Genomic DNA, 144,179 nt, shown 5'->3' with positions numbered 1-144,179 from the left:
CGAAGAATTTGGCTGCTTGACATCAAAATGAATATTTCAAAAAATACAAGAATTATAGCAATATTTTTAATAGTATCCGGCATCCTTGCATAAAATTTTATACCTTGCCATAAGGACTATATAAGCGGAGGCCATCATACGAGCGTGAATTCTCTCTTTGGAGTATTAATCACGAAGTTACTCTTTTGCTACACTTTTGTTATGTTTACTTGCTTATGTTGTGAGTTTCTACAAGTGCTGTTCTTCGTATTGTCTTCGACTGTGTTTCTACTACCTGTGCTTCGTATTTTCAAGTAGGATAAAGCGACATCTTCCACTACCAAGCCTTGTTGGACTTTTTTCATCGTACACCGACCGGATGGATTTCTCTAACAATAGTCAATTCATGAACACGAATTTTAAGAGTAAATACATCTAAATCAACCAAACAAATACAATCCGTTCGATTTCTAAGTTTCAGTTCCCTGAAACTTAGAATTTTTTTGTTCCCATAGAATTATTTTAAATTCTCTATAGGAAAAGAAAAACATTGCCAAAGTAAAACATCAAATTTTAGTTACAATAACAAAATAAAGTGTCAAATATATGAAAAATTATTTTATGTCTTTATTTCTAGAATGCAATCTAGATTTGTGTATCACTTCAATTAGTAATACAGGAAAGTGTTAGTTATTATCTCATCAAATAAGCATCTAAGTCATTCGATAGATGTCACCACGATTATAATTTTTTTATCATATCATTGAAGAAAATTGGAATAAAAAGAAAGGAAGACTAAATATAGATATAGAGAATGTGAAAACAATTTAAAAATGAGTTTTTCGAAACTTCTATGAAGGATATCTTTTTGAATATTTATTGATATAAAGTGCTTTATATTTTTATCCTTTCCCTTTACAATGATAAGCTAGATTCGTATTGAGCTTTCAATAACCATTGGATCTATGAAGAGCTATACTCGTCACTGAATTAAAAGTATGCGTGGCAGGTTTAAATATGCTCAAAATTTGTACAATATCAAAAAGTTTTAAAAATTTTGTTATTTTCTTTTTAACATTCTTTATTATATAGTGCCTAGCTCAAATTAAATGGCGCTTTATTGCAAAATTTTTTAGAATTTTTCAGAAGCGCAAGAGTTTAAAGACCTGATTTAAATTTTTAAAATGAAGTAAAAGTATTTATTGAGAATACAGAAATGAAAATTGAGTTGAATAAGAAATCTAAAATAATTAAATTCCATTTCAAAACTATTTATGAGCAGAATAAGGATAAATTTAAAAAATGCAAACAAACAGAACCTCAAAGAGAACTGTCACAAATTTTTTAAAAACTATTTAGTCGCAAATCCAGACAATTTTATCAATAGATTTATCTAACGAAATTACTGATTCCGGATCAAGTGATCCAACACTCTTCCTACAAAAAGGACATTTCTTAAACAATCCGAGTCTTTAACAATTTAAATCCAAATTAGCAGCAAAAAGGTGACAACCCCATGCCGCAGATGCAATTAACAGCAGCAATTAAATTAGTATAAGTCGAGCCACTTAGCCCTAAAAGCCCAACTCCCCACGAAACAAGCAAAGCAAAGAAAAGGATAAACACCAGCTAGGACGTTCCTTAACTGAGCTTGATTAGATAAAACCGATAAAACAGAAAAACAGCTAGCAATTCTCTTTCGATGTTTTAAAGGGTTCTTTCAAGGGCCGTATCATTACGATAAGAGCCTGCGCTCCGTAAAAATTTACGCCTTCGGAACGTAATAGGTTTCAATTGAAGAGCAAGCACAAAGTAGCCACTAGGGTTTCCCAATCCGATCGTTTCGGCCTGCTTTTTTTTCGTTGCCCCTTCAATTTGCGCGACCCCCCGTAAAAGACAAGCACATTGCGAGTATTACGTTCTTATTTACGGCAATTAGGTTAAGGCCTGCAAACAAGGGAGACCAATGTATCAAGGGTATATAGCCTCTCTCTTTATATAAGCCCCCTAGGAAGAGATTTCCCCCGCCCTACTTGGGAAAGGCTTATCGACCTATGGGGGGAAGGGAGGGCGGTTAAAGAGGAAAATTGAAGCAAGTGTTTGTGGCAAGGGAGTGGGTGAGGGCCGAGAAGCGCAGGTGGTCAGCCTAGTTGAATGGGCTGGCTCTTATAGGCCATAGCAGCGAGAGGATGGGGCGGTGTTCGAAAGCGTTCGGACATCGGAAAGTGAGGCGAGATTTTTTTCCCTCTCCTTTGGAGGGAACTCCGGGGACTTCCAGACGCAGAGGAGACGAGGAATTATTCATTATCAGGAAACAGTTGTTCGGAGACTTCGATAGAGAACGTTGAAAAAAAAAAAAAAATGGAAAAATTATCGATGTACTTGAAAGCAATATTTTGAAACTTATCTATTAGTGTTAAGTTACAAGAACAAAAGTAAGCTTTTAAGTTCTGGCTAAAAGGATGTCTTAAAAAAGATGTAATTTTTTATCGTCAGTTTGTACGGCCTATTTTTTATATATTTATAACTCTCCATAAATTTATTTATAGCTATATTTTCCCATTAATCAAGATTAAATTTTATATAAAATCAACCTCTGTTCTTTTCAAGAAAAAGAATTAAAGAAACGAAATGAAGTTTTCCTTCAGAAAATCACAGCTACATGATTAATGGCTTAATATGCTATCTTAATGAATATTAATTTTTTTATCATTTATTCAGATTTTACTTTGTTTATTTCAATTTCTCATTTATGCGTTTCCAATCACAGTTATTTTTTCATGAAACTTCTCCTATTATTCCATCAAATGTAGAGAAAATGCTATTACAAACATTCAAAGTTCTTGTGCTTTCAAAAGCTTTTCACCAGCGACTAGTTGCAAAAACGTTGCTTCTCTGCAATAAAACTCAGCATGTTATAGAAACAGTTTTACATTCACGCTGTCAAACTGCAAGATCAAAGATTTTGGTTAGTAAAAAATAAAATAATGTCTAAACAAGGAAATAATTATTATCAAAATATTATCTGATGAAAAAAAAATTTATTGATCTACTAACCATTTTTTTGAGTAAATAAATGTTGGAATTAGACTTTAGATAAATCTGATGCAGAAAAAAAATACCAGAAATTTTTTATTATATTATACGGTACGAAAAACAGAAAAAAGTTGGAGGTAAACAGAAATTAAAGTTTTTTAAAAAAAGCGTGGAAATGTATTTTAAAAGACGTTAATCGTAACGGAAATCCTAAATTAAATAACATTGCGATTCTTCTTGAAAACTTGCAAAACAAGTGAAATAAAAGGAAATTATTTAAGCACATACCATTATAAAATGAAAACTGTTTAGTAATGTATTCAAATAAAAAAAAAGTTTGAGGAGTGGTAAACAGAAATAAAAATCCTTCATGACTTCTTTTGTCATGTTTCCAAATTGCCTGCAGAAATATTCGCCTCCTGAGGGCTTCAAAAATATAAAAAGTTTCAATCTTGGTCGTATGACTAAAATTTCTCGATCCCGTTTCAGGTTCTTTTACTGTAATAATCAGGCTTATGTAAAGTTGTATTCCAACATAAATAATAAAAACTTGAAATTAAAATACGACTAAGCAATTCAAAACTTTACTTTTCCATTTAATAAAAACAATTAGTGAGCTATTTTGTCTAAATATGCTGGACAAAATAACATAATATGCTAATCTAAATCCTTTGTTCTAAATACTCATTTGAATCATTACAAACAAATATAGTGTCATAAATATAAAGAAACAAATTCATGAAATATTATCTATTTTCGCAAAATATCTGCATCTCCAAGTGTATTCGCATTTGTAGCATAACTGCAATGTTGTAACAAGCAAAAGTTTACAACTTTTCATTGTGAATTTGAAAAATATAATGGAACGTGTGATAAACACGTTTAACTTCACTGTTTCAAATTCAGTTTCCTTTAAAGAAGTTTTCAAAAAAATGCAATTCTTATTATCTTGTGGTATATAAAATTTTGCTTAAGTTGCATTCACGCATAAAGTAACGTCCAAAACTATGGACATTAAACATAACTTATAATTTAATTACAGAGCTCTGGAAAAATAATCTTTCATTAAAAATAACCTAGATGAGTTTAAACCCAATTATATATATAATCTAATATATTTTATTATTTTTCAGTGAATATACCAATGCTATTTTTGTATCAAAATATCTCATTTTTTATATGTGTTCCAATGCCTTCTTTATACATTTATTTGCCCTTTCTTACATATCTTTTATTTTTGAAGACATTTGTGAACATATATTTTTTAAAAATCTCTTTTTGCAGTTCATAGGATGAGATAAAGAAGCAGATTCTTAATTATTTATTTATTTACTGTTTGCTCTGCAGCCCAAATCAGAAGCCAAATTCCATATCTCTTCAATATTGTATTGTAATTTCTATCGTATGTGCTATTTTAATTGCATTTATAACCCTCTGTTCTCGCTAATTGCGTGTTTAATGCATATTTTATTCATTTCAGTCATCAGATACATGTCTCAGTTGCTTTTACTAAAGCTATTCTTTGTTAATTCTAATTTGGTGATTTGGTAAACATACTGATATAATTGTTTCATACTGTTTTCATCATAATTAGAAACCTGACCATATCCTTATAGAATTAGAAATTGTTTAATTATTAATAACATAAAGGGTAGATTCCCTTCTTAGTATTCTTAGTATTAATGATGTTTCATTATACTTTCAACTTCTAAAACGAAAATTTCCTAGAACAGTTTTGTGGTAAATAATGATTACAAAATTCATATTCTTCTCACCTTTTTTCTTTTCTTTTATATTTGTTCCAGCGTAGTTTCCAGATTAAAAAAATAGCTAGATATATCATCATCTAAATGCTCATAGATTTTGTGAGCAAGTGGTATATGTTTGAAAGATGCTATTAGATATCCAGACATATCGAGTTTCATGTTCTACAATTCAATTCTTGAAAATAAGTTTCAAATCATAAAAAAAGCCTTTCTTTTTTAATAAAAGTTGTTTTGCAAGATTTATCACCCGCTTATGAAAAGAATTCGATATGAGTTGAACATGAAAAGAACACATATAGGAGGAAAAGGAGATGCCGCTATATAAATTTGTTGTTATATAAGGAACCAAACAGAACATTGCATATGACATTTTTACATAAGACCTGAATCCACAGCGACATATGGTATTTGTGACAATATACAACGATTAGAAAGCAGATGCAACTAACCTATAGGAGTGTTTTGCATCTACAAAATATTTTGACAAATTTGACATAGGGCATTTTTATCTAACAATGTTGATGTTGTATAGCTTTCAGTAAAATATGTGCGCATTCCGAACATTAGTAAGACTTTACAGTTTAGCAATTTCAACCCAATATCATATTATCGGTAAATAAAATTCTTCATTCATTATACATTATTCAATAATCTTTCCGTCTATATTGGATTTGAAGAAAATGGATTTTGTGGAAGAAAAGAAAAAAAAAAAAAAACTTTCATTTTTTTTTTTTTTTTTTTTTAAAGAAAAAGGTACCAGAGGGAAATCTGCGAGAAGGGGCAGCAAAGAAGCTATCTCCCGGGAGGGTCATAACCTCGAGTTGGTTTTAAGGTCATAAGCATAGGATGTCCGATTAGGAGGGACACAGCTGTCGCTTGGCCGATTAGTACTGCTTGGTTGACCGTTCACGTCGAATTTTATCTCGAGGGAACCGGCAGTCTAATAGGTGGCACGCGCCCCTCTTTCCATTGATCTCGGCCTTTTCCCACTTCACAAGCAGTCAGTCCCCTTCTCTAGTAATAGATACCTCGCCTCCGATTATTTCGTGGAGTTAAAGGATGCTTCACGGTGGGATTTAATAAATAGCTGGTCTTGCTCAATTGAAACGTCAAGGAGAATCGCAGAGTGAGGGTGGCTTTTTTAAGTGCCATTTTGGCGTGTAGAAAGATTTAATACATGGTTACAAAACGAGATAGAGAGGGGAGGTGTGTGCTTTATAACTTAAATAAGGATTTTGTAATGAATCGGTTGAAATCATGTTGTGGAATGAGTTGATCTTTTTATATGGCAATTATATTAGATCGCATTCATTTAACTTCGAAGGATATTTATAATCTTTATTACCTATTCTTCTTGAAATTATATTTAAACGATCTTTTACTTCAATTTTGTAACACAATTTGAGATAATTAAAACATGTATAATGCCTCAGTCTTCGGCGCATAAATAAAAGGTTGAATTTGTTTCATTTCTACGTGTTTAGATAACATTCCCATTCTATGAAATTAAATAGCTACACGTATCTTTTCTTATTTATATATTAAGACTGATAAGTTTCCTAATGATGAGAAGTCATATTATTAGTTTAAAAATGTGATCATTATTGCATCCTTATTTATGCAACTTATATAATATATGTATATATATATATATAAAGGATGCAGAATACTAATTTCGCTTCAGATTCATTAAAATTTCAGATTCATTCTCAGAATTATATTTTGTAAATGTCATGCTTAAGTTCACATTATTGGAGATATTTATAACACGACTGTTCTTATGAAATGTGTCTTTCATGCATAATTTTTTTTTCAAATAATAGTATTCTACAAAAGATCCAATAACGATTTTTTTAAATCTATTTACACCATATATGTTTCTAATTCATCCAATTTTATGAAATAAAAAAAATATTTAAAAAAATGCTCAGGAAAACCATCGGCGCAGTGATATTATACAAATTATTTGACTCTTTCCTAACCAGTGGTGTCAGTGATCAACCATGGATGATATCAGGTGATCATCCATGATCAAGTGATATCATCACCTGCATTAATTTTGGAATTGCATGTTTATGGATGGTAACATAATCTGGACACAAATAAATAATTATTGAATACTTTTAATTAATTAATTAATCTGGATGAAACAAATAATTTCAAACCTGAACTATTTCTAAATTATCTTCAAGGTTTAATTGTTTCCCTCGACCAAGTAATAATTTGCGCTTGAAAGATCATAAAATGTATAATTTAAACACTTGTTTTCGACATTAAATATTGAAAGTGATCAAATATGAAAACTATTGAAATTTTCATTTCGATTTGTGCGATTTTATCTGCCAAGGGATTCATCTGTACAAAAAAAAGTTACACATTCAGCCCTTAAGAAACCATAAGCATCAACTACATTTTGAATCATTTGTCACACATTTTACATGGATGGAAAGAGGGAATAGATTTTCACTGTGTGCAAACCATTTTGGCTTCTGAAATTCATCACTGTCTGCGCGTGCAAATGGTGATAGCGCTTTTGCTCGAGGTATTGTTTATGAATGGCTCACCCCTCGTTGATCTTGCGAGAGCCAATTAGAGGACAAATGAAGTCCAACAGACCGTCCGTTTAAACAATAGACTGCAATTAGTTACTAGTGTCGCACTGTAAAGGGTATCCAAAAGATGTTCGCAATTTATTGTATTACACCCACCTACATGATATTTAAAATTAACAGCATCATATTTTATTACGAAAAATCTCAAATAATTATAATTATGAAGTAAAAGAATATATAAAATTTTTGATGAATTTAAATTTTTATTTAAAATGATAGCTAGACAATATCAAAATGAGTGGCAAAAAGCTCCAGATTGTCAAACAAAAAATTTGTTAATGTTTGATACCTATAAATGAGAATAGAAAGCGATACAGACTGTCTTCCCTAGCTTCAAGCGCTTCTATAGCTTGCTTGTTGAAATTCGTTAAGTTTCAACTAACGCTAATGCAGGTCTTATGTGGGTACCACTAATTTAGCTTCAAAATGCTTTAAAATCTTTTAAAATAATTGATGAACCATGAAGTAGACCGGCGTGTAATTTTCAGTAGTCAAAACTGAAAATAAATCTCTCGCTGTTTTTTTATGGTTCTTAAAATTTTCAGGCTATGTAACATAATCAGGGATTAAAACTCATCTTTCAAAGTCCCTTCGAAAGTGTGAAAATGATCGTTTCTAATTTAAATATGAATAATTTTGTTGAATTTTTAAATGTGACTTACACCAAGAAATGACAAATAAATAAAAAATATAGCAATTATTTATAAAAAGTGTACTTGGTGAAATAACTGGGTAACCCATATCAAGTACTAGCAGATTACTTATCTCTGTGAAGGTTTTTTCCCAGCAAATGCTTGCTTGTAGCTGAAAAACAATTTAACTATCAACAGAATTTTAATAAATGGAAATCAATTTATTAGCAAAAAAGGAAAAAAAGCAAATTGTTTATATTTTGTTGTTAAAGTGATTTATAATTTAAACTGTTTATTACAACCTTTAGAATTATGATTAAAATTGAATACAAATTGAAACAAGTATAAATATTTAAAAATAAAATTTCTGATGAAAAACGCCATCATAATGAAGTTTAATTTGAAGTCATTAAGACATGTAAAAAGAAATCTATCAATATTTTTAAAACTAAATTCATGCTTCAAGATAATGATTTTCGCTCGTTAAAAGTCAAACCAAAAAATAAATTGCTGTGAGATTTGCACCCAATTTTTTTTCAATTCTATGTGACTTAAGAATATCTTTTCATCGTTTTAAAGTAATGGCGTCCTTTAAAAATACATCGTCTAACAAAAGTGTATATTAATTCATTAAAACAATCAATATTAAAGCTAAATAAATAAAAAGAAGTGACTGCATATTAATTTTAGGCCATAACGAATCAAATTTTTCATATTACAAGTTATTTTTCAAAGCGATAATTCAATCATCCTTTTCAAATGGAATAAAGAACAAAATCTTAATAGTATTCTCGGCCGGGAGAAGAAAGAATGCTCAATCATTTTTAGAAATCGCTATTAGAGGGAAAAAATGAACATTGTCTTTACAAAATATCTTAAAAAATAAGCTTATCTAATTTGTATTCATGAAATTTCTAACAGATATAAAAAATTAATAAAATCATGAATTAATAATAAACCATAAATTAATTATTCATAAATATTCGCTAACTAATCTAATTATAATTAATATCTATTTCTGCTTTATTAAAATATTTATTTGAAGAGACTTATTTGAAATGGCTAATTTATATTATTTAATAAGACCTTAGAGAACTTATTATTCGGAGTATTTTCCGTATAGCCGAATATATATATACAGAAAAAAAGCTTCACAATGCAGCTTGATTAAAATGTTTATGGCTTGATAGAAGGTTTTATCATGCAGAAAAATGACCATTCATATTAATGGTAAAAACTTTTCAGATATTCCTTTTGTCTTGTTAGAATGTTAGAAATTAATTCTTCGTTTGATTCATGAATCAATCAAACAACGAAATTTATAATAATGTATTCAAATCTTTGCATGATGCGTATTTTAATTATATTTACATCCTGTTCTGTAGCTACACGTGAACTACCTTAGAAAAAGTCTCGTATTTTCGATCTGTTGTCAGATGACGAGAATGACTCCTGAATAGATTACCCTTCTCCAAAGTTACGATTCACATCAATTTAGCCCTGACGAATTTGATGTGCACTTGGTCTGCATATAGTTTTTCTGTAGAGGAATCGGGCTTCGTACCTGGAAACCTCCACCTTTGATGTTGAGATCTTATCACAAGGCCCCAGAGAGCTTGTTGGGAACGAGACTACATCTAATATTTTAGTTGCCCAGTTTGCAGTACCTGTTTAAAAATTAGTTTCTTTGAGAAAAATAAAGAGATGTCGGTTGATACCTTTCAGACTAATTTAATACTTACAAATTAAGTAGAGCTAAAATTTTCATGAAGCATTCTGCTTTAGAAAATTTAATATGAAGAACGGATTTTTTTATGTAATCTCTTTTCTTCAAAAATATATAAACAATTCATAACGGAAGAATTATAGATGTTAGTAATCATTATATTTAACTAAAAAGTTATTTTTGAAGAAAAATATGCTGGGACCCTTAAATGACTTCCTATTTTTTCTAATGATGTTAAAACTATTGAGATTGGCATTGGTATGGCATTTTATTTGAGTGCTTTCTTAGTTTATTTTTAAAGTTGGTTCGAAAAATTAGACTTTACAAATGATTTTTCTTGCACTGTTATCCGTAATGCTGGTCACTTATTGCTTTATGTTAACCATAATCACAATACTATTTTCAATATACAAAACAAATTGCCACGAAAAAAAAGGAAAAATCTATTTAATCCTTTTCTGATATATCCATAAAATATAAAAACAAATCTTGAAAATAAGATGCATTCAGTCTCTGAAAAAAATTTAGAAGTAATTAAAAACTGCAATTATGCTCCATCTACGAAACAAGTTCATACTAAAAGTAAAGTCAGAAATTTTCCCTTTTTTTACAACCATTGATTAGAAAGATAGAATTTAACCGAGCGAATATATATTTTAAAGTTTCCCTTTCACTGTTCAGTGTTCCGTAAAAAATTATAATCCATAATAATATTTTAATGAAGATGAGGCCTGATTAAAAAAAATATATTTAAGACCTTTAAATTTCAGATATTTAAAAGCCTGATAAGATGTTATGCAATACAGGTCAATATTCTTCAAACAAAATTGCGTCTTTTATATACTGATTTGAACATAAAGTAAATTTAGGCATTTTTTTTTATTCTGTATAAAATAGTTTGTACTTATCAAAAATAACTAAATGAATCATTAAATATTTAAATCTATATCTTATTTCTTAAAATAAATTACAAACCACATTTTATTTCCATTTAAATCATGAAAAACAAATTTCACAATTCCAACTCAAATTTCTTTAGAAATAAATATTAAATAGGCACTGATTTGGAATGTTACTTTTCCAATTTAGCTTAAAGAGCATCTTTAAAGGCGCAAAATAAAAATCATTTTATTTCATGAAGCAGTAACCCTTAAAAACCGAACCGGTAAAGAAAAACAATTTTTGTGCGGAAAGAACCTTCCTCATTGTTTAGCTTCTCATAAATGCATGAGGGGGTGAAATCTCTCGAGTTTCGAATCCATTACTGAAATAAGAAATCAACAAAAATCATCGAGCGGGGGAGAAGAAACGGAATGGAGAAAATGCCCGAATGGGCATGGGAAAACACCGCTTTTATTCGATTTATTAGAGCGTAATTGCCTATATTATGCGAGCCTGAAAGGAAATCTCAAAATAGATGGAAAACGGAACGCATTCCGTTGCAAAAGGCATCAGTAAGCCGCTAAGTGTGCCAAAGACTTTAAGTAATTGGCGACGCTTCGAACTGCTATCGGAAAGAAACAGCAGGCCTGCGAGATGAGGAAAGGGAGGTCCCATTGTACTAACTTCCAGCGAATGGCGCACTGGAATCGACGGTCGATCGAAGATTGGAGTTTCTAGGGATCCCCCTCTTAAGAGTTCCCCCATCGAAAGTCTTACTTAGTGATAGCACTACCAAAATGAATCAATTCCCTCCATACGGCAAAGTCGCCTCTTCAACAAAGAGAGGACAATTAAGTCAGCCATCTGCGAGCATAAATGGACCACTGTTTGGTTAGAGGAGATAAGTCCCTTCATCCTTTTCCTTGGATATATACCCTGCTCCCTTAGATCTTCCGTTATAAGTCCGAAAACTGTTCCGGCTAAGGGCTCTGAGACAGCAAGGTTAGTCGACATTCGCCATCTTGGGACACGATTCCATTTAAGAAAAATCTTTAATATTTAAAAAATGAAAAACCATAAAGGGTTGTGAACAGTAGGTATTATGTGAATTTCTTGAACACTAAGCGAAAGTACTCGGTAAATTATTTTCACCTAAAATAAGTCTGTTAATTTTACCAAATTATTAAGTTAAATTTATTTTTAAAGATTTTCGGTTTCCATGTATAAAGAAATCTACAGAGTGTTACAGAAGAACGACCAAAAACAACTTAACTGTTGATTTGTTAGATTAATATCCTACATCAAAAACTGCGATCTTTTTGGTTCTTGAGAGCGTAAGAGTATGAGAGTTACCCAAATTCCGATGATTATGCAAATACTATGATTTTGATAAGATTCAAGTAACTATCGCGAATGGAGGACAATTTTCCTCTTGAATCTTGATAATAAAGACATCTGGAACTCTTCAAATCAACATGGAGGCATTCAGTTATGCAGACAGGAAGAAAGTTATTTCAAAGACAAAAATCAGAAATCGAAAGAAATAGATTAAGCTAATCTTAGTTTGATTCTAATTAATAAATACCATAAAAATATATTTATGAAATATAAAACAACTATTTGTGAGATATATAAGAATATTTATAATTAAGAAATTGATAAATTAGAAGAAACATTATCAAGCCAAGAAATGACCATTTTTCATTTTTAGAAAATTATTATTAGAAAAATTAGGAAAGCTTTACAGCTAGGAAGATTATTGGCTGTAGATATTTTTCTAAAAAGATTGGAGCTACTTTTGAAAATTTTCCATTTTTCCTTTAAAAATTTCTTTTATGAGAGAGTCCTTTATAGATATAAGTATTACTATCTAAGATAAATATTCTATATTAAATAAATAATCGATTATTTGAGACGAATTACATCGAAACAAATTTAGCCTTAAGTAAAAGATAATAAAAGGAAATATAAGTTTCAATAAATATGAAAAATATTCCAAAATGAAAATTATGCATGAACTATAAAGCAGCTAGTATTATTGAATTGAATTATTTTTTTATTGAAGTATTTAAAAAAATTGATTCAAAATTGAAGTATTTTGAAAAAAATGAAGAATTTTTTATCATTTATTTTATATATTTCCTCATTTTAAAAAGTAATGCTTTCAAAATCGGAGTAAAAACTCAGTGCCTGATAAAATGCGAGATAAATTTTGCAATGGTATATGTTGCAATACAAATCTTTAAAAAAATATATATATGCATAGCACTACATACTTCTATGCACGTAGTACTTTTCAAAATCATTTAATTTAATAAACATCATCATGATATTTAAAAACTTAAATTCTAATTTTATAATTCATTTCCGAAGTTCATTAATGCTGTAAGACGGCATTTTAATTTCAAAAAAGAAAATCACTATAACATAGGGATAGCATTATTTCCAGATACAGTATTTACAGTTAAAAGTTTTTTTTCTTTGAGTATTCAATGCCGACAGGTAAAACGCTATTTTTAGGTACAAAGACAACGCGTGAATGCAAGGAAAATGCGCTTAAGTCTAGTCTCCTATGACCACCGCAATTAAGCAATAAAGAGCAAAATCAGAATTTGGGAGAACAACCTGGAAATATTGCTTGTTGTTTGGATATTTTTTAATCGTGGATTTACTTAATTACATTATAAAAAATGTGATTAATCACAACAAGAACAATACCGACGAAGAAAATGCCATTTTCAGTTTAAGAATAATTTATGAAGCTTTCTTGAACTTTTTTCTGATTTATTAATTAAAAAGGATTTAAAAAGATTCTCAACAATGATCTTCATTTGTGAGTTTAGATTCAAATCATTTTTCCATTTTCTAAAAATACAATTTTTTTTAAAAATCATTTTTCAATTTTCTAAAAATCAAATGATAAAAGCAATGATATGTGAATTTGCAGCTTTGTACTTTTCATAAAATATAATTTATAGGTACTTTACATTCAGTACAGTTTAATTTTCTACTATACTCAATTATAGATTTTCTGAAAAGACCTCGAAATAAATATTTAGAAATTTATTTTTAAATTTAGAGCACTTGCAAATAATATGGATGAGGAAGAAAGTAAGAAAAGTGTTAGTTTAAATATGTCTGCAAATGAACCAAATTATGAATAAAAAAAGCATTGAATTTTCACACAACATTTTAAAAATCGAAATGCCGAAATTCAATCAAATTAGTTTGGCATCTGCGAGGAGGAAAAGGGTACCCACCTTCATTACAAGACTTGAGTTTATAACTTTCAAATTCTCGTCATTAGATGCTGCAAAACATCTCGTTATTAGATGCTGCAAAATGGAACTGTTCAATTTCCTTTTCTTGGCTATCCAGGTTTTTTATTTATTTATTTATTGAGTTTTCAACGGCAGTTAAATCAGTATTTTTCTCCCTGAATATTTGCACTTTGACCTTATAGGTTGATAAGATTCTGATAAAACAGACCGTATAAACAGTAAGGTCTGCTATGTTTTTTTTTTGATAATTGAATATATTTTGGCTTTATAAACAGATTTAAGCTATTGACACTAGACTTCCGACATTTGAAAACATTTCCGACATTTTTAAATTTTGTTAGACTCTTTTGAACTTATGGAGCTCATTAAGAATGGAAATTTGTCTTCTGTCTATAGCTTGCCAAGAGGTTCTGTTTTAGCACAGAAAAATTCAGTAAAAGCATTATTGTCAGGAAATTAAGTAGAATGAACTGGAAACAAATACGACAAACAAAATCGATTGGAAGTCAAGAGCATAAGAAACATATCTCTGATGAAACACTGAAAATTTTCGCAAATTAACACCTTTATTCATTTTAATAATCCCATAAATAATCTTAAATACCAAAAGAGCATTTCAAAGTTCCTGCAATTGCATATTGAATTCATCAAAGCCTGCAAATGATATTTTCCTTTGTGCATTTAGTGTAGCGGTTTATCCTTTGGTACAGAACCTACAAGCAGTGTTTTATTTGTTGGTACAAATGCAAATTCCCAAATAACATTTGATTCATAGGTACAATACCCACAATTAATTATTTCAATGACATAAATTTAATTAACTTAAAAAAGTTTTAAGAGCACTGATATCATTTTAGTAAACTGCTGATTTTTATAAGACATTTTGAATAATAAAGCAAAATGATAAAAAAAATCAATTATTTAAGCGGTACGTCAAACTATAAGTAACTATGACAAATGCAATTAATAATAAAAACTAAATTGCAAACCTAGTAATATAACTTTAAAAAAACCTGACAAGAACGTTGTTCTACATCCTGTCAACCGTTGTATAAAAGAACGAACTAGGCAGATTAACTAAAGTAGTCTAATAAGTTTATACTTATTACTTTAAGACAACAAAAAACATGAGAAATTCCTGAAGATCTATTAGTAATTACAGTTACTCTTTCTATTATTTCATAATATAATCAGAAGAGCGAATCTTTTCTAATAACGAATCATTTTAAGGATACCTAAGGTGACCTAATTTGGTGTCCAGTAAATTCGCCAGGAATATTGGCTATATTTAATTTCGTTTAAATCGCGTAGATATATCTTCCTGTCCATGATTGCTCCAAATTATCAGACACTGAAGCCGTGTTATTTCAATTGTCTTATACATGTTTTGTTCATTGCGCACATCAACCATTCTTATGGAAATCAATTCCATGACAACATAGCGTTATGTCCGACTCATTTATCTTCTAAATTTCGTGGTATTGTAATTTCACTTTTGTCTTCATTTTGCAAACTAAGCAGATATTAAACAGGATCCTTCTTCTTTAGCTTTCAACAATGGAAGAAATTCAAGCGGTTAAATATTTCATGAAACAACGAAAACTGTTTGAATTTCAGGTCAATAATGCAATGTATTGTTGGAAATTAGGAGAAAAAAATATTTTTAAAAAATGCCAAAATTCAGAAAATTTGCCCGGCTATAGAATTAGTATCATTAGAAAGATAATTTTTTAAATTTTGAAAAGGTATAAAATTTACTTTTGTGCAGTAAAATTTTCAGAACTTATAGCTTGTCGGTGTGTGGGTGTGGGTGTACAAAAAAACTCTCTAAAATTCTCTTAAAAGGGAAATTAGATAAAGGTTTAACTTATACGATTATAGAATAACTGTTATATCGTAATTGTTTCTTGCAAATTGTTTTTTTTATACGTAAACGCATATTGTTTTCATAATATTATCTAATTATTCTAATAAACAAAATAGTTCAGTTAGTATGTCTTTTTTACCTAAAAAATTTCTCTGACACAAGACTGACAAATTTCCCAAAAATGAAAGATACAATATTATTGATCAAAAATCTGCATGTCGTTAACAAGATATTTCATTAAAATAGCGAGATATTAAAAATACTCTGTATCATAATTATTTTACTATAAATCGTCATAAATTTGCGCTAAATGATATTTTGAAGCTTTGTTGATGTTTAAACAGATACCATGTATTTTTAAAACTAATTTTTGAAATCACAGAAATGATATTCTGGATCCGTCTGCATTCCATATTAAACAGGCCTTTGGAAAATCATTCGATTTATGACATTCTTTGCCAATTATCATCAAAGAAGATTAAAATTGTAATAATAAATTCCAAATGTAAAAATGACTATACATATTAATAAAGTCAAGATTTTACTAAAATTAGTTTAAACAGGGTTTTTTACCGTTGCCCATTTCCTTTTTAGATTCTTTTAAAACTTGTTTCGTTTATTAAATGATCGCCTTCTTTTCTTTCTTTTTTTGTACACTATACAGACGAATTTTTATCTGTTATTGAATTTTTTAACTGAAGAATTTTTAAAACTTATCATTGAAAGTGATTAAAAACATTTCTTGAAAGTCATTAAGAAATTTTTGAATTATTTGTTTAGCGTGCCTTTTCTGTTTTAAATATATCAAATCTTATATCTCTAGTCAGAAAACAGAATTTAAAATTATTCGATGAAGAGGGTAATTTAAAGTTAGATTGTAAAAATCAGCGTAGCGATGAATATTTTAATTTGTATTTATATAAATGACACAAATTATAACTGAAATAAAATTTGCAAAAATTTCTTTAATAAAATTTTCTTGTGAAGAAGTAATCATAGACTTGATAATTTGTAAATTTCTTACTATAGCATTCATTTTTTTTAAAATAAAAAGTTAAGCTGCGATATTCTAAGTAAAATATGCAATTATTTAATATATATTACTCTTTATAAGTATATGTAAAATATTACGATTCGTATATTTCATCAGCCATTTCATCTTCTAAATAGTTACTTGTCATCCTATCGTTTAAAAAATTTTGCACTTCACAGCTTTTATTATTCAACAAAAATTATGTAAATCTACATAAACGAATATAAGAAATGTCGAAAAAATAATTGAAATGAAAAATATTGTTAACGTTATTTTTATTAAAATTAACAAATACTATTTGTTTGGTTAAAATTCTTTTGTTAAACTTTTCATCCCCAAACCAAAATACAAATAATTTATGATTTATTATTCAAGAATTAAAATTATGCAAAATGAAAAAAAAATCAGTGATGTAAATATGAATAGCTGTGCAATAATGTAAATATTAATAGATTTAATGAAATATGTTAATTAAAAGTACAGAATTTTCTGCTTAAAGTGAAGCACACGTGACCATTAATGGCTTCCCTTGAAAAGTCAGGAGAACTTTTAAGGTCTTTAGTTCCGGCACTCCAGATGGAAGAAGGCGGTGGTCCGGGGGAGGATTTTCCCAATCCCGGATTAGTCAGAATTATTCTGGCGGAGAGGCGTCTATTGTGGGAAGGCCTTTTACTGCATAATAGGAGCGTAGCGCCGGTGTGGCCGAAACAGATTAGTGGCTATGGCCTGCGCCGATTATACCCGCAAAAGAATGCGCCTATTTTCCCTTCGAGGCGGCCATCACGATTTGCGAGAAGTGTCCCGCACTGATTGCGAGGAAATTAAAGTTACCGCCTGTTAACCCCTCTTTTATCAACTCAATCCTAATGGAATTATCTCCCGAACGTTGCGATTCAGCCTCGTTGGCTGCATTTGGCGTCGAGAGTTTCCGAAGATGAGCTACGCACCATTTCATTTCGAAAATATTCGGCGACTCTCTTGTTAATGACTCACTTTCCTTCCCTCTGGCGTTTTCATTAGAGACACTAATCATTGTGTAGAATTAAAACCCGTTTTAATCTACTAGCAAATGCAAATGAATAAAATTTGCTTTCGTTATAGCTTTGGTGTGTTTGCTACCATGTGAGCACGAGGGACTAATATTTAATTTGCTAAATAGTTAATGTTAATTTTAGGTTTGTCTTGTCTTTAAAAAATTGTTCATAAATCTTTAAAATATCAATTGAAAATTTGATAGCAGTAAATTTCATTTTACGAAGAAATCAAATTCGTTTTACTAATTTTGAAATTTGTCTTGGAAAATATATTAGTAAAAAAATTAAATTCATTCATACTTTTCTCCGAGCCATGGTAATTATTTCTGTACATTTCTATCATCAGAGAAACTATTCAATTGGCTTTTATAGATAACCTTTTAAATTATATGAATTTATAATCTCAATAATACTAAACTTCTGATTTTTTTTTAACTGAGCATCACCAAATAACTTTAATCTAATGAACGCTACTATCTCATATTCCCCAATTTTATTATATTAGACGAAGGTATAATTGAGTTCCTCAGTATTTTTATCCATGATTTCCCTACCCTACCTAATCAAAATTCCTACATTATCAAAACTTTTAAAATTTTATTTAGCTTTCAAAACAGGTTAATTTTCTATACGATAACGTGAGTCCTCTTAAAATCAATGAAGAAATACAGATGATTCAAATAAAGGTATATTTTTTACATATAAAATCACTTTTTAAATATTATTCGAATATACTCCGTATTCATCGGTTCAGAATTGTATGATAAATTAACAGCATTGCTAATAAAATAAATTAACCGCTGTCCTTACGTTTGTTTCTTATAAATCTGGGAACCAGAATAAATGAGATATACTTTTATTATTTATTACACAACGACGGCTAGTAGTATTAAATATATATGCCTAAAGTTAACTATAGTTAATACTTTCGATGTGATTCAGTTTCATTAAACCGATATGATATTCGGCATGAACTTATTGGAAGACAAGTTATGGGTAACTTTTGAAAGATCTGATACACACATTTCTAAAACTGCCCGAAAAGACTTTGTTTAGTTTATTAACATCAAGTTCCCGTTTGGGAGCCTTTCAAAAGCAATTTTGAAAAAGACCTTGCAATTTTAAACCGTAGTTAGATAAAGAAAACGACAATGAAACCAGTTCCTTCTCTTCAAATTTTCACCCCAAAGTAAAATGAGAAGTTTTTCCCTAGTTCAGATTGTAAGATTCAATGTGTCTAAGGCCCACTTACACAGAGAATATTTGTAGAATCAGGTTAAGAATCTGACCTCAAAGTCTAGAGTCTACTATTTGGCCAATGCTACTCTCAAAATGCTCACCTTGACTTTAGAATACATATAAATGGATAGGTAAATTGCTTTTTTACACTATGTCTGTAAATTTTTTCTTGTATTGATTTTAGTCCCTAATTCATAATTAATAATTATGTATAAAAAACTGTAATATAATACTAAATCCATAAAGAAAAACCAACCTAATAGGAAAGAGAGTAACAATGAACATTTTTTCTTTTTCTTTTCTTTTTTTTTTTTTTTTTTACTTAGGTGCATATTTTAAGATAGCTGGCATTTTACATCAAAAATTAAAAGAATAAGAAACTGACAATTTTCTTCTCGAATGTAATATACCAAGTAAAATTCAATAATCTACTCGATGTTGTGAATAAAATGATTACCAATTTTCAGATTCCTTTCTTTCCTCCAATCCCACTGTTATAGATATAATGTATAAGATTTGTACACGATTTATGGAGCCCGAACTTTATCTTAGTCACCACACCTAATGCCAAATTACTTAAAAAAGATCTTACAAGATCAGAAATAGATTTCTTTATCTTTTAAGTTATATTCATCACTTACGCAGCAAGATACTTCAAGACGGTTAACATAGCTTTTTCGGTTGGATGCAATTCTTTTGCAGCATCCTGTTCTAATCCGATTTTCTTCGACCTTTTCCTTCCGTCATATATAAATATCCATCCTGTAACTGCAATCACTTTCGTATATGCACATCAATCATTTGAATATACTGTTCTTTCTCATATACTGAAGCCCTCCGCGTTTTTGCGCATGCGTCAGGAGGCGTTTATTTAGTTGAAAACGGAGTGAGAGGAAGGATGAAAGGACAAGATGTTTACACTTAGCTATAAGGTGAATTCTGATTGTTCACGGAATTAGGATTATAATAATAGCTTATCTTTCTATGTACCATATCTTAGCGAAATGCAAGAGTCGAAAAGTGCTAGTTTCGGAATCCTGAAGCGAACAGTATCTGAAATTGTTTGTTTAGTCTTTGCAGTAACCTTTATAGAAATAAAATTGTTCTTATGTTCGAGATATGACTACTATAATTCTTCAAAAAGTATCAACACCATTGTCACCAAGTGCTGCAGAATTCTTAGTCGGGTAAATATACTTTCTTTTTACTAATCTGTAAAACAAAGAACTTTGTAGGTTATGTTAGATATAAATACTACGTTATGTCATTTGAGAAGAAAGGAAAAACAAACTAACACCAATCCATATAGTTACCCTGAATATTGAATAGTAGAGCTGATAAAAAAAAATACTGTTTTCATGTTTGAAGCCAAATCACTAAATATAATCAAAATTTGTCGAAAAACTGTAGGTGCCAACAAAAAAGAATTTTTTTTGTAGAGTTGTGTTATCAGCAAAATCAGACCTTTGTCTCAGTATTAAGGAGAGAAAAAACATCGCTCGCATTTTTAATTATAATGGCTACGAAAGAAGATAAGAATATAATATTAAATCTGATTTATCTGATAATAGGGTAAATAAATCAACATTTTCATATTAGATTTGTTCACAGCTACCAAAATTTCACAATGCAGTCAGTTTATCATGGCTATAAATTGACTACAGCCAGTAGCAGTCATCTTGTTAGCTGTTTCTCTACAAAGCAAGTATAATAGAAAACATGCTTCATTTGAACAACAGGCCAAAAATCGCATAAATTCCCATCCTCGTCCTCCACATATAGAAAATATATATTAAATTGACATGTATCGCTTTTCCCTTTTATTGGAAAGTCTTGAGCAAAACATTTTCCTTTCTTATCAACAGACTGCTGGATTTTCCCCAGAATAATTATATTATTTGAATACTGATTACTAGTACTAACCATGAGTAAATAAGAATAAGAATTTGATTTTCTATGGTAGTCTAGCAATAATAAGCAAAGCATTTCTCTGAGTACAACGTCATAAAACATGCATTGCAGCCGATATTAATTATTTAATCTTATTCGATAAGTGCTTCATCTGTTACTGGTGAGTAATTATAATTGAATTATATATATTATTTTTAGATAAAACGAAAGAAAGTTAATTATTAGAATTCATTTTAACCATGTATAAACATACAATATATAATAAAATTTCCAGAAAAAATAATTTTCATTTTAGCATCATAATTCGTAAGAAATTTTTAAACTCTCTGTTAATTCTTTATATAATTTGCTAAACAAACAAAAAAAATTAGAATGCTTCCCATTTATTGATCTTAGTTTATAGTTTACTACATTTAGAATTGGTAAAAACAAGAATGATAAAAAACATCGAAGTAATAAAAAAAATCCTTTCCTTCTAACACCGAGCTCATTCGGTTCTAAAACTGATGATAATTACATCCAAAACAAGCTTTGTGTAATCAAGTGAGTCATTATGTCATGGTTATCGCTGTGAAAAAGAAGCAGAAAACAAGTTGGAAATTCGAGCTCAAAAAATAAATCATCATTCTGCGCATATGACCCGAAGGACGAAAAAAAATATCTAAAAATAAAAGGCGCGTTCCGCCCAAAGGAACGGGATAATTAGGAAGATGGTAATCGAAAATAGCTCCTCACTCCTGGCAAAAACCGGAGTAACGATATAAACTTCATCAAATTCATTTCTTTCCTCAGCTATGAAAGTTTTAATTACAGACCCGGATGCCTGAAACCTCCTCAGTCGTACACCAAGCGTATCTTTTCGTAATTGATTTGTTTATACTCCACGAAAAACAAATGTCTCATTCCCGAAATAGGGACAAATACGCTTTTAATTTATCGTCCTCGTAGCGTTTGATCAATCACTGGTATTAAACCACTGAGTGGAAAAATTGTCAGATGATATATTTCTCTTTCTCATCGCAAAAAGAGAGTCGGAAAAAAAAAATGGAGAGTTTTTAAGTCGCTCTCTTAATTGTGTCGGGTGTTGAAAAACTTGAGACTGTCATAGCTTCTCATCGATTGCTGGATTATTGCTGAAACCACTGGCATATTGGGCATTTTCAATAGTTGTTGCGACTAGTCAGCCACTGGAAGTGCAGAGAGGGTGGGATGCTCCATGAAAACGACACTTCAGGTTTTCATGCGTCGTTTGCGATGACAAATTTGAATGATTATTACTTGACGCCGTCCCCGTAATCACGGAGAACAATAGATCGCCGCTTCACTATTATTTTTTCACTCTCTTTTCTCAAGTTCTTGATTATTAATCGAAAGGGGAAGTATAAATATATAGTTTACGCTTTCCTCGCTTTATAAATGGAAACCTCAATTGGAATATCTGTTTCTTTTTCACCTTCCCTTTTTTTTAGTGAAGATAACGCCCGCCTGGGTTGAGTGGATGAAATGATCGATAATGAAAAAGAAATCAACACTGGCGTTTTGGGTGAGCTGAGAAATAATTAATCACATAATTCGAGAACGTTGAAATAAAACGAACTGCGTTTCTTTAATTTGGATTCGGAGTAATTATCTTTTTGGATATTTCTATACTTATGCTTTTTTGCATATTATAGCTATTGAAAATGGGATACAGTTTTCATTCATTTCAGTTCTTTGACATAAATATAGTGCATAAAATTCTTTGTCAAAAAGCTTATACTTCATAACATTAAAGGACCAGTTGTCAACTGGAGATGATAAGTATATTAGTTTTATTAATTAATATCAGTTCTAAAATATGAATTATAGAATATATAGGTTTTATAGCGATTTAAAACAATGTTCTAACAGTACCCTAGATGACAATTTCAAAGATTAATCTTCCATCGAGGTTTCCGTATCTGATATAAACACAATTTCCATGTTTTATTACAGAGGCATCTAATATTGTATCCGACTTATGTAATCTTTACCTGCCTATAAAAATTATTTTTTAAGCTCATAAGCTGCAGTTTCCAAATGACGTTAAATTATTCGCTGTGCGCATTTTGAATTATTGTATCTAGCCAGAGCGAATTCTTTGTACAAAATACATAATGTGATTGCTCTAAAAATATAGATTCTAAAAATCAATCATTTGAAAAAAAAAAAAAAACTCTACTTAGTTAATTCGCTGATATGGCAACCTTTCTTGCAAGTTCTTTAAAATGAATCAAAAATCTATAAATAATTGATCGTAACAATTAATAATCTATTTTACCAAAATTTTCTTATTTTTATATATTTTTGTTCTAAATACATATTTATAGATTAAATACAACTTTTAGGAAATAAAAAAAAATTGCATTCAAAATAAATAAAAACTTGGGAAAAAAAAGAATGCAACTATTCGAAATAGTTAAAATGACTGAAATGTGTATGTAAATCCACTACAAATTTTATATATTACTTTTATATTATTCATTAAAATTTTTAGCTTGGCGACAGATTGGGGACAATTTGGCGACTCTATTTAAAATATTAAAAATTAATTAAATTTAATTAATGAATTAATATTTGAAATTACATAATGAATAAAGAACTACGTCATGTAATTTATATAAATTTTTTTAATCGAATTCTTACTTATTTTCTTATATTATCTATGATCGGTGTCGCGTCAGTAATCTCAGAACTTGGCGACAAACTTGGCTACCATTTGGCGACGGATTTGGCAACTTTGGCGACCAAATATAAATTACTGGATTAATTAAATTAATTAATTAATATTTGAAAAAAACTGTATTAACATCAAGTGTCATCCACTACAAGTTTAAAAAATGTATTTGAACTTGAGAGAATGATTAAAAAGTATTTTATTAACGATATATATAGGGAGAGTGTGAACTATTAGTAGGAATTGAAAAAATATAATTGGGAATGAAATTTCAATGATTTTTAGAAAAATTAGTATCTTACCTAGTATTTCAGTGAAATTTAATTCAAATGTGTAATACATTTTATCATGTTAAGGCGAATATCATTATTTAAATCTCACTTTATATCCATATTTGAATGTTTCCAGCTGAAAAGGTTAAGTTGTAATAAAAATGGAGTGCATCTGAGATTTTTTTGATAATAATCTTCTTAAATAAATAAAAAAAAAAGATAATAATAATAAATTCTCAAAATTTTATTCAGAATGTGTATCCCATTTAAAATCCTTCAATCCAACATTTCTTCCCAGTTACTCCTCATCATAAAACAGTCCATTTTGCCCCAAATTACCTTTAAAAAATGTTAAGTCTCCTTTCCCACTTAAGCATTCTATTCCTTTCATGCATTTTTCAACGGGAACCCAGACACGATTACCAATGTCGAGAGTAAAAATGGCTGCGACGAGTTTTCATTATTTCCGTTTCGTTTGTTGTTCAAGCGTGAGGCCACACAGCAAACCATTCCCTGAATCCCATTGGTGGAAGAGCAGCAACTTAATTTTCTTAATCGTCAGCGACCGTTACAGCGTACGAAATTAAAAACCCTGTGTTTGAGAATGTGCCAGAGGATGCGATTTCCCCGAAAATTAAGTCCAGGATCCGCTCCCTTCCCTTTTATCGCCGGGAAAAGAAAATGGAAGGCAGCGATCAAAGTTTCATGATTGTTGATGGAACGGACTCGTAATAAGGACGTTCCAAAACTCTGATCCATGATTATTGTTTCATCGCCCGCTCCGTCCTCAAATCCAGGAAACAAAATGGGGGCTTCCTTGCATAATTGATGCGGCTTGATTCCGGAACAAGCTTCCGAGATTGGAACGGCCACCATGATAAACGCTGCCGCGTTGACGTGTTATTACTTCGACCCCGAGATGCCTATATAGCGGTTTGAATATTTCATGACGGTTCTGCGGCTAGATTCGCAATAAAATTGCCAGCCTTTGGCAAGCAGGGTGAAATTGCCTGCTCCGCGGGTAATTGAGAAATACGGCCCTAGACACCAAAGGTGAAGGCTCCCGGCCGGTTGAGCAACACTTCATCACGACCGGTAATTCTCCGCTGCGCTCGCACTTAAGTCCTTTATGATGTCTCGCTGGCTTCTAAACTAGGATGGATGACACAGCTCCCGAACGCCGAGACTTAAAAGGATGCCCGCCCATAATAAAAGAAGAACGAATGGCAACTAGGTTTATTTTGCCAGTTAAGATTACCTTCCCGTTTACTTTGCTGTAATTTCTTCGACAGGTGAAATCCTTAGTGCGCAAATTATTGCCTGCTGCTCAAACTTATTATAGATCTATAAAGAAATCGGCGGCCATTACTTTAAGATTTCTCCGAGCGCCATTTGCCTGTTGAGATAATTGGTAGCGCCCTTTAAATCAAAATGTTAGAAATCGAAGACGATTCATTTCAGGTGTTTCGCTTCAGTAAATCAAATTTAATGTGATTGTTTAACCTTTTGACCACTGGCATATGGATTAGCTAAGTGAATATCTTCTATTCATTCAAGAGTTTGATTTGGCTGGTTATGATATTTTCTTCGATGGACATTTAATGTTATAAAAGTTTTATTTAGGTTTGTTTTGACAGTTAAGATACGGCGCAATCTTCAATTTTACTTTCGTATAATTTCTTTGACAAGTCAAATCTTTATTCAGGGCATTATTATCTTCATTTAAGAGATGATTCGACGTATTATAAATCTATATATAAAGAAATCGATGACTATTTATTTAAGATTTCTAGAAACGTTGTCAGTTTGTTGAGATAATTGGTAGCGTTAGCTTCTTTTGTATCAGAACGTTAATAATCGAAGCCCTTTCATTTGTGGTATTTCTTTTCCGTAAATCATTTAACTCTACTAATAGTCAAAAGGTTAACTAATCAATCTCAATTACATTAAGTTTATGTAATTGAGATTGATTAGTTAACCTTTTGACTATTAGTAGAGTTAAATGAATGAATTTCATATCAAAATCTTTGATTTCAGTTTATATTGAGGTGTTATATCATATATTATATTATTGTCATAAATTAGTGATTGTCACACTAATTTATGATAGCGATGGAAATCCTAAAAAGAAAAAGACAACTTTCTTTCACCAGCAGGTGCTTCATTATTTAAAATTATATCTAGCCATAAGAAAGTTCAAATAAAGAACAAATATTTCATTTATTAAAGGTAACCAGTTAATGGCATTTTGTAGATTTTAAATCATTTTTGAAAACCTCACTGTCTTGTATTCAATTGCTTCTATTGAATTATTTAATATGCTTTTAAAAGATTTAGGAGAAATGAAATTCTTTTATTAATAAATCAATAAGGAAAACATCTATTGAGAAATCATTAGTATTTTCATTGATACGATATAAAGTTTATTGGATCAGACGAAAATTATGTTTGTCAATGAATTATTTTCAACCTTAAAAATACATAAAACCCTCGTCATTTTTTATTTAGCATAAAGCAAATAGATGTAATTTTCCATATAATTATAATATTTATTATTATAAAGTTAATATGTAACCAAAATGAAATTTTTAGTTTAATTTATGTCTTCATTTGGCTTGGCCAACTGCGTGCACAGCGTCATACTGCAAATTGGAAAGCGTCATACTGCGTTTTATGAAAAATTAAACATTTTTCATAAAACGACATTCCATAGCTGGTATATTAATAGACTAAATTTAGTTACAGTTGGCTCAACATATTTTTTTCTTTTACAATTGAACGTCAAATTCTTCATGTTGTTTTATGACCAACCTGCATATATCGGTAAAACATGCAGTATAAAATAATTAATAAAATAAGTGAAGTGCTCCCTGCCCTTGGGTGTAAAAAATTAAATCAACGATGAAATGGTACATTTTTTTAATAAAAATCATAATACAAATATAGCTGAAAGTGAATGGGATTTATCTTAATAAAAAGAGTGCATTAATGTATGTATTGAAATTCTAATATTTAGAAAGCGTGTTTTTATTTCTTATCTTTTTGTCACTTCGTACAAAGTAAAAAGATTAATCAGAAAATTCCAAGTCGTTTTCTCTTGTCTAATTTTTCCAAAATGATTCAATTTAATTTTTAAAAAAAATTTTAACATGCATTTTTATTAGTGTACTAAAAAGCAGAATTCTTTAAATTATATTTTTTACTTTTCATTTTTGAGTTATAATTTAATTTTTCATATATTCATTATCAGGCGGGGTCACTTGGAGGGGATCAAAATGTATTCAAATTAATTGATTAAATAATAATTAAACTCTGAAAGCATTAATGTAGTGTATTACCATTATGAGCACAAAAGCAGTAGAAATTTCAAAACTTTAAAGCATCAGAGAGGTATTGAAGATTTGATTAGTAAATTCCATCTTTGAGAACAAGAAAAAATCAAGTTGCGTAAAAATGTACAAAAAAAAAAAAAAAAAAAAAAAGAGTATAATACTATATGAAAAGATGAATGTAGTGAAGGAATATGGTTTGAGTGTAAGTGTAGTTAGCCGATTTCTCTGTGCAAGTGTGCACTGAATATTCCATAACAAAAATTAAGGATTTTAACTAGATACTTTGCTTTGGAATGTCTGATTGCAGTGAAATCATTCTATCACCCATAAAATTTTCTTAACAAATTTTAAAAGAACAGGGAATCTTATAAGAATAAATAAACTATAGGAGTTTCAATTTATTTCGGATAATATCTAACTTTAACTCCTTATTCCAAACCTTAAGGTGTATCATTATAATATTATTCCTGAACACATAAGTAGAATGCAAATGAGGATAAAAGTAGTCACAAATTGAAGTAATAAAATCCATAATGTTTATTTTTCAAGAAAAAAGAGATTCATTATGGTTGGAACCTTACATCGTTTGATATTCGTTAATTTAAAGTCATAGCCAAATGTGTGTGTGTGTGTGTGTGTGTGTGTGTGTGTGTGTGTGTGTGTGTGTGTGTGTGTGTGTGTGTGTGTGTGTGTGTGTCAATATTCTTTGTCTTTTTACCTCATAATAAAGTCAAGAAATGAATTACAAAGCTTTTAAAGAGTTTTTGTTAACGTTTATTATCATAATAAAATATCAAATATTACTCAGAAGAAGAAAGATTTTGAATAAATTCTTATGTACATGTATTTGAATAAATTCAAGAACTTGATTTCTTGAAGTTATACCATTAAAGCAACACCTATTACAAAATTAATTTTAAGATTCAGATCATTGCATAAATTTGTAATGTTATAGTCTAAAGAAAAGTCTTTATTTTTAACTTTATTTCATCGTGGAAAGCTCCTAATATTTATTAATGAATCGATATGCTGCTGTTTGTATACAAAATATAAATAAAAGCAACAAAAAATATTTTGACAATTACAGCAAATCATCAGATTTCAAAATCGTTCTGAAACGAATTAAAACTTAGAACTGATTATTATAAATTAAAAAAGAAAATACTTATGTTGATTTGGCAAATATAATTTATTAAGTAAAATGTCAAAAACAAACTGTAGTGCACATGTATAATTAATAGAGAAAACTAAAACAAAAGTTTAATTAAAAGCCTGTTTGCTTCAAGCATTTTTTAATTCATTAACACAATGAAAATAGTGTCATTCTTTAAAAAACCAACTGTTTTCCTGAAAATATTTGTACATATAAAGCTAAAAGCTTCGACTTCCTCAAAATTATCAATTGCGAAACATGAAATACAGCAACAAAGAAAATGATGGTTATGAAATGAGAATATGAATAAAAATACAAAAAAAAAAAAAAAATAGTGAAGAAAAATGAATTATGCTTACTGAATAATACCAAAAGAATTCTTTAATCGCAGATATTCATTACAAAAACTCAAATATAAAAAGCTATTGACCCATTATCGAAATTTTTAACCAAACGAATAGCTTTTTAGTTAAAATATACTTGAAATAACACAAAGAATATGCATGAATCATTTTGAGTTGTTTTAAATAAATGAAACTTTCAGATGCAAATTGCTAACAGAATAAAAACAGCAATATTTTCTGCCATGCAAAAGTCTTTATACTGAATGGCAAAGAGGAAGTAAACCAGTCACTTAGCATGATTTTTTTTTTAAGTAACTAAAGAAATAATTTTTAGACCATTCAATGCAGATGTTTTGAAGAAAGCCTTAGTTGTTATAAACTTGAGACTTACAGCAAAACTAATTTGCTCATTTGCTGGAAATAATTTATGAAAAAATTTATAATTTTAATTGAAAACTGTGATACTTTTCGAAATTTAATTTATCTTCTTACAAAGCTAAAATTCGAATAGCAGCTTTATTACGTCAGGAAGTAAACAATTTACTATTCAGGAAACCCCACCCAAAAAAATCTCGTTAATTTTTCAAAAAGTACAGAGATTTTAACTAACAAGATTTAAGAATTAATAAAGCTCAAACTCAGGCAAATATCCAATAGCAAAATTAGAAGATGGAAAGATAGATATATTTTGAAAACAGGAAATGGAATCAAAATGGGAGCATTCAAAATCGTATGTAAATTGAATAAATACTACATATATGATCATAACAGACTCAAATGGATTTTTTATTTAATAAATTATTTATTCTATACTGTGATACTTGTCATTTCAAAATAATAATCAAATAAAAATTACTCCATTATTTTGAAAATGAAGGTATTTTTTAAATATATTTGTATGAATGAAGATTTCAGAAAAAAATAAAAGATATATTGTAATTTCATTTTATCTTTCACAAAGTTACCAGTACCTATATTTGAAATAAAATTATTAAGTTACAACTTGCGGTTTGAGAAATATCGAACAATTTGAGCTATTTGCTTAAAATTGAACAATAATTTTATATGACTGCAAAACAACTTACCATGACTTGGGAAATTTTAAACAAATGAGATTTGGACTATTTCTGAATAATATTTTTGTCTATTATACAGATTTTTACTGATATAATGAGACTCCGGCTTTACTGTTTTTTACTAGTAGCCGACAACGTTTTATGAAATCTGGATTTTAAAACTGATCCATGGCTTAAGAAAATGCCTCAACCTAAAAGGTAGTTATGTCTAAAAACAGTAAATTAGCTATGCTTCCATATCCGTTTCATTTGTTATTTATTGCATTTTTTATTAATGTCTTTAAAATTATCTGCGTTACTCATTGCTTAGTCCTTCGTATAACATTTCCATTAAGATATAATTTTTTACTTCATCATTGTCTAATAATAGCTTGCTTTTGTAATTTATTTCATTTTAACTTAAGATGTTTATTTCTTTTCAATCTAATTTTATTATTATTCTTTTTGTCTTCGAATGTTTCGTATTTTGCCATGTAGATTCGTATTTGATATATTCTTTAGTGCATTTTCAGGCCTACTTCTGAAAAAGCAAAAAGTTCATTTATAATTAAACTTAAAATGTATGAATTTTTTTGCTTCTTTAAACGTGCTTTCTGCGGCCTTAAAACATATTTATCTTAATCAGTATTTGCATGATTCATAAGAAGACTATGCGCTGTTATTTGATATATCACTCAATATTTTTTTTTTCGTATTCTTCAACAAAGAAAAATATATTTTATACATAGGAAGTATTGTAATACTTTGAATGAAGAATCGAAGAAATTTTTAATTAGAAGTGTACTTTTAAAGAAAATTATTAAGATCTTAGTTTCAAAACTCATTTACTGTGTTGTCATGAGAGCGAAATGTAATAATTTCGTGTGAATAATACAAGTTATATAATTTTTGGTTTTTTTCGAGAATTAGTTGAATTTACAAGCAGAAAACTTAATTTTAGACCATATTATGACTATTGATTTTGACATCTAATTTGCATGATTTATTCAAAAGCAAAATTAATTTTATAACGTGCAGATTCTTTTTTCGGTGTCACACTAAAATGGAAAATGAAAAAGAGTATTTCCGTCACATTTTGCTTTTTTGTAATCGAACAGATAAATTTGCAGTTCAAACTAAAAAGAATTTATGTGAATCGTACAGAGAAGGTATCATATCGGTCATTTTTAAACTGATTTCAAATAATTCATAATTCAAATTTCAGTATCAAAAAAGCACAGATTCTGGAACGACAGATGAAGTTGATAGGATCAAAATAAAGTCATAGATTGAATCAAATTGCCAATTAAAAACTCAAGAAATCGCTGCCATATTTAATTTGTAGCATTCGACTTTTCATGATCTTTGAAGCTTGAAATGTAAATTGCGCATGTTCTCAAGGTAAGAGATTTGTACTGTCGCACTGATGTGATTTGCTACTCAAACGTGAAGCTACAGATTCATTCCTGCAGAAAATCATAATAGAGTTGAAATGTGCATGTTAATGCAAGCGCATGATCCGAACAAAGATTTCTAAAGCCACAATTCCTTCAAGAAGAGATGCTTTGTATTTGGTCGGATTTCAGAGTAATGATTTATTTGCTTTGAGTTTCACCCAAATAATTCCAAAATTAATTCAAAAATATACTTCCGCCAACTAGGCAAATAAATTTAATTCATCAATTAAAGATACCAGCATGGATTAGGAAAACTGGCATTGTAAGACAAAGACAATTCTCATAAAAGTTTGATGACGTGCCAAGCACCGTTACTGCTTGGATGAGATGTGCTGCTGTGTCCGCCATATTCATTAGATCTAACACCCTCCCTTATTCCTGTCTTTGCAGAATTTTTTAGATGATAAAGCCTTTAGTTCAAATGACAATGTCAAAAAATAATTTGTCCAGTTTTTTATAAGCAGATATCAGAAAATCTATTAAGTAGAATAATGTAATTACCTATTAAAAGAAAACTTTTATTGAACCAAAATATTCTCTACATAACAAAATAGTTTTGTATTATTAAAAACTATCTTTCATGAACTTACAAAAAGAAATTATTTACCGAATAACCCGATATTTGTTGTTCTGAAAAATTGCAACAAAATAATAGAAATATTATTAAAGGGTTATAAAGGAGTTTTCTAATTTAAATGCATTGCCATCTAAATTTTGCAATCGACCAAATCCATTGATTTAATTATTTACCGTATTGAATTCATAACTTTTATTTCGACGGAAGATGACCTATTTCTGTAATCTTCAACCTCTTCGAGATTTCACTAAAACTCTCTTTCTCCTGTCTTTATCACTTAATTAGAAAACCTCGTACTCTTTTCTTAATTAAAATGCATGCATAAATGATAAACTTTTAACTAATTCCGAAAACATCCGAACGCGAAGGTAATTTAAGATATCAAAGACAATCCAGAAAGTATGTGAATAAATAAACATTTCCTGGTAGAATTTCACAATTAATCGGGGATTCAAATTTAAACCTATCGAGAAATGTAATCAGATGTGATTTCGCTTATAGCCTAAAGCTTTTAAACCTCATCTTTACTGTGAAATGTTGATATCTAATGTTCATTAAAGCAACTTAATGTATCGCGTTCTGAACTTTACAGACGTATCAAATTAGAAATCCAAAATGTAATGAAACTTTACCTCTCTGTAAAATTAAGTAAATCGTTCGCTGAGGATGTTATTTAATGAAAGAGGTACTTACTTAAAGAAAGTTCTGCAACAGTTCCAGGAATTAAGGAAGGAAGTTGCAATTTTTAACGAAGGAATTTGAACTGCAATACAGAGTAATTAATCAGTCAAAACAATTGCACCGATTGCAAATGCTTACAACTTCTTTATAGGAAACGATTGAAAGACAAATTTTGAACTAATTGAGAAAGAAGCGTAAAATTTTCTGTGTGTACTTTATAATTACTCTTTGTATCTTTTCTTGGTAACATGGGTAATATTTGTAGGATAATCCATTTCACTCTAGGTGCAGAGTGTGTATTCGCAGTGATTGATGCATTTGACATTTGCATTCAAAGTTGTTTTCAATAACTTTGTACATCTCTTTAATAAATTCATTATGGAATATTACCAGTATGCCGTATATTCCCTATAATTCCTCTGTATTCTAAAATAGATTAAATGTGCTCTGACATTGTTAAGGAATCACATGCGTTACATTAAGAAATCACATGCATGTTTTGAATGTAGCTAGTTAAATTGTCTGAAATTATTTCATGTGTCATCAGTTTATTGGGATATGTCGTAGACTTTGCCTTAAAGCCTTCTTTACGCGTGGCAGTGAACGAAATGTACATATAGAGAAGGCTTCACATGGCAATGAAGTGGACTACCACACGGATTTGTCCGTGTTCCCGAGGGAAGTTACAAAGGGGAAATTATTACGCACACAAAATACATCTTCCTTCTGCCCTGCATTCAAATTTTTACAAGAAAGTTATGGCCATTTGTAAGCTGTGAAATTGTTTTCAATAACTTTGTACATTTCTTTAATCAAATTCGTTATGGAATATTACCAGTATGCCGTATATCCCTATAATTCCTCTGTATTCTAAAGTAGATTAAATGTGCTCTGACATTGTTAAGGAAGCTTTTACAATGAAACTATATATTGTTTAAGCTTCTAATCTGCAGAACCGTCTTTCTACATTCTTCATGTTCAGTTTCAAAATATAGCAGAGCTTAGTTCATTGGATTTCGTCAGTATTTAGAGCTTTTTTCTATGGAATGTTGAATTTTCTTTGAACGTATGCTGAAATGCCATCTATATCTCGAATTTATTTTGGTTAAATCTAAATCCAAACTAAACATTTTTAAAAATGCTGCATTTCTTATTTATTTTCATTTGCTAAATACGTCCATACCTTTCTTCCTCAATGATCTTAAGTGAGTAAATGTCCAACGTTTTCAATTCGAATTTTAAAATTGTTACATTTTTTAACTAAACATGATTTTTTTATTTATTAAGACTATGTTTATTAATTATGCACCATTTCTTAAAATTGTTAAGTATTAGAAATGAATCTTTACTATCATTTTAGTTCTAAAATTGTCATTTCCTCTTTCTGTATTCGTCTTAACTCGATTTTTTTTACCCAAATAAATCTTAAATGAATAAATCTCGAATCTTTTTGGATAAATTGAATTTTTATTGCAATCCCGTGAGGTTCGAAATAACAAACTTCTTCTGTTATTTATATTTATTTACATATCTTATTGAAACTCTCTTTGTGAAATATTCTTAAAATTTCAAAAATTAGTTAAATATCAAAAATTATTTATTGTACATTTTTTGTCTGAACTGAAAATTATTGATATAAAGTTAATGATAGTTGGTGGGTCAAAGATAGCGGTTAAAAATGAACATGACAAAGTGGCGGCACATAATTGTCATTGATTCCCAGTCAGCATAATATTACACAAAAAATAGAAATCCTATAGCTTAAGTTTAGACTTTTAAATTTATGCACAAACGTAATTATTAACAAATTATAGTATTTCATATTGACTATGTGCCATTCTCAAATTCTGTAGGTAGTGTTTTGTCTATGCAGCATGTTTTTCACTGATGAAGGTTGATAATTTTTAAGTCTTTGGAAGACAAGATTTCTTTCTTTCTCTATTTTCGAAGTTCCCGATAAATATAAAACATCACTTAAGTAGTTACATCGATATTCAATGTGATGGAATGTAAAATTTATTGAAATTGCAGTTTTTGAATTTCACACTTATTTCCCGTTCCCGTCTGAAAACTCTTATAAATTCCCACACTTTATCTGTCTATGCTTGCGAATATTTGCTTTTAAGAAAAAAATCAATTTCTAGGTGATCCAGAATAGCTAGCATTCGAATTCAGTCAATTATGAAAGTAGTCACTGTGAATATGTTTTCCCATTAAATCGTAAAAACTATAACAGAGAAAGGATGGCAAGTACTAGAAAAAACAGAAACATTGATTTTACATTTGCACTCATCGTTTTTCTAATGATAGTTTTCGAAATAAACTAACATTTCAACTATTTTCTTTTCCTTTGCTTTTTGAGACCCACAAAAGCCTAAATAAAAACACCGACCACTGTTTTCGAATTTGATATGCCTAGCCTTAAATAATTCAAAGAAAAGTTAGAATTTATTTTACTTTTATGAATTCTAATGATAAGCCTCATAAAATTCATTTTTATATTATTTAATAGACGGACTAATCACGTAATAAATTATAATTAAGATTAATTTAATTTGCAATGGTAACGCACAGCAGAATCTTTTTCTGTCTAAGCCGAAGACATGCGGATATCAGTGGAGACTGACTTGAAGCAACCCCACCCAGTATCAGGGTACAACAGTGCCGCACAGGTAATCAAAAAGACCGACGGAGACAATCAATCAACTCCATCACTTTAAGGTTTAGCAGATCATCACACAATAAAGAAATCCCCCCCAGGAAAATCTTCTTTGATATCCTTTCACCAACATTAATAGTGATAGTATGTATTCACATAACTCAGTCCTATTTAGTTAGCTTCAAGGCTGGGCAGACAAAATAAAAAACTGATTAGGGCCCGAAATTTCGGTAGTCCCAACGCTTCATTCTTTTAAAATCCTTTACATGGTAAATTAAATTTGTTTTTTCACTTGATTTACATGAGTAGAGTGGTCGAACTTTGTCAAATTAATATCAAGTATCATTTTCTAAATTATTGTCATGAATTTTTTTTTCTGTTTTTAAATTCACTTACAGATAGATGTATAATTTATTTTCCAGTGTGCTGATTCACTAAAAAATCAAAAGCACTGGCAAACTTTGCATTAAAATATTTAGGCTGTGAGAAAAAATTTAGCAATTTTTTTAATCCTTTTTTGAATATACTTAAATTTCACTTTAAATTTCGATTTGTTTTCATATGCCAGATATTGAAATTAAATTCTTCTGTGGATGATCCGCTATTAAATGTTTTGTTAATTCAATTTGTCATAATATTTTATACTTAAAAACTACTTATATAATGAATAAATTGAAATTTATAAAAAAAATATTTGATTTGGGAAACTGAAACCCGTATAGCTTACAACCCACTACAAGGCTTAATCTGACCTTCAGTGCAAGCAGTTAAATACTGGCTTTGTGAACCGTTTTTAATGCCCATGTTCATCAAATAGAGCAATACCAGAATGATTCATTCATATCAGTAATAATTAATATTGTTTGAAAAAGTTATTTAAACCTTCCTCTGAAATCTATAAGAAGTTATAGAGACAACAATGATCTTTTCGTTTAATTTTATGAGCTTTCTTATAGAACAGCATTTTATTTATAGCCTAAGAATGGGCTTATAATTAAAATAAAAAGACGAGTTTCTGTTATATAATCCCTTATAAGCTCATAATAAATATATTTATCCTCAAATTCATCAACTTTTGTATGCCTATGATAAGCTATTTTACTACGTCCAATCTGACTTCTATTTTTGATAATTTCAGAAAACACACAAAAATATTAATAAACTGATCATAAAATGTGGTTTTAATAATCAAATTAATTATTCATTAGTAAATTTATTATTATTTAAGATAATAATGAGCCAATAGCAAACTCTAAATAGAAGGTTAAGTTTTGAGCTTAATTTTTCAATGAAATAAAAACCTACATTTTTCGCTTTCTTTTCCTCGTCCACAGCAATGTGTCTTGATTTGTTAATTAATTATTATTTAATCTAATTTATTAACAAATTCAAATTAATTTTATTAAAGGTAAATGAATCACTTTTCTTAAATCAATCTGAATTTCACAAGTATTTTAATATACTATCACTAGAAAAAAAATGAGCCTTTTAAAAGATTAATTTTGTTTCATCATTCCAATTAAGAATGCATTCTTAAGTAAACCAAAGGATTTGCATGGCTTAATTGGGTGTATAGGATAATTCTTGGGTGTAAAGAGGCCATAAACTGTATAGAATTTATTTCTGTAATAATGAAGAACAATCATTTTTATTTCATATTGATGTTCTGAAAGTAATAATACTCACCAGAGAGTATTTCGAAAGGCTTAATTTTGAGTCTCGATTACATCAGTTTTTAACTAATCTCGAAACCCAATGCATGCTAAAATAAAAAGAAACTTAAAGTAATAGTATAATATTTGGTAAAGATTGGTATTGTTCAAAGAAAGGTAGCCTTGTTATTCGGTAAAGCTCAAAATTACAAGATTCTTGAAAGAACTTTGAAAAATAAAACAGAACATTTAATATTATATGAGGCCCAGAATATCAGAAAATGCTCCCAAAAGAGACACTATTGGCACAGTACTTGGTTTCATTGACGTGAACATGCTCATAAGCATATGGAAAACAATTATTCGTCCATAAGACATTTTAGGATTTACTTCAGTTTTATTAACGTCCAGTTTTAAAGCAACACTAGGGCTAGGTTGGGACGGACCACGTAATTTTAAACCACGGTCATATGACGAGGACGACGTTGAGCTTCCAATCCACTTCAGCGGGTGGACGTTTGACCACGAAGAATAGAACATTTTAGGAGTAACGAAGGGAAGCTATTTTGAATATTTGTGCTTAGGAAACACTTTTTGTTTTTCACTATCTTACATTCATGTGCACTCTGGTGTTTGATTATGTACCATTCTTCATCTTCATCTATTTTAGACCTACTTTGTATAATACTCAAAGTGGCATGATTCTTACTACACAAAATGGCGTTTTAAAATGGCATGTTTAGAATCAGATGTGTTTTAATGGTATGTGTTTATTGGATCCTATTTTTAGATAATCAAACTTTCCTACCAAAATAATTTAATGGTCTCCATCAGAATTCGCAGATTAGCATGTTCTACTTTATCTCATATCAATGCTTTATAATTTTAAATTCTTCAACATTTACGAAATAAATGAATAAACAAATAAGAATGATCTTGACTCATTATTCTGCACTACAGTTCATTAAATAACCATTTAAAATTGAATTCCTTTCTATTTGTCATGAATTAATATTCTTGTTTCTTATTTATCTACAGATTTTGAAATTTTAACAAAAATTTCCGAGTAAATTTGAGAGAGAGAAAGTTTTTCCCGGTGAAAATTGAGTTGGATGGGGGGAAAAAAATCCGTTTTACAACATCGTCCACATAGCGTTTGTCAACAAATTGCCATTGCCACTTTTTCGAACATAGTTTTTTATGATTCGAAGATTGAAAAAATGAAATTATTAATTTTCATTATAAAACAATTCTGGCGTTAAAGACTGCAAAAAGACAGAATTATGTAAACATCTTCGATTATTATTCGATATATTACTAATTATAGTCATTAGATATATTATTTAACGTATAAAAAATTCTGCATTATAATGCAAATAACGCAATATATTTTTTTTCCGTTTGCTAATAATTTTCTACTTTAGAATCTGTTCTGTAAAAATGAAGAAACGTTGTTGTCTTCTTTGGTAACTCCTAAATTCATGTTTCTTCATTTTTTTTAAAGGACATAAAAAAAGGGTAGACAAAATAAACTGTATCCATTTCTCAATAAAAAAACGACAAAAGTTTCATAGTTAAATTATAAAAATCTTAAACTTCCTTGGAATAAATTTATTATGCTTTGTTCCTTTTATAAACAAACATGTATAAGAGTATCATTTTAACTTAAGATCATTTAAATCAGTTTTAATAACTTAATATCATTTTAAATCAGTTTTATTAATATTTTTTCCTCTTTACATTTGTTAATATTTATCTTCATATCATATTTATTTTAAAACTTCTGGGTTATATTTGGCTGGAAATATTTAAGAAGCTAAATTCTACGCTAAATTCTGAGCATCTTGGAGCTAAAATTTGATGCTGCCATCTAGTGGAAAAATAACAACTAAAAAGGGCGCCAGGGAATAAATATGAGGGAAAAATATGTCGTTACTTTTTTCTTGTCAATTAAAATTTTATATACATGTCTAATAACTTAATATTATGCACAGTAAAGAAAAAAGGAAAAAAAAACTTTACAATTCAGGTTTTAAAACTATCTGAATTACGTGAGGGAACGTAAAACTTAGATATGAAGCATCAAGGTAATGCTTGAGAAGAATTTTGCAATCGGTTTTTAGTCCTTTAAAAACATCAGAATCGTGAAGTACTATTGGAGCGATATAAATAGAATCGATTTTTTTCCCCTTTTTTTAAATAAAAGGTTTCGATTGTCGACTGAAGCTACCACCGACTTAAAAACTTGAATGCAACCTTTCTCTCAACTTAAGCATGTAGGCTGATCACCAAGCATGATTTCTGAAAAGGTTATACAGTTGCTTAAAAATATATCTAAAATGTTAGTATTCAATTCTCATGAATCTGTCACAGAACATGTTAGCAAATAAATGAGCAATTGATTTATACATCATTGTACTGAAAGCAAATTTCAAGCAAAAAATTTAGTTTTAATTTTTATTTATCAGAGAAATATCTATTAAACCAGGAAAAAGTGAAAAAAAATGATTTGCACTAGTACTTCTTGTTACTTTTTATAAATGGAATTTTAAAAATGTTCTTCATTCCATATGTAGGGTTTATTTTTAAATAAATGAACTCAACTAAACAATACGATAAATAATGCCTAATATGAGCAGATAGAAAAAGAATAAAAATATTGACTCTGCCGTAACATGGCAAAAAAATATTTTGAAAGGCGAGTATGTTATTCAATATTCAGAATGGTATTGAATAATATATTCTAGAATCATACTCTAATGAAATCTAGTATTATATTGAGGCCCATGGTGGCCTGGTGGTAAAGTCTGGCTTCGGAACCTGAGAATTTCAGGCTCGAAACCCGATTGCCCGAAGAAACGTCGGATAAGCGGGACTGGTGCACGTTAAATCCTTCGGGGTAAAACGTCCTCACTCTGTTGTGGTGTGGAAGCTTGGAGAGGGGTATCAGTACAGATATTGTCCTCATCATCCAACTGCAGTTCAAAATTTACTAGGTCCGTTCCAAAATAGCCCTAGTATTGCTTTAAAACGGGACGCTAATGTAACTAAACTAAATTTATATCAATCATGAATACAATATATATAATACAATATGAATACAGTATCGAAAACGATACTTTAGCTTATCAAATGATAAAAGTTGAGAATAATTCATGCCAACTGAATAAATCAGTTTCTGGAGAAAATTTTTGATTGTGTGACTGGAAGAAAGATGTTTCTCTCTTGCTCCATAAGCACCTTGCCGACTTATAATATGTTCGAAGACAAGAGTTGAGTATGAATGCCACTGGAATGAAATGAAGCCACACTGAATTAAAATTCTGATTTTAGCGTTCGTTTTCCGTTTTTATTTCTGCGATAATTTGTCAAGTCTCCGACTATCAACATAAATTCAAAAAAGTCAAATAGGATTTCTCATTTCTGTGATTGTTTGGCACAGAATGATCATTTTTATTTTGCTCTGGCGACATAAAACTCACAAAATCTACTCACCTCTGTGCATTTTCCAAACTATTCAGCTTTCAATCTTACTTTGAATTTTTATATATTTATTGTTTAGCACATATTTTTGTCATGTGTTATCTTAGAACTTTCGTAGTAAAGAGAGCCCAGCACTAAAAAAATGCATCCGTTCGTCAAAAAGTGACAGAGTTTCTATGTCAACTTTCCCATATGCCTCCCTAGTAGGGTTTGTTTTGTGTTTAGTTTCGTCATATGGTAAAGAGAATCAAACACGCATTTTTGACTAATTCTATTAGACCGATTGCATTGAAAATTTGACTACAAATTTGTTGTCAAGACATTCTAAATTTCATTCATCTAACTTATCGCGTCTCTGAGTTATTGTACTCATATGTCACATACTCAGACCGAAAGACAGTCAACCAATAGATGGATTTAGTTCAAACTTTGGTATTTATCTATAATTTTAGTAATATAGCCATATGCAAGCTATCATCTCTGTATAACTCATTGCATGTTTTCAGTTATATTCGTATGCGCAAAGAAAGACAGATCTCCCGTTGACGAATGTCGTCCGAAATTTGACAGAATTCTTTCATTTCGATGTTAAAAGCACAAGCCAAATTCCATCCATCATTTTCTTTTTGTTTTCTACTTATCTTATTGATTGACAGACAAACATAATTCCAGAAATGGCTTTCTCATACTCAAATCTAAAAAGTAGAGATTCAGCAAAATCCATGGTGGAATCTTTTGGCGATTATAATAATTTCTTTTCGTACACTTCGTGTACGAGAAAATAAAAAATAAAATACTCGCGAGGGAAAGCTAGAAACCAGTATTTAATATACATTAACGTCATGTGACAAACTTACACACTAATTATCAAATAGGGGCAGAAGTGCAACCAAACATGACCTATGTAATTAAATCAAATCTAGTTTTTGTACGATTGTGGCCTTACTAATTCATTCGCATGTCTAATAATAATAATAATTGAAATAATTATTTATGGATAGATGAATATAATTAAAAACATCGACATCTATATCGATAAAATGCACTATACATTAATATTAGAACTTTATGGATAGAAATGCTTGAGAAAGCATTTAAATTCCCATAATGAAAAATACACAATATAGAATTAAGCAAACAAGTCTTAATGACAGGAAACGCCTTCTATCAATTCTTTTCCTAGATAAATGATTATTAATTAAACATTAGTTTCTACAACTAAACCTATGATTTCGACAACTTATCGAATTAGATTATCCCTTCTTTGTTGTTTCTTAACTGCAAAAGAGAAGAAGTAATTTCATTAGAAAGAAGGTGAGAATCCTATATGATCCACGTGGCAACCAAAATATTAATGCTATTTATTTCAGTGTGAAAATATACTAAACCATTTAACCTTTGTCAAAGCCATATAACTTTAAATAAACAAAATAAAATATCAATTACAAAATATTTAAAGACCCCAGATCCCACATTAAACTACAGAGAAAAGAAAACGAGTAAGATTGAAAGTTTCAACACTTAACTAGCAAGAATTAATTACATACAAATTTGTAGCAAAGCAATCCAGCTATTCAAATACATTGTGTTAATGTACCGTTAAATGCATATAAGACAATGATGCTTGGAAAATAAGTAATGAAAATCTGAAATAAAACTTTTAGAGCCAAGAACGAAAATTAAATAAATAAATCTACTTGCAAATAAACTATCATTTATAAATTTTGCCTATTCTCTAGTGCATTTCATTTGCACAATCTGTCAAAAATATTTCCAAGTACTTCTTATTACAAATAACCAACAAAAACTGAATTCAAGGAAAATGTGCCATTAAATTTGGATGTCCTTTTTAGAAATATGCAATTTACATTCATCTAATAGGATATTTATATATTTATATTTGCATTATCTTCAAATATTCGAATTGCGACTCCTAATTTTTTTTAAAACTTTTAAATGCTTTTGAATAGGAGAAATCCCCAGATATAAAGTTTTAGACAGCTCGGTTCAAAATAACTGGAAAAACACAAAGGAAAAAAAAAAAAAAAGATATAAGAGCTATTTCAATCGATGCAAACGTAGCAAATAGGCGTCTGTGTTAATACTTTCCTTCTTTCAAGTTTTCCCTTTAAGTCGCTTTGTTTATTGTTTATTGAAGCTTTATTTATTGTTTTATTGAAGTTTTATTGAAGATTATAGTTCCTTCTTTAAAGCTCAATATTAGGAGCGATGAAACATGACTAAATAAAAATTCGAAAAGCGAGCTTTCATTTGCACATTTAATTATAAAAATTTATAAATAATAGTTAAACTGTATTTTCAATGCATATTGATAAAATAATCAAAAATTTCGGATAAAAGCAATTAATACAAGATTAAACTAAAAAGTTTTTGGAGCAGATTAAAAATAAAAGACCGATGCTTATATCTCGAAGCAATCTTCTGTAATTGAAACTAAAATAACCTAATATCGCTGATTTGTATGTTTAAGTTTCCAGTAAACGATAATTTAAATAATTTTTTAATTTTTTTTCTTATACTTAATCTCTTTTTTTATCAGAAACAGTATTAAATAATTAATTCACCGAAAAAATGTTAAGCTTTTGTTTCATTTTTTAAAAACATCATTTCGTCAAAATGTAGTGACATCATTATTCACACACAAGCCTTTTTTGTATTTTATGCAATATAGTCTTTTATTCAATCATACATGTGATATTGTATAAATTCATTCTTTATACAGAATTTTAATTCAGTGTTTTATTCATTAATTTAAGATTAGTTGGAAATTTTTATTTATTAATTCATTTAATCTCACAAAAAACTAGTACCACTGCAATGGATTGCCATTTGTCCCAAGCAGATGAGATGGAAGCAGAGTACATCTGCTACAAGTACCTCAACTTAACATTTCTTTTAAAAAGAAAAAATATATAACAAAATCTAAAAGAACGTTGAAAGACATGCTTTGTTTTCGTTCCATTTTAAAGATTTATTATTATTATTGCCAGAAAATCCTTTTGAAAAGTTGAAATACCTGCCATGTCCCAAGAAAGTGAATATAATTATAAATTATTATGATAATTATAAATTATTTGACGAATAGTTTCAAAAAATTACAATTCTGTTCAAAAAATTATTAGCCCATGAATTTAAAAATTAACAAAAAAATGCATAACTTTTGTCATTTTTATTGTGTATTTTAATGTAAAATAAGAATTATTGACAAATATTCATTATATCGTAAAATTTATTGAAAATAGTGAACTCTCATTTAACATTAGGAATAGAACATTTCAATTGTCTTTAACTCATCAGTTGTTTACTGAAAGTTGCAAAATGTTAAACGAATTCGAGCTATTTTAACTTCGAAAATTTAGCTATGTACTCAAAATCATGTTTAGCTATAGCAAAAAAATTAAGTTTGAAATCTAAAGATGGAAAAGACCTCTTACATAAAAAAATATTTAATACACTTATAGAGAACATATTTCTAAAGTGTCAGGAATTTACAGATTTATTGCACGTTAATTACAGATAGTTACAGATTTATTACACGATAGTGCAAATAGAATTTCGTAAGCAATTTTTCACTCCACCCTGTGGTACGAAATTTTTGAAATTTTGCACAACCGTGAATTGCCGATGACAATACGATATTTTAATATTTTCATGACTAAATTTTATTTAGGCTTTAAGAAATTACAAAGGGAGCATTCTGGTAGTAAATGTGAGAAAAAGAAAGATTGCCAGAAACATTTCATAATATTTATATTAATGAAGTATGAAATATAGTAAAGAACTAAAATGTTGAAAATGATAAAATTAAAAAATCTCAAATACTTTTATCAAAAAATAGTGCGGTTGACATAGATACTTCCAAGTAAATTAGAATTTTAATAACAAGTAAATTTTTCAAGTAAACTAGAATTCATATTTTTAAATTTTAATGAATGTTTTGTAATGTTTTTTCTTATGATATTCATAATGACTTAGTTTATGTTTAGTATTTTTTTCAGCTCCTCAGTCATTTATTACGTTATTTTAAGTAACAAATTACTAATAAATTATTTTATTGTATTAAAAAAAAATCAGACATTTAATTTTTATTTTTATAAATTAAAATAAATCTACAGAAGATAATTATATGAGTTTTTTAAGATAATGTTAATTTTTCTTAATTATAAACCATTAACTACGAGATTCTGTCATTTTTAATCAATTTATTTTAGACAAAACAATTTGACAAGAAAATACAATAGAAATTTTTTTATAAAAACATATAATTCACGGGAAGTAAACATTCGTAATGTAGACTAATTATGTTAGTAAATATAGCCGCATTTATATATATTCAAAATATTCAACGTAATATCTATATTCAAACTAATCTGCAACACTTCTATTAACCCGTCAAAATGTATATTCAAGTAGAACCCAAAATCAGACTGGATTTTTTCGGTATTTCCAAATCAAAGACAAATATAATCTCACGGTACTTAAAAGCAAAATCTTAAAGTTTCTTCGTAGTTTCAGGTAAGAGAAATCACCCCTCCTTTTCCTTTGTTGTCAAAATTTCCAAATTGGGCCAGAGTAATAAAATGGATAAATTGCGCTCGGCTCTTTGTGCTTATTTTTAAACCCCTTTACACCATTACAGTCATATTTAGCCACTACTGACCTTTAATAATGTCTTTAAACCGCTCCCATAAACTGGCATCAGGTCATATATAACCCCTTTGCGTAACCCTCGCTTCGACATTAAATTAGATGCAGACGTGTTATCTTTTCGTTTCACATTAAGCTTGCTTGGCGATTTCTTCTATAGATATTGTAATTAATGCAACTGAAGAAACATATAATGTTATCAGCACTTTACAATGGAAAATAAAAAAATCATTACAAACCAATACATTATAGATAGATAAAATTCATGTTTGCGAAATTTTGAATAGTACTTACATAAGTAAAGCGCTCAAGTCTTGATCGATACATAAATTTACACCTGGAAATAAAAATTAAAAAAAAAAAAATCCGTTTGAATCGACACCAATTGGTAGAAAAAATAAAAGCTGAAAATTTAAAAAAAAAAAAAAAAAAAAGCTTAGAAATGTGACAACAGCGCTTCATGTGCACTCTTGCTTTTGTATTCATTGAATATGTGCAAGACATGCATCATTTGTAGCCAAATCTTAATTCATCAGAATACAGTGTTTTACATGTCTAGTCCTGTTTTCTTTAAGTTAATTCTGTTTTTACATTTTAACGTGTACATTAAAATTTAACTTACTTAAATGCATTAATTCCATCGAGTCCTAGAGAAATTATTGAGAAATCATTGCAAACTGACACACATAATTTAAATTATAGTAGAGTCGACTGCCGACTTAGGATACATAAACATTCTCAAATGAAATTATGTTTAAAATTATTAATATACTCCAGATCAATTAATTGCGAGTTTATTACATTATTCAATTTTTGTAATTCATATTCAGCTCATGTTGCCATCTAGGTAGCATTAAACCCTCTTCAGGCAAAATTAAAAGCAGAAATGCATATAAAAGCAGATTTGGTTTCAAATAGCAATAAATAATTTTTATTATTATTAAAAATCAGGGAACTTCATTAAAAATTTTAAAATTTAAAGCCTTATCCATATATATTCAAAAATATATAGTTTCACTTAACACTAAGGTATAAGTTTTAGAAAAAAATATTAGATCAAAAATAATATTAAATGGAAAGTAAAACTTTTATTTATAGTTTTTGTTGCTAATGTTGTTATACACAGTAGCGTTACAAACATGTGAAGAGCAGAAATTCTACCGATTTATTAGACCAATGTGTGTTTTGAAATTACACAAGTATTATTTAAAAAAAAAATCTCACATTTCTGAACTGTAGTTAGAGCATAAAGGGGACTAACAAGCTGCATCTCATATCATAACTATAATTCACAACATTTTAAAAGTTCACCAAACGAAAATTTGGAGCTGGCGTTCATGTTTATCACTAACTATGATCTTGCACCTACTATCATTCCATCGAAATCATAATTCAGTGAAAGCACAGTAGCCTCCTCTCTATAAGTAACATCTTCCAAATTAGATTTGAGTTAAAGTTGTTAATGCAAGAATCAATTACTATTCTATTTTGCTTATGTCATGAACATGCTTTAATTCGCATTTAAAGGGCATTCAAATAAATTTTGAATTAATTCATTTGTAAATCTGTACGTTTATCAAAATATTTTTAGAAAAAAATTCGACTACAGTCTTATATTTTATTTATGGGGAATGGGGATTATTTTTAACTCATCGCTAGTTAAAAAGTAGTTTTGGTAATTCACTAATTTGGTAATCAATTAGTTTTTGGTTATTCAATAATACAGACTAAACCAATTTTTAATTTTGACCAGGAAAAACTTATTTTTTTTCACTGAAATAACATTTATAGAACAGAAAAGAGCATTAAGTTTTAAAATTAGAGCCTTCATAATATAATATTGTTATAACTATTTTGCAAAAATATTACAGTATGATATTTCACAAAAAATGCAGAAATTCAACGTTTGAAACAAACAACAGAACACAATCGAAACATTTCCTAATTTAAAGAATTTATCCTACTATTAATAATATTGTTTCACTAAAAAAATTCATGCTTCACATATAAATATTATACAGAGCTTACCTGCTCAAGTTGTCATATTTATGCGCAACAATTACTAAGTCATTTTCAAAATTAATAATACTGTTATTTTGATGACCTAAATATTTGTACACCTAAAATAACATATGCAAGAATAACTGCAAATCAAATCAAGCAAGAATTTTATTTCAAATTAAATAAATGATTTGCGAAATCTCATACAATAATAATTCCATTTGATAAACATTCATTAAAAATACTTTGAGATATAACGAAAAAAACGGAAATATTTTTTAAGATAGGGGTTAAATGAATAAAAGCAATAAAATATCAAGATTAAATAATGTTTTAATTTCAAACTAATGTTTTAATTTAAAGCAAAAATAAAAAATCATTAATTGAAAACAACAGCTAATTATAAAATTGAAGTGATTTGTTACATGAATTTTTGAGCAAACATTTTCGTTAAATATATAATTTACTCACAAGTACATTCACAGCCTCATTACAAAGACAGTATGCACGCAAAACAAACAATTCCAAATCATGCTCAAATTTTAAAAAGAGGAACCTTCCATTTAATATAAGAGAATATTCTTAATTAAATTTAAAATATTTTTAAAGTACAAAAAAGATCACTACATAACCATAGGTTGCTATTAATTTGTTCCTCATTTGTATGACACTGCAACATAGAATTTTCTTTAGCATCGTCCTTTTTATCGAAAATGCTTAAATATTTAGCATCAAAATATCTTTTCAATAAAATTTTACATAAATAGAAACAACTTCCGTAAAAATGTAAAATTCTAAAAAAAAGTACATTTCTTGAAAAGTATTGAACAAATTCATCAGCTTTTTTTAAAATGTAAAATTGATATAAATGAGCACGGCTGTAAGAAATACAATCAACTTAATAAAGAATATACATTTATTATTCATCCTTTAAAATGAAAGATTTCCGAAGTAGGTCCACGTCTACCCCAGTAATCAACTGACAAAACTTTGTAAAATCCTTTAATACTGCAGTTCCTTTCTGCAAAATGAAAAAAATTATGAAATTGAGAAGAATACAGACAATATTTTAGACACATGGTCACAAATACTTTTGTAAAAAGAGGAATAGAACTTACTTTCATTAAGGCATGCATGCCAGTAGGAAGGAAACAACAATCTTTTTTTATTCAATTGATGATATGAGCCATGCAGATCAAAACTATACAAAACAATATATGAGGATAGACATCTGAAAATAAAATGTCAACAAATTTATTTCAAATACTAAGGAATAAATTAAAGTCAGAACAGAATTATACTAGAAATGAGTGGTGGCATGTTATTTTTATCATGAATAGTTTGATAATTGGCACAGAGCAGATAAATTTATTTGCCAACTGAAAAAATAAATGCAGAACCCCCCCCCCCAAAAAAAGCAATAACAAGATATTATAGATGGATTATTGTTTTCTTTTTGTGTGTGTATGAAGGACAATTTATTCGACGATAATGTGCCATGATCTTCAGTTTTTTTTTTTTTTTCGTATTTTAATATAGAATGACAAAAAAGTTGATGATGATAATACTAATGATAGTGATAAATATAGATCATGGAAAAAAAGAAATCGCAAAATAAAATTTAAAAGAACACATTATATATCTTTCCCTTGCATGGAATATTTTTAAAATATAACTCCTTAAAATATTTGGAAATACCAATTAAGAAAAAAAAAATCTAGATCATTTTTAAAGAAGTGGGAGAAAATAATTAAAGTTCGGAAAAATATAAGAAAGAAGACTTTTATACTACAAAAGACTATTTTTTGAACTTTAATTAATCATTAAATTAAGAACACAAATTTTTGAAAAGACATAATCTTACCTATTATACAAATCAGTCCATGATATCTGTAAAGTTTTTTTCCATATTTGCAAAAAACGCATATTTTTTACCTAGAAGATAATAACATTTACTAAAATGTCTATAAATTCTTCAGGACATTTATTCAGAACAAGTTAAAAACAAACCTTGTACAGCTTCTGAGGTCTTTCACATATGTGTATCAAAGTAATTCCAGGATTTAATACATTAAGTTTATATTTCCATAATGTGGAATCAGTAAAGTACCATGGTCCCCTCATATATGGTTCCTTAATTGGAATATATATATATATATATATATAAATAAAAAATTTACACAACAGTAGTAGCTTAAATTTAAGATTCTCTGAGATATAATTCTCTTTCAAAGAAAAAACTCTTATTTTTATTTCAATTTCGGATATTTCATTTATGTGTATTTTAAACCATAAAACAAGTTATATTTGTAAATAGAAATTTAACATTAACTGCTTCAAAAAACTGTTAATCCTTATTTATAAGATTTTTAGATTTTCATATTTTACAGACCAGATTTCCAACCTCTTTACTATTTTTTTCCCCTATTCACTAACAGTTCATCTAGAATATTGCTAGATTTTCTCCTTTTTATATAAAATGGGTGTAATTTTCTGGGCCTGAAATCATAAATCGAATTTCACAACAGGTTTCCATTAGTTGTAAGCCGAATATTTCATGATAAATTTGTTTATCGAAAGTTCAATGAGTTGTCTTTTACTGTATAATTACTTCTAGATAAATATACTAAATTATTTGATTTTCTATTCTACATCTTCTAAATATTATGGTAATAATGCTTCAACCTTTCTGAAGGAGAAAATATTACAATAACTTTATTGTGGGAATGAAAAAAATTTTTAAAGTCGGAACTGTATTCAAAACCTAAGATCATTTTCTTCAACAAAAAAAAAGCACTTTAATAAAAGTATTAAAATTTCAACGACCATAAATAAGAATATATTGTTTCAAAAGTTTATTATTGTTGGTTTAAAAGTTTCATAATCTTTTAAATATTTTAATAACAAAATTACTATTGTTGTAATAAGTTATTTTAATAAAACAATAACAGCCAGATTTTTCATTTTGTGAGGCGTATTATACACAAGGGTTAGATTCAATGAATTTAAAAGACTATTTCATATGCACTATTATATACATGAAAATACATAAAATATGGCATTAATTTAAAACATTAGAAAAAATCAATTATAAGCCTTATATATGTTCGTCTTCTTCCATCAAGCACGTTACATTATCCTTAAAAATTGAGATTTGACACTAATCATAGATCACTGTTATTATACTAGTGCTTAAGCAATTTAGTTTTAAAAAATTATAATAAAAATAAGCTTTCTATAAATTTCATAATTTTCTTTTGGTGCAAAATTAATGAAGGTTCCAGTGCATTTCAGTCCACTTTACAATAACTGAACCTGAATTTTATCAGAAAATGTCAATACAAAAATACTTTCTTTCAACAGCAGCAGCACATACAATGATGGTGAAAAATCAAGAGGCAAACAAAAAAATGTGGCACTTGTTGAGTTAATTAGGCAATTGAGTTAAGTGAAAAATAGGCAAACAATAAAATTTATATATATTAGATTTATTGTATTATTTTTATCAAAAAAAATTAACATCTAACCTCTTTGCTTTTCATAAGTGAAAAGTCTTGAACAGAAGGATAAGAAGGCATTCCAATGTTTTCCCACACTATATATGGATTTGATTTCCTATTATTTATTTCATGGATAGCCCATCTAGCAGATGTATTTCCTATATAACGTTAATCAATATTAATTGAGTAGAATAATCCCAATTTTTAGAAAAAAAGATGTTTATTTTTTCACCTTTATTAGCACACATAAAAGGTATCGAAAGATATTTGTACATTATAAATAATCAATTTGTCATCATTTTTATATTTCAAAAGACGTTTTAATACCATTTAATTCAATAATTCTATATTAAATAACAAGATTTATTATAAAGCAATGTTAAAGAATTCAAATTATTTTAGGTAAGAAATCTTCATTTTAAATCAACATCTGAGACAGAATTTTTTTTTTTTTTTTTCATTTTAAAATATACATAAGTTTTCCTTAAAAACATTTTTCAAGACTAAAGGAAGATACTTACGAGAAAAACAAACGCTCATTTACCTTTAAGGTAAGAAATATTCAAGTAAATATCCACATCAGCTACTGAGCCATTCTTATAAGTATCAGCAGAATTATACAAAAATATAGTGATTTCTCTAAAATGGAAAATATATTTTTTCTTTTCAAACGAATTAAAAGCATTTTTTTCGTAACTCTAAATATAGGGCAATTCATTTCCATAGTATTTGGACATTAAACCTTCATACGGGTGAGAATAATTCGGAAATAAATTTAATACCTTTAAAAAGTAAGGATAAAGAGAAAAACAAAATCAATATTATGATTTATGTTAGCTTGACATAAATAATAAAATATAATAAAAAATTCGATAAGACTAATTAGTATAACTCATAGATTAGATGTTTAAAAATAGCTATGAATTTCTTAACATTTTCAAAATCGTATTTATAGAAACATTTGAGTTTTTAAATAAGATAAAATGATGTAAAAGAATTGATAAATTTGCAAGAAAACAAATAGTTTGAAAATAAATCATATTTTACTTACCCCTGAGCAGCACAATGCGTTGCTATGGCACCAACATTGCCTCCCCAGTTATTAAGAACGTTTCCTTAATTAGAGAAAGGAGGATTAGTTATTATTCAAAAGATTAAAAATTGAATAAATTCTGTTAGTAGTCATTAACACTAAGGCTAAAATCAGGCTTTGACTGGCGTTTATGATTATGACATGGAAACTTTTTGCATCATCAAATATGGGGGTGAGAGTTCACATTAATGATTCACAAATATAGCAGATGTAATACTTATTTTTAACATTGACATCACAAGTAATTTCATGAACATTTGAAATAAATTCATAATATGCTGACTTTGATTCAATATTAATAATAAAGCACTTTTTTAGTAGGTATTCAACTACACAATCTCAATGATCTACATAATAAAAAAAACTCAAATGGCTACAGACGATGGTTATATTAAAAATACTTCCTTCTATAATTCAAAGAAAATGACATTAAATTAAAGCATATCTAAAAAGCTAATAATTTTTTTTAAAAATATTTCTAGAAAACTCATATTCAAACCATTAATTAATAAAATTACATAATTGTTCTGCATAAAAAACACCGGTCCATTAAGCCAAAGCAAAAGTTTATCAAAAATGCCTGAAGTATAGAAAACAATCGGGAAAAAATCATAATTTTTATTAAAAATAAATCAACAGTGTTGTAAAAAATATTAAAGGACGCAAAAAACATTTCTAATAATTGGTGAAACTAAATAATTAAAATACAGAAAGAAAAAACAATCAAAATGATACATACCACCACCATTAGTCAAACTAATAGATAAAATATCAGGGCATATTTTGCTTAGAAGTCCAAATGCAGCATAAATAGGTTTTCTAATAAATTCTACATATTTTGGATAAGTATTATTGAGTTGAAATCTCGCTAACAATGTTCTTTCAGTAAACTGATTAGGAAAGTAGCTCAGGAAAGCATTGTCATTGCTTAAAAGATTGAACTTAACATCGTTGACTAATTCTGATCCCTTTTCCACATAGTAAAAATATATATGATTCAGTATGATCTAAAATAAGAAAGGCAAATGTAAAAGATTTTAAAGTATCTGCAAGTGACTCGAAATGCAGTTCAAAATATTTCTTTAGTCAGTATTTCATCAACTGAATCTAGTATACTTATAACAAAATATAAAAATGAATACGGAATTGAAAATTCAGAACTATCAAAAACCACTGTTCTTCAAACTACTATGTGAACGCAAATATAATCAGAAATATACGAAAATTAAAACTGTACATAATTTTCCTAGTTAGACTTCAATCACAGGTGCATAGATCGTTTTGATGGGATTTCACTGTTTAAGTGCAGTTCATTACAAATCTATAAAGAGAAAACATTTCGATACATATTATCGATCATTTATGTCTTCAAAATTGCATGCAATATGATATTCTCTCTCAATAATTGTAATATCAAATTAAAACTTTTCTCACTGCATCATGAATACGGTAAACTGACTTTGTGGTTTCGACAACAATTTGCAAATCTCCTTTGGTTGGGTAGAGAAATAAAAACTAATGCGACTGTCACAGATGGGGAGAAAATAAATTCATCAGTTTCATTTGCTGCATTTTTAGTAGAAGGGTTTCTTTTATTTTTATTTATTCAAATATTTGGATAAACGGAGTTCTCACGGCAGCTTCGAATTAGTTGATTTTCGCTTTCTTCATTATTTTGAATTATTTATTTCTAAAAAAATCATGATTTGCTCTAATAGAATGCATACAGATATAAATTACCATCGGATGTGCATGATGCAATAAATAAATCAAAAGAGAAGATTCATTTAAATATTAGAATAAGAAAAAAAAATTCATTTGAATGCCGTACATATTATAATAATGAATGAAAATCCAAGTTGAATTGAATTTCAAAATAATTTCTTTTTAACATTAAAACACTGTTCACACCTATGCAAGATTACGAGGCAAAAAATGCTTCCCTCGAAATTATAAGATTTTGAATTAACGGCCTTTTCATATTAAGAGATTTCTACATCATTCCTTCTCACTGTAAATCTTCTACAAGAAAAAAATTATGAGAAATTTTAATTACGGTACCATTTTAATGAGCATCTCATTTAGAAAATATAATGATTTAAATTACAAAAATCAATTTTTTAAATAACGAAAAATAAATCACCTTAATCACCATGGCTGCATAGGTAGAATCAGCTCTCCACCATTCAGGAAGGGACCAATTTTTCAAAGGATCAGCTTCACTACGAATGAACGACAGAAATAAATATAAATAATATAAAAAAGCCTCGCACAAAAGGAAAACTAACCTTTTGACATATTTCATTCTTTTCAAGTCAATTTCAGTATATATGATGAACAGTTCAGATGCAATATTTGAAAAACCTTTTTGCTCATAAATATTAATATATCACATTATTTATTAACAGATCTTTAAAAAAATGTTTACTCACTCATTGTAAAATGGTATGTTGATATAAGATGGAAAGTTAGACAAAATATATTGTATTGTTTCGACTTCTTCATTGATGATAAGATTTGAGCTACCATTACCCTACAAAAGGACTTGAAATTAATGACATCTACTTCTACATTCAATAAAAAAATAGTAAATTTTTATTTTCATGATTGGCTCTAACACTGAAATAAAATTCCAAAAATTGTTAGACATTTAACTTATACACTAATCATATATTTTATGAAAATAGTTTAAGCATAATGAGATTATATGATAAATCAATTTTTCAGAAGTATTAAAAAAATTAAAATTCAATGATTAGTATATTTTAAACCCCTGATGTTAATAAATTAATTTCAAATTCCATTTTAATAATTACGGACATGAACGTTTTCTTCTTTCATATTAATCAAAACATTCTACACTCTGCTTTCGATTATCATTAAAAATCAATTTCCTCAAAGTTTCCAACTAGGCAAAAAAAATCTTTTAAACATAAAGAGGAATATATCTATGCAGTATCGCTTGAAAAAAGAATTTTATAATTTAACTTCTCTCTTACAGACACAAACTTGGAGCAATAAATATTCATAATTCCAACGATTGAAATTTAAAAAAATAATCTTTAGAAGCTTAAAAAATTCAATAATTCCATTTCTTAATTTGATAACTTCGAACAGAAATATTATATTTATAATATTTTCAAGTCTTGTGGTAGGTACACAGTACTGATCATTATTATATTTACGACACTACTGGTATATAAAATGCTCGATATAATACCTTTTTACTCCCCCATATGTGAAACATATAGAAAGAATGTAATATAATCGTCAAAAATTCCATCTCGAGATTCTGAGCAATCTCCTTGATTCAGATGTTCCCGAATTTCAAAAACACATTTTTGTAATTTCGTGAATGTCTGCCTGTGGGTATGTTAACATAAAAACTGAGCAATAGAATGAACTAGATTAAACAAATTCGGTATGTAATTCCATAAACTTTTAATAAAATCTGTCAAGTGAAAGACTGCCTGCTGTCTTTTCCAGCTTATACGTACCCGATAACGCAAAAACAAAATGAGCAAAAAGATTGAAATTTCGTGCAAAGTTTTTGTACTAAAATTATTGATCTATATAAAATTTTGCACCAAATCAATCAATGAGAAGAAACAGTGTTTTAAAATGTGTAATAAATTCTCTGTGCCATGAAATGAAGCTAAAATAAAAATGCACCTATTTGCGAAAGTATGGAAGAAAAAATTCAGAAGTTTTATCATTTAAAATATTTTTGCTAATAATTATAAACAAACAGTTTTATACATCTAAGATCTGTTTTCAGTTAAATCATTTGTTGTTGATTTGTTGATAAGATGCCAATATGCTGTTATACTAAAATTAAACCCACTCTATGATTATGCTGGTAATAGGACAAACATAATTACTGTCAGTTTAATTATCAATTTCTTTGTCCATTATATAATTTTACTTGTATATGAAAAATTATATGCAAGCATTCATAATTACTTTAAATTAAGATGCAAGATCCACGAAAACTATTTATGAAACAAGAGAAATGAAAATGTACCCATGATTTTTAAAACATCTGCATAATTAAATTTCACTAAGAGGTCGTAATAACAGAAAGTAACGAAATACATAATACCATTTTACATCCCCACATAGACACATGATACTTCTGTAAAAGTATTATCATACATATTAATAAGTTCATTTGCCATGAAAATTAAAAAGTTTTAATATATATAAACATATATTTTACAGATACGCATAGAATAATTCAATATCTGGAGTTACCTTTTTATGAAAAGAAATAAAATCTAATCTAACATCCTTCTTCCCCGTGAAATAGTTTTTACCATGAGAACAATGATGTAATAAAGCCCAACATATTGGAGAATGACCTTTATTTGGGATTCGACAAGATCCACCTGGCCCTCCAAAACGAAGGCGTTTGTCAGCACTATATAAACCTTCTGAGCAAGCATCGTAATAATTTAAGAAACCTACAAAAAGATTTTTAAAAAATACTAGAAATAATATACCAATCCATGTTTGATTCTAAAACTGTTTGTAAAAGAATAATACCCTCGTATAAAAAAAAATAAGTAAGAAATAAAAATTTGGTTACAAGTTATAGAATTTACTCGTTATACAGCCGAAAGCACTAAACGTACAATCTAAATAATTTTAAAACCAAAACATAGTTCTGAAGTAATTGACAATGCCTCAAACCCAAACAAACAGGTTAAAAGATGCTTTAGTGTAAGCCATAACTCATACGAAAATAGCAGATAGATATTTTACATGCATTTATTCATAGAAATATTACAATAACAATTGTTTTGTTGTAAGGAAGAATTATGCTAAGGAAAGGGTGAGAGAGAAAGGAAGAAAAATCGGAAAATGTAAATTAATTTTGATATATTTACCAAATGAAAGCAGTTATTTATAGTATTTATAAAATGGGAAAGGAGCAAAAATTATACCATATTATTATTTATGTGCATATCGAAGATACATATTATAAAATTAGCGTAATTCAAAAATGTATAATTCTTATCCATTGAAATCTGTCGATGAAATTCCAAAGTAAACACTCAAGTATAATGAATAATTATTAATCCTCACTTAACAAGCATTACAACCTATCTCAGTTTTCCAAGCTTTACAGGAGAAAAATGGAAATTTTTTTCCAATCAACGAATAATGAAAATTTCTGCATTTTGTTCACATTTGATATGAGCATGATATAGGATATTCGCACCAAATGTGAAAGGAGAAAAAAAAATTCGTTACTGATCGTGAAAATTCAGTTTTTCCCCTCTCACATTTGTAAAACTTAAAAAATTGATATAGATTGTTCAAATTATAACAAAGCTCTAGGAGCTGAGATCTAAAAAAAAGTATAAAATAAGCAATCGTTAATTTATTCTTATTTGAATTATTAAAAATAAAACAGATTTTTAAGACGAATTTAGAAATGACAACTAATTATTTTAGAACTAGTTATCATTTATTATTTTAGAAATGATAATTAGTTTTAAAAACTTTCCTTGTATTGTGAAGTTTAGTTTATCAAAATCGTGATGATCAGGTTCATTCCATGTTTCAAAGTTCCACTTCATCACATAATCAATGCCAAACATATCTGAAAAAGGAAAATATTAAGCTAAAACAAGTAACTTATACAATATTAGAAGGGAGAAAATGTGTTTTATATACTAATTGATGTGTGTTTTATAAAATTTCCACAATGAAAAATAATAGTAAAAATTCTATAATCATTATTATCACAAACCTATGTAATGAATAGCCATCTTGTTTATTAAATCTTTCCATAAATATACTTGTGTTTCGTTTTCAAAGTCAGTGAAAAAATTTGAAGGGTTTCCCATCAACTCAAAGCCAGGTTGCAAATCATTTTCCCATAATAAATATAAAAGTTTATCAAGACGATTGAAGTCATATTCAACTTTGAAATCAGAAACTCTGAAATGAAAGAAGAATTTATTGTCACAACTAACGCTAGAAACATATTAACATAGAAGTCATATAATAAATGTATGTTGCATACAAATTGAAAACGAAATTAAATAATAGAAATTATTTAAAAATATCAATTACTGAACTTATATTTCTCAACAAAATTTTGTTTCTCTGAAAAAATATACAATATATACAGTTCCTATATACAGGGTGTCCCACAAGCTATACAGGGTCTAATATTTACAGATTCGGATAGAGCACGTTAAGACGAGTATTTTGATGTATAACCAGACTGTGATGTATAATTAGACTGTGACTAGACTGACTATTCGAGCGCCCTACATGCCATACATCAAAATACTCGCCTTAATATGTTCTATCCGAATCTGTAAATATTAGATGCTTCATACCTTGTGGGGACCCCTGTATATATATATATATATATATATATATATATATATATATATATATATATATATATATATATATATATATATATATATATATATATATGTAATGATATTTTAACTCTAATCTCAATTTAATTCATTTTCAAGATTTTATCTTAATTTAGCCCATAGTAACTTCATTCTAAAATATTCAATTATTTCGTGATCCAATTCCACTGTCTCTACTTAATTAATTCAAGAGAAGCTTTGTTAAATTGTTGAATCAGCTAAAATCTAACTTTCCCACACTACGCGTGAAGAGATAACATACCGCTGATCAAGCAAATTCTTTTTTAAAATCTCCCTGTGTTTCCCCTACCTTGTCCACCCGTGTAATGAAAATCCCTATCGAAATCTCATAATACATTAGCACTGTAAAGAAATATTTTCCCTATCAAAATCATAGGTTATATAAGACCAGGGATAAAATGTCCAAGAGCTTTTTCCTCATTCCTTTCTGTGTCGTTCTGTGTGCTTGTCGCTTGTACATATGCTTGCTTCTTCCAAATGAAATAAAACGACGTCACGAAATTAAAAGTATCTTCATTGTCTTCAAACTGCATCATGCTTCACAACAAATAATATTATATTATATATATATATATATATATATATATATATATATATATATATATATATATATATATATATATATATATATATATATATATATATATAAAACAAAGAATAATTACATTACATTGACAAATTCAAAATTATTTTAGAACATAAGATCTCTCCAAATCACATTTTTAGGATCACAACCATATATCATCCGTTTCTAATATCATAATACTGATTCTGATTTACATTTCCAACAATGCTAAATAATAAAACTAGAAAGAAAAAAGGGGATAATCAAACATATAACAATAATTTACACATTGATTAAGACTATAAAATATTTTAAAATGCCAATTGAATTAAAATATATTCACATAAAAAGACGATACTTTTATTTTTAATAATGTCCTTTACTAATTAATTTTATTAACTTTATTTCTTAAACATAAATTATTATTCAATCTATAGTAAGCTATTTAATTTCCAACAAACATCTATGTTATTTTTATAACTGTCCTAAAATATAAATGCTCTTTTTGAACATTTTAAGAGATTATGGTATTTAAAAATTTTACCTCATTTGTACTAAGTCCAACATCCAATGTATTCTAACTTGAGAGATTCCATTATGTGGTAGAGAACCAATGTGGAAGATATTTAACTTCATATCAGGCGATAACAGAAAGTTATAGGATTCTTCATGTGGATCTGGAGGGCTAAATTAAAACTGTTAGAAACCGTATTTTATTGTTGCTACAGAATATTTCATAGGATGCAGAATTTCTAGGAACAGTAGTAATTGGAAAATTCAAATAATAAATAGATTAGCAACCATCCATTTTACCAATAACTAGTCGATACGAATTTTATAACCTCCATAAGGGTTAAAAAACGCTATTTTTTTTATTTAATTTCAAATATGTAATTTAAAAGTAATCCATTTTCAAACAATATGTGTAAGAAATCCCTTAATAGACTGAGAAAAATTCTGTTCGAATTTTAAGTAATTCATTTATATTAAAAATGTTCCTATAATTACCTACTTTTTAATTTTATTTTTTATAAAAAAAATCGTAATTAAAATAATCCAAGTAAACTTATTTAAGGATTTTAAGTACAGAATATGAAATATTAGAGAATATATATAAAACCAAAATTGATGAATTTACCCCAAAATATATAAAAAAAATTCATAAATTAAAATTATCTATAAATCTATTAACTCCTAAAACATTAAATAAGATGCAAAGTGTCTACAACTGTTGCTATATTTTATAGAAATATATAAAATTTGTTTAATGAATAATGATTTTCTTACAATGAAATTAAAATGCGTTTTTCTAACAAATTTAAAAATGTAAATAAAATACAGCACGTTTAATTTAAATATTATGTAAAATGTATTTCATTATTAAATACATAAGATAGAATAGAAATACTTTTTTTTTTGGAATGTAACCTAAATGAACTTTTGGGATGTAATACTAAATTTAATTAAGTATATAATCAGGGATAGGGAAAACTGCCATAGAAAATACTATTTTGAAAAATCGCCTGTTTAAGAAATTGCAAACCATGTAGCAGAGAGCAAGTTTTTTTTTTTTTTTTTTTCTTCTTCTTTCCACTCGCCTTTTACTTCTCAATTATTTTATTCGGTACAAATTTTCGTTGAATCATAAGCACTCAAATTCTCAGTTAGGATTACGATGAAATGCCACATTTTTCTAAGCCAAAACGCTCAAATTGCTAAGACGACCCTGATGGAATGTGAAGAATTTTGATATGTACCCTACTTATTTATTATTTCTAAAATCTTTATCCATTCGATTTTGTCAGTGATCTTCATAAATCAAGAAGTCTTTCCTATCCTCCTTTCTCAAACTGAATCAATTAGAATATAATAAAATTTGACCAAGTGTTAGAAATTATATAGTATAAAATTCATATAACCTCTGAATAATATATTTGTTTTTAAAACAAAAATTCAGAAAGTTTGGATTTGAGAAACTGAAAAAATTTGGAATAAGTTTGATCTAAGGTTCTATACATTAAAAATGATTCAAAATTTATCATGTGCTAAATTTCGAAACGACTGGACATGATTTTACTAGGGAACAATAAAATTTTTAAAAATAATTGTTAATAGATGTTAAACGATATCTATCGCACATGGTCATTTCACTATCACATAAAATAAAAAAGTAATTTATACCAAAGGGTGGAAAAAAGTAAATTCCCTTAAAGAAAGAGTCATTTAGGGGATAACAAATGATCTTAATGAAATGGCAAATAAACAATAAAGGAACAACGCATGCCACATCTTGCAATAGATACATTTTTTCCATGGTTAAATTAAATTTTACTTTAATGGATGTTAATAAAAATCCTAGCATAAAGTGAAGTAAATTCGATCATCACATGCCTTTTAAATAATTTTATATAGTTTTCTCAATTTTAAAGCAGTGAAATAGTTTCAATAAAAGTGAATTTTTAATAAAGCTTTAGAACATATTAATAGCACACATCATTGAAGCCGGAAAATTTTAGTTACAAGCACATACAGTCAATATTCTGATACTCATACCTCCATGCTTTTCCGCATGGGCCAGGGAGCATTTATTTCGTCAAAACAAACATGAAATAAAAGGAATTTTTTTCCATTTGGGGCCCTTAAGAAATTCTTAGATCCTGTCAATTAAATCGGCAAGGTTTTTTTAAAATGAAGTGCCACTCTTGAGAGTTCAGTGAATTCTTCTCCATCTTTTAAAAACAGAAGGAAGAAACTTTTAATAGTTCCTTTCCTGTAGTTTACAATAGCTAAGAAAAAAAAATAAATTCGAAGTCAAATTTTTACAATTTCTAAAATAATGCTCTATAAACAACTGGCATTATCAGAGTATTTTCTGGTACCAGATTATGTAAAATTTAGAAAATTATCTGAATAGCAAAATATTTAATAATTATAGATGACGAAGACGACAGAGCCGATATCCTTTCCACCAAACGTCTTCATCAGATCAGCGGAAGAACTTAGTTTAAAACCCACATCAGCTTACTCACTAAAGGGTTTAGAGTATTTCAAAGATCGAAAAGAGAACGCTTGAGCTTCCATAGAAGTAACATATACCAGATCAGCATACAAGGTGGATGGATATTCGATGTAAACGAATACGGAACCTGCGACCCTGGTCTCAAAATCGAAACTGCTACAAGGCCATCACAGATCCTAGGATTGTTTTCAGAATAAATAATTGATAAATGATATACCAGCTACCAATTCAAATTCCGCAAATTTTAAAAGAAATTATAGAAAGCATAATACAGAATATTGAATATGTCAGGCCATCATGCCAAAAAAATCGAACACCGGAAATTACAAACAAAATCTGTCAATGATATTATAGCGCTATCAATTCATAATTCTAGTAAATTAAATAAATCAATAGTTCAAATACTATGACCTTCATTAATGTAATTAATCAAATGTTGAAGAGTTCTTCACTTACAATTCTATCAATGAAAATTTTATTTAATGCAAGAATTTTGGTAACATTTATTGCTTAGTATCTTTTACCGTGCTTTCCATTTTATAGTAGAACTTTAAAATAATTTCTATCACAGAACACTAAGATACAAAACATGCAGAGAAAAGGGAGGAAACAACCGTCACTCTGAGGAGTAACTATCCATCTCTTTTTAGTTTTAGGCGTTCAAAAATGTTGACATTTTATTAAAATAATTAACAAGTCATACTTCTTTTGTTACAGAGGCGTAAACCTAGAGGAAAACGTAAAACGTGCGAAGCCACTTATGTATATAAAAATGCTCTGGAAATCAGAGGGTCTACGATCTGGAAATCAGAGGGTCTAGAAAGTTCAAGACGGATAGAAACTGCGGAGTACTAATGTATATAATTGTATAAAATTTTTTTATTAAAGAATGTGCACTGGAGAAAAGAAATGAAAATGAATAACACATATTAACTGAAATTCATACTTTATTGATGTTTCAAGCAACGAGAAAACACTACATAAAATCTAAGACTTTTATTTGAACATAATTGAATATGTATATAGAAAACATAGATGTAAACATTAATGCGCTTTTCAAGAAAATTAACAGAAAATATAAAACAAAAAATGCATTTGTATACATATAAATATATAAAATTGAGCTATTAGATTTCTAAACTGACAATATGCAGCAATATAATATTATATAATTAAAACCACAATAAAAGAACGCATTTGTAAACATATAAATATAAAAAATTGAGCTATTCCATTTCTAAACTGACAATATGCAGCAATATAGTATTATATAATTAAAACCACAATAAAAGAACGCATTTGTAAACATATAAATATAAAAAAATTGAGCTATTCCATTTCTAAACTGACAATATGCAGCAATATAGTATTATATAATTAAAACCACAATAAAAGAATGTAATAATATACAAGAATGAAATGCACAATTACATGTTATAAATATACAGGGTGACTCAAAAAAATGGAACAAGATTTTATTTTCCTACATATTGTATTTAGGCATACATTTCCAATTACGCAGTTGAATGAAATAAGGTAGAAAATTCTATTAAAATACTTCGGCCTTCACAGAGATTGAAAGCAAAAACTTAAAATTAAATTTCTATACACCCTCCAGTTTAAAAGCGTCAATTAATAAAATGTTTGTCTTACATTCATCTACGCGCATAAAGTAACACATTTCCATTTACAGAAATATATATATATTTTTTTAATTTAAAGGAACTTATAACAAATTTAGATGGACAGGTTTATTTCAGAAATGTAAATCTATTCAACATAAGAAAATTGCCACATGCAAATATTTGTCTAATATATCATCCAATCATCACCTACTTCAAAAAACTTTTGCTAAATACCGATAATATTGTTCATCTTGAGTGGTCAAACGCTGACTTTATAAACAAGGAAAAATAAACTAAGTATTTAAGATACCACAAAGAAGACATGGAATGCCGCGCAGGAATTTGTTTTAGTAGGCAATAGGAGAGACATGAATGAAAATGCGTCTAATGGGATAGAAATCGAGGTCCGAGTCTAAAAAAGAATACTAGAAATGCCCTCCATCAATGGTGTCAACTTTTCTAGAAGTGCTAGTCTCAGAATCCAGAATAAAAATTCTTCTTATTATTATTATTCTAGACAGCTAAAAAAATCAGTTGAAAAAAGAAAACGAAGAAAAAAAGAAACATTTTTCCCCATTTAAAATGAGTACGATGGCTACATACGGATTTTTATTTTTCTCATATTCTTATTCAATATTAGAGTTTATTCTGGTTAACATATGAAGAAAAACCTCTCAACTCTGCTTTCGATCCAAGAACACTGAAACTGACAACACAAAGTACATTACATTCGCAGAAATTTGCCATCGCTATCAAAGAATTCCTGGGAAATCTATAATTTTATGGAACATTCGAACAACATCCAATTAAAACATTTTTTGTACTCGTTTCGTTGCAAACACTGATATATTTCATAGTTATTATAAACTGAAAATTTTAGTTTTTCGAAACTAGCATAATTATTTTTAGTTCAAGATGTCATCTCACTCGATGATCGTCGTCATTCTTCATCTAGTCATGGTAGTTCCCGTAAAGATAGGGAACATCTAAGTTCTTCCAAAACGCAGCACAAGCCGAAGTGTTAATAACTTAAAAATAGCTAAAATAAAAATAAAAAGACGATAAAAAAAATAAACATTTTTTTGAAGCTCTATACCGAATCTTCAACCCAGCCCAAGTCGATGTGATGATAGTGACCTACACATTTCTTTCCAAGTTCTACACCGAATCCTCAATCCGGCACAAGCCAATGTGATGATAATTATATAAAAATAACTAGAAAAAAATTCCATAAAAAAAAGGAGCACTTTTTTTTTATTTAATATGAGTATGAGGAATACATACAGTCTTATTTATTTCACACTCTTATTTAATAATAAAGAGCTGATTCTGGTTAATATATGAAGGAAAACCTCTGAACTCTGCTTTCGGTTTCTGAAAATTTAAACCTTCAACACAAAGTAGATTTCATTTTCAGAAATTTGCCATTGCTATCAAAAGATCACTGGGAAATATGAAATTTTCGAGTATCAACATTCCAACAAAGAAAAAAGACGATGAAAAAAGAAACATTTCTTTTTTTCGAAGTTTTACACCGAATCCCGAACCTAGTACAAGCACGTCATGATAATGATCTACCTAATGAATTTGGGGGTGCAAGTACCTTTGGAATGATTTTTAACTTATATTTGTGTAACTCGAGCTCTTGTGGAAATTTATTTATAAATATTTAAGGTATTTAAGGAAATAATCGCTTGATCCACCTTTTAAAGATACCCTACATGTATGCATAGACCAGAATTTATCCAGACTAGAAGACACAATAAAACTACCACAAATACGTCAATTAATAAGCAGAAACTTGATGATTTTATGAAAATATTCAAGGAATATAAAATGCATATAATATCAAAAATATTGAACAGATTCATATAAAAGTTTTTGAAGTTTAAATTTTAAAAGCTGAATAGCTACTTTTTAAAAATAACTGAATACTAGCAATTTGCTTTTATTCTAGAATATTCCGAAAATAATTTACTTTTATTCTAGGTCATTTCAAAAGTATTTTATTTTGAATCTATCTTTAATTGCCAAATGAAAATTAGAGTAAATTCACCAAATGTTAAAAAGAAAATGAAGTCATTGAGTATATGGTAAATAAACACAAACTTTATATGGTATAATAAATATAAAATCGTTTATTATAGCTATAGCATCAATAATAAATGACTAGAAAAATTCTTCACTCAACAATATTAGTACCATATGACAAAACATGTGTTTCAATGTTAAGAGTATCAATAAATTAATAAGAAAAATATAGTCCTTCCATCAAATACATCTTAACTCGGCTACAAGAAAAAAAATTACGATGTATTAAAACAAACATTTTTTTTTTTTTTTTGGAATATTGAAAAATCTCAATTAGAATCCCTCATAGTTAAGTTCCAATGCAACATAAAAGGGGAAGAAAAAAAGTTTTTATACAAAACTCTTTAAAAGGAGCTTGAAGTGCAAATCAATTCCAGTATAGCTGTTTATATGCATGCTGAATTCTTATATATGTAGGATTTTCAGTAACTAAATATTATTTTGGTTAGTTGTAAAGGCTGGGTCTTTTTTTCATGAGACAGATGTTATTATAAGTATAGCCCCAACTTTCCTGAACAGCGCCATCTGTGGTGACCGCGACGTTTCCGTTGAAGCCAGAGGCAAACTAACTTCTGAACTGATAACATGCTTTAGCGCTGTGCGCGTCACTTTGCGCGTAAAAATCCCACTCCTATAGGGATAGGTAATTAACTATTTTAATTCTTTTCTTTCTAACGTATTCCCCGAATAATTAACAGCATGTCTGTTCTGTTGAGAACGATCTAGTTTACTTGGTATTGTATCTCCATGTATTCAACCCATTTCTAACTCTTTGAAAATATTTGCCCCCTGTAAATCTTTCCCTTTTTATCTTAAACAATTGTTTGTTTAAATTTAAAAATGACTCCGCATCCTTTACTTGTATTGCTAAATTTGTGATCTTTATGAAAGGAAGATTTTCTGAATTCGTTAACCCTAAAATTCCCTAGACACCCCGCCTTTTCTGTGGCTGTTTTCTTAGCTTAAAAGGAAACCCACATATATTAAGACGTTATCTACAACGCGACTCGCCTGTGCTTCATAGCTATGTCACTGTACCAAATCATTTATATAATTAGATGACCCTTTCTCGATTATAGTTAAGCGATAGCAAAGAAGGGGCCATATAATAAATGTTCTGAATACATGATGCGATTCGTGGAAGCAAACAAGTTAAGAATAAGTGAAAATGCTATTAAATACTGTAATCACTAATTTAACATAATAAATGTAAATATTAAAGACAAAACAATATCAAATGGGTAGATACACAGATTTAACATAGATTCTGAAAAGCATCATATTAGAACTCGTTGCTAAGAAATTCATTTCATGGAAAATGCAGGAAATTCAAAACTATAAAAATATCTCAGCTCATTGTTTCATAACATTTAATGAGATTTAAGAAGATTTCATAAGGTTAAGAATATTTTTAAACTTTCTATTAAACACAAAGGTCTCTATTTTCTCATCCAGTATATAAATGCCATTTTCAAAAAATGGCTCAGGTTCATAATAAGCTTATTAAACAATTATTAAATACTTACACATTTACTACTTTATTTACAAAAATACATTAAACATCCATTTCCATTAAATCAATTCTTTACTGTATCACTACTAATACAGAACTGAAAATGACATTGGAATTCTGAACACACAAAAATCGGCTTTAAAAATGAAATGCTTCGATAATATTCAAATATATTATTGTGATATTTAGTTTTAATCATATAAAAACTAATGTAACTAAATGGTATGTTTTACAAACATCTTGAAGATTGCAAACATTACAGATTAACTGATATGTAGCAACATAAAAACCAAATAAATAGCATTTTTTAGAGTCAATTTTGATGTAATATCATTTCAAAAGAAGAACAGTACAAATTTCCAATCACAATGCTTAAGCAAAACATAATATGAAGACCAAACAAGGATATTAATCAAACAGATCTGATAGAAAGCAAATTTTGAAAAAAGATTAAATCATAAGAGGAATTTATTCATTATGTGTAATTTCAAAATGTAAACCAAAAATTTACTCCAGCTAATTTATAAATAAATTGATTGCCAAGTTTATTACGAAATCTAACAATACAGAATTACCACATTTAGCCTAGAGGTCAGATATCTTTGTCAAAACAGAAGAGGCGCTGATGCCATATTTACGGTGCCTCAGTAGAGTCACAGATAAGGTATCCAAAGATTAATAGAAAAATAAATAAGATTTGTAGAAAGCATATAACAATGGAAATTTATTATTTTTTTAAAAAAACCTTATAATCCTTCTACATAATTGCAGATTATACATTTCCCCCATATTCATTCTTAAGTATATTCTAAAAACAAAAATGTTCAGCAGTTTTGTTTCTGCGCGATGTTATACTGAAATGCCCGTTAATTCAAAACGCAAAACTGTATAATTTCTGTCGAATAGGGGGGAAAAATCTAAAACGGGGGGGGGGATGAATATACACAGAAAATTCATTCCAAAATTTGTGAACCCACGGGATTGTTTCATTATACAGAAAGAAAATGCATATTGTAATGTTCCAGAAACAGTGAAATAAATACAAATAATGGAGGGTGAATTGAAATACCTTTTTAATTCATCTGACAGCAATCCATGACATGAATTGTTCTTTCACCCCTGATGACGTCTGTATTACAAATATTTGTAACTTACTGTCACCACCAACAATATTTGGCAGCTGTTTTTTGTAAGAATCTTTGGTCTGATAGATTTGCTGCAGTCATTTGTTTGTGCTGATCGGATGTTTGAAATCGGGAGCATCATTAGCACTTAATAATAAAATTTACTTGGCATTCCATTCCTTTTCTTTATAAAAAATAATAATTTGATTGATAAAATTTTATTCTATCAATCAAATTAGCCAATTGATAAAATTGTACAGTTACAAATACCAAGGTTTAAAATATTCCATCATAGAAACCATGAATAGCAGAAACCATAATATCATTTTGTATCATTTTCACATTGTGAGGAAAAAGAAAACAGCATGTATGCATAGTAAAACGGAACACATCAAATTGGATTCTTATTGCTATAATTTCATAAACAACCATGAAACTTAATTGATTATAATAAATCATTTATATTTAATGTTTCTATATATATTGGCAAAAAAAATTATTAAAAAAATCACAATGCTCAATATTTTCATGTTTTAAACCATTTAACATTTCGAAAAAATTTATTATATATATATATATATATATATTCAGTTATACCATATTCGAAAAATGCAATTGAATCAAAAACTATTACTAATGCTAATTTAGAACTTGTTTCTCTTAGCAACTTAAACCTACTTTTAATTTATACTTAAATATTAAACCCACAAATAAATAAATTTTCGAAACAAACAGGAAATAATATACAGCGGTTTTTTTAAGACCACATATTCATAATAAATATCACAAGTTTATTAAACACATTTACATAAAATTTCACGTGATGGAATGAAAATGGAAAAGAAATGCATGAACAGTCAAATACATATCAATTTAATTACATTAATAGCTCCAAGCATTTAATAATTAAATATGTATAATGAGAAAGACCTTAAATGAGAAGGAGCATAATTGTTTTTTCAATTTATATATATTTTATACATTAATTTTGTTCAGTTTTAGTACATAAATAAACAATTACGGAATGAAAAATAACCTCAAAGTTATTTGCAAATGAAAGTTAAGATTTCACAAGCTCATCATTTTTGTTTTGAAGAAAATCTTTTTTATATTATATGGATAAAACAAATTTATCCGTGCCTTTAAAATTAACTATTTTTAATTTAACTTAATTTTAAAAGAAAATAAAGACAATCGTACTTTAATTCAATGATAAAAACAATTCAATTTAAAGCACAGCCCAAATCTTCTTTCTTCGAAAATCTGAAAAAGCTGCCGACACGTACTCTTGGGAATATACCCATTTCGAATGCATACAACTTTTCAGCATCGTTCTAATATTCTCTCGCAACAATTACAATTCTCAAGTGAACACATATACTGGGTTTCTTTAAAAATGATCATTGTGCATATTCACCTTAAACAATTTCTGAAATTTTTAATCTTTCTTAAGAATATATGAAGACTCAAATAAAAACTTATTCAATTTAAACAATTTCGGTTCCTTTAAACGATCATTACATTTCTAACCAATTTATGTATTTATATATATCATTGCTTACAACAGTCCATTACATTCTAAAACTAATTTTTAGGCCATTTAATTCCAAACTTTACAGTCATGGTTGGAAAAAAAAAAAAAAAAAAAAACTTTCAAATGATCAATAGTATCCAAAAATGAAATGAAAAAACTTATTAAAAAGATTGCTTCTTTCAGAATACCAGATTTGAATTTCATGATAACTGATAACTCCAAACAAGCAATACTCAATTAAAAAAATTGTAGCAATCGATTATTAAATTTCTATAATACATTATATTAAGATTAAAATCAATTAGATAAAATATCACATTCGAATGTCCTTTAAGTGTGCAAATAACATCTCATTTAACCTTTGAATCTCATTATTTGGTTTTGCAAGACAGAACTGCATGCAGTAGTTGCTTTTATTTGGATAAAAGACTTTAGCAGGTACTCTTTCTACGTGAGTATCACTACGACTATTATGAAAACTATTTGACATATGAAATGACCTGGGGAAGGAACGATCAATATTGTTATTATGCAATGGCTTCAGAATATGAATGTAATGAACTTTTTTCATGTGATATTCCAGCATTTCAAAATGAATAACTCTTCCACATTCTTCACAAATAATGTCATAAATATTAGGTCTCATGGTTGACCGATTAGAGGTGCGATTTTCTTCCATATTGCTTCTTTCAAAATTTTCCGTATCTAAAAGATTCAGTCCAGAACTATCCAACTTTTTAGAGTGCAAAATCTATATATCAGACAAAGAATAATAGCAATAAGATATACTGCAGGAAAAATTTCTGATTATACCATTCATTTCCATAAAAAGTATGATATTTCAAAAAATTTCTATTAATTCAAATACTCAAAGTTTTAATTATATTAATTCAATATTATTCAAATTCAAATTAAATATGCACACAAATAGAAGAAAGTAAATATATAAAATTTTAAAGCAGAAATTTTACATCATCAATTGGTCAATTAATAATTAACATTCTTTAGATAAAATTGAAAAAAAAAAAAGTCAAATAAAAAAAATTAACTAGTTACTTAAGCATTGCCTTAATTTCAAGGGGGGCGGGGAAACCATAAAATTTTCTTTACACAAAAAAATTACATTATTTATTCACAAACAGTATGAAACATTTTCGCTAAATTTTTATGTCTGCATTATGAACTTTGAATTCATAGCAAAATTTATGAACTATACTCAAAGACAGATTAACTTGACAATACAATAGAAGCAACAAAGTATTAGTTTGTGCAAACATATAGCCTTGAAACCGTATATAAGTATCTAATGAAGTAAATGATATTTTCAAACAGAATTTGGAACAGAAACCAATACTCGATATTTCCTACGGTAATAATCAACTTCAAAATGAAAAATTGTTTAATTTCATTATCTTTTTTCCCCCCCTTTTTCTATCTGAAATTATGCAAATCAAAATTTGGTTTTGATGCATTATGAGAACAATTTTGTTTTACTAGATTTGAGGCCTATTTCTCTTAACTGCAATTTATTCAGCACAAGCAGTTAGATTTATAGCTTTGATTATTCTTTATTTTATAGCTTTAAAATTCACTTCTCTTCCAGATAAATGTCACAATTCAAATGTTAATTAAAGTTCAGGAATATATTATAAGTTAACTCCGAATGATACAGTTTAGGAATTTTTATGATGAGAATGACAATATGTTTAGCTATTATGTAAAAATCAATTTTTCAATTATATATTTTTCCCCCATTAATATTTTTGGGCCATCTTCAGAAATGATAAAAATTCAGTAACACAATGAGTCAGAGGAAATTTAGAATACATCTAAATTTCACAATTTGCAATCCAAATAATATATTAAGAAAAATAAGCCTAAAAAACATTTTGAAAAAATTAAAATTTAAAGACAAAATTCAGGTATTGAACTAAACAAAATTAATTATTGATACTGAATATTTTACAATTTTGTTGATTTGTAAAAAAGATTAACCTTATCCCTCACTTACTTACAACTTTCTTACACATTCTTCCCTCACTTACTTACAACTTACAACTTTCTTACACATTCTTCCCTCACTTACTTACAACTTACAACTTTCTTACACATTCTTACAACTTTCAGCTAATTAGAGGGATCAAAAAAATGTGCGGTGCTGGAATTGGTTTAATTTGGAATGACAGAGAATTGTACATTAACTACATTGCTTTATTTCTTATTTTAAATTTGACAGTTTAATATGAATGAAGCACCAGAATTCAAATTATTTTTACTACGTAAAATAATTTAAAAATAGTTCATTTGTAAATGGAAGTTTGCATTACTAATTCATACACCCAAGAGAAAATGATGAAGATGAATATTTTTTTCAAGATGAATATTATTTAGAAAAGAATAAGAAACAAGTATTAATCACTGCATTTTCCATTTTAAGGTTAAACTGAAATATACTCAAGAAATGTGTAACTGAATATAATAAAATTTGTAAATTTGAATTTGTGTAAGCAATATCAAGTTATTTCCTTAAATAACAAAATATATATTATCCAATCTAAACTTTGCATAATCTTAAAATATAATTTAATTTTTAATTCTATTATTGCTATTCAGAATTAATAAATTACAATATCCCGTATTTCTGCTCAATTCCTTTTAATCTGAATTCTTATTCAAAAATATTGATACTTTTAGAAGTATAGGCAATCTCTAATGTTAATAAATTAACTTCTCCAAAATATTTATTTCCTCTATAAAAATATTAAATTTTAAAATGGTGAGGAACTACTTTTCAAGTGAAGCCACATGACAATATTTAAGCACTGTAAAATGTCAATGGCAGAATTTAATATGAATTTTATGAATTAAGTCTGATACTAGAATGATATAATTATACAATATTATATATATTATATATATATATATATATTATATATATATATATATATTATATATATATATACACCAAATTTATAATATTTTTACATAAAGATTTTATTAAAAGCAAAATATTTAAAGGCTTCATAGACATCCCTTTTCAACAAAAGCTTTCAAAAAGTCGATTTTCATAAGTATAAAATATTTCCTACATTCAAAATAACTCTTTAATAATTAATTTATTATTAATATTACAATAATAATATTAATAATTATTAATATTATTTTGTTTAAATGTTTCTATTTCCCCTCCTCCTCTGTCTTTTAAGAAGCATTTCAGAAAAGGAAAGGTTTATATAAATAAAAAAAATAAAAAATAAAAACATTATGAAAGGGCAAGAACTGATTGTTAAGAAAAATAAAGTAAAAACCATCAATCCTAAATTGTCTACAATTTCACTTCAAAAATTTTTGCTATTTAATAAATATTTATTATTTGAATATACTAGAAATTTAAACAAATCATATTTTAAATACTATAAAAATGATCTAATTAATCCATATTTAATATACATATATAAATAAACTATATAAGTAAAAACCTAAAAAGAAAATTTTCTATTCATCAAATCCTCCCCCACCCCCATTAAGAGAATGTATTTCAAAAAGATGTTCAGACAAATCTTAAATGGAACTTACCACAGTCCTGTACTCTTCCAAAATGGTTTCAAATTTCGCAAGATGATTTTATTCTTTATAAACAGTTTATACTTCTGAATTTCTTGGTTAGATGGTTCAGGCTTCAATGTATTTGCTTGAGAAAACTTGGTAAATGAAACCTGTAATTTTAAAAATGTACTGAAGCAAATACTGTTTAATTGCCATAACTTCAAACTAATAAGCAAATCAACAAGTATAATTTGTTATAATAAGAAAAATATTATAAAATTGCAGATTAATTATTCAAGACACAGGAAATATAATTTCAAAAATTTCTTATGTCTATAATTCTTTGTCTTCAAAAACACCAACATATATTATAAAAATTAAAACAAATTATTAAGAAAATCTTTTATCTAATTTCTCATTTTATATAAAGAAACACTTATTCAAGAGTATAAAATGATTTTTCATGAACACTACACTTAAAAAGTTTCCAAACTATTTCAGACTTATTAAACGATTAAAATTGGTCAATATCCATAAATAAACAGCCTTCAATTTCATGTGGATTTGTTGAATATTTCTGACTAGTGAACAGAATGAGGAGAGACATGGCAAAGGGAATAAGGCAAAAATAGACCCCCACCCCTGTCTAACTCAGCAATTTGATCAAATAATTCTGAATAATATAATTTTTCTGCATTTTGATGATGATTGATTTATATAATATGCTTACTGTTTGCTGAAAATATGACTGTTTCACATAAACATAACAAATATGAATATTAAAGTCAGATTTAAAAACAAGTTATTTTTGTATTGATGAGCAGATGATTCATATTACTGTTTTTAAGTTGCATATATCATATAGCATAGTCAATACAATTAATCAGCACATAATAAAAATGCCAAGATAAAGGATTATAGGACAACCAATTTCATAAAAATTCCTAATTTTACACAAAATTAAATGATTGCTGAAAATACTGAGATTTTTTAAAAATATATCCTGTCATGTCATGCCCTTTTCCAGTAATAAACATTTATTAAATGATTTTATTATCTGTAGACTAACAATTTTCCAAATTGGTTTGACATATCAAAATAGAAATAATGTAATAAATTTTATGTTATTAAATTGGTATTCAGTAATAAAAGAGTTAACTAGATACATAGGTTCAATGCAAACGTCCATCTTGGCATTAATAGAAGATTAAACAATTTCTATTTCTAGACAGAGCACAGCTAAGAAAGGCAAAGAGGATATTGAATCCCTGGATACTGTGATGCAAACTGTTTGCTTAAAATTAGTTTTAAAAATGTACCAGTTACTCTTTTTCTTAGATTCTAAATAACAATCAAGAATTTTTTCAATTCTTGGAATAGTATAAAGATTCTGCTTACAGTGAAAGTAAGCTTGCTGACACTTTTAACACATGTTTATAATAATTCAAATTTACTTTCTTTAATTCTGTGAATTTTCTATTGAAACAATGCTGATATCTAAAATTCAAATTCATTTTAAATAGTAGATGATAATGTTAAAGCTAAAAATTATATTTATTCTTTAATTACCTTAAAAGAATTTTTAAATATCTTAATTTGCTGAAAAAATCATACAATATTATAAATTGACAAAGGTAAAATATTAGTGTCCTTTGACATTAAAACAAGGAAGCTAAAATTTTTCCCAAGTGAAGAGTGAGAATATAGATTTAATGATTAAAAATTTTGTTTATCTCCAAATTTTGGCAGCTTCTTTAATTTTCACTATCAGTTATTTTCATTCATAACATCTATGCATTTCAATTCTTAGAGTTGACCCTATCAAATCAACAATTATCAAAACAAAAAAAATTACACTTTTAACTGATAAGAAATGACTGCCATAAGAATATTTCTATATCTAATACTTATAAAAAAATTATAATTATTCTGCAATACAGTACTGCATATTATTTTCTAACAAAATTTTTGGTGATATTAGAAATTATTTTATAATTGGAGCAAGTTTCTTCTTTCCAAAATTAGTTGTCATCACATAAAGTTTTAAAATTATTTTGAATATTTTTCAATTTTCTTTAAATTTATAGACATTTCCAAGGAGAGTTTCAACTCTAAATTAAACAAAATAAAATAAGAAATACGATTTTCGAACTTAAAAAATAAAATTTATCTCACATTCTGCAACATTTTGAGTAAAATCAACTACACAAAGCATCTTTTCCAGTTAAATAATAATTGCCATTTATTTTACTTCATCTGCGTATGACAACAATAGCACAATTACAATACTTTTTTTCAGCAATAATTCACTCATTCATTATCAAATACAATTTTTTTAAAAGATATGTAGCTGATAATACACAAAAAGGGGAAAAAAATTGTTGTTATTAATCCTCTGATTGCTAATCCCGTAATTCCCAGAGGCAGATTTAAGGCATTTTGTAGTCCTAGGTATCCACGTTACAAAACTCCCTTTTAACAACTGGTTGATTTAAATCTACATTTCAAAACAGTTTTTAACTTAATCAACATGTTAATGATTTATTTTAGCTCCTTTTTATATTTCATATATAAAATATTTCAAACATATTATAAAAAGATATTAATTTACATTTTAATTATTAATTTTAATAATTCAACATGTATATACACTATAGTCTTAGTATTTTAATAATTTAAAAAATTTATATTTCTTAAATACTTTTTTGTTACAACTAGGCTACTAATATTTTTAATCAACCTGCATGTGGCCACCATTCAATTCACTGGCCTAAGGCAAGTGCCTAGTCAGCCTAATCAGTAATTAGATACTGGAAATTTCCTCAGGCAACATATGTGCAGTAAAATTTGTTTAGTACCAACAATTTGCAGACCAGTTTTAATATCTCTGTTTAAAAGACTACCTATGGATATATAAGTTTATACATAGTGGAATTCACCGCCAAAAAATATTATGGTCATCCTCGTTATGCTTTGGGAATCAGTCTTTTAATGAACATCAAAATAATAATAAAAAAAAAATTAATTTTATTATAATTCTCTTATTAGATTAAAACAAATATATATTTTTTATAATAGTCCTTATATAAATTCAGAATTAACAGGCAATTATTACATTTAAAAACTGTATTATATACATCTAAAATTAAAGATTTCCAAAATTGGCGATTTAAGAAAAAATATGATATACAGGTTAACAAAAGTAAAAGAAGCACAATGTGTTACCTACCTATAAATATACCATCAGTTTGCTGATCTATTAAATAATTGGAAAATTATCATCAGCTCTAATTTGATTTTATGTAAAATACTATAAGATGCATGAATCAAAATCAAGATTCATCAAAATAAGAACACAAAAGAATGCAGCAGAAAACTCAGAAAATTATACATTAGAAAATATCAGACAATGTATTTTGAGAGCTAAAAACTGTGATGTCCTTTTTATAAACATTAGGTATTTATGATCTAAACATTACTTATGACAAAAATGCAGAACTATCCAACACAATCAGAAGAATGTGTTAGAAAAAAGCTTCCTATTCAAAAACCATTTAAATACTGAACATGCACAAAAATATAACAGATATTCCACATCGATAAGCAAAAAAAAATTGAATATCCTCACACAACTGAAAACTTTGGAGGAGAGAAAGGGATAAGTGCTAAGTATAAGATGTAGTGTCCACTGTATAGTTATAAAGAAAATGACAAAAAGAACCAACTTTTATAACGGGAAAAACAGTTATGGAAGACAATTCAACGAATGACAGAGTTAATTAGTATAAAACATGGAATATGCTGACCGCCAGCAATTATAAAGAAATGAATAACACATACTTATATCCATTATTGTAAATCTTGCCACATCAGCAACACTTCCTTTTATTGAAGATTTTATATAAAAAATTTTAAGTGCAGACAGAATTTTAGCCAGTTATTAAAATCAGGGTACTGTATCCTACTGTCATAACACCTCTGTGAAATTTTCAATGTCTGCACTTTAGATTTTCATTTAAAAAAATCTCAATTTTTGTTATTATTGTTGTGAAGTCGCATTTCCAATTTGCATCTATTCAGTATTTCATTATTAGCCAAATGCACATCTCATCCTTATCAACATGTTAGACTTGCAACATGCCATTTTCTTATAGAGCTGGTCAACATGATAGCTGTAAATACAAAAATATCAATAGATTACGTGCAAAATGCAGTGATAATGAAATTAACAGAAAATGTTTCACTGCATTATATATTAATTACCACACTACATTATAAAAGACTTATCCAAACAGCAATTTTCTTTAGAATCATAAACAGAAAGAAAATAATTCCACAGAATAATTTATTGAAATGCATACTTTACAAATACTGAGACCACATCAGAGGATCAAGTTTTGTATTGTTGCATCTCACAAGCCTGATGCAAAAAACAGAAAGCAGTGTTTAACCTTGTGTCTAGATATTAAATCCATCAACATACACCAACTGTATCATCTCTTCAGCAACAGTCTTTTCAAGAAAACTCAGGCATTTTCTAAGAATTTTGAGATACCTTCTGGTAATGACTGCTGAGTTTTTTAACCTTCACACAATGATTTCTGTTTAATCAGTCCCAAATGGTTATTATTAATAACACAACTGTGCACTATGCCATTTGTAATAGACCGCTCAATGACTTAAAAACTAAGTAGTAGAATGTGGAATCTAGCCGAAACACCATATACAAAAGGTGATTAATTTCAATTAACACTACATTCTGTATTCAAAACTGTATATCAAAAACTTGCACATACAGTTTGCTGGAGAAAAATTAAGACAGCTAATTCCAAGTATGTATGCAAATGTATTGCAACACATGAATTGCCATGAGTTTATAATGCTAGACTTATTTTTTAGATACTATTTTATTCATAAATTGCTACAACTAAAAATTTCATCTGAATTTCTTTTAAAAGTTTCAATATTCTTTTCATTAACTACCTCTAAAACTTTTGTAGAAATAATTTCAGATAATTTGTTTCAAATACACATAAAGCAATTAATTGCCAGCAAAAAAAAAATGATCTCATTCTCTATAAAACAGTAAGTACACAACATAAACAGCATAATATTAAATCTAAAGTCTTTGAGATCGAACACATTTAATAACAAAATAATGGAATTAAAAAGAATTTTAAAAACAATTATTTTACACTACAAGTTCAATTATTATATAACCACGAAACTTCAGAATAAAAACGGAATTCAAAAGAATAGAAACAAAACATCTTCTCTCGTATTCTTTACAATCGTAAACAAAAAATTAATCAGAATGAAATTTTTTTTCATAATTTGAAAATAAAATTACAAAAGGAAATTAATGTAATCAATTTTACCTCTTTTAATGATTCGAAACTGGCACTCAACAATATGATGCAAATGATTATGAACAGTTGTATATGATGCCCCATACTATACCATATGAAAACATGCAAATTTACAAAACAATTAATTACTTGCCTAACCACCCACATACAACGCTTCGCAGTATAATTGATTGATTGATTGGTATGAAAGCTGATACTGACAAGGGAATTCAGTTTGGGATGGGATTTAGTATAATGGTAGTAGACATTTAGAATGTGAACTCGCCAAAATATTAAAACGCAATAGCCAGTCAATTTAGAGAAAATGGCCCACAAATTTTCTGCATGTCTTATATACTAATAATAAGTCGCCGTTGCTGAGGCGCGAATAGTATAGTGGTTAAGATAATGGCATATCATTTGGGAGACCAGAATTCGGTTCTGGGCTACCATTTTTTGCTTTTTTTTTTTATCATGTGAGAACATGATGTTGTTTTGGTTAGGGAGTTTTGAAGCTCGAAATCGCGTAGGGAATGGATAAAACGTAAATGGAAATTTTCATCATCATCATTTTGTAGCGAGATGTGATGAGCGAGGATAGAACCTGGGACCTTATGGTTCGTAGCCCGGTAACATGACCGCAATACAAAAGCAATTGCTCTAGTAGCGTAGCTGTTAACTGGCTTATAAGCTTTCTCCATATTTTAATCGCATATATTTTTTGCCTGCTTTTACCAGTATTGTATTATTATTATGTATGCTTCTTTGAAAGCAGGTGCGTTTTTAAAAGATTGGCGTAGAACAGCGTTTCTCAACCTTTCAGTATTCGTGGCCCAGTTTTCAATCATAATTTTCATCACGCCCCCCGCTTACAATAAAATGTATACAACAATAATGTATATTGAGTATTTTGGATTTCGTTTTTAAATTATTTTTAACTAATTGCCGAAACAAGAGAAAAAGCGAGCCAATGTTGGCGAGAAACCACATCTTGCATTTTGGACAAGCGGGCGGTGAACAGAAAAAGCGAATGAAAGCGGAGAAAATTTAAATATTATATTTGAAATGAAAGCCATACAGGGAGATAACGTTAAAAGAATATGAAAGTAGAAAAATTCGTTAATCAAAGTTACCCTAGACGGGGTGAGCTAAATTTAGAAACTGGGAATACATTTTTCAAATAATAAAAGAAATAAAACAGAGGCATGACAAAACAAAAGTGAAAAAAGCAATGTTTGTGGAAGGGAATCCACACGACCGATGCCGTCTTGAGCATGCACGGAGCAAATGTTTTTTCATAGGAAGAAAGAAAATGCTCGATAACGCAAGTTTCAATTCCAGACAGTCTCATTCGAGTCGATCCTTTTATCGCTATCGAATCTATCGTGAATTTGTATGTTATATATGTTTTCGTGTTAACTGCAATTCACCATATTAAATATTCACGGCAGCAGATTTATTTAGATTCATGAATAAATTTTTAAGAGGAAGTAAGCAAGCATTAGACGATAGTCAAGCATCAACAAGTATACAGGCGAGCGTGGTTCCGAAAATAAAATCAAGGAAATATTCTCGAGAATACTTAAATTTTGGTTTTACCAGTACTGAAGTAAATGAAGAAGAAAGACCCCTGTGTATCATCTGCTCAAAAATGTTGGCCGCAGACAGCATGAAACCTAATAAACTTAAACGACATTTGGAAACGCTTTATAGTGAGTACGTCAACAAACCCAGAGAATTCTTCGAATTAAAATTAAAATCATATAAAAAGCAAAAATCATTTTTTAAAGAAACTTAGTCTGTGAATAAAAAAGCTTTAATTGCATCTCATAAAGTTCATATAAAATAACCAGATGTAAAAACCCTCACACCATTGGTGAAGAGATTATTTTGCCAGCAGCAATTGAGATTGTAGAAACTATGTTTGGAGATAATTTTTCAAAGCAACTGCAGTTCGTACCTCTTTCGAATGATACTGCCGCTCATCGAATTTGTGATATAACTGAAGATGTACAGTGTCAGCTTTCCTCGAAGTTGCGTGACAAATAGTTTTCAATGCAGCTTGACGAAGTAACAGATAGTATAAAGATGCTCATTTAATTGCCTCTGTTCAAATTTGTGATAATATGTCAGTAGTAGAAAAACTACTTTTCTGCAAACCAATAGAACTCCAAACATCAGCGCTCGCGTTATTTTCTATTTTAAATGATTTTATGAACGAGGCAAACATAGAATGGAAAAATTGCGTCAGAATATACACCGACGGTGTTCGTTCAATGTCCGGAAGATTCCAAGGTATACAAGCACTTGTAAAACAAAACTCGCCTCAGTGTACACATTGCATGATCCACAGAGAAGCTTTGGCTTCGAAAGAAACGAGTCCTGGTTTGAATACTGTGTTAACTACAGTTGTAACCATAGTAAATTATATAAAAATGAGACCCCTGAAATCGAGAATCTTTTCAGCACTTTGTAAAAACATGGGTTCAGTACATTCAGCGTTGCTATTTTATTGCGAATCAAGATGGTCATCACGTGGGAAATTTTTGCAACGTGTTTATGAATTAAGAGAAGAAATTGCTGTTTTCCTAAAAGAAGAAAACAGACAGGAGGCCAAGAATTTTCGCGATGGTTTATTTGTGATGAAATTGAAGTACTTAATCGACATATTCAAGAAATTAAATAACTTGAATCTTTAACTCCAAGGAGCAAAGACACATATGTTGGATACGAGTGATAAAGTTAATGCTTTTTGTAGAAAACTGGAATTGTGGAGCAGAAATTTAAAGCAAAAAAAAAAAAAAAAACCTAACAATGTTTCCAAATGTGGATGATTGTACTAAAACTTATAAGACTGACGAAGAACATGTAAAAATTGTTTTTGTAAACATTGAAAATCATTTAGCCATACTGGCAAAGAATTTTAAAAAGCATTTTCATGTTGACGACAAACCGATAGCAAGTTACGAGTGGATTTAGGATCCATTTCATAAGACTCCCGAAGGACTCTCAATTGATGAGGAAGAAAAATTGAAAGGCTTCACGACAAGTGGCGAAACTAAAAGACAATTTAGTAATAAATCACTATTTGAATTTTGGGCAGGAGTAAGGACAATTTTTCTGCACTAAAAACAAGGACATTTCACATTCTATTACCATTCAACATCCTACCTTTGTGAAACTGGATTTTCTGCTGTGGCTTCTTTGAAGACAAAATATAGAAACAGAACTGAGAGTGGTTATTTCTAATACTAAGCCTTCCTTCGAAAAACTTTGCTCTGCAAGACAGGCCCAAGGAAGTCACTAATAATTATCAAATTTGTTTTTAATTTAGTATATTTTGATTAAGTAAATTTTGAAATGTAAGTTGTTTTACTTTAATAAATCATTAAATAAGTCGAAAAGTATTTTGTTTTCTTTGTGTATGTGTCCTTTGCTTTCAGTCAGATAATCAATTTTTTAAAATAATATTTTCTCTTGGATATTCTCGAGCCCCCCTCTAGTGTGCTAGTGCCCTCCTAGGGGGGCGAGCCCCACAGGTTGAGAATCGCTGGCGTAGAACTATGCCATCATAGCTGTTATTTCATCTCAAAATGGTCGAGCTCCAAAACTTTGTTTGCCAGCTTGAAGAATTGAAAATGAAAGTTTAAAAAAATTATCAATATATATACAGAGAGAGAGAAAGAGAGGGGGGGGTGATAGAAACCGATAGAGAAAGTCTCGTGATTGCTTCAAACCGGTTTAAACTGGTTAATGACTTAAATTAATTAAGACAAATAATGACTTAAAAATAATAATGTTCTCACATGATAACTTGAAATTTGTGATCGTAGATTTCATTTTAATTTTTAATTTTTTTCTAATTAATTTAACAATTTACAAACCATTTCAATTAATACGTTTTTCATTTTTTTATGCCAAAATAAATATTTATTCTCCAAAAAAAATTTAAGACATAAAAGAGTTTTTCTTTTAAAAAATTATTTAAATAAAATTAAAGACAGTTTTAATTAACTCTTTTATCAATAAAAAATGAATGTTTTAAAAATAAGTCTCCCTCAAAAATAAATATTCATTCACTTAATTATAATTTTATTTTTAAGCAGGAAAAATAATTACATACATAACTTAAATTACGATAAATGTTAATTAAATTACTGAAATCATAAAAATGTTTCATTAATTTTGAATTACATACAATAGACAGAATGGTAGTTATCGTAAAAAACATCTCAAACAAGATAGATATATTTTGACATCTTGCAAAATTCATAAATAATGATTATCCACAAGAGAAGCTTTAAAGAAATCGATAAAAAAACAAATTTCATTTACCTTCAAAAAATATTTGTTTTTCTTCAGAAAATCTGGCAGCGCACTAACCATTTCGTATGTTACAAAAAATTTTGAATCATCTGCCTATGCATTCCATAACTTTAACACCGGCTTTCCAGTTTTTCTTTTCGATTATTAACATTTAGAATGTCTGCCGATAAAATTTTATTTATTTCAGTTGCTCTCTTTAATTTCCGATGTAAATACAGCTTCGTTGAGTTATGATAAATAATTTATCTTTATTAAAATCCAAAAATTTTATTCTTATTTTAAAATTATTAAAAGTTTTATTTAAAAATATTTTTATAATTAAAATTATATTTATAATTATTTTAACACTTAAAAATTAAATTATAGTTATAATTCAATTCTTTAAAAAAATAAGTTATAAGTTATGTATTAAGAGAAAATATATTTATTTTTTCCATATAAAAATGAGTATCATATTAATTGAAACCATCTTTAAATTGTGAATTTAATTTAAGTAATTCTGAGTATTTTAACAAATACCTACATACGTATAATTATTTTTCCTCTAAAAATTAAATTATAATCCACGAATTATGAGAATAAATACTTATTTTTGCATAAAGAATGAAAAACGTATTAATTGAAATGGTTTGTAAATTGTTAAATAAATTTGAAAAAAATTAGAATTAAAAAAAAAAAAGAAAAAAAATGCTTACTCATAATCGAACTACGCCATCGTCTTAACCACTATACTATTCGCGCCTCAGCAATGGCGACACATTATAAGTGAAGCATAAAGTATGCATAAAGTTTGAGGGCCATTTTCTCGAAATTGACTGTCTATTGAGCTTTAATATTTTCGTGAGTTCACATTCTAAATGTATACAACGATTATATTAAATCCCATCCCGAACTGAATTTTCAACCTCGCGCCTTTCCCTTGTGAGATTAAAGCGACGTTCACACAAGGTCAACTATTGCGTGCAACGGAAGGTCACGCACTCACGCCTACCTCAGGAAGATCCTGACCCTAATGGGGTAATGGTGAATAGTTGTCTCATCGGGGCAATTTTATTGGAAAATTGTCCTATTGCAATCACGTGATCTTCCGAAGGTAGGCATACCTTTTTATTGCGGGTAATAGTTGACCTTGTGTGAACACTATTTTCCATAGATTATTATTATTATTATTATTTTAAAATTTTCTAGTATTCGAAGTATAAAATAGTATTGTAATCGTCAAAAAAAAAAAAAAAAAAAAAAAAAAAAACCCGCATTCGAAATTTTGTTGAATTACCCTCTGAGTCCGAAAAACACATTTTTAGCACAATGTCTATCTATCTATGGACACAATAACTCAAAAACGCTCTGAGCTAGATGCCTAAAATTTGGAATGAAACATGAAATTGCATCCAAATCTGTTGATTTTTTAAAAAAATTTGAATAGGAAATTTATCTGTCAGGCTGTTCGAGTACAAGTGAAGTCGATCATTACAAAACTCAAAGAGTTAGACTAGATAAAACTTGATACACAGGTTTAGCATTGAAAATATAGATACTTCTTAAAACGTTGAAGCAAATTCGTTGACCGGTTAACTTTCTGTCGATTTGTGCTTTAGCATACATGTAAACGCAATAACTTAAAAACGTAATGATTTAAATGGATGAAATTCAACAAGTTATCTTGTCATTAGAACTGTAGTTTTGTGTTAGTCGGCTGGAAGAAATGATTCCAGCCTACGTTCTCTCACAATAGGCTAAGTAAAAATGCTAGATTCAAGCCAAAGTTCTATATTTCGGTACTGTCGTTCATCCATGCCATGCAAGTTATTTTTAGTCGAGAAATTTGATATATGCATTACCCTTAATTCTGTTAATTCGATTGTAATATTTAATGCCATGTAAATATTAAATGTTTATGTTGTCTTACTTTTGATTTACTCATTTTAATAAAAACACGCTTCATGTATGACGGCGCAACTTCTTCAGTTTCTCTTTAGTCATTACAGTATTAACTGTATCTTTGGATAAAAAACAGGTTTTTTTCAACCTAAGCTTTTTTTTTTTTTTTTTTTTTTGTCATTTCATGCCCCGCTTCTGTCGGGGTACGTCACAGCCATCGATAGACAAGGCCACAATACTTACGTCACAGAAGTCATGATGTCATGACCGAGTGATGACACGAGTGGGTGTGAATTTGGGAACCGAGGGAAGAATTTCTCCCTCATCAATCCTACTGATAAGAAATGATCTGTCCCCTTAACACGCCATTTTTTAGCCCGTGGTCAGTCTCATGTTTCAGAAGATAGAGAAGCGTATTTTGTTGTTTGCAAGAAAATTCATTTTGAGTTTTCTAAAAATAAGAAACACAAATGCCTTTAATCTGGTGTGCTCAAATTGTAATGGAAATTATAGGAATGGCCCAAGAGTCAGCGGTTTTGGCTTTCCTAAAGATAAAAAACTTAAAATGAAATAGTGATGGATTTTAACAGAGGCAGTAGAGTAGGGTAATTTCATTTAATTATTTTAAAGTAATGTCAAATGTTCCAAAATAAAAAAAATCCATTATTCTTACTTTAAAATTTTAATTACTCGATAATAACCATTATTCGTTATTTTAATCATGTGCATTAGAACAGAATTATTTCATCAAATCTGTAATGTAGGCAGTATTGTTTAGAATAATAAATATAATATTTGTTTACATGTTTTTACTAACCAATTTTATCGCATTTATTAAAGAGCAATCTGCAATGATAATTCAAAATAAGCACAGTAGAAGGTACTCCACTGAAATGATGATATTCTGCTGATTATTTTATTCAATGGCTTAGCATGCCATTGAATCTATCTGACTAATCTAAGTCTGACTATATTTTGTTACCTCATCCTGTAACTTCGAAACATATACATACTTATTATCACTTGTCTTCAGTCAGGGTAAATGAATTGCGTTTCTTACTGTACATTAAGCAGAAATTACAATTCATTGCATCTGCAGACAAAAATGTGATTATTCAAGTAAATGAAATGAACATCAAACCCTACTTTGATTACAAAGTGAGAAATATATTTGATTTCTATTACAATTCAAAAAATGTCGCCACAAGTGTTATTACTTTCATGATAAATAGCATTTTACAGGGTGTCCTGAAATAGACTAACGATTTTCAAAAATGTATAACAGGAAAACGGTTAAGGTTAAAAAATAATTCTTGTAGCAAATTCATATGACAGGGCATAAATTTTTCCTTTCACAGTTTTTGGTTCAAGGTCAAAAAATTGTCGATTATGACTCTGCAAGTCCCTTTTATTGTTTTTTCCTCATGCAATTCATCAAAATGCGCAACCTCAAAAGGGGTTACTCTTTCGACTTTAAAAGGAGTGTTTTGTGATTGCACGAGCAGTAGAGAGCTGAACAGCAGATTCTGTAGGAAAATTTTGTACTATGATTTTCATTTATTAAAAGATTTGGAAACGACAAATTTTATAACTGAAACCAAAAACTGTGGGAGGAAAAACTTATGCCCTGTTACCTGAATTTTTGCAAGAATTGTTTTTTTTTAAACCTTAACCATTTTCCTGTTATGCATTTTGGAAAATCATCAATCTATTTCAGAACACCATGTATCTTCATATAAAGATGTTGTTCGTATTCTTCCTATAAATTAAATAGCAGCAGACACTTTACATACATTCATTAAGAAAATTATTATTGAATTGGAAAAAAAATGATTTTAAAGTGATATGGTTTTTAACAGACAACAATTCAATCAATTAAAAAGCAATGTCTCAGTTTTCTTCTCTTTCACGGTCATATTCAATTGTTTATCTAATTCGGTGAATAATGAATAACCTTTTTTTTCCATGATATCGTCCATTTATTGAAAAGTATTTGCAATAACTGGATCAATCAGAATAAGTGCGTGTTTTAAACTAATTTTAAAGAAATCATTTCCGAAAAAAATTCACAAGATTATATAAAAAATGCTGTAGAAACTAACGAATAACGTTATTCACTCTACTGACGAAATAATTCAGGGTTCTAGTAATAAATCTGACAATAGAATTGATTTTAATACAGAATCCTTCAAAACGTTAAAATTATTGTATGAAACTGAATAGAATATCATTAAATATGGATATAATTTATCATTAAAAGCATTGGAGCTCGATAATTTAAAAAAAACAAAATGTTAAATTTATACTTAAAATTTTCTATAAATTTATACCAGAAAGTTTAATGAAATTGAGAGAAAAAATAACAGTTTCCAAACTTCAAAGAAATTACAGAATATATAAGAATTATAAATAGTCGGTGGAATATTGTTAACGTAAACACTCCATTCACAGAAATCCTTGAAAATAACATATATAAAACACTATTTACTTCATCTGAAAGACAGAGATACAAGTTTTTAGATGAATTTTTGAATTGGTTGGAAGACTGGAAAAATATGGAATGTGATACCGTCATGCTAACAAATTAAACATATTCTGCTCTCTTCATGACAACATTTGCTCTAAAAGAAATAGTAAACATTGTGATGAGTCATCGGAATTAAGTATATACACTCAGAAAAATTTCAGACTGCCAATTTAGAGGCATGATTTGGCTTATGTAATCAAATTTCGGGAACACAATATCATGTTTCACTCTGGCAGGTATTTAAAAGTGAAAAAAAATTAAGAATGCATAGCATTCTAAAAACTTGTTTAACATCAAACAAGGATGGAAATATTGAACTTTTTCAGGAAGCAGTTAGAAATAATTGGGAAGAATTCGAAAATTCTATATCAGAAAAATTACCTGTAATTCCTATTTTGCTCACTGAAGACAATTTAAAAAAAAAATCTGAAGGTGTTCTACCAATGCTAGTTTATTTAGGTAGTTACTGTGTGCACATACTACTTAATTTGGTAAATTGAAATGCAGCATTCGCACAAAAGTTTTAACGGATAAAAAAGAACTAGAATCCACAACTTCTTTCACTAAAAATGTAAGACGAGGAAAGCTTCTGTATTCCAAAAAATGCATTATAAATGTAATTTTATATTCTTATATTATAATTCAGAAATTATGTACATATTTGAAGAAGAATTTTTGAAATTTTCCAATAAAAAGTATTTAGAGACAGAGATAATTTTTTAAGAGCAACTGCATGATTATGACATTTCAGGACATAAACCAGAAAATGTTTATAGGATCGTAATTTAGTCAGCAGTAATGTTATTATTGAATAATTATCGTTAGAAATTAAATGATATTTTGAAATGCTCTTCTAAAGCTGGAATGAAACAAAAACTTGACAAATTTAATCAAGTTAGATTCATCTTAATTGGGAAAGTAAGAGAAAACTCAAGATAAAATTTTAAAATTGGTTAAAGCGAAGCATATATAATCAAATTACAGAAAAAAAATCAGGAATTATAAATCTAGATCAGAGATAGTGAAATATAACGATTTTTCTTATTATCTTATATCTGCATATTACTACATTTAAGGCATTCGCGAAGATGACTTGCCTTGTAATAAAATAACTTTTTAATTAAAATATTATCTGAATTAGTTTTTTTTTCTTTTCCATGCCAGATCGGGTTTTTTTTTGTACATTATTTGAAAATGCTCGTACGTTGAATAAAAATTGCTCATAAGATGAGCTTAATAAAATATTTAGAAGTCGATACACATTTATTTCAGGATTTATGATAATTTATACTTGATGCTCTCTAAACTGCCTCACCACACCAAAGAGATAAAATTTGACCTCGGCATATTTTAACCAGCAAATTTAATCGATTTTTTACTCTAATTGTATGAAAATGTGGGTTATTTTTAAACACCATTTAAATACAATGTTTGCAAATTCCTCCAAGCATTTTTGCAAAGAAGCGAATTGCTATTTAGATGCAGCATGAAAAAGCATCACCCTTCTGACAGAATGCAGTAACTGAGACGCGTTTGAAACTTTTCCGAAGCAGAAGTGCTCAGTGCACCTAAGACAGGTGTCTTGTAATACCACACCAGGCGCAGTACAAGCAAAAATAGTCAAGCCTTACGGAATGTTTCTTGAAAATGCAGGCGTGACCTCTACGTAAAAATATGAACACTGAATAAAATATGAAAAATTATAGTATATTATATCTGTATCATAGTATTATTATATGATACAGAAATTATATGAAAAATCTAAATTTAACTATTAATAAAAAAATTAATTATTAATAATAATAGTACTTGTTTCTTTGCTCATGAGTTGTTTCTTCATGAAATAGTGAAATAACAAAATATAACTCAAAAATATGAAGGAAATGTGACTTTTTTTAATATCCTTCCATTACTATTTTTGAAATTTCCGTCCGCTTAAAAAAAAAAAGAAAAAGAAAAAAGAAAGAACCATGCTACTATTTCCGCATTCTTGTTCGATTAATTGAATTTTGTTTGGATTATTCCTGAAACGATTTAATCTTAAAGTATTCGTACGTCCTCATATTCGTTTTTATTTAAGGTTTTAATCATGTATATAATTTAATAATGCTTTTTATTTCGTTCATTGTTTGACTTCCTGCTTGTTGCAATTAATTTCGCTATTTTGTAATTTTTCTTTTAGTATGACTAACACTGTTTCAGCAATTTTTTTTCTTATATGTTTAATCTTTATTTTAAATTATGCGCTGAAAATGCTTATTAATTTTAATATGAATCATGAAGTATGAAGTTAAATAATTTCCGAAGTCCATCCTATACCTTTATGGTCAAGCCGTCTGGAACTAAGTATTCAGTTTTCGTTAAATAAATATTCTTAATAACTGTCAGTATAAATTAAAGATGAACCGTGTAATTAAAGTAATAGTACGCAAGAATTGATTCAAAAGTTACAAAGAATGTGCTAATGGAAGTTTAATGGAATGGGAAAATATTCACTTTTGCTTTGATAAAATAAAAGTGCATTTTATTCATCTCAGTTTGCAATTGAGATTACTGTTTTTTTAAAAAGTTAAATAAAAATTTCTAAAAAAAAAAAAATTTTAAGTGATTGTATGCGTATTTTTTATGGGAATATATACAATCCACTTACGATTTTTTTTCTTACTACATTATTACAAATAAAATGAGATAAAATTTTTTCTCTTTAAATAATTTGGTGCATAATTAAGCTAATTATATATAACTTGAAGTACATAAACATTTTATAATTTTATTACTTCATTGACAATATTTTAAGTTTGAATTTTAGTAAAAATCAATCTAGTGTCACTGAAATCCAATAGATGGCACCACCAATAATATTATTTTGAATGAACTTGGAGAATTGTTCTTGCATTCAGTGATTAGCTTTTCCCAAAATTTTTAGGGTAATGTTTTAACTTTTTTTCCTTTCACGAGGCCAAAAATATAGATACTCAAAAATTACAATTGGAAAGTTATCCGAATATTATTTGGAAATTAAGCATCAATTTATGAGAACGTTGTACTAACAATTTTGGAAATTAAACGTCAATTTATGAGACATAATTGGAGACTCAGGTTAAATTTCTTTGAAATTTTGGTATATGAAGTCAAGATGGTTCATTTCTTTAAGAATTTTTTTTTAATTTTATTTTACTTATTTATTTTTTGCCAAAAAAGCAAACAAACATTGAAGATTCTGAGGGAAAAGAACTAATGGAATTTTTTGCGCCTGTATTTAAAAGTCGTACAGTTTATGAATTTCTTATTTAAATGAATCATAATTAAGTAAGATTCTGATAGCTTTTCTTCAGTTTTTTTTTAAATCGTATTATTTTTCAGAAATATACTTTTTTGAATGCCAGCAACAGCATATTTTATTTCTAATAAATCTGGTATTTTTAATAATTTTTTGGGAGTGAGTAATAAACTAATGGTTAATTCTTATTTTGAAATTTTTCTATTAATACTCTGTTTTAAAACGACAATAAAATCTTGCCAACCGAATTCGAGTTAATCTAAATCCGGTTTGTCCGAAATGCCTTGGAAACCACGGATTAAAGAAATATTTGCTAGTTTTAAATTCCTGTATGCGAAGACGTGGGGGTATGCGAAAATGGATGAATGGGTCGTTGCAGACGACACGGAAGGAATCACGGACCAGAAGCAGATGGAAGCAGTGTTGTAGTCAGATGCTGACTTAATCAATACAGAGCCGCTGATTATGTTTTTAGAGCACTAAAGGTTCATTTAAGAAGATTGTTATGCCTTTTAATAAACCTACTACAGTATTCAAATGCCTTGCTTTATTTCATGCGAAAATTAAGTGTCCTTTGTATCATCTATAGTTTATGTAAACTATACATTAATACTTTTTCTCTTAAAACCACTTAAAAACTGCAAAAAATGTATTTCTTTTTAGGTTACCCTACGATTTGTTGAAGAATACTGTAAGCCAGTGCCGGCAAACGTCTATCAAATGGGCATTGCACAAAAATGTTATTAAACAAGCAAGAAACAAGCAAAAATTATTGAGTTTCTTGAATGAGTAATTCATATGTTATAAGCTATTACTGAGTATATATTAATCTACCTACTTGTAATCCTGAAAAGTAATTTGAATTTTAATTAGGAACATAATGCAAAACAAAGCATAGCCTACTAAAAAAGATTTGAAATCGTTTTAGATTCAAAACATTTCAGAATTACATTCTGTAACTATACATTATAACCAAATTATAGATATACAGTGGTTTAACCGAAAAAATCCCCCCCCCCCCTCTTAAGTTCTGCTAATCAGGGTTATACCATGCCAACACTTCCTCAGGTAAACAGAAAGATCCCCGTTCCTCTCTTAATTTACAATTCGTTTCTTCTTACGTATTCGGCATAGATTCACAAGATACGATTCTGTGCTACGTTATGCCTGATTATATTTTCTAGATTCTTTTCAAAATTTTGTTACACCTTAAAATGAATTCTAAAATTCTCCACCTATCTTTTGTTTTGCATTTATTTTCGATTGATTGAAAGAAACGAATGGTGAATTTTACAGCTTAGAAAATTACAATGACAGCCCCAACTGAGAGACATTTCACAATCTTCGGCAAAGGAAACGATAGAAAATACTTTGCGCTTAACTTTCAGAAATAACTATAGTTATTAGATAAAAACATCTGCTGTAACTTAACAGCTCGAAATAAACATATACATTTCAATTGTACTAAAAAATTTTATTGTACTACTTCGTGTACTAAAAAAAATAATCAAATACAAGCTTTAGAGAAAATTAAATTATTTAGCTTTCAATTCGTATATGTTATAGCATAGTCAAGCTTTGTTTAATTAATCTCTGCATATAAGGTTCTCATCTGCAGTAAATTAATTTATCTGACTTCTAGCATAGCTACCCATTTTAGAAAGGAATTTTTTTTAGGCTTTAGGCTTTGCTAAAAATGTTTATCTTTTTTTAGAAACGTATTAAAAAAATCACAATGTCAATAAATAAATTCGATGAATAATATAAATTTTTAGGTCGCAATCTTAAAATGATAAATTAAGCAAGACGATAAACAAGCACAAAATAGGTCTAAGCTAGTGAAAATGTTCTCAAGACCTTTTCATATACTTCTACAATATGGAGGGTTTTACGTTTAGTTTTGTCAAATAAATTTCATCCATTTTGCTTATTGCATTTTTTAAGCCATCATGTTGTAAGACAGTTTGACATTATTGCAAAATACTTTGTTTTCGGAATCTGGAAGGTCTAAAACGATTCGTGAAACTATGAAAACTAAATGTATTGTTAATTACAATATTTCTCAATATTTGAGGAAGTGAAGATAACTGAGAATATTGAGAAATTATGCTTTTCTGATGTCTTTTGAATGACGAAATTTAGATTTTTTTTATATTACCTGATGTTGTATATATGTTATTGTTATATGAACAGAAATCGTATCTCTTAAATGTTTGACTGCAGCTATCTGCTAACAGGTAAAATAAGGAGCACCATTACGAATGCATAATTCTGTGCATTTTTTAAACCAGTGGAAGTGGTCTCTCCAAAGCTTTCCCGCATACACTCTAATGAAGTGTATTATTAACCGTACGCCATTGGCAAACGACAGATACGAAACAGCCTATTAGAGTGCGATTTATAGAGATTAATCCCTGGGATGCAATTAAAATAAAATGAACAGGAAACTAAATGTGTGTTTTGGACGCCTTTCTGCGAGCGATTGAAGCCAAAATTTGGCACAGAACGGCAATTGTAGTCACAAAATCAAATACAAGATTTCATATATTTAGGTCACCGCGTTTCTGAGTTATCGGGTTTACATGATTGCGAAAGTACAGACCGACAAACGTTGAACCCCACGACATATTTGACTCCCTGTTTGATACATTCTACATTTTAGACGCTAAATATGGGCATCAAATTTGATCCACGCTGCTCTCTACATTTTATAATAACTTACATTAAAACAGTCGGGCAGACAGAGTCCTTCTGAAATGATTTCGTTCAAAAGTTGATAGAAATCTACAATTTCGGTTTTGTCCATTTACCAAAATTCATCCTTCTAGCTCAAAGCATTTTTGAATTATCATGTTCATTGAAATGACATGTTCAGACAAATGGACAGACAGACATAATTCTAAAAATGTATTTTTTCGAACTCAAGGAGGTATATACCGTGGAGATCGTCATAATCTTGTTTGATTGTTTTGATTACACTGTTTTGCCTTTGTATGTTTCGTATACGAAAAAACAAAGATAACGATTCTTAAACATCTTGTAAAATGTTTGCATGATCATACAACTTTATATGAAAATTACATGATTTCTCAATTTTTAACTATACGACATGCGAATAATAAATAATAATTTGTTCCTTTAATATGACCGTAAAACAATAATAACGAAATTTATTGTAATTTGAAAGTCTTATAAAATATTTACTTGATTGATGTTTAGACCTGGGGCTACGAAGTAATATTAGACAATTAGATCAACTAACGTGGTGTCATATCCTCGAAAAAAACAACAACACCGAAACTGTGTAAGTGATCTATAATATGTCATCTTATTCCATTCAGATTCTTCATTTCTCTTCGCCTGCAAAACATGGAATGGAGTCCAAAATGAAATTGGTGTGGCAGATTTGACCTGTCCACTATTCTCTTAAGGAGAAAGTGGTATTTAAATATAATATTGAAAAATAATGTTTAAATGAATTATTAGAATAAAGTTCATTCTTTATTCATCATGTGTTAAAACCGTCCTTGTTTTCTAGCGGCTAGAAACTTTGGTTCTGTTGTCAAGCCTAGCTTTAGCTTTTTACATTATCGTTCCGATTCAAAGTAAAGAAAATGATTACATTGAAGCAAACCTAGGAATTTTGAGCAGTGGTCAGATGACGGGGATGACATTTGAATGACTTCCATCTCCCAGCTTTCTCACTGTAACAACTGCAAATTTTGCCCTATAAGTCAGATTTAACATGCACCGAGCCTCATATGTGATCGATCTTAGGTAGAGTCGAGCTTCGAACCTGGAAACCCAAGATCGAAACCTCTCCACTAAGCCACCATAACCGCAAGACTGGATTTAGAAGAAGATTTGGATTTAGAAGAAAAAACTATGCCATCAGATTATAAAGCAGGAAACCAGTGCATTGAATGTAAAGCAATAGAAGACTTAGAAGTTTAAAATTTCGACAACTTATCAAGAAAATGAAAATGCCAATACTTTATATTTTCATAAATATAGTCTACTGGAGAGTTCATTAAATGCATTCTAAATTTCTTACATCTTTGTATAGCTTGCATGATTTTGAAATCATTTATTTTAAGATTATTAACGACTATATTTCTCCGACTGAATGACATTGTCTGTTTTTTTTGTTCCAAAGCCTTTCTATGTCCTACTAATATTGCTCAAAAAATTACGTGAAATAAAAATGAGGCTAATCTAAAAAAATATCTTTGAATCAATTATATCATCTGCGAAGTTCACCCTATTTGCTTTAAGTTTGTTCAGGTTTTATAATTTTGCAATCTTTAGTTTTAAAAAAATTCGTGACTTTTTTCAATGGTTGAACATCTGCTTTTTCTTTTCTTCTTATCTGTATTCCCTGTTTATGTCACTCGAAAAGCATTTTAAGTATGCGGTCGAAGACAACTAAAGATGAAAATGCAGTGAAGAGTATGCAGTGTAAAATATGGCCAGTGAAATAGTCTTGAATATGATTGTATGCATTTACAAGCAACGAATCAGTTTTAAATATCCATAATTTATATTCTGTTAAATGAATTATTACGTTTCCAACTATAGTTGTTTGATTTTCTGTAGCGTGTTATAAAGCACTAATAACAGTAGAAACACATATTACATTTTTCATTGTTGGCACATTCGCAAATATCTTTCCATGTACATTCAGTTGAAGTGATTATTATCTACTATGCTTTCAAGTTGTTTATCCCTCCCGATGTAATTAACTTCATTGTATGAACGATAAATTGTTTCTTTAAGCTTAAGTTAACCATTTATTGTTTCATTTTTAAACTATTTCTAGTTTACATCATTTCCTTTTTTTCTCTATAAAATCGTTAAAAGGCTCAGGAGATAATCCGCATTTTCTCATTCTGAAACAAAGTTTATTGCCATTGGAAAAAAGAAGTTTTCACTAATCCCAATAATTTTCTTAAGTTTAAAACTACTAATTTTTTTTTTTTTTTTACTTTCTCCGATATGAAATATAGGGGGGGGGGGAAGACAACGTTATTATCAAAAAATTCAACTCTAGCTTTTGACGAATCTCTACATTTCAAACCTCCCAGAACACATTTTTGGAATTATGTATGCCGGTTGCTTTGTCTGTCTGAACACGCAACTCAAAAACTCACTAAATTTGTAGATTCATATCAAATTTTGAACAAAATACATTCAGATTAAATATGTCTGTCCTGCTCTCCGAATACAAGCGAACACAGCAACTATAAAACTGAAAGAGCTTCTTCGATAAAATTTGATACTAGGTTTTAACATCTAAAGTGCAGATTTTTATCAAATTTTGAATTGCATCTGTCAATGGATTGACCATTTGTCAGACTGTACTTTCACACGCACATAAGCGCGATAACTCGAAAAAAGCATTCACTTAAATAAAATTTAGTATGTGACTCTGTGACTACAATTATAATTAAGTGCTAAATTCCGGTTTAAATCGGTTGTAAAAAAGGCATCCAACAATATATATTCGTTTTTCTGGCACTTGTGTATTAATAGCAGCAGCTAATCGGAATAAAATTTCAAAAATCGCATTTTAATAGGTTTTTTTTTAATCGATTGTTACCCATGGCAAGCTATTAATACAGAATTACCGATTCGATTACCTACGAAGCTAAACTATGAAAATAAAAATGTCAGTACTTATGGCGTTCATGGCCTTATACAAAGTTCACATTTTTATGTCGGGGAGAGCGGAATAACATCTTTATTTGAAAGTATGTAAGAAAGTTTCAGGGAGACCAATACTGCTGATTCTTTTAAATATTGTAAAACTCGTATGTTGTCTTATGAAGGACGTGAGTTTTGTTTCAGATATAATGATCAAAAGTACGAGCCTATTTTACATGTTGATAATGTAGAAAGTAACAGAGAAACTTCCAATAATATTTTTGAATAAAGAACTCGAGTGAAATTTGAAATTTATTCAACAGTTTTCAGCACTGCTCACAAAATTTAAGAGATATTTCATTACCAAAACGAATAACAAAAAAAAAAAAAAAAAAAAAAAAAGAAAGAAAGAAAGAGTCTATCTTTTTATTTATAGAAGAAAATCAATGTCGCATCTAATCATTTGCTTATTTGGCGTTTTTATTTTTTTTAAAAGGAAGGTGTTTTTTTTTCGTTGATTTTATTCATTTTGAAATATCCTCCTATTTTTTGGAAATTATCATAAAAGAAATAAAATATATTTCTTGATATCATTTTTAACACTCAACAACATCTGAATTTATTATTTGCTTGATGTTTCATGGGGTGTATACACAAAGTATCACAAATGATCAACAGAAAGTTCGTAGATAATAATGTAAAGTGATAGTGAAATTTCCTAATTATTTTTGAATAATGAGCTTCTTAAAATATTTTTGAATAAAGAACTCGTGTGAAAATCTTAATTTTATTCAACAATTTTTTAACATATCTCTGCTCATAATAATTAAATGAATGTAAATTGGAAAAAAAAGAAAAAAAAAAAAAAGGAAAGATTTAATTTTTTTTATTAAACAAGAAAACCAGCATTGCAACATGTCGCTTGCTTTTCTGACATTTCTACAATAATAAAAAAGAAATCAAATTCTTTTTTTTTTACTCCTTATGAATTATTATCTAGTTTATATTCTTAGGACTATCAGAAAAGAAATAAAATGCTTGTCACAATATCACTTTTAATGTTTATAAATACCTGAATTTATTATTTGCATACAGTATCATGGTGTGTTTGTGAATAAAGTTCGGGAATGATCAACATATGTACATAATGTATAATGAGACAATAAAATTCCTTAAATATTTTGGAATATAGAGCTAGATTGAAAATTTGAGATTATTATTAAAGATTATCTGATATATAGTGACTTTTGGAAAGGGAGTAGAACACCATTCGAGTTAATACTTTTATCATTTATCAACAAACTTATTATTAATAATCCTGTCATTTCTCTTCCTAATTAGTCCTAACAGATTACTTTCTGCGATATGGAATTTCATTTTAAGCATTAAGATAATTTTCAAACATTTGCTTTACCTCGCTTCTGTTAATAATGCCAAATGTGTTGTGGAAACGCGTCGCTTAGGGTGATAATAGGCTTCGTAATAGAGATCGTAATGATAGATAATAAGGAGTATAATACGATTATTGTTCAATTCAGTAGTTACTGGTTATTAACAGGACAATAGCTATTTATTTTCGAAACCTAGCTTTAGTTACAGCCAGAACTCGAATTCCTAATTTGAGTTAATCCCGTTGTGATGTGTCTAATGAGATCCGTTAACTGATGATGTTTGCAGCGAGATGAGATGCCTGTAATTTTTAGTATATTAAAGATGAAAGGGGAATACTATCGTCCAAATTCATAAAATTCTTTAAATGATTGATTATTTTCATAGATAACGATCAAGTTGCACCCATAAATTTAGACTGTCTAACAAGTTGCACCCATAAATTTAAATTGTCTAACATAGCAAAACTACGTTTTAGAATGACCGATTTGTGTATAGGAAGAATTGCTGCTTTTTAAAAGACTTTTCAATCTCTTGGGAATTAATGTAATTATTTGAAATAGTTTTTTAAAATTAATATTAAAGTTTTTAGTATATCAATTTGATATTTCAAACCCTTATAGAATAATATTATTTTATTCCCTTTAATTATGATTATTTTTTCTTGATTTTCTTTATTTGAAAAGTTTTCGCTCTCAGGTAAAAGAAAAAAGCTTTTAAAAGAGAAACACATATAAATTATTTATCATTATCACTTCTTATAATTTAGGCTCAGTTTAAAACAATATCAATTATGCCTTTTCTAAACATTTTAATACATTATTTATTGGAAAAGATACGCATATATCACAAAATAGCGCAAATGTCTCTTAAAATATTCATCTCCCAATGCATGTTTTGTGAGACATCTGTGATTACTTTTTATTGAATGCCATCATTTCATAACAGTTCTAACTATGTTCGTTTCTCTAAATGAATAAATGTTATATTTGCTTTTTTAAGGAGCCCTTTCTAAATATTTTGATTTATTGTGTATATGAAAAGATGTACATGGCTTGTAAAACATTCATTCTGGCCACGTTTTATTGTTTGTGATAATTTCACAGAAGTTCTAACTATGCCCTCTTTTAATGAACGTTAGAATTATTCTTAATGAAATGATCATAAAAATTAATAATGGAATGATATGAATTATTAAAAAAATAACTTGTCTACGAATCAATTATATGTTTACTATACATTTTTTTTCGTTCGAATAAAGTTTTTTCCATCATTATTTATTATTTAGTCGTCTATATTTTAAATACCTTAAAAGTAAGCTTTATTTAAGTAGAAATTATCATTTCACAAATAAATGTCTTTGCTCCATTACGAAGAAGATACTTCTAACGATGAAACTGCTGGTTACTAAAACATCAATAAATAATAATAAAAAAAAACTCCATTACAAAAATACTCAAAACAATAACAATTTCGCATTTAACCACTACTGTCAATAACGAATAATCTGTAAACAGCAAATAAACACGAAATAAAAACAATCAACACAGCCCACACATTGACAAATCACTTCCATTGCGTATAATTTGCTCTTGCGAAGACTTTCCATCTTCCGATATCAACCGAACAGGAAAGAAAACTCGCGATCTTCTTAAAATCTCCTAAGCACTCCTCTACATTAAGAAGACAAAATAAAGGCGAGACGTTAAAAAATAAATAAATTGCACAAGAAAGCGTGCATAAGAAAAGCACTGAATCAAAAACTGGCGAGGAAACGCATCCGATTCAATATCGTGACTTGGGGGGGGGATACCTAACCTGGCAGGGTTCCTTCTATAATTATGATCCATTACTAAGTTCAGAGGAACGTGTCACTAAGGGAATACCATCTAAGTGAATGCGTAAGTTTCAGTTCCTCTATTATTGTGAAAGTAGGTAAATCTTCTGCTCCGTGTTGACACGGGGGTGCCGTTGGGAGCAGGGGAACTATAAAAGCTTGAACGCTTCTTTTTTTGAAGAAATTTATCGAGAGCATTGAACGCCAGCATTGATGGAATTTAATTTCCTTCGCAAACAAGAGTGATAAGATCCAGTTATTCGGATCACCGATCCTAGGCTTCATTTTACTCTTCGGCGTTTGACTTTTTTCTTTTGTCCACCCCCTCTTTCCCACCCTCTTTGTGTGTGCTTCGAGATTCCCCTCACCCCACCTCCACCTGTATTTTTTCTCTACCTCTAAACTTCATATGAAAACCAGCTAAGTATGTTTTTTTTTTTTTTTTTGAAATAAGCTAAAGATATCTCCTTTTCTCCTTGAATGCGCCCTGTTTCGTTCTAAATCTCGTACTTCTGCTCCGAATGTTCACTGAATCTCATTCGAATGTTTTCGAATGTTCATGCGCATTCGTCTTTGATATAGGCTTGTAGTTCCGGGACAAATGGATATGCTTGCAGTTTCAAAATTAAATTTGTGATGCAGGATTTTCTTACAAAGGTGTCTAAAAAAGTTATATCTTTAGCATGCGAAGTCAAAGAAAAATTGCGAAAAATAGTGTAAGATGAAGTTCCATTTTAATCAACTTCAAGCGTATTTTTTTCCTTCATTCATGTGCTTTGTTTCTTTATATTTGGGGGAAAAGTGCGGACATTTACGCACTTCACCCTGGAAATTTATAAGATGAGACATGTGCCAGAAGAGAGTTAGGATTTACAAATAAAAGTAAGTAAATGATAAAGTATTCAATGTTTGTGGCTCACAGTTGACACCGGTTGAGACCTATTATGGTGGACCTTCCCCTATCTTCACTCCTTTCCAATTACTTCAAGAAATTGATTATTCTTATCTTTCTGCTTTGAGTTTCGAAATTTTTTGAATATTTTTAGGGACTTAGGCGTATTTCGGCACTTTGATAAAATTTCTCAATTTTTTTAAAAAAATTTTTACCTTATTTTATTTTATCAATTAATTATTTATTTCCAATAACTTTTTTGCAATCCCGCTAATTTTTATTCTGGTTTTAAAGTGATTTTCAAGATATTATTTATTCTTTCTCTTTCTTCCAAAATAAAAAGTTTGAATATTCACTGATTTTGCTTCTCATAAAAATTGTTTTTAAAAATTGCATCAGGATCTATTTTTTATCTAATAAGTTAGCTTTTGCAAATCTTTCTTATACGGTTTAAATCTTCTCTACATTTGCATCATATTTTTACATTGACAAATTTGATGACAAAGAATTTTGGCAGTAAAATTTAATAGCAATCATATTGAATAATTCTTGGGTATGAATGGTGATTTTTTCTGGCATAGGGAAATTTGTTGAAATGGAATTTCGATTTTCTTTCAGTTTCTGAATGATAAAACACGAAAATATTTTAAATTTGACTGCTTTGGGTGAAAATTAGTTCAAAATCAAAGAAAAATACTTCATCCTATCTTTTCTCAAGAATGAATTATTTGATAACAATCTCTTCTTCTTTTAAGTAGTAGCTTTGACTAATTTTGCTTACGCTTTTTAAATTCTCCCAACGTTTACAGCAAAATCTTTCCTGTTCTATCTGTTGAGAAAACAGATAGAACAATTTTTTCCCCTTAGACTCTTTTGAGTAAAAAAAGTATTTAAAAAAATTATTTTTCAAGAAAATGTTTTAATTTCATTTTTTCTTCTTCCTGTTTTTAGAGTTCTTTTCAATGAGTTAATGTGTCAAATCAATCAACTTCCAATCTCTTGTTCTTAAAATGCATTTTCAATCATTTCTTCAATTAAATCCTTTAGACTTTAAATAATAATATTTCCCAAAAGAATTTGATCAATAGTAAAATTTTCAAATAATAATTCTGCTGCAGGTTATTATAAAATTTAACCCGATAATTCTAATTCACTTCATAGTTTCCAATTTTTTGATGATGATAAGTTACAGGGTTAGAATTAAAACATCCTTTTTTAGTAATCTGTAAAATAATATTAATTATTATAATATCACGAAATTTTGGTGGTGTGCATTTCAGAACAACAAAAAGACAAGTGAAATTTCAAACAAGAAAATGAATAATACTCAGATACACAAGCAAGCTCAGAATTCTTAGAGAAAAAGTAATATCTAGCATAAGTTCTGATCGTAAAACTCTTAAGCTTACTTTGCATTGTATGCGTTAATTGAACTAACATTTGGTTGCTTCTGATAATTGCTATCGCCTACTGTGTGCTACAAACACTTGCAGTCTTTAATCAATATGCATCACGACTACTAATGTCTATATCACCGAGATTTAACTCTGTTATGATCCTTTATTGTTTCTCTTGAGTACTTTAAACAAGGATATTTTAATTTTAAACATAATGTATAATCCTTTATAAACTGAATATTTGCTGTGCATAGAAATCAATAGTTTAAAATTTATAGAAAAGATAACATCTGTGCTTTTATTTAAAAGAAGAAGAAGAATTATCAGCCACAGAAATAAGAAACATATTCAACGAAGAATATAAATGTTATAAGACATTTTATAAAAGTCTCAGATAAATTCATACAAATAAGAAAATAAAGAATTAAAAATTCTAGTAAATTATAAAAGACTCATTTTATATACTCATGAGCATGAAGACTAGCTTAAGACAGTCTTAACATTTTGATTAAATTCAAAAATCAGATGGTGCGGAGTTTTGTCAATTTGGCATTCATTTTAAGTATTTGAGCTATTTTAATTATTTACTACACATAAATAAATAAATAAAACGACACTCTTGTTGAAACTTTTTGAGCAAATAATATAAAACACTTTGGCAATACACCTGATTTCTGTGTGTAATTTTAAATTTTAAAAAGTCATGAATTATTATTCATCTCAACAAGACAGATAAATAGCAATCAGTAGGATCTGCAAGAAAATTTAACAAAATAGCCTCGCAAAAAAAGAAAGGAAAGGGAAATACTTACTTTTTCCAAATATTGAGAAGAAAATTGTTTTGCTTATATTTTTATTTTTATAGACGTTTTATCACAGTCCTAAGTGATCTGAACTGTTAAAATAGAAATGTTGATCTATTTTTGTCTGTGTATCTGACTATAATTGATGTATAATACTAAAATTTTTCTGGACAAAGTTTTAGTTTTAATAATGAAGTTTCTTTTTTCTTATTTTCTACAAAATTTAACTAAAGAAGTCATAAAAATTTCTAATTACTTTCTAAGAATATTAATTTGGGATTTATATAAGTACAACAAACTTCTGATTATCCGCGGAACTGGGCAATGCAGAAATTGAGGATGGTCTACAAAATGACCTAAAAAAGAAAAAGATCTGATGATGCCATATACTCTTACGAGTGCTAAGAGCAATATTAATGAATTTAGACTAGATTTATATTTACAGTAGCTACTGCTTAATATAATTTCGGGACTGAAGAATTTTGATGACATTAACAGATTTATAACAATAACTAGATTGGGTAAAGTCAATTATGTTTTTATATCAAATGAAAAGAATAGTAATACTTACTTCAATGCTATTTATGATTTATTTAAAAAATAGCAGTTAAAAAATTCCTTAATTGTTATTTACCGACATTTATTCCTTAACAGTTCACATATATATGCATTATTCGTAGTTGTATTGTTTTGAAAATTTGTTGGACGATACGGCACCCCGAATGTCAAAATATCAAGAGCTTGACATATTTCAGCGTTCATTGGATGGTTTTCTTGAACATTCGTCCTTGTCAATATCATCAGTGTTTATCGCGAGGTGTTTCTCACAAAAAGTTAAAGATTTTTCAAAAAATTTCCAAAGAAGAAGTTTTGAAGTTTTCATGCGTCTCTGCGTTGTGTCAACTAATTTTAGGTAAACTTTCATATCTGTTAAGAATTCCAATTTTGTCTTCAGTACCGAAATCTGTTTTTTTTTTAAAATTATTATTCATTTTGCTTTCGCAACTCTATCGTAGGTCCCAGTAATTAACGGTTGTTCAGAATTTTACCCAAACTTAAGCTTAGCTGTCCTTTTAAGTTAACCCAGATCTTTCTATTCCACATAAAAGAATATGAACCCCGACGCTTAGGAAAAATGATATCTGGATGTTTTCTTGCAAATGAAGGGAGAAATTTTGCGAATAGCAATCGTTAGTACTGATTGAAAATAAAGGATCGGTCAATTCTTTACTTCAAAGCTGTTGATTTTAGTGATCACATTAAACGAATATTTTTGAGCACACCTGAATGCATTGGTTAGAAACCAGACGATTTTGTTAATATAAAGTAAATGATTACATTAACCGTAATCACATTAAGCTCACTCACTGTACTGGTCTTTAAAAATATATTTATATATACAAGTATAAGTGAATATGAATGCAGTGAACCCCGATGATCAGCGAAACTGGTTGGAACGGCAGCTGCCGTTAAACGAATTCACAAAAGGAAGCCTTAACGAACAGTAAATTTTTGTAATTACAAGTGTTTTTAGTTTATTTATTTTAATTTCTTAAATTTTTTTGTTCAATTTTTTTTTGTATCAAAAAGTCTTTTCTCGGGGGTGATTGAAGGTTTTTTTTTTCCCCACAATCTTTTGCGTTTAACAATTGCTGATTTTTCGGCTGAAGATAGCTGAGAATTTACTGTATCGAACCTAATTTGTGTTATCCAATAGAATTCTTTTTTCAATTATGAACGTATTTTTAATTTCATGATATAAAACATTTTCTACAGTGTTCTAAAGTACAAAATTTTGTCAGCCATTTATTAGTAATAGAGGTTCCATTATATTCGTTAATCACTCGTTAATTACCATGATTCATCTTCGTTATTTTTCGTGGTAAAAAGTTGTTGTTGGACGTCTTGTTGATATAAATTTTGAGGAATACTTGCTTCTTTAATTTTTTAAAAATGAAATCCAGTAATTCATATTGTTTTTCCTTCGCTTGAATAAACTTTTATTACACATGTTGGAACTCCATTTAGATTCATTTCACTAAAACTGTCTCGTTAAAAGCGATGCGCATTTCCTCTCCTTTTGTACACTAATATTTAATTTCATTTGCTTCATGTTTGCAAGGATATATCATAGCAAAATATTTTTTAGTCCCTTCCTTATACTCTACAATTTTGGAATTTTGTAAACGTATTTATTTTGTGTCTCTTGAACCTATATTCTCGATGACAATGCACTTATTTTAATATTTTCAGAAAATTATCATCTAATTAACTAACTTAAATAATTTTTGATTCAATACCAGAGGGATTTTTGTGTTTAAAAAAGGGTTTAAGAGATTCCATAATATTTATAATAATTAATTCTAAATTAAAGACTAAAAAGTAGAAAATAATTGAAATAAAAATGTATTCAATTTTAGGCACTAATAAATTTAAAAAGAGTTTTTTTAATAATTAGTTGGAAGGATTGGTTCATTTCATTTGATAATCAAGGGGATCACTTAATTTTCACTAAATGGGAACAATTCTATAATCATTGAGTGAATCATGATTGTAAAATATCTTCCCTGCATAATTCAAATTCAAATTCAAATGCGTTGAGTTAAAGGCGGGACTCGCAACTCTGAAGCTCGAAATTTTCAATTGGATTATGAAACTCGTCGTATGCATAAAACAAATAAAAACCAATCGGATTGGTGAGATTAAATTTTAATAAGTTTTTGGGATATCATTGGTTAACATACAAATATCGGGTTTTCTTAAACTGACTTTTCCTATTTGGAGGCGTGTGGAACTGAAATTAATAAATGGAATGAAGCCAGATTTCATAAAGAGACTGTCGAAGGTGCATCAGAAAAACAAATAATAATTTTCTTAAAAAAAGCCCAATCTCGCGAAAAAATCTGACTTTTGCCCACATCACACAAAAATCTCAACAACAACAACAACAAAAAAAAGCAACAAAAGTAATTGATAGGAGAGATTGCAGCCCTGTTGGAATGAAAAGACTCAAAGCAATAATTACAATGTACCCGTGGAAAATAGCGTTTGCAAAATTTCATTAATGTTCAAATGATAAGAAATGCCTATACAAAAATAGATGACATGCAGAATAAGATTCACAGAAAATGTTATTTTATTCATCAGCATTAGAATTACGTTTCAAATGTGCTGATCTTGCCTTTGTATAAAGACATTGCATAGTTTTTTTTTCTCAGAATTTATTTTTCTATGCTTTTTACCGTGCGCATATGAAATTCAGTTTTATTCTTTCTGTAATTTTAGCTGCAAATACATCCAAATAAAAAAGTAATTCTGTAACCTTCCTGTTTTTGTAAATATTGTTGCGTAATGCCGTTGTATTCGGAATTTGCGAAAATCATAGTCGATCATTCAGATTCCTACAGCCATTGAAATTTATCCAGATGCGTGGATATCCATTAAGAAAGTTCTTTCGAAATCTAAAAGTAAAATACATATAATATAAATTAACTTTCGATGTTCTCACATTTCTAAAAAAAAACAAATGTGTGATGTTTGTAGTTTCACATATAATTAACTCAAAATAAACATTGTAATCGTCTAATACATTTGATTTTTAGTTCGTCTGAACATAAGTAGATATAATAATTACGCATAACACTTATAATGTAGAGTTATAATTTACCATCATTAAAATCAGTAAATTAAAACTGGCTTTAGATCTCATCATGAATGGAATACTATGGAAAAATTAATTATTTCAGGGAAGGTGTCTATTTAGAATAACTGAAATAACGGAGTCTATTCATGTGACATGAGTCACATAGTTCATCATAGTCACATGACAAACATAATTGCGTATATCGTTTAAGTGCATTTTGTTTTACACTATTCTGTTGATATCATATCCTTTCTCCATTTATAAGATGGGTCTGGCAAGTATCATGATTTCTAATCTTTAATTCATATACATGTAAGCAATTAGCAATTTCTAAAATCGTGTTTTTTAAGAGGAAAAAAGACAGCTCGACTATGTCCCAGGATAAGGAATATACAAGACACTTGTAAGGATCTTAATAAATATTGACTAAGTCGATCGCCTGACTTGACATCTCGCAATTTGATTTCGAGGCAAATACTTCTTTCGTCCCTAACTTCATCCCTGTAGCAAACTTATCGGCTTCAAAAATTCTATCTGATGTAAGAAAGAAAGAAATTATGAATAAAGAATAACTGTTTAACTCTTGGCAAAAGAAGAAAAAAATTCATATAATTTAGATTATTAAAAAAGAAAACAGAATCTGATATTACATTAGTATTTATTTTCATGTATTATAGTTTTAAAGAAGATTTTTTTGGATGACTCTCTTATTACCAGAAATGTCACTAATATCCGGATTAATAAATTATAGCATTAATTGTATACAAATATACCCATATTAATAAGAAAGTTTGCTGCTTAGCAAAACATTTGTAAAAATCATATGAATAAAATATATAGAACGCTGACGTATTAAGTTCATAGATTAGTAAAAAATCAGTTTTATAAATAATATATTGAAATTTTAAAACTAGTTTTTGGATTACAATTGTTACCTTTTCATTGGTACAGACCGATACCACATTCGTTTTTCCTGTTTAGACGAATAATTGCTTTAGTTTACTTTTAGTAACATTTCTAATAAAAGAATCTTTTAAAAAAATTGGTTTTTATAACTATTAAACGGTGCTTAGGTGAAGAAACAATTATCTTCCTATATGGATAAATCAAATTTTGTGATAGGAAATATTTTATATCTCTCACTGATTAACTTTAGAATTACATGTACCTCAGAATGTTACAGAACTCATTAAGATCAACGACCTAATTTCGTTAACCACTCTCTCAAAATCAGCTTCAAAGTTCTCAGATAATATTCCATCTGGCTGAAAAAAAAAACAACCGTCCAACTTCCGGAGAAAAGAGTTGAGGATGCTTTTTTATAACCCCATGAAGGTATTTTCTCCAACAGTTTAAAAACCAGATCGGAATATAAACGAGAGCCTCCGCTCCCCTCTTTATAGCCTCTCTCACATCTATCCGAAAATCCCTTTTGGCCGCCGCTAGTAAAAGACACCTTTGCGTTACATTTATGGAAAAATTGGAAGGAAGTACGGTGGTAATCGACCGGCGGTTCGAGCCTATCGACCTCCTCTTTATTTTATTTATTTATTTTTTTTATCGCGGAAGAAAAACCCTTCGCTCTCTTTCTGAGAATAATCGGAAAAGGATAGTGAGGCATCTTAGTTGCTTCTATCTCCCATAGATGGCAGCAGTAACCATCATTCGCTATTACATTTGCTTAGTAGCAGGGGCGGGATTTAGCGGGGGAAGCGGAAAATCGGTTTCAGAGGCGCTTAAGGCTCCCGGCGCGCTCAGTGGAGCGTAGCCCCAGTCCTGCTCCCCTGATAGCCTAATCCTGCAGCGGTCAAGTAAAGTGATCGGCGTCTCACACTAATGATCTGGCCGAGAAGCAAACAGTTTGCGCGGAACGAATTCGTTTAAGGGTAGACCCTACCGAGGATTAGGCGCTTAGCTACCGCGAAGCTGTGCCTTTCAACCGGAAGGTAGAAAGATAATGCCTGCCCTCAGAGACACCTGGTCGAGGGGCTGGAGCCTCGATTGGGAGCATTTTTCACATACTTCGCGCTGGCCTAATCGGGATTTTTCTTTCCGCGTGGACAAATCGGCACTAAGTAAATGAGTGCGGTAATTTATTTCATCTGCTTAGATTGGGATCCACTCGGGGGCCGCTTTTGAAAGAGCCTATCCATCTACACGAAGCCTCTAATTAATATTAAAATAGTTCCCCCCTTTTTGGCCGCCTCTTTCTATTCTTGGGTATTTTATTTACTTCAACCTGCTGGGCTAGGATTTTTTTTTTCATTATTATTACTTGATAGGGTTAATTCTGTCCCAGGTTTATCTGTTGAAGGGGGATATAAAAAGGGAGGAAAGAAAGGAAATCTCATTAACGAGGTGAAAGAAGTAAACAGAGCTGGTTTGATGGTTTGAGAAAATTTTGAATGGGGGATTTGAACGCTTTTCCCTAAAACCTTAATTAGAAAATGACTCGAAAATAAGACTTGGGCGCGAATGTTTGGTACTTAATTCCTTTTTAAAAACGAAGATAGCATTAGCACATAAGTTGCATTTAAATAGTGCTAATAGCAAATAAGAATTTCCAAAATAAACATAATGTGAGTGTGCGCTTTTTTAATACCAGCAAGTATTTCAAACAGATCATATCGTGAGCTACTAGAGGCTGATCTCACTATTGTCACCTTATAGAATATTCTTAGACGACATTCATTCTCCAATCTTTCAAATTATACTTGGTCATCTTACCACGGTTCAAAATTACTAGGCGCTTCACAAAACACCGATAGATAGTTCGAAAATGATGTGATTGTATGACTTAATTAATTAAAAATTATCCATGCCGCACCTACGTGAGAGCATTTTATAGTTACATGCACATATTCATGCATATCTATGCTGGATTTGAGCTGAAGCAGATTTAAAAGTACTATTGTTCCATCATAAATGCCGGCTTGCCATTATATAATGATACCCTATATTCTTAAGGAATGTTGGTAACGATATTAATTCATTTAAACAGAATTTCCAGCTTATTTGTTTTTGTTTTTTTCGAAAACTACAAGTGAATGTATATGTACTTAATTACCGACTATTCATGGAACTTGAAGGGGAGAAGAATTGCACTTTTCGATAAACAAATCCGCAAAATAACTTTCATAAAATCGAAATTTCATATAAAATATTTTGAGCTTAAAGATAACTATATTTTTATAGTCAATACATTGGCTTGCAAATGTTGTTTTTCAAAAGTATCATATAATAATTTTTTCCAATATTTTTGGGCAATAATTAAGAAAAAAATATGTATGAATAAGCAGTACAAAGATAAAATTTAAAAAATATTGGCCTTAGATAATTTTCTCAACACAATAAAGAAAAAAAAAGTTATTCTGATAGAGAAATTCATCTGAAAAACAATAAGCAACTGTGGAATGCTCGGCTGAGCTCAGCTGCAAATGCTTCACACTACGAATGAAAGTTTTTTATTATTATTATTGGAATTTTCTGATTTATTTTTTTAATATTTTGATAGTGTTCCCGAATTCAGGGGCCTGTTTTCTTAAAAGCCAAAATTGAAAAGTTTAGGAATTTCGAAAATTTAAGGCTTATTGAAAAATTTTGAGAAAGTTGAACAAAATATTGTTTATATAGAAATACAACTCTAGAAAAATCTAAATTAAAATCTAAATCAATATATATTATTGCAGTTTTTTTTTTTCACAGATAGCTATTAAATACATAAAACCTACGAATCAGATTTCTGTGGGCCCAGCTTTCAGTTTTAGAATCAATAAAGTTTCCACCTACTATTCCAATTGTTTACTATCATTTTAGACACTTTCACTATTGTTATAATGAATAAATATCAGCTGTCTTCAGAGGGTGAACAATTAAGCAACAACATTCAAATGGCTCATCTACTCTTTGGATCTAAACATATGAATCTTTTAAATCGCTCATAAACGATGAATTACATGGAAAGCATACAACAGTAAAGTGAATTATTTCATAACAGATTTTTGAAAAGCATTATTTTTCTCTATAGCTCAATGTTTAGAAGGTCGCAAAGTGTTTTTTTTATCTAACTCTGTGCAATTCCGATTGAATTTCTAGAAAAGAGATAATAAAGAAAAGACCATAAAAAGTCAATTTATAACTAAGGAAATGAAACGCAAGGAAATTAAGTGACGTAATACGAATTCCAATTGTTCATCATCAGAAATCAAACTATTATTTATCACATTCGCGAAAACCTAGCTTATCACAGGACATTGTAAAATCCTCTTTGTAAAATTCTCAAAACTTGTTGTTTTTATATTTTATGTCACTTGCTGGTACACCTAAACAACTTGAATGGCATTTCGTGTGCAAAAAAAATACAGCAGACGTAGCTTTTTACGCTATATCTTCTGCACTTGTCGCGAACTTGGATGGGATATAACGTCTTGTCCCAGAAAGTGCAGCTGCATATGCCGCTTTGCCTACGAGCGTATTAACAAATGAAAGGAGGGGGTTACAATATTAGGTATAAGGTGACGCACTAAAAATAACCACCTCATTCCTTTCATTCATAAGTTTAAAAGGATGGTAATTGCCAATATTTAGATTTAGAATGAGGCATAAATATCAATTTGTAACTTCACTAACCATTCCATATTTCTCTACTATGACCCATACCATTTTTTTTGAGGATTGGGTTGTCATATTGATTTATCTCAGAATTTATAAAACATTTCAAATGCTTATGGATTCCATGTAATTTTTGTAACGTTTTATAACAAACATGAATGACCTAGCTTATAAGTTTAAAAACACAGTAATTCAATACACATATGAGGTACGGGGCAACAATTAAGTAATTAAGTAAGGACGACATTTTTAGGCTATGGAAGATATATATTAATTTTGAATTATAAACAAATGACAAGAATGGTATTTGAGTTTAAGTCCTTCATATAATTTATCCCATTTCCCACACTTTTAGGCCACAATAACATGAGGGTACCGAGCATAATAAATTTTATGAAAGCCAGTTTCTGGTTTACCACCAACACTACCAATTCGTGTTTCAATTCTAAAGTTCGTCCTTTTCAAAACCGATTATTCCATGAGGCTGCTGTAGCCTGGTTAAGATTTGTAAATAACTGAATAAACACCATCCTTATTTATTACAGATAAAATGTTTTCTTAAGTACCAAAATTAAAAATATAATAAAGCTTTGAATATACTGTTTCTAAATTAGCCAAAGAGCCTAATTTTTTAGATAAAAGATTAATTAATATCAATTCTTATACTCATTTACTAAGAACAGAGTGTTAAGAAATTCTCTGAATGATTATTTTGTTATCAAAAAGGAAAATACCACAAAGTAAAAAAGATTGGAAAAAAATGGATTAATAATCACTGCGTAGCTTTTGTTTAATATCAAATCAGAATTTCTTATTTTACTATACAATTTTAAATTCTTTTCAGGCCTAAATAATCGCCGCTGCTTTATTTTCTTCAGATATATTTTGCCATGGTATCATAGTTTCAAATCAAATAGTCTGCCAAAGCATTTAAGCATTAATTTTGAATTAATAAAAATGTGATTCATTTAAACGACACTAAACTAAGGTGAAAATAACTAATCCATGATAACCAAACTGAACTAGCCTTATTATTACTTAATAAAATTCGAATTAACTAAAGTATGTTCTAGCTAAATAATAAACAAATTTATTTAAAATAGTTTTTTTTTATCAAATTTGAATCAAATCAATTAAGTTAAGATTCTTTTAAAACAATTTTTGCTTAAATTTGCTGGAAAAAAAAGAAAAGAAAAGAAAAATGCTGTATAAAAGTCTTTATGCCTCAATTTCTTTTTAAGCTGACCCCACTTTTGATCATGAGCCACAGTTCAGGCAGCTCAGTTCTCGATCAAAATTAGAACAACATTTCAGAAAAATTTTGTTGCCTGAGCTCTACGGAATTTATCCATGTTTGATAAACATGAAATGTGTAAGGAATAGGGAAACTGTGCTAATCTGTTCCTTTTACACATTTTACAATACCACAAAATTACAAGTTTTTCTACCCACAATATATTGTTACTCACATATAAAAACTAATGGCAGTTGCTTCCACAAAATTTTCTCACATACTTCTTAATGAAGATGCTATTTCCCTCCCTCCACCTCCTTCGCATAAAAATGACACGGACATGAAAACCGCGAATGCTCAGATTTCTAGTTTCAGAATTCCACACATGAGCACTTTGTATATAGTGAAGAAAACGGAGTGTGCATTTTTAACGACCCCCCCCCCCTCCCTTTTTTTACTGACTGAAGCTTACATTTTAAGCAAAACTACAATTTTAGTATCTAGACCGCATGCCAATTTCATTTGTTTAAGTTTTTTGTTTTTGAGTTATCGCATTTACAAGCTTGAGAGTGCATAGACAGACAGAAGGCAACTTTTAGACGGATTTAACTCAAGATTTCATAAAAATACACAAATCAGACACCAAAAAATCTGTACTATTTTTTTTATACAAGCAATTGCGTTTTTGAGTTATAACATTTCTATATATGCAAAAGTGTATAGTGACAGATGGTCAACCTTTGGATAGAATTGGTTAAAAATCTGAGAGAAGTCTAGGCTTTAATTGATAAAACTGTACACCGAATTTCAGTTATCCGAGTCGTCATGTTCTTGAGATATCGCATTCACATTCATGTAAAAGTACAGACAGACACACAGTCAATCCCTTGTCGGATTTGGTTCAAAATTTGAAACGCACTTTAGATGCTAAATCTGAGTGCCAAGCTTTATCCACCCAGTTTTTTCCGTTCTGTATTTATCGTGTTCACCTATATTCAGACGGACTTTTTGAATTTCGTTCAAAATTTGATAGGAATCTCCAAATTTGGTGCAAAGATCACACATCAAATTTTTTGTCCTGGTCAACGTGATTCTGAGATATCATGTTTATAGACAAATAGACATATAATTTAAAAAACATGTTTTTCGGACTCGGGAAGGTCTGAGACGTAAACATTCGTCAAAATCTGGAATTCGAATTTTTTTTGATGAGTGCAATAGTTTTTCTTCGTATATCAGAAAGTAAAAAGCCATCCCCAATTTTTAAACTATGTACTGATCTAACTTTTCACCTCATCCCATGACTCGATACAAGGCATATAAAATTTGAGATAAGACAAGATATTTACTTAACTATGAACAATATATGTTAATTCATTACTTTTAAAAGTTAATATTTATCACAACATTATTTTTTTAAGCAAATAAACGTTTTTGAAGAATTTATTGTTGACATTTTATGGAATTTTAAGGTAATTTTTTAAAAAAGGACTCTTAATTTTGTAACTTCCTCGTTATGGATTAACATGTTTTAGAAAGTATTGAAAGCATGCTTTAGTTTTTACTTAAAAATTTTCTAAATAATATATCATATCTAACTTCGTTATATGTTTTTTTTACTTTTCAGATACATTTAGGCTTTATACGGCTTTACAGTTTAAAGGATTTGATTGGTTGGTTATCTTTTATTCCACTAGAGCTAGTGTTGGGTATGCTGTGCCAAAATCTGGAATTCGGTGTAGTTGTCTGATATTATGATCTTAGGAATGCAAGATTCAGACAATTGCTTCAGACGATAGAGAAATTTTCGTCGTAATTTTGTTCCTTTATTTCTATGCGTATTGTCTGGGCTGCGTTTAAGTGATACTTTTATGAATTCTGATAAGTTCATTTACTTCCAAATCGACAAACGAATTTTTCTGAATCTGTTATTTTCCATATAATATCTTTTCAAGTAAACTAATATGATTTCATTTTTATTTCAGAAAATCAAAGTTAGGAAATAGGACATACTTGTGATTCTGAAATAAAACTAAAACTGAAAATAAAAATTTAATTATCAAATTTTTAAAGGGCATTAATTATTCTCATAACAGAAATTTTATTTTTTTTGTTGGCCTTCACAAACTTAGCAGCAAAATTCTTATAGTTTAGTTATATTTGCTCTAAAATTCTTAGACGGGATACATTGATTTTTGCATGTTATTGCAAAATGTCAAATGTCACTAATATTTCCAGATGCTACATCAAAATTTCGTATGTTTTGATGCATGTCGTTTTTAACTTATGATATTTTGATATAACAGTGAAGATATTGTTTATCTACACATTGATTTTCAAAAAAAAATGCCATTAAATATAAACTTTAAGATGCTAATTTCTCATGCATTCCAAAACTTTGTCAGAAAACTAAAGCTCATCTTTAGATTTTTTTTAAACCGATGGGATGAATCAGTCATGGCATTTTCTCATTTAAATGTATAAATTTGACGTTATTATCTGCCATAATAGTATTCAAATTTTCTTTTTATGGCCTCTGGATGATTTTTCAGTTATTAAGATGAACATTTGGCTTTTTTTTTTCTTAAAAATATACTGATTCCTAATTCCAATTCTAGGTCATTCCTAATATAGGTACAGAAAATGTTTCAGCAGTAAGAGTACAGTATCAATAGTTAGCGTTTACAATTTGCTATATTTTGAATCATAAAGCAAATCAAGGCTTTTGGCAACAAGGCAAAAAAAAAAAAAGTTTTCACAGCAAGCAAGAGTTAAACGAAAAATTTTGCTGTTACCACGAAATCTTTACAATTCTGCAGAATTATTTTTTCTTGTATTATGTAAAGGTATTAAGAAAACAGAACAAAATTATTCTAGTCTAATAAAAATAATCCTACAGGGACAATTATTTGTTACGGAAAGAATTTTACAGTGGATCATAAGGCATTGAATTATCTCTTTAGAAATATATGGCCTTCTTTCACTTTGAAATCAAAGCAAAAGCTAAAAAAGAATCGAAATAGTTTGAACTTATTGTTAGTTCATATTTCACAGTTTTTTTTTAAATTTTATTATTCTTTAAATGACACGGAGTATTTGTATTTATTGATGATATTACATTTGTTATCATTTTAATAAATTGAAAAGTTTAAATAAAAAATCCTTAAAAAAAAAGTTTTTATTCTTCGTGTTTAAAAATAGCATATAAATTATTTTATAAATACTCATTAAATTATTCAGAACCACTTTTAAAAAGGCAAAATGTCAAGTAAAGCAAATAATACGATTTTTAACTCGATTTCTTTTAAAATATAGTGTGATTTCACTATATTTATAAGAAATATCATCAAAAATTCGCTTCTAGATAGAAATCGAAACTGTTCGCCCAAATGAAAATTGTATTCCAGGTAAAGAGATTTAAATAAAAATCATCATTATCACATCCTTTTGTCCTAAGACATCCAGTTTCATATTTATTTCACCGTTTTATCTACAAATAAATTAAGAGAGTTAAATGTGTTTCCTCTTCTGTTGGAAAAAGTATTTTAGAAAATTGAGAAATAAACTCAAAAATTAAAAATGTTTGGAATCTAAAGTGTAAAACCGTTGGAAATTTGTAAAGTTTTCCCTTTACACCGATCGCTGTATGAATCAAATATGATTCATATACATTTGTTTCATGTGCTGTGTGAATCCCATTGGTTTTGTTTTGATATTTTTGTTTCAGGTTCCGTAGCTCACCTAGATTCAGAACACAAATAGGGGAGAGTGGGGCAAGTTTGATAATGGGTACGATTGCACAGTGCTTTTATTTCACATACAGTCACATCGGAAGACGCCACATCTCATTTTAAAAGAAATGTATCGACAGCCATTAGTACTCATGGCAGTTTGGCGTCAGTCCTGAGAGCATATTGTGAAACGAACAACCTTGAAGAATTTTTTAACAGATTTGTAAATTTTTAATCTTATTTGTTGGATTTAATAAACCTAGTATCATTAGAACATTATAATTGATTATGGATTATTAGATTAATCTTTTTTGGTTACTTTAATCCATTTAATTGATTTTTTCCCCTTATGAATAAAGCTTATACGCTGAGTTATAACTAAAGTTATTGGACAAGTTTACATGCATTACATGGGGCAGATTTATGCACAATGTTAAACTTTCCCTTTGTTATAACATACCGTTGATCTGTTATTGTTAATTTTTTATCACTGTTTTTATGTTCAGCTTGGAATTATAAAAAGAAAACTAAGAGAAATGGAAATATTCAACCACACTGGATGAAGATAGCAGTTGAAATGTAAAAAGTGTTCATTCCTTGAAAAGGGAACTGAGGCTTTTGGACTTAATTTCAAAATACTTTCCAATTACAGTAAAGAAATGCAATGTCCAGAAAAATTATAAAAATTTATTCTTTAAATTCCAAAATAGTTCAAATCGCAAATTTCATAACGTCCTTTACATCTGACAGATCAGCTCCTACTGAATTTATATACTTTTTCAAACTCCAACTCGCATTTTTTGGTCTTCGACATTGGTTGCTCTCGGATCTGTTTTACCCATTTCCCCAGCATTAGCTTCTACTTCTGATTTCACTGTTGCTGGCATAAGTGGCACATACTACTAAGTCATTCTCGATACTTGAAGATGTGAAAAAACATTAAAAAAAAAACCGGCTTAAGAAGGAACCCTAAGAAGAGCGTTAACAAAGTTAGGGAGGGAAAGCAATATTAATTCTTACAGGTATGACTAAAAAAAATAAAGTTATGCAAGTAGAGAAGGTAGAATCATTAAAAAGAAAATTAGTATCGGTATGCCATACTCAATCCCAGTCAGCAAATTCCATCAGTAAACTTTTTGATAATGAAAAAAAAAAAAAGAAGAAGAAGAAGACTGTGTGGAGAAAAAAATGTGACAATAAGAAATAGCTTGTTCTGAAAGGAATAGGAAATGTATTGATCGTAAAAAGAAATAAACAAGAAAACAAAGCCCAGTGAATCTGTTGATACTGACGAAGAGCATGACATTGAAAATTATCTGTATATTTATGTTTAAAACTTTGCCAGATTCAAGAACTGGCAAACAGTGGGTACAATTCACCGAATGTAACATATGGGCTTATGAGGACTATATTTTTGGAAAGCAATTTTCTCTTGCATAAACTGTGCGAGTGATTTTGAAAAAGATGAGCATTCACCTTAAATAACGTTTGTAATACATTATGAACTTTTTGAAATAAATTAGACTTCTTTGTATTTCAATTACAATAACCTTACGTTCAATAATTTTCAGTGATGTATAAACCTATCCCAAGTATTGTATAGTTTTGCTCCAGTCACTGGACAAATTTACGCAGGTGATATCATAGCAAAAAATTTAATATAATGCAAAGAAGAAGAAGTTAAGGTACTTAAAATTATGCACTAGATATCTTAAGGTCTGACTAATAAATCAGTAATGAAAACAAGAGAATTACTATGTGACTAAAAATAGGAAAATAAAATTTTGAAAAGTGTGTAAATCTATCACGGTCTCCTCTAATTAAAAGTGATTGAAATAAGAGATCTCTTAAATAAAGCACATATACGGCGTGTTGAAATTTCAATAAAATAGAGAAAAAAAAAAGCTGATGAACTAAATGCTCATCTTTACTAATAATAAGGATGTATGTGTGTGTGTTGGCGCTCTGTAGTCCAGATTTGATCTAAAATTACCGAACTTGACACATATATAGTTCCGAGTATGGGAATATGCATCTCGGTGCGTTTTAAAAATTTTAACTATAATTTTAATTAATAAAAAAACTAAGCGAAATCTCGGTGATTATCCCCTATATTTTTCATATTATCTTAAAATTAAAAAAAAAATCTTTTCAATAATGCAGATTATTTTATTGTATAATGTTTGTCTATTTTTAATTAATTTAAAAATATTTAAATGTATTTTACAACAACATATTTCATTTCTGAAGTGAAACTGAACATCCTTATTACCCCTTTTCATTGTTGTTAAAATGTTTCATCCTAGTGTTTTTTCCATTGCTGGTAATCAAGATATGAAGATTCGGCTCATTTTTCTTTGTAGGATATATGTCAATACAAAGTCTGCTTTTAATATTTTTTAAAAAAAAATTTGTTGTAACGATGAAGCAATGATGAAAAAGATTTAAGCAGATGTCGTATTGAATCACTGATGCTCTTTGCTGTGTTATAACTGAATATAAAAAGACACAGAGAGAAAATTTGGGAAATGCATAACACAATAAATAAGGGAATGTAAGGTTTTAAAAATAGTTTTTTAAAGTTTAAAATTTGAAGAAATTTGAAAATATTTTGTTGAAAAGGCCCTTAAGACAAAGTTATACAAAATACTTAATTGAAATTTTTAATAACTACTCATCCTAGCGAGTCAACCAGTTGCCAAAGGCGGTTAATTTTAAATATATATCATTAAAAACTAATAACTTTACCTTCAAAAAAGTAAAAAAAGAAATAGAAGAGTAATAAATATAAATGAAGGAAAAAGAAAACCGAAATTATTAATAAACTACACCAGAGGAAACCTCACTCATCAAATCTTTTAAATAGCGTTTCTGTATTTAAAAGGCGCATAAAACTGACCATGTTAGTGCGGTAATTGTTTGATCAAAGTTTTCAAGGTTAAGAAAGAATAGTGTGATTTTATGTTACGATGGAAAGATTGTAAGATATTATTATTATTGTAAGATGGCCATTAGAATAAATCACTTGCCGTTATTAACCGTTAGTTTTAAGGCAAGCACTGAAATGATTTTTTATAATTAATAGTATTTCTGCAGCGTATGCGAGTATGTGCTGGAATTTTAGTTTAAATTTATATTATAGTTCAAAAGGACGACTATTCCAGCTCATTCAACCATAACTGAAAAATAAGAGATCGGCTTACAAAAGTTTATGGTATAAAATCAAAATGAAACCTTTATAAAACGGAATAATCAATTATTTCGAATACTTTTCCTAAAAACACTTTTTACCAAGAGATAAAATAAAACAAGAAGTTCTTTAAAGATCTACCTTTTCAAAAATTTATTCCTATCAATTCAATAAAGCAATACACATAAATATTTTCTTTAATAAATAAGCATTTTGCTCAAGTAAATATTGAAACTCTGCATACAAAATCACAATAAAGAAACATGAAGTAGTGAAGTAATGAAGAAAAATTCTGAAAAGAAATATTTAAAGAGTTTTTTGATAACTTTCAATTCCTACTTTTTATTCTCATTGATAAATAATAAAAAAATTCAGTTAGAAGGCATTCAGTTACTACTGCTAAACAACATCTAGTGAGTGTTAAAATTACAAGATAACATGCTGTTTTATATCATAAGATATTCATTCATGCTGAAAAACCGGCATAAGAGAAAAGACTACTCAATAGAAAAAATATTTTAAATAATATATTTAAATAATCATTTGCATAAAGAGAAGGATTGCTTCAAATAAAAATTTAATATAACAAGAATTAAAGAAAAATTTTCTTAAGCGTACAAAAATGTTTAAGAAGCTCATCTCTATTTGAATAAAATGATTTTTATTCAGAATTCCTTTAGCAATTTAACAGCCATTCATGTTTATGCAACTCGCGCGATTTTTGAAATAAATTTCATGAAGCATATTAACTCTTCTTTCTCTCTTTTTACTTTTCTGCAATAAAAAAAATGCAGAATCTTGAATGAAATATTTTTATTCACTTTTATTTAATTCGACTTGAATCGCGTTTGTAAAGTTGGAATTTTCTAATTTTGCTTTTCCCTCACTTCCTGACAGAGTTCTAAAATTTTGAACGTTTGCGTGTTTTGAGAGAAAATATCATATTTTAATATTGTCAAAGCCAAATTATACATTAATAAATAAACTTAATTTAATTAAGTTTCCGTACGACAGGAGTTACCTAACAGTAAATTCGAGAAAAATTGGTTTCAAGTTTCCATAACATTTATAACAAGGAATTATAGATTAAAAAATTAAGAGACGAAAATATTAAAAATAAAAATTTAGTAGTCAATAAATTTTAGTACAATAAATAGTAAAGGTTAGTTAATAGTAAAGGTGCGATTTTAAATTCTGTTTTTATCCAAATTTTTTCTGTTGCGTTAGTTTATGTGTTTAATTATATTAATCGAAAAGATAAAGGAAAGACAGATAGATAAAGGAAGATAAAGAAAATCAGTAGTCAAAGATAAAAAAAGATCAGAAGAAAATTCTTCAAAATTAAAGAAAATCAAAATTAAACTTCTCTAGACTTTTTTTAATTATCTAAAAAGAATTTTTTTTTAATTATTTCACATATTTACTACGAAGATGTGGTGAGTAAAATGTGAAACTTAACAGTGGATGAATTCTTTATTGAAATTGAATTATTTTAAGAATAAGTTGATATGTAATTTTAAAACTTAGTAGAATATTAAAAAAAGAATGTATTTTCAATTTTGGGAGAAAATTTTAATATTTTACGTATAATAGGAATTTTTAATGCAATAGAAACAGGCATCCATTTAAAAAAATTGTGAAAAACACAAAACTTATCTTAAGCTATAAAAAAAATCATAAGTTCTCAGAATAAAATTTTTCCAAAAAGTCCCAGAAAATATTCTTCTCATTGATGGTCGCATATTGTAAATATACTTGTATTGAAAGCAATAATGTATTGAAAGCATGATGTCCTTCAACATTTCATCATGTTCGTCATTTCATCATGTATCATATAAAGAAAATGAACAACCGGTTTAATCGCTGCTGTTCTGGTCATTATTCTGATTGCTCTTTCATTTACGAACTCTCCACCCCCCAATTTGATTTTCAGCAGAAGTATTTGGAAAGGTCTTTTGGAATAAATCTTTTACTATCAAATGTAAAATTGTGGAATAGGCATTCTCGAAAAATCTAAGAAATCATTCATGAAGAATATCAAGAAGCATTGTCCAATATGCACAAGTAAGGACTTGTTCGAATACCTTATCTTTCCCATCACTGTTGAATAACGTGTGGGGTCTTAGTTTTTTCCAATTGGAATACTTTACTTTATTTATTAATTGACTTGATTTTCGTTCTCATTCTCGTCTTTGTTGAATATTATGATATCTCACCATTTTCCACTGATTATTTCCTTATTAACCACAGTACAGGCATCTAAAGTAGAATCATCATCATTTTGACGCCTGCAGCTTCTGAATGCGGTCGTAATGCCTCTTAGCATCTTAAATACTTATAAAACAAACACGAAAAGCATAAAATCTGAAAAAGTATACAAGAAATTAAAAAAAAAGATAAAATTCTAGATTGGCCAAGATATGCTGTTTTTACCCAAATTTATGGTTTTGCCTAGTTTTATTTTTAAACAGGAAAGTAACATAAAATTTAAATCTAAGTTATTTTGAAATGGAATTATATGCTGATTTAAGCAAAACGAGTAGCTTTTACTTACGTTTGAATGAATGGGCTGTTTGAATCACTTAAGTTGGCTTCCAAAAACATTTGTACAAGAAGTTGAAAACAAAAGGGCTGATTAAAACATGTAAACAACTTATAAAAATTAAAACAAACAAAAAGTCTGATGTTGAGTCAAATTTTACACAAACAAACAAGCAAAAACATCTTTATTCATATTTTATAGTAAATTGCATTGCTTTTTATCTAATGAAAGTTAAATTTCAAATTTCAAGTTCACTTTAAGATTAATTACTTTATTAATCCTTTTCTAAGCCATAACCATTGTGTGTGGGGAAAGGGGATTCTCTACTCTACTTTCTCGATTTTTTACATAATATAGCGAAATATAGTGTAAATTTCAAAGCATAATAAAGAAAACTGAATATGCATTTTTTACCTATTTTCATTGAACGATTGCATCCAAAATTTGATACTGATCTATAGTTTTAGTGTCAAGATCCCATTTCAATTTCGCTTATGAAACTTGTTGTATTTTGTCAATTATCATTTTCAAATACACTTTATGTTTCTGAAAGTCGCATCTATAACTTTTAGATGATTTTATTCCACAGAGGGGGAAATCGCAGTGAGTCAGGGGAATGTGTTTTTACACTTCTTTGTTAGAGGTTCTTAACCTTCCTCCATTCGCCCCTATTTTGATGAAATCAAAGTCAACTGGTACATGTGCAAAAGCGCGGAGAACTTCCGTATCTGAAAACAGACATTAGAAGAATAGACTGACTGACTTTGGCGGATTTGGTCCAAAATTTAAGTCTACTGATAAAAAAAAAACGATAAAAAAATTGTATGCTGCGCTTTATTTCTTTAGTTCCTTGTCTATTTGACTTATCATTCCATATTGCACACGGAAAGGCTGCCAGAATTCCCATAGTCAGATTTCGCTCAAAATTAGATAGAAATATGCAGTTTTGGTGTAAGGATCACAGGCCTAATTTCACAAATCTAAATTGTTGTGTATTCAAAGCTCAGTCGCTAGACAGACATAATTCCAAATAGTTTGGTTTTTCCAATAAAAGGAGATCAAAAGCATGGGGATCCATCAATATCGGTACTTAATCTGTTGGCGTTTAAGATACAATCTCCTTGTATATTTCGAATAAAGCAAAAAGGAAATAAAAACCCAAAATTAAACATCACTACCATTTATAGTAAACGTAAGAGCTTACTGTCATTTCATGTATTATACAAAAATTTCTTCCAAGTAATGAAAATACCAAAAGTTTTATTTTATAATGTAACTATTAATTAAAATAATAAGGCATTATGGCTGCCTATTCATGCCTTACTTATAGTTAGATATTGTTTGTACCTCATGTCTGAACACAAAGACTCGTACAAGAACAAAGTCTTGTTTCTTTAAGTACATATCTGTATCTTTTATTAAATCAGCCCATTAAAGACAAAACACACTGTAATATACTGAAAATATTAAGAAAACTCTCTTCTGAAATTATCACCTTTATTTGGTATATTTCAGAGTTCCAGAAAATTAGAAAATGAACTTAAGATCAATTGATATCCAAAATAACATCTAATCATTAATGTGATTGAATGAATCATTAATGTGTCATCTAATCATTAATCATTAATGTGTCCGTGAATCTGGATGGCAGGAACTCCGCAGACAATAATATAGGTACTATGAACAATGCAAAATCGATTTTATTTCTGGAAACAAACCCTCACAAGGAGATACGTATCGTCATTGGTTATGGATTCGTTAGCCAATCCACGCCATAATTATGCAGCTAGCGGAGTCTGGAACTTACTTATAGACGATTTCCCATCTTCGTACTCGAAGGCATTTCTACCGGAGAGGGTGTTAGTTGATGAAATAAGATCAAAATATTTTTTAAAGAAGTGATTATATATTATTTAAATTTTAAATAATTTTCTTTGTCGAGATCACGTTAATGCGTACAATATCTATTACAATATATCATTAAATTTCATTCATGATTATTTTTCGGTAAGCATATTGGAAGTGAAGCAACTTGGAATAAAATTATAAAAACAGTGAAAATATTATTATAATGCCATTACGTATGAAAATAAGAACTCCTGGGGCAGTTACAACACGGATTAGCAATGCTGCCAGTTTTTCCCGACAGGAGCTCGAATTCCGTTCTGTAAAGGCGAAACAACTCTCCGAATTTGTGTCGTTGCTTTGAAGATTATACATCTTGCCGATGCAAAAGAATAAAACAGTAGACTAAGGCAAATGCAATCATTCTTTTATTCATTTAAGTTGGTATGTGGAGGAAAAACGGGGAGGGTGAAGCTATTTTCAAAAGACAGTGCAGTCATAATCCAAACATGATGCCATCAATAAATGCCATATGATTGTATGAATGCTTAAAACATACTTTTTTATGAAAGTGTTTCGCTTTTAATGACAAGAGAAATTCCGGCATTATAGCAGTTTTTTGATAGTATAATTGTTTCGCCTTACCATAAATAGATAACAGAATTTTTAAAAGCTAGATTTTTAAAAGGAGGTTTACATACTTTTAGTTTCAGGTTTCCGAGACTAGAGGGTTATTTAATACCGCAAAAGGGAGATTTGCAAAAATATGAGCCTAATTTTGAATTCCTTTGTTTGGGCTTGCCTTTGAATTCTGTTCAGTTAGATTCATTTTCTTTTATCTTACCCTTATTTTGGCAGAATAAACACCTCTTGCTGTAAGAGTAAAAGCTTGTTGGATTTCGCATCTGTAAATTGACAGCATATACAATTATTTTTACTATACGCATATATTTACTCTGTCATGCGGGAACGTTTCTTTGAAGAAAGTTAGGGTCATTCAGAAATCTGATCATCTTTCAGGTTTCACCAAATCAATTTGTTTCTGGACACTCTTTGCTTCTCAGATAATTGAAACACAAATGTATTTCTTTCTTTCTTTTCTTTTACCAGTGTGTGCGGTTATGTTGATGCTTATCTGAATCTTATAAAATGTCCTAGAATGTGTCCTTTTGTCACCGTCCTTATTCAAGATCCATCGTGTCTTTATATTATATATATATATATATATATATATATATATATATATATATATATATATATATATATATATATATACAGGGTGTTTATAAAGTCCCGGACCCATTTTGATGCTTAATAACTCATAAAATAATAAAGATAGATTAAAATTAATAACATAAATGGTTAAATAGACTCAAAAAGTTTCATGACCCTTGTCAATGAACTTTCACGTGAGCCCCCTTCGTCGCACGGAGAATATCAAGTCGATAGTCAATTTCACGCCAGGTAGCGGCAAGCATGTCGGCATCCACAGAGCCTATTGCGGTTGTAATTCTGGCTTTTAGATCATCAATGTTCGACACTCTCCTCCTGAAAACGCTGGAGGACCTTTTTGGTAAATTCTGAAATTTCTCTGTGCTTGCACTATCGATTTCGTTTCTATGAACCACCATAAAATCTGTGCTTTCTCTTGTGGTGTATGCATTCTCATTAATATCCGCTCGAATAAAACATCACATACAAAAGTACTATATAGAACAAACACATCAAAAGTAAACATAACATAGCAATAGTTGCCAAAAACAAAAGAGAGAAAAATGCAATTAATAAGCAGACGATATTTAGAAAAGTACAGATATTTAGACTGGAAAATGAAATTATCTGAAATTAACCACACGCGCAGACGATATTTACAAAAGTAAAAATATTCAAACCTGAAAAGGAAAATATATGAGTTATTCCATCGATAAATGCCATAAGTTTGTTTATATCTTCATTATTTTATGAGTTATTAAACATCAAAATGGGTCCGAGACTTTATAAACACCCTGTATATAGGTTACTAACTGATACACCAGGTGTTGTTCAGGATTAAAATCTTTCCAAATATGATATTTTTAATGTAAAAATAACTTTTGTATAAAATATTATAATATACAAAATCCTTTTATAAATGAAATGTTCTTTTTTTTTTTTCCAATTTAGATGAGAATATCAATTGAACCAGACGATTTTCCTAAATCGCCAATAATTAATTTTCACCATATGTTATAAATATTTGTTGTACTAATATTGCAAAATTTTCCTAAATGCTGAAATGTAAAAAAAGGTTTGAAAGAGCATGTTGAGATAATTACTTAAATAGCTAATTTTCATTAATAAAACAATTGAAAGAACTCCAAATAAATTGTTATATATAATACAAATTGTTAATAGCCTACTTTTAAAATTTTCTTTAGAATTCTGGTAGTGTTCCGGCAATAGCTACACAAGTTCATCCCCTTTCTTCAACAATACGAAATATTTCATCTGCTTGTAAAGACTTTATATATCTTAAATTTATTTGAGTTTGAAAGACTGATTTATGCTTGCGTTTCGGCATCGATAATTCACTATTTTAAAATTGTTAAAGATATTGTCAAAAAATATTTACTAAAATAAAGAATTTTTTTAAAAAAATTTAGAGTAATTCAAATAAATCTTAATGTTGTTTAGCAAAGTAATATCGATCTATTCCCTTATCTCAAAATCGCCTACGTGAAATTTAAAAATAAAAAAAAAAGCTTATAACATTCGAAAAAACTGCACAGAAATGCAATTGGTGTCATTAAAAAAGAACTATGAATTTAAATGAACTATGAATTTAACTATGAATGAACTATGAATTTAAAAATGGAGAAATTGAAAAGGGGATTGTAAAAATATTTTTTCTGAAATAATTTCCTCCGAAGGTTTTGTGGAAAAAAAGATAAAATTTTGTTTAATTTCTAATTAATCAAATATTTAATTAATTTTTGCATTTAAAAAAATGACATTATTTTTTCTTCCGTCTTAAAAAATAAGTGCAAATTTTAGTTGAAATAGGAGGAGACTTGGAGCATGCATACATACATGTATAATAACGGTTACTATTATTTATATTAAGATAAATCCTCTGTTTTCAATAAATTTATTTCATTTACTTAGTTGGATTTCGCCTTTACACCTTTTCATGATTTTTTTAACAAACAAAATCAACTTAAAACAGATATTAAGCTATTTTCATGAGTTAAGATATTAAGAGGAAGTTTAAAAAACATTTATAATTCCGAATGTGGCAAGATTCATAAGTAGTCTGAAGCTTATTATTACGATATTATATGCATGAGATGAAGAGTTTTCAAGGTTACACAATTTCTCAAATGCGGACAAAAAAATAAAAAAAAAATAAATAGAAATTGTATTTCCGAAACATGAAGTTTAAAGTAAAGGTTAATGTGAAGATAGAATAATCAAATTATTGCTTTGAGTAAGAATTCGCAGCCGGAACCCAATCACGCGTCAGTTAGTGTCACCATTTGTTAAATTGTCACCATTTATTATTCCTTACACGGATTTGTGCTCAAGAAAACGAAGTGAGGCGCTCTTTGGTTGCATTTAACCGTCGAACGATGCTGATAAAAAATTGAGCCCGTCACCCGAGAAGTAATTTGAACATTATTTCCCAAAGCAAAATCACCTGCACGCAAAACTGCACGCTTGGGGAAAAATGAACTAAAAGTAATAAAGAGTAAGGGAGAGGGGGGAAGGAAAAAGTTTACGCCTAAAAACAATTTCGACTATTATACCGGCCATTTTTCCACCGCTTTGGCGCACTCTGCTTCTCATTACACGCAGCGCTTGGCATCCTTACAGCTCCGTATACTTTGCTGACTTCACAAAGAGCGGCGAGAAAAAATTCCGAAGAGAGAAAGAGAGAGAGAGAAGAAATATATTTTTTTTATTAGCCATAGCATTTGTGAAAGGAAATCCCCCATTCCCCGTCTGGCACCAAAGCGAAGCCCCTCTTAAAAAAATTATATATTTGTAAAAAAAATAAAATCCTCCAAGAAAAGCATGGCCTACCTCTTTGGCGTGCGCCATCTGTTTCATTACGTTGCACGGCGGCCGCCAATTAAAGGTGCCCCTGGTACTTACTTGACTGTCTCTTACGAGGCGCTTTAGCATGTCATATTCTTTCCTTGTACCTTTTATTCCCATCTCCTCTTTTTTGCCTTCTTCTCTCACTTTCATTCGCTCAGGAGCTTCTTCTTCCTGTCACTCATTCGCTCCTGCCTCTCTCTCCATTTTCGGGCCGGAGCTATGGCGTCACGCAGCGTTTGAGGCTATAATGGTGTTTTGGAAGCCACCCGAGGGAGAAATTCTCTTCACTCTTCTGTCTCTATTAGTGCGGGAGCACCTCTTTTTTCTTTTTCTTTTTTTGAACGATATGCTTTTCTTTCTCGCTCGCCCGCTGTCTCTCCCCCTGTTCAACCCTCCCCTGCAAAGGAGGGGAGCGACAAAAAATCATTTATTGGTCTTTGGATGAACCCGCCTTAACCATTTTCTGTTCCGCGTTTCGCCTATACGTGTAACTGCGGTGTATATAATTATGTGAGACGTTTTATACGATGGAGCTCAGCCCATGTGAGACGAAAACGAGTCAACTATACCGGCCTCTATTAGATCTCGTCGATCGTTTACCAATAAATAGGACTCGCTCAACCCATTCGGGGTTGGCGATGAATGACATCGTAATCTTATTTAATGCTTTCTTTTTTTCCATTTTCATTGCAGATTTTGAACCTTTGAATTTCATACGTCCGTTTTATAAGAATCTGACCTTTTTCTGATGAATGCTCCATTAGCAAATTAAGACTGAGTAGCATACATACGGCATTGATATTGTTATATTGTCTTTGCTAGACGAAAAATTCATTTTAGATGCTAGAAGACAAATATTTCTTTTTTTCTGAATCATTCTTTATTACGTCTTAGATCAATTCATAGCATCGCTGTCAATAAATAATGGCATAGTCAAGATGGCATGGTTGCAGAATCTCGGACTTAAGACTGGGCGGTCTTGGGCGCGAGACATGATTTCGTTGAAGTTATGCCGCGTATACAAATCTGACGCGCGCAAACTCTGTCGAGTATGAAACTCATTCCTGTTGCTGTTACATGGACACATGGAGAGTTAGTGCCGACTTAGACATCGACCTCTTCTTTTGATCACAACTTCAGGTTACCACAGCTGCAAGTGAATTACCTCCGCCTTGCTTGGGCATCTTGAGCCGCCCGAATGAGATCCTGCGTATAAATGCAATTTTTGGTGAACTAATAATTTGCGACGCAAAATACGATATATATATATATTGGAAATTTATTTATATTAGTTAGGTATTGCACACAAAACTGCTGTTCTGTTCCACTTTTAATCCGACCTCTGTGAAAGATGCCGAGAAAAGTGAGTCTAACAACTTGTTCGACACTTTTTCACTGTGCAAGGGAAACTTTTAGTACCTACTATTAATGTACTTCAAACAGCTAATCGTTATTTCCATAATTTACCACAAATGCTTTGCTCAACTCTAATCGGGCATGTACACCGAGCTTGATAATCGTCCTGATACCAACACAGGAACTGAGAGTGGAATCCTAAGGACCATCACTGGTCACGACCCAAACCCTCCTGCAGGAAATACATCTCGTTGTGAGAGTAGAGATAAATCAACTCCCACCATTACTGTAATTTTCCGAGCTAAGTTGAACAAAAAAAGAAGAAAAACACTGCAGAAATGCTTTTCCTTGCTGCGCTGCTATTTATATTTCACTGTGTGTGCAAGTTTAATAATTATCATTTATTAATACTGAACTAAGCTAATTTTTGAACGATGATTAATTACGGAAGAAAAGAAATCAGAGTTGAGTGCATAGAATGTTATTGACAGAACTGCCTTAAAATGTTTTTTACAAACAAAATTACAATTATCGATTTGGCAAGCCACAGAAAGATGTTTGCAATCTATGAGAGGAAGGGTTTTTCCCCCTTAAAAATAACAAACTAAATGAAAAAATAAATTCTAGACAAATCAGAAAAAAGAGTGTACTTGAGACATACAAAGAAGTTTTAATGTACTTTTAAAGATGCCCTTCAAAATCAAGATTCATGTGATATTTGTATAGACTTCAAACAGAACTTACCCTACATAAAATTCTTGTTTAGGTAAATTAATTTATTTTTGAAAAATGTTGGTAAATTATTTTTGTACGTACAATTTAACAAAAAAAAAAAGTTAAACCTTTTCTATGTACCATATAGGAATAGCAAAAAAAAAAAAAAAGGGGGGGGAGAAGGGGTTGAATTTTTTCTTTCTTTTTATATTTCTCATTATTATGTCAGAAACCAAACAACAGAGGCTGTCTTAGAATACCGCGTCTTCCAAGATGCTTGCAATAGGCAAAACATGAAAATCGCAGTAATGAGACCCTATTAGTTAAATCAGATGACAGGAAATTTCCTTTTAAGCAACACCTCCCTCAACGGAGCTGTAGCTTTTCTACGAGTGACTATTTTTTACAATTATTAGGAAAGTATCTCAACAAAAGAAAGAAATTCGGATTTTTATTGAATATTGTAGAATTATAATGCTTTGTCTATCTTGCTTGGGTTCTGATTTGACTTCATCAGTTGCATCGTTTCGTACATAATGATTTTTACATCGTGAAGTTCATAAAAATATGGCAGCCTAAAGATATTATTATGTAAAAAGGTGTTATTTATTTTATTGAAAACATTTTTAAAATACTATTTCCCGTCGTTTCTGAATTAAGTTTACAAATACATAACTTTATATCAAAATGATGCATACCTCCATTAAATTTGACACAGAAATATGCAAGCAAATCTTAAAAATTTAATATTTTTAAAATAAAAATTTACTTTTTTTTAATGATTGTTTAAACTAAGAACGCTAGCTCCTCAATCAAAAAGATTACTGAGGAATTTGGTTGCAAATTTATAATAAAAGCTATTCATAAGCGAGTGCATGGTAAATTTTGAAAAATTAAAAAAGGACGAAGAAAGAAAGAAAAAAAAAAGCTTTGAAACGAAATTGGTACCGATGAAATGCTTATTTTTTTAAAGTGGTTTATATGCGGTAATAGGTTTTGAAGTTATTGAATTAAAACGTTAACATTTCAATTGATTAAAATTTCGAAAAACACTCCCTCAGAAAGTACCTTTTGTCTAAAATGTCCCATCTATTATATATATGTCCAATGGAAAGCAGGCCAACCCAAAAAAAATTTATATTTGTACAAACAGCGACCCCAGAATGAATGAAACAGCGATATAAATTAAAAGAGGTAAAATTCAAACAATGCCAATCAAAAATAAGAAAGATTGAAGGTTTTTTAGAATGTGCGGTATATATTTTAAAAAACCTAATATAACAGTACTATCAGTTTAAGAATAAATGAGCTTTTGAAGATAAACAACACCGTATTAAGGGGAAAAAAGTCAAAAAATAAATATCAGTATAAATAATTTGTCAACTAAAACAAAAAATAATAATAATAAAAAAGAAACTTTTGATGTCAAAAGTGAAAATAGATGCCATCATATGTTCATCTCACCTTTTTAAAGCTATTGCTCATTAATGCAATGATTTCTATTAAGTCCACACATTGTACTTCATTTTGCTTAAATTTTGCTAGGCACTTGTCCAAGATAATAATAATAATAATAAAACTGCTCATTTAAGTTCTTCAAGGCCAAATATCTTCGGTATGGAAATATGGTAGAGAGGTGATGACAGCTCTCGTCATCTGACCACAGTTAGAAATTACGGAATTCGTCCAAAATAGTTCTAGAGTTTCTCCAAAACGGTAAGTTAATATAACTAAATTAGACCAAACAAACCAAGATACAGAAAAGCAATTCATCAAAATCACATTTTGTATTTAAAAATTCTTAAACTAGGGTATGAGGTATAATTTAGTTCCCTTCCCAAGATGCAGAACAAATAATGGCAAAATAAAATTTATAAAGTATTCAATTGAAGCATTTATATTTGTGTGTGTTCTTCATGTAAAATTTGAAAGAATGTTACTCTTTCTAAAAAAAGGAGCGATTTACTTAAAGAAACAGTGTTTTATAAAATAAAATACAAATGGAAACAAAAAGTGAATTAATAAAAAAAAAGAGAGAGATTGTGATTATGTATCTGAATTAATTCAGGAGAAATAATTAAATAATTGAATAATAAAGAAGAAGGATTAGAAACTTACATATAAAAGTGCCAAAAAAGCACTTTCTTCTGATTAAATTTAAATATAGATTTCTCTTATTGTTCTTAATATTCCTTATTATGAAATTTAGTTTTCTTTTAGAAAGTAAATCGTGATAAGCTTATGAATAATCATAGAAGCTTAAGGTTTTGAATTTCAATTATTTTTTAATGAAAAATCCTAGAAGAAATTTGTCTTCATATATTTATTAAATAAAATTACCAGCTTGTTAAAACCTCCCTAGATAATTAATCATAGAATTACTTTCTCAAAGACGCGTTATTTAAATAGTGAGTTCATGTTAAACAAACGAGTTTTTAAATACTAGTTGTAACATTTTATATATATATATATATATTTCTAAATTAGAGTAGAAGTGTAATAAATGTCAAAATATGTAAAAAAATAAAACAATTTTTTTAAATGTATACGAAGTATATTTTAAGAGAAAGAATTGTAGTTGTCAAAAACTTCTACATTAATAATTTGATAAGTGTTTACAGGGAAATGTTGAATGGAGAGGGGTAAGGGCTGTGACGTCCCCCTCGATATTCAACAATACTCGAAGAGAAATTGAATTTGATGTTTTATTCTTCACAGATCTCAGTTTGATTGTTTTAGATTAATGTTTTACTCTTATAGATCACAGTTGAAAAACAAAAGGCATGGCAATTTTGTTTTTGAAGACGGTGCTTTTACAAAATATAAACTGAAAATTTGTTGAAATAATTTAGGTATCGAAAAAGTTGTACTCTCTGCGAAACCAGCAAAACTATGTTTGCTGTACGGAAAAAAACGCCGATGCTGTTTCATCTGAACTCGCCCAAATCAGTTTTTAATAGTAGATTAAAAAATACGTTATTTTTATATAGATGAGCAAAACTCATATTTTTGTTTTAAATATCTATCGATTTTCTGGTGTTGGCACATATTAAATTACATAACCAATGCAATTAGAAGGCAAAGGAGGAGAATGTTAAAGATAAATAATTAAATAAAATTCCATAGATTATTTCTTAATCTTAATGAAGAAACAAATAGCAAATGAAAATATATCAGCTAAGGATCTTTTGGAGCATATCATAAATAATGTTCAGTAAACAAGTACTTTTTTTATTGCCTTTAAACTGTACAATTTTTTGATTTGTACATGACAAATTGATACATTAAAATAATAAAAATAGGAAAGTTTTTGGTTATTAAATTTCAGATCGATAGTAAAAGAAATAACCAGGCTATACTGATTAAATGCAAAGTACCAACAAAATTAATCCTTGAATTAAGACAAAACCCAGCAGAATATTCTGGAATACAGTCTTGGAAGGTGCCCTAATGGGTAATGTTCAGGTACTTTTCATTTCCTGTAAGTTAAAGAATTCCATTCGCAGTGACATTTAGCTAATTGGAACACTTAGGAACAATTAAATCAACTACCTCCGCAATTTAGTTTTTTCCCCCATTAGTTCCTTGAATTTTCTATTAAAATAATATCGAAATATCGCCTATTGTTCAAATGCATTTTGGTTATTTGAATCTATAAACTAAGACTTGTATTCATTTTTGAATTGTTTTTATTATTTAAATATAATTATACATCGAGTTTTCAATTATTTTAATAGAATATAATTTTTGATTTCTTAATTCACTCGAAAGTTCGCAGGAAGCTTTATAAGCATTTAATGAGAAAAATCTTCAGCGATTGGAAATCCAGTTTCTTCCAAATTTCAAAGCTATTTTTCACCCACATCTTAAAATTTTCAATCCATAAAATCCAATTTTAGCTGTACTGTATTAAAGAAAATATTAAGAATTCCATCATGCAATTTCATCATGCATGTCGAAGCATTATGCTTAACAATACACACCTAAAATTTTTTTATTTCCTTTGTGTACTGAATGCATCTAGATAAAATGGATATATAAACGTATCATTAAAATATTTTTTAAACTCTTAATTTTATCTATTTATTTATTTGCTTTTTCCATGTCCATCAAAGAGAAATAATTATACAACTGAATCAGTAAAATCCATGATTATTTTCAGTAAAAAAATAATCTTTTCATGTTGAAGTAAAAATGCTTCTGAATTCTGTAAGCTAGTCAGAATGGTTTCCCCAAAACATTCCCACATATTCTATAATAAAGATGTTATTCCCCTCCTCATTGCATAAAATGTGTGGACCTTTTGACCACGAGTGCTCAGATTTTTATATTCATAGCCTAGCACTTAAGAATTTTGTGCTTCGTAATGTCGTAAACTAAGTCGAATATGTATTTTGGAGGCCTTTTCTTCGACCGACACGAAAACTATTTTGGGACATTGTAATTTTCAACCGCAGTCAAATGGTGAGGACCAAACCTCAACCGGAACGCCCTATCCAACGATTCTCACCTCACCAGCAGGAGAACTTTTGACTCGTGACATCAGATTTAACATATTTCTGAATATGTTAAATCTGATGTCACGATCTGATGTCTGCGGATAAGTATTCAGTTACGAATCTAGAATTCTATGGTCCAAAAACAAAGCCCTCCAGACGGCCGTTATAAACAGTATCACAGAAAGACAACTTGAGGTTGGATGTTAGATGGCAGGATTATTCAAGTTTCTCATATGACAACTACCTCACATGAAATTGTCACTTTACTTTGAAAATAAATTATTCGGGGGTTTCCATTGCCTATTATTCATTTAAGAATAAAAAAATAAACTTTTAAAATAATAATAAGCTCCTCTTAGCTTGTAAAAGCGAAGTAAACATTTACATCTTTTCACGCAGAAATTCTTATATCTTTACTAGGTGGATATTTGCTGGATTTGGGCTTTGAAACTGAACTCTCTGTCCCAAGACATAGCCACCGTGCCACAGCAGGGGATAACATAAACTTAAAACAACTTTCTTTGATGGCATGTGCATTAAATTTTCTCATGTGACCGTTATTTTACGTGAAATGATTTCGTTGTTTTACAGTCACATCATCCTGAAATTTCCATGAACTACTATTCATTTCTAAATAAAAATAAAATTTGTAGAATAATAATAAAATCCTCTATGCGTGAAAAAGTGATGCCAGCATTTATCGTCTTCCTCTCTTGGGAATTCTTTTCCAGTAATCTACTTCACCTGTTCCGAGAATCTTTCTCTTTGATAGCTTTTATCCATTAGGGAAACACGAAAAGAAGACATTTAACGGAGAACTCAATTGCGAAGGATCATGTGCCTTCTAAGTATTTACAGCGACGCGAAAATCGACTCACAAAAGAATCAGCTGCAATTAGAAATTCATCGCTAATTTATCACGCCTCCATTATTTTCCACCCGAAGTCATCTCCAGTTCCCTCTCCCATTTCCATAAGCTCACCTATTACTAGAGCTCTGTCGCCAACCGAAAAGATTCCTGAAATTAAACCTAGTGAAGCACATGTTTAAATGGAGGCCCATTAATTGCCCTCCAATAAGCTTCCGCTTCATCACCGCTAAGAAGCGAATATTCCTTGTTCCACATTTCGCAGCCACCATCAATTTTCGGTTTCATTCTTTCGCTCGCTCCTTTTCTCTTTTATTCCACTAGAGATAATGATCTCTGATGCTACTCTGCTAAAAGCGCTCGGAGATTCCACCGCTAATACTGATTGAATACACTCTGGCTCGCTATAATTCCATTATCGACGGCGAAAGAAAGACGCTCTTTCAACTCCTTTGCGGAAAATTCGCGAGGTACGGGTTTCACCCTTTCCTTTCTGACCGATGATTGCTCAAGGATTCTATTCAAATGCTAGACTTTTAGACAGTTCAATAGTAATTTAATAATTAACTCGCGATGATTACCAAGCAAATTTCGAAGGATTTTGTATCTAGTCAACAGATATTTATAGCATTACTTTTTGAAAGGATTATAATGACAGTTTAAAGGGAATCGATAAGGTTAAATTCTAAAAGACTACAGAGTGATATTTGTGTTTACAAAGATTCATGGTTATTGAGTTATGAAGGGATTCATCTAAATGTAATTGGTCATCAGTTTCGTAAAAGGAATATGGTTTTATTAAAAAAAATTCATTTTATCCCACATATTTTGATATTTAATGCATTAAAACCTTTCTGATCGATCATTGCTCCGGAATTTTATTCAAATATTAGACTTTTAGATAGTCAGAAGTAATTTATTAATTAATATACGATGATTAACAGATATTTTCAAAGGATTTTGTATTACGTCAACAGATACTTATAGCATTACTTCCTGAAAGGAATTATAATGACAGTTTAAAGGGAATCGATAAGGGTAGGTTCTAAAAGACTAGATAATGTTATTTGTGTTTCCAAAGATTCATGTTCTTTGAGTTATGCAAGGATTGAACTTAAATGCAATTGGGCATCAACTTTGTAAAAGGAACATGGATTAATTTATTTTTGATAATCTTATTTTATATTGCATGTTTTAATATTTGATATATTAAAAGTTATCTAACTTTTTTTGCTGAATGATTTTACTCAAATAAGATAGATTTTACTCATTTAGATAGTCAACAGTAGTTTAGTAATTAGTACAAAGTTAATACTAGATAAATTTCGGGGGATTTGGTATCTAATCAACATATACTTATTTAAAACACTTGAAACTATATAAAGGCAGTTAAAAAGAATCTTGCTAAAGCGCCATAAAGTGAATGTTTCCAACGGTTCACGATCATTTACTTATGCAGTGGTTCACCATAAGCGTAATTGGACATCAAGCTTATAAAAACAATATGATTGGTTTAGTTAAGAAGTCTACTTTAATACTATAAGGCTTTCATGCTTTAATATACTATAAATTAAAATCTTTCCATCCTGTGTTTACTCAAGTATTCTATTTAAGTTTCTTAATCAGTGTTACTTAAACTGATAGGCAAATATGCGGTTTCGTATCTAATTTCTGAACATAACATAAAATAATACCAATTTCGCATAAAAATTCATCTAGAAAGTCATACTCATGGGAATTGGAAGAAGCATGTTATTTCTGATGACACCAAGAGCGAAAGAGTAACAATGACTAAAGGAAAATACCCCTTCATCATGAATCCTTGACTCGGAGGGTTGGCTAGTATGCCAGTTCAAATGAGATAAGAATCACTAATTCATCTAAAATTTCTTCTAATTTTATGCATTAATACAAAAATTAATTATAAATAAAAAATAAGGACAACTGGTTTGAACAAATATGGAAAAGTTATTCTATATTTTGGGAGCAATTCAAATAATTAAACCAATGCTTTCAACTTAATCAAGCATTTTCTTTGGTTCATTGTGTTATTATTTATTATGCTTTTCCTTTTTATAAAGCATATTGCAATAAAGCAATGAAATAGATTTCTTTCTAAGTAATGGTATCGTTTATACAATGAAGTTTTAGAGCAGTTCTGCAGAAAAGTTGGTGGTTTCTGACAACAGTTGTTTCAGGATGGGATTCATTGTAACAAAACTGTTTAACGATGCTATTTTTTCGTGATAACTTGATGTCAGTGACAAATATAATATCCAATCATCTGCAAAACAATTAAAATCACCATCTTCAGAAATACTGCGTTTTTCAGAAAATAATTCTTGGGATTATTTCTTCACGTTTCCAAATTCACTTTCAAATCAATGAAATTCTTTTTCTTTTTATTGCAGTTTTCTGAATGGTTCATAAGTTACGAGCCTAGAAAATTTTGAGTATTCAGAATATATTACAAAAAGTTTTATTATTTTTCTTAATAGTTTGTTTAAAATTACTTAAAATATATATATAAGCGAGATACTGAAACCACCTCTTTTGAAGGTTACCTAAATTAAATATTTTATTTCATTTTATCGTAATATCTGTAACTTAAAAACTTATTTTCGTATATTAAAATTACTTTAAAAAACCTGTTTATCGAATTTTGAAAGGAAAAAAGGAGGGCCCTTACCGGGCATAGTCCGGCCCTGTTTGTATGCTTTTGGTATGAGAAAATAAGAATAAAAAGAAACGAAGAATTCCGAGATTTAAACTTAAAAAGGCAATCACATTGGCTATTAGAGTGACTTAATTTTATTTAATGAAACATCAAATTCAGTACATCATTAATCAGAAATCAGAAGTAAAAATTTATTTTGAAACAGAAGAATATATTTATCTTACTGTTGCATGACAATAACCTAAAAATAGCAAACTGTAGCATAAACATACAAAATGGAGAGTTTTGGGAGAAGTAAATTAATAAAAGGTTCTTAAGTTCAAACTTACTGATTAATTTTTTGGCGATATGCTCCTTTACGCAAGTTCGATGTTTGCGAAATATGAATCTACTTCTACGAATATCGAAAAATCAGTATTTTTGCTCTTTCGGAATAAGAGAGGTTACACCGCAGCAGGCCACTCATCGTATATCACTGGAAAGGATCTCAACTGAGGTTCCTGATATAAACGAAGCTTTGAACAGCAAGTGTGCTGCGTCTTTGTTTACTGATTGGAAAACCGCTCTTCCGCTGCGTAATTATGGCACACAAACTACGGGAGATTCTTCCCTTTTCAAGTGGACTCCGTTCTGCTTCCAATCGAATAAGATCTTTTAAGGGGGAACTGTAGAACCGGGAGGCTTATCTGTCTAGTGGCCTGACAATGGTTTCCCTTTATTCAAACAATATTGCTATTGTTAATCTCTAATTGAATTTATTCTTGAGGCGTTAGCAATTTTGACATTTTGGCCGGAAATGAATGGTATGAGACTACGTATCTGAGATGTGTACGTAAAAATATTTGAAATGGCAAACAGTTATTAGTCTTCAGCGATTTTGATATTTCAACAGACTTTAATACTTTGTAACTAAAATTCTACGCAAATCTCTTAATGAGAAAATCAGAGTTTGAAGGCTATAAATCTCTTTAGAGTTACACTAGAGAAAAACACTTTTCACTCCTAAGTCATTAACTTCGGAATTTTTTTGTTTGTTGAAATAATTTAAGTACATTTGCTAGTTTAGTTTTAATTGTAAAATTTCTCATCCTCTTTTAATCCATCTCATCTTATTTTCTATCTGTTAATAAACATAAATTTTCTATCGGCTATTTAACATTATTTGCAATTATGCTAACCACATTAATACCCTTGATTTAATAAAAGAGAATATAACTTTTGACTTTTACATCAAGGACATGATGATAGACATTTTGGTTCAGCATTAGTCAATATATTAAGCAAAATATAGTGGTTCACTCACTATAATATAATACCTAAATATTAATAATTAACTATTTAAAGAATGACTAAATGTTAACTAAATATTCATAAATAATTTCTGCATAAACTCTTGAATAGAGTTGCATTTTAACCAATAAAATTTTTAAGAAAATACCAGTATTAGCGTGCTTTTATATAACAAAAAATCGTGATTAATTGCAGTAGAAATCTAAAAAGTAAATGAAAATTTTTTTTTTCTGAGCAGATTGTTGAAGATCCGATAGACAACGATAAACTTTTTGGCATAATTTATGAAATGAAGCAACCCTTTTAGCGTAAAACTTATATGCCTGAGGATGACTTTGCCAAGTATCGCTAATTTAAACAAATGTATTTTAGAAGTAAAAAAATAATAATGAAAAAAAAATATTGAGAATAATTTTCCTTGTTTTGCATCGGAATTTGAAACAGTTCTGGGTTTAGCAGCTCAGTAAACATAACTCTAAGGCGGCGTATGCTATCACTCATCAAAGATTTAGTATTCACATTACTCATTTGAACGAAGAAACTCATTTGAACGATTACTCATTTGAGAACACCTGATTAAACGCAAACTATTGGAACGGGGGAGATAGAGAAGTGGCAGATGAATATAATCCATCTACCACAAACGCTTAAAAATAATCTTTTAATTTCATAGGTCTTCAAAAAAAAAAAAAAAATGTGTCTTTTTTTTTTTTCCATAAAGGCATTCCTTTTTATAAAGTAGTAGTTCATTTGTATTCCCAAAATATGTGATTGCAGTTAGTGGTTTTATCTTTCAGTTCAATCTCAAGTTCTTTAAAAAATCACAAATTTGTATTACGTATGAACTTAGCAATGTACACGAACAATATGCTTACTAACAAAAATCAACAAGAATAAAATGAATATGGATTTGTCTTACATTTGCACAATAGAAAATGCAATAAAAAAAAACCATAAATTCTTTACCTTACGAATTACTTTAATTTCCCCATTCTAAAGCAAAAACATTAAAACCAGCATTTAAGTTTTCTTTGTGATTCAAATAACACCTGTATCTCTATAAAGTTTGGAAAAATTGCTCTCTAAATGTTCTTAGAAGATATGTGTTTATTTCAATCATATTAATATCCCACTTTCAAGTAGCAGACAGGCTCGTTTGACATGCAATTTTGAGCCCGGGTCAAAAGAGGAGGATGACAACAGAGCTGACAGCTCCTCTTCAAGTCTTTACACAAGGCAATAGGGAGACATTTGGCCCGCGGCATCAGATTAGGCGTGTCCCAGGTCCGCTTACACGGTGGAATTTTAGAAAAAGTTGGATTCGAACCTGGAGTCCTCCGGCCTCAAAGTTGGGATATTAGCATCAGGTCACTACAGTAATTAGACTTTGGACGGTCACTCTCAATTCTAAATTTCGAAACCTATCGTAAAATTGCCCTTGAGTAGATTCAAAACTGAACGTCAATAAAATTAAGTAAATTTGAATCATTCTCTTGGTCTTAAGTAGTTATTTCATTCTCAATTGTTCCTTTCACGAAGGTAGCATGGTACTTAGCGTAATTTCTGTTTTCTCCCCACAATATTCACAAAATGTGTAGATGATTCATGATTGTCACTGTAACTTTATTTTTAGAGTAACCGCGCATTATTGTAAAACGCCTTTTTAAAATGGGCAGGAAGGAAAGATGGTACTGATTCTAGAGCTTCGTATCCCGAATTCGCTCTATCAAAAACTAAATTCATATTTTTTAACTGGCTATTTTCTTAACATGGCAAAATAAGTATTATAACATTTTGTGAGGGGCCTATAGCTTATCCTAATCTGCCATTTCAACTCAAAAAATTCAATTTCAGTTTTTTTAATATATAACGTTAAAATTTTATCTTTATTTTTTAAATAGTCAAGCGTCCATATAACAAATATTTGGTTATTCCAGCTACTTCTTGCTTTGCATCTTTAATCAAATACCCTAACACAGACAACAGTATACTAACAGAAATTAAAAAAAGCTCACTGAGAACAGAAAAAAATAACTCATTGAAACTGATTCTTTGACATGCGTACAGAAAACTATCATGATGAGTACTGTTTCATATTCTTTTAAATTTATTTTTGTACGTTTGCGGGAATGCGCCTGTTTGCCTGTTAAATAGCTTTTGAATGTTCCATCAACATGTTTATAACAGTTGAAAAGATTTCTGTCAGGCAGCTTCTTGTCATTTGTTATAAAATTCACAAACCTAAATTGTTTATTTGGTTTGAAACAAAATTCTTTATGACTGCAGATATCATACTTTTTATATTATAATGCTTATGGCAAATACTTAAAATATAAGAATGTATCAGTTTTTCGTTAAAAATGGGGTATTTTGGATTCGAGAATACGAATTAAGTATAAAATATAATTCAATATCAACAAAGAAAAATCAGTTCTGACTTGTACTATCAATACAAGGAAATAAAAATTTATAAATTGAGCTCTAACTTAAGTTTTTTAAAAAAAGAGGATAATAATAAATCAATTTAGGAATAATCAGTCAAAAGGGGAAATGCAATTTTCTTTTTTATGTGCTGGACAAAAATGATTTCAATTACAAACTAATTATTATTAGATAAAACCTTTCTTTTTACCACCAGTTTGTTCTCCGTGACTGGTTTTACTTAATTTTTATGAAGTTAAAAATTAAGCAACCGAATAATGAGGGTTATTATCTAAATTTTTTGTTTAATGCTCTCCATTAATTTTTTAAAAAATTTATCAGAAATAAGTTTTTGTTAATAGTAAAATTAAGGAAGGCAACCTCAACTAATATAGAATTATCGGAATTTGCTTGCTTCTTAGAAATACAGATGAAATCTTATTTAAGTAAAATTGATCTAATTGCAACTAAAAAATTAAAATAAAATAAACTACGTTGCATAATACTATGTAAAACTCTCAATAATCACAAATAGTAGAAGACAGATAGAAAAATTAATTAAATATGGATTATTTATATTGAAGTAGAGCTCCATACTCTGAAGTCTTTTTTTTCTAAACTTGCATCGATAATTCAAAATATATCACTTTCCAAAAAAAAAAAAAAAAAAAAAAGAAGGAAGCAACTAGAATTATTAGAAAATGTGCTTAATATATTAAGTCTCCGTATAAAAGTACAACGAGAAATTCTATCTTTTTATGTAAAGAAAAATCGAATATTATAAACATATTTTATCAACTTTTATTTTCATTCCTTGACAAAACCTAACTGCAGCAACTTTTACAACAACTTTTGATCAGTGAATATATTTAGAATTAAACATAAAGAGGGCAGATAATTGATACTATCCATCTAGAAATAAAGAACAAAGATTTCTAAGAAAAAAAATATAGAACAAAATTTATATGGAATGTCAATTAACATTATCGAGTTATCACAAGAACTGTTGCTTTCGGTATTAACTGGGATGGTTGTGAAAATCTCGGGAGAGATATGACTATTTCAGACCCCCGCTAATTATTATTATCTATGGCAATTACTGTTATCCGTGAGTTTTCAGTTCTGTTAAATAACTGCTCTTTCTGAAAATTTTCGCAATTCAACAATCGCCAAATTTATTTGGCGTCCATTTCGAGCAAAGATTCAGATAAATGTTTCTCTTCTGTAAAAAAAAAAAAAAAAAGTAAAATTCAAACTTCTTTTGATTGCCAAGTCATTTTTTCTCTTACTTTCTTTAATTGACTAGTTAAAACCCCCAATTAAATAAATAAATTAGTTAATTAAAAACCCCGGCATCATTTGGCTTCTATACACATTAAAAATACTTTTATAGACGTGAAAAAGAATAATAACAAAGCAGATATGGCCACTTTTACGTAAAAAGAGGGTCGAAGTTTACTATAAACATCTACAGAAATAAAAACCTCAAATCTGCTATGTTTAATGTATCCTCAAACCATAATAATGGAAAAAAGGATTTTAAATGATCACTAACATTTCCAACAGAGTGCTGATATTCTGAAGATTGCCATCGACGAAACATTACACCGGAAACAAGACGACAACACGGAAGTTCCACACGGACAAAATAAATAAAACGGAAAACTGGTCATACATCACATGATACTAATATGTCAACAACTGACTGGACTGTAATGTTTAGGATTTTCAAATTACTTTCATGCGATAATAATGTTCAGAGCGAGATAGGATCGTTTTGCTAAGTATATGTTATCTGATGTAAAATGTATGTTAAAAGGATACTCATCGATTGTGTGGGAACTGGTTGAATCAGATGTGGTAAAAATTAGGTACAGATTATTTGGACATAGACCGATTGGGAGGAAATCGGGTTAAAACTTAACTTTTGGAATAAGTTTCTAAACTTAAAAAAGAAAAATTATTCCTATGGTGTGTAAAACATACAATTTATTTGTCGAATAAGATGTCTAGTGTAGAGTAGCGAGAAAAACTGGTGTCTGGACTGGAATACGATTTTTACTCCATTTCTCGTCATCAGTGGTTTAGCTAGGCACCTAAAGCATATCCCATTTTTCATTCTTCATAATATTTTTCATTACAAGGTGACACAAGTACGTTAATGTTTTGTTTTCATAGCGACCACCTAAGACTACTTCTTGGAAGCATCCTTTCTCCCCATCTTCAGGCCAAAAGAATAAGATTCTAATCTCACTTGATTTACCAAGATGAGTCAAGGATTCGAGATAAAGGGAAGTATGACTTACGCAGTTGGTCAAAGGGAGCACTTTAAGTTGCTTCGACATATAGGATTATATTGCCTTCCTGGGGAAACTGAGCGATATTTATACGAAATTGAGAGAAAATTTTTAAAAATATCTTACAAAAGATCAGCTACGGCAGCGAGCAACTAAAGCGCGCATTGGGCTATTAGTTTTTGAATAATACTACTTTGAGCACAGCAAAAAGAAAGAATCCGTTAAATTTTTCTTCCAATTCTAGTTCCTCACCTATGTCTTAAATCACTGGGGCATCTGGGGCATTAATAATCAAAAAAGTTCTTTCTAGGCATTTTTATCTTTCGGTGGTATTATGAATTTTGATACATACATTAAAGAAATAAATCACTACGTTGCTCTTTTCTTTGATCCGCCATTGAAATACCCTAATATAATTATAAGTCTGATATTTTCTGTTATTTTCATATTTATATTATTTTTGTTTGTTTATTCATATGAAAATGTTACCGGACAACGAATATTATAAATATAAGAAATATAAGGAATGAAAATATGTACATGTTTAATCTTCATTTGCACAATAAAATAGACCTTTTACATTTATATGAAATTTTCTTCATTTACGTGAAGCATAAGTTACAGTGTATCAGTGGCTTAGAATAACAAGAAAAGCGTGAAATTTTATCTTTGGTTTTTAAAAATTATTTTAAAAAGTATCATAAATAATATATTAATGTATAATATATATAATTTAATATTAAATTTGCTCATAAAATTCGAAATTATCAAAAACGTTAAATTTAGATCAACTTAT

General features: G+C 29.1%; 1 protein-coding gene across 4 annotated transcripts; it reads right to left on the bottom strand.

Moving 5' to 3' along the window:
* Window positions 1-47,925: 47,925 nt before the first annotated feature.
* LOC129960065 (alpha-L-iduronidase-like) lies at window positions 47,926-137,796 on the bottom strand. 4 transcript variants are annotated; one of them, XM_056073127.1, is made up of 17 exons: window positions 78,441-78,659; window positions 76,903-77,234; window positions 73,093-73,232; window positions 59,155-59,295; window positions 57,379-57,569; window positions 57,135-57,228; window positions 55,875-56,085; window positions 54,053-54,153; window positions 53,764-53,842; window positions 52,360-52,627; window positions 51,579-51,642; window positions 51,072-51,166; window positions 50,555-50,685; window positions 49,038-49,160; window positions 48,892-48,962; window positions 48,146-48,258; window positions 47,926-48,048 (listed from the first exon to the last, which is right to left on the bottom strand). In XM_056073127.1, the coding sequence occupies exons 4-17, from the start codon at window positions 59,244-59,246 to the stop codon at window positions 47,951-47,953; spliced, it is 1,731 nt and encodes a 576-aa protein (XP_055929102.1). In that variant the 5' UTR covers window positions 59,247-59,295; window positions 73,093-73,232; window positions 76,903-77,234; window positions 78,441-78,659; the 3' UTR covers window positions 47,926-47,950. The 4 variants fall into 4 exon arrangements, with proteins under 4 accessions (XP_055929102.1, XP_055929103.1, XP_055929100.1 ...); XM_056073128.1 differs by lacking the exons at window positions 76,903-77,234; window positions 78,441-78,659 and adding an exon at window positions 137,705-137,796; XM_056073125.1 differs by lacking the exon at window positions 76,903-77,234 and having other exon boundaries at window positions 78,441-78,658.
* Between the last annotated feature and the right edge of the window lie 6,383 nt (window positions 137,797-144,179).

This window comes from Argiope bruennichi, chromosome X2 (genome assembly GCF_947563725.1).
Source record: "Argiope bruennichi chromosome X2, qqArgBrue1.1, whole genome shotgun sequence".
In the NCBI taxonomy this organism is placed as follows: Eukaryota; Metazoa; Arthropoda; class Arachnida; order Araneae; family Araneidae; genus Argiope; species Argiope bruennichi.
Note: the sequence above shows the minus strand (reverse complement) of the source record. Positions and strands in the feature narration are given on the sequence as shown.

Coding starts and splice junctions, on each gene's coding strand:
- LOC129960065 (XM_056073125.1), bottom strand. CDS start 78,578: ATGTGGGTGGTTAGGCAAGTAATTAATTGTTTTGTAAATTTGCATGTT. Junction 56,086..57,134: donor AAACTAAACTTCACAATACA/AGGAAAGTTTTT, acceptor AAATCTTTTTGT/AGGTTTCTTAAATTATTACG. Junction 51,167..51,578: donor ACGCATTGTGCTGCTCAGGG/GTAAGTAAAATA, acceptor TTTCCATTTTAG/AGAAATCACTATATTTTTGT.